This window comes from Emydura macquarii, unplaced genomic scaffold (assembly GCF_026122565.2).
Source record: "Emydura macquarii macquarii isolate MOO-44397 ecotype Brisbane River unplaced genomic scaffold, CSIRO-AGI_Emac_v2 contig_1551, whole genome shotgun sequence".
Lineage (NCBI taxonomy): Eukaryota > Metazoa > Chordata > Testudines > Chelidae > Emydura > Emydura macquarii.
In genome coordinates this window covers 24,792,145-24,936,323 of record NW_027131688.1, presented here as the reverse complement: position 1 = coordinate 24,936,323, position 144,179 = coordinate 24,792,145, and positions in this window count along the sequence as shown.

The following is a 144,179-nucleotide window of genomic DNA, read 5'->3' as shown; positions in this document are numbered from 1 at the left end:
GGTGTTCAGTGGTGACAAACATTTCACGAGATAACTCAGAGCCATTAATATATCTTAAACGTAACCTACTTTTGTAGGCTTTCGTAACCTACTGGAGACAACTGTCATTTGCACGTAATGAGAACACCCATGATAGTTTGGCAGAAATTTCACCTTATTTGAGGATGGATGAACAATTTGTGTGGGCCATGTGGGCCACCAACATATATCATTCATGCTGCCATCTAAATATATAGCTAGTTCAGACGTCATCTTTTGGGTGGGTAGCTGGAGAGGAACCTCTTTTATTCTTGATTCCAGGTCAGTTTAAGAGGTTGCTTTTCAATGATAATGGTGACACATGACAAGGAATTGGAAGCCAAGCAACTACTGGTTTCCCTTAATGATGTCCTGCACCTAGGAACTTCAAGCCATAAGTGTTAGATAGGTAAAGATTCATAGATTCATAGATTTTCAAGCTAGAAGAGACCACTATGATCATCTAGTCTGATTTCCATCATAACAGAAGCCAAAGAACCAATACCAATAATTTCTGCAGTTAAGCCCATAACTTCTGTTTGAAATGTACTATGTCTTTAAAAAAAAAAAATCCAGTCTTGATGTAAAGATTTCAAGTCATGGAGAATCTGTCATGCCCCTGTGTAAACTGTGTGGTACACTAGGTAAGACTGGGTTTTACAGACTTTGTATGAGACCAACTAGACAATAAAAAAGTTTCTTTCAGAAAATAAAAAAATTGTGTATTTTTACCATCCACTTCCTTCTTGCTAATTATATATATATATATTTACAAAAGACAAAGTTTTGGAACCTACTTTCCCATTTAGGCTTTAAAAAAAAAGAGGGTGGTCATGATGATTCCCCTAAACCTTGTTCATGAACCTCCTTTGGCTTGTGATCCCCAGGCTGAGAACCAGTGGTTAATAGCTTTGGCCACCATTTCTGTTTGCCTTTTCTTTGCCTCTTGGTTTATTTGGTCTTAAGAAAATATAATAAATATAGCAACTAGTAAAATGTAAATATAAACACAATAAATATAATTTAACTGGTATGGCATGAACAGTTTTATAGTTCTTTGTAGAACACATGTACTATATAAAATAACAGTTAGGTTTCCAGTAGTTATAATGTACAAATATTCAGCCACCACAAAAATTTAAAGCAGCCATTAGACTCACTAAGAGAGTGACTGTGTGGAACAGTGAGAGATTACAGTAGAATGATAGTGATAGGGGTAAAGAGAAAGAACATGGTCTTAAAATCTGATATAGGTTCTGATCATGAGGCAAAGGATGATAATGGAGGCACACTGTTAGAACCCTTTGATCATTTAAATAACACACATTTTTTTCCAGTGAATAAATAAGATCCATCAGTGAAAGATATGATACCAGTGTGGACAATAAACTAGGTCCAGATCCAAACCCCACTGAAGACAATGGAGGCATTCCCATGGACTCCAGTATCTTTAAGGTCCTAATTTACCACATATAGGACCTGATTCAGATCTCACATTGGTTTTACACTGTTGCAACTCCATTGACTTCAGTGGAGTTACTTTTGTTTTAGCAAGAAGGATTCCAGTGTAGATATGACATTTCCAATAGCACCCAGGCCTGCGTCTAGAATGTGGACAGCAAAACACAGTAATGCAAGGATATTCTTATTTTTATTATTATTTCTATTACAGAAGAGGTTCTATTGTGCTAGGAACTGAACAAACCCAGGTTTCTGCTGCATATTATATCCAAAAATTAACTGCTAGTAAGCATGGTAAGTAAATAGGGCACTCGACTAGGATTCTGGAATCCCAGTTCCTAGGGTTCTAATCCCAGTTCTTCCACTGGCCTGATGTGTGACCTTGGGTAAGACATGCTGGGTCTGTTTCTTTGACTTTCTTATCAGTTTAGACTAAACTCTTCAGGGACAGGACTGTCTGTTTCTATGTGTATAGACAGCACCTAACACAATTGGGCAGGGATTTCAGTTAGGCCCTCAGTGTACAATTGTGATATAAACAATAATTAATGAGCATGACATCACTGCATCATTTAAAGGATAAGTATGTCCTTTCCCAAACCTCTATTTGAGTATTTTGGTGTCCCACTAAAATACAGGCTCAGCAATGATCCTCAGTCTTTCCTTTCTCAATTTTTTAAAAAGGTTTGAAAATTGATGTAGAAAATTATAACTGGATCTTAAAAGTCTTCCATTGTGACAGGAGGACAGATATCAGTGTCCTTTTGTTGTGTGAGTTATTGAAGTTTGACATTCTTTGAGGAATATTTTTCATAACCCACTGTTTGCTACCCTGTCTATCCAATTATTTAGAACAAGCAATCTGTCATTTTATTGTTTCCTTCCAATTATGTAACTTTGGTGACAGTCATGGCATAGTATCCTTTGTAAGTAAAAACAAACCTCACTGTGGATTCTAAAGGCTGTAGAGCATGAGTGTGTGAGTGAGTGTGTGTGTGAATTGCAGGGAGAAGGGGCTGAGGTGGAGGTACTAATAGAATTGTATGGAGCATCATTTTAAAAAATAGCAATAAATGTGTATTGTGGCATTTGTAAGAACTAATGGAAATAAAATGTATTATCAGTGTTCGTAGTTTTTAAAAGGAGATGCCTTCAGAATGCACAGGTAACATATAATCTACTGCAGCTGCCATTACAAAGTCAATATTTACCATTCTAATGGTAAATGTCCCACCTTGTCACTCTAATTTGCCATCCTAGGTATTTGTGCAGCAATTTCCTATATTTAGAATAGGAAATATTATGGTATTGCAAGGGGCAAATGTTCAGTGTTTAGTGGACCCATTCTGCCTGTCTGTGTTTTCATCTGAGGTATCCATTTATAGACAGTGCCACAGTGAAAGTGCGTCAGCCCCTCAGAGTTGGCAGTTTGTCAGGTTAGATACATTTATTTGACAATAAGGGACAAATTTGGTCATTGGATGCATGTGTCCCATTGCCATCAAGGGAAGCAAATGTGACTGCAGGTGGAGGAGTCCAGCCTTTTCACTTTCAGTCACTGATTGATAAATTCAGCTCTGGAACTTTGGCATCTTCTCATACTGGATGGATTCTAAATTTGAAACTGAAAGCGAATCTTTGGGCTGTACATGTTTTGTGTCTGACTGAGGAAAGGGAAGCACATTGGAATGGCAGCTGAGTCCAACTCCGTTTAGTAATCAGAATGCATAGAGAATAGCAGTGAAGCTGGGAAGAAACAGCATGCAAACAGCTGCAATGGGAGATTGAATAGGCAAGTGTTGTGGTATTGGATGGTAGAGCTGTTTGAACAGTTCCACATTTAAAGCAAAGTTGTCAAGTTATTGTGTCCCATTGGGCATGGATTTCATATTTGTACCACTGTAATGCCACAAGATGGACTAGCTATAAAGTCACAAAATCCCTAAATTAAAGGGAAAGAGGAGAAAGTAAAAAATGTAAATTTTTTGTATTGTGGGAAATCTTTGTATAACAACATTAGACATGTATTTTATGTCTCAATTCAGCAAAAATCAAGTCCCACTGAAATCACGTGTAAATATTTTGCTAAACTGGGACCTTAAAGACTCAGCCAACCAAACCAAAGATATTTCTGTATGCTTTCAGTTTCACACATTTTATTTTACATAAACGTTCACCATCTCTCATAGACATCTCAAGGACTTGTCTGCACAGAGAGTTAGTGCATGGCAAGCTGATGTGGTAGTTTCACACCCTGGGTTGCTGGACGCTAAGTCACCATGTAGACAAGCCAACTCTGCCATATACTCTGTCTGTCCACAACTAGTAATCTGTAAGAAAGTTCAAGCATGTTTCAACTTCAAACAGAATCCAACAGGAAGATCACAAAAGAGAAAGCTAAAGGTTGCAGACACTATTAGGGATCCCCACTCACATACAATTTACAAATGCTTTTGGGTCCATTATCTAAACCTTGGTTAAAAAATATGCTTCCATACTAGCTACTGAGGTTGTAGATGATCTGGCTAATATAGCTGTGTGCCATACCTAAAGTACATTTAATTAAGAATAGCACGGTGTCAGTGCTGGCTGCTAACCTTGATAGGTCGGCGTACACTAGAGACATTTTCTAATCATTTCAAAACTGATTGAGTTAAACTGACTTTAAAACTGCTCAGTGTGTACTATAGACCTAGATTTAAGGTGATGTTGAGGTGTTCATGAGATCAGCTAAGTCAAAATGGGTCAGGCCACCTTAAACCACCTCTAGAGTATGATTCCATCTGGTTTTAAAATCAGTTTAGCTGAACCAATTTTAAAATTGGGTTAAAAAATATAATCAGTGTAAACAGGCCCATAAGGCCAATCATTGAAGAACATCAAAGATAGCTTTAGAACATTCTTCATGAGCACTCCTCAGCTTTGGAATCCATTCTCCATCCAGAACCTGTGCTTGTTAACTTCTGAAAATGCTTCGAGGCCCATCATTTTTCCCAGACATTGGGGTGAGGGGAGAGTTGTGGGCTGGAGACCAGGTTTTGCCATATTGCAGTGGTGTATTATGCTGTTGCCTGGCACAGGTACATCTTACACTGGCAAGAGCAGCCTCTTGAAATTAAGCTGTCAGTGGGCCGAAAGCTTGGGATGGGTGGCTGTGTATGGGTTTTGGATTGTCTAAATAAATCAGTCATAGATCTGAGAACTGGACATAGAACCCAAGAAGTTTCTTGTTCCTATGCTGATGCTCAGACCAATAGACTACACCTAAATAAAATAGTGAGGAATAAAGGCAGTGAAGGCTTCCCACAAAACATGCTTTCAAAGCACACAAACCAAAGAGAGTGCTGTGTCCATATACTGCCAATCCAAGGGTGCAGAGCTACGAAACAACTATCAGCAAGAGGCATTCTGGGTAATGCCATGAAAATAAGCAAACCATGCAGCCCAATGGTTTTGAAAATTGACATGTCTAGTATTGTCACACAAAAAAATAGCTTTTTAAACAGCTGCAGAGTATGTCCAGGCCTGTTAATATTAAATATTAAAGTATGCTGACTCAAATGCAAACCTAGTGTAACTCCATTGAAATTAACAGAGTTACATCCTGGATGATCTTTGCTGGTAATTTTTTTTAATATAACTTTTTTATGACTAATAGCTCTATTGTTTTGTTTTTTTTTACTTTGGTGGTAAGTATGGAAGCTGAATTATCTTTGTGCTAAGAATGGGACTAATTTATATCTAAACCAAAGTTTAGGGCATGTTATCACAGAAAAGCATAATGCTGGTCGCAATGAAATGAACCTGAGTCCTCGGTAACTACAGAACAGGATATTTCTCACTTCTTTTGAGCACTCAAATCAAAACATAATGCATATCTCATTCTTTTTAAAACGAACTCCTACTGGAAATTCTCCATGAAGTACAGATTTGCATGCTGGGTGTAAATTTTCTAGGACATTTTCCCAGAAATCTGCATTTAGATAGAAGTATTTTACAAAGTCTAAAACCTGAGATTTTATGTGTATCCTATTTTTGTGTGTGTGCTCTGGATAGGGAAAAAAGAGGGTGATTTTTTGTACAGTCTTCGATAAGAAAGGATCCTGAAAAAATGTCAACATATTATAAAGATTGAAAAATACACTAATTCTTTCTCAAACCAAAAACCCAACTAAAATGAGCATCTGTGATCCATCAGCCACATAGATGATGAGGGTTCTTGAAGACCCCATTCACTTGAATCTTAAACAACTGGATGCTGGACCTCTTCTTGATGTGTCCAAAAACAGACTGGGAGAAGCTAGGTTAATACAGTAGGCTCTTCATGTTTAAACTCCTGCTCTTTGTTCCTTATACCTTTCAGGTGTTTAAAGAACTAGATTTTTTCTCTGTCTTTTGCTGTTTAACTAGTAGCTAAGAGATTTTTGAATGCAGAAAGGTAAAAAAGGAAAGAATAATGAACCTTGATCAGATTCCTTAAAATCCAAACTTTAATCCCCTACACAGTCTTTTCCGTGATATTATAAATATTTATCTTAAACGTTGTTTTGAATTTTTATTTCAGTCCATTCCTGATCTACTGAGACTCTATGTCTGTTTATCCGGCAGAAACTTCAGGATTTATCTTCCGCCTTCATCTCCAACTATCAGTCTTTATCGGCCCCACCTAGGCTACAAGACATAAATGGACTTGTACATCGTTAGTGGCATGATTGACTCGAAACATGGTTTGTATTCACATACAACATGATTGCTAGCAGCATGGTTAGTGTGTACAGAGTTACATGCCTGAGAGGCTGGCATATGGATATAACTGAGCCATGTTTTGTGTAACTGTTTCAGAGGAGACTGTCATGAACCAAATACAGTGAAGGCAGGTCCTTAGCTAGCAGCTCAGTTCTCTGGACAGCTATATCCAGTGTCTCCTCCCTGAGATGCGTACATGAAATACCTCTTCCCTACAAAAGCAAAAGATAACATTTTCATCAATAGATCAGCTTCTTTAAGGCACCATCAAAAAGCAAATCACTATATCAAGTGATCCATATAACAACAACAAAAGACCTCTTCTCTCTTTATAAGCCTATATTCCTTCTACAGAGTAAACTTGCCGTGTTGTCTTCTAACACACAACAATCTATAAAACCATCTACTGATGCTTGTGCACACACATGTACAGCACCTGACTTCACCAGGGACATGATGATGGAGGCTTATCACCGCCTACATGTCAAAGCAGGGGAATGAGCAGCAGGGGTCTGACTATCTCGCACAGAGCTGTTTTATGATCTCGGTTATACCAGTACACATCTCTAATCCCACCAACTTCAATTTTGCAATTAAAGTTAAAATGTTACAATGTATTTGCTATAAACCACGGGGAATCTGTGCTGAATATTTTTCTGGAAAATGAGAGACTGTTTAAAGTGCACAGGATTCTGTATGTTTAGCATGTCAAACATTTTTAATGACACTTTAAGATGGTTAATGTCTCTTGCAGAGTGTGCACAGCTCTCAGTTTTGAGGGTGCTTGGCACCTTGTAGCACTGGGCCTCCTACTTTTCAACTGTGAGACATGAATGTCAGCCTAATTAGAAGTGACTTTGCCATACACATAGCATATTTCTCTTTCAGCATGGGTTGGATATCAATGGGATTAAATGCTCTGGTTATAGACAGAAAGTCCAATGTATTTAAGCTTTTAACTGCCCCTTCAAACAGTGATCAGATGTGGAAAGTTGAGATCTATTATGTGTGTGTGGCAGACTGGCAGCGACTGGACCCAGGCTTAGATTTTCTGCCTCCACTAACAGAATTTTGTTAGTAAGACTGCCAAACCCAGGCAATTTTGGCAGCTTTGGTGGAAAGTAAAGTAGAGAATTCAGTGGGTTTTTGTCATCCCAAATGGTTTGCACTTATGAAGTCTTCTGTTGTATAATGAAGTCCATTTGTCTGATATAAGAGACTTCAATAGCACATCAATGTTGCACAAGAAGCAATAAGAAATGGTTCCATTTATGCTACATACAGAGGTTGCAAAGATGTTGAAAATGCCATGCTCTGTATTCTTGTTTATCATGAAAACATAAACAGAGTGGTAATGTAATTTAATTTGAGGTCAGCCACACAGATTATGTGAGATCTCATAGAACTAACAAATGAATAATAAACAAAATTAAAAACATCTATTGCTGTCGTTATAGCCTGCCTGTTTATTTGGCATACTTTGTTCTGGAAAGTGCTATAAATTACAATTTTGGGAGGTCAGGTTCTTTGCACGTTATTTGTTTATTGGCACTGCACAAGGAGGGATGAGATGAAATTGAGAATAGGAACATTTAGAAATAATATCAGAAAATCTTGCCTAATAGTGAGATCTATGCAACTATGGTTTAAAAAAAACCCAAAATGAAATGGTAGAAGTCTCATTGCTTCCTTCATTTAAAACTGAACTGGATAAAGAACTTCAATTTATAATAGAGGGAACAATTCTGCAGGTCCAGGATGCTAGAGTAAATAGGCAAATGAGCCCTTTCCACCTCTGATCTCTGCAGGTCATAGTCTGTCCCCAAATTCAGACCACTCACACAGACTAGTGAGGTTGGAACTTGACCATGTGATTACATGATGAAGTAACAGGTGGATACATAAAATGACAACACTGAAGCATTTTAGAAACAATAATCAGAAAAGGGTGTTGTGTAGATACTGAGAAGTAATTAAAATTGTTCCAACTGCACCTAATATTCAATAATAGGAAGTATGTTTATTTTTTCCATTTGGAAATCATGTAAAATAGTTTTAAATAGCTTTGTAGGCTAGTAGCATTATTAGGTGTCTCACATGCCAGACTTAGCCCCATTACCAATGTGAAGCATTTTCTATTACTGTTTTCCTTCTTGAAGGTCAAATGATCCTACCATAAGCTAGAAAAAACAAAGTTTTCTGAATAAAGTTTATTTATGGATTATAAATGTATTATAATTAATATACATTATATTACAATTAATATATTATACATAAAATATATCTGAATTTTATTATATTATTTTTTTATATTTATTATTATTATTTTGTGCACAGCAGTTACCACTTTCTCCCTTCCGCAGGGAGAAAAAAGAGGAAATCATAGTTTATATTTCTCTTTATTATCAAGATCTACCAGTAGTCCTAGAACCTGAACTGTGGATGTCTGCACTGATCCGAGCTGTGTATGAAAACCTAGCTTTTTTTCTTTTTTACATACTGTATATCTCCATTTTTCCCACTGTGAATCAGCTGCTTCTTGAGCATTTCAGGTTATACCTATGAATATTGACTAACGATGCTATATCAACCTTGTCAAAAGCCAATCCTAATATTTGACAACATCAAAGGGAGATAGGAAGTGTTTACTCTTATAGAGCTTGGACATGCAAAATAATATAGGTGGAAAAATGGAAAGAAATAAACCCTTCATATCCAAGTATCAACATATAGTGTTCAGTAAAAAAATCTAGCATTAGCCTTAACTATCAGTGAAGGTGTTTTAAGTGAAGATGAATGTTCTGCACAGCTATGGTGAATTCCTAATGTGTGTGCTTAACAGAATTAGTCTGTGATATTGTTGAACTACTGAATGCAAAGAACAAATGCATTTTTTTCTTTCTTTTTTTCCCTTCTTTTGAAAGAGTTGCGGAAAGCTTGGCTGGATGGTCTGTCTTAATGTAAGGCACTGATTAATAAAATGTGTTATAATAGGTGTGACATGCTCTTTAAGACTTTCAAAGCTGTGTAGTCTCCCATTAATTCAAGTGCAAATTGGAATATGGTTACATTCTGTTGAAATAAAGTGACTGAGACTTCAAGGGTCCCATTTTACTTACATTTATGAAGTTTGCGATAATTCACCACAGCCGCAGAAACTGGCAAGAACAGAGAGATTCAGTTTGGTCTCTCTCTCTCTTTCTCTGTCCTTTTTTTTTTTTTTTAACTAATGCTTAATAAATTTTCCAGAAGAGAGATACACGTATTATATTCTCAGGACTGTTAGTTTAAGAAATGTATTGCTTGCTTTTTCCTTTTACAAATTAATTACAGTTGAACCCTTCTACTAAATTCAGAGAATAAAGTTCTGTTTGTAGAAAGGTTCTTTATACATTACGGCCTAATCCTATATGATTTAATTGTGGTCATGATCCTTTTTCACATTGTGGAAAACATGATTTCACTACAAAAAGGCTTTTCTTCCTCCTCACCTTTCTATCCACTAGCTCACCTCCAATAGTCTGTGTCTCTCTGGCAACATACAAGTCTCCAAAACTGTTTATATTTTATCATTGTTTTTCCCTTTCTTAGCCTGATAATACTCGTGTGATGAATGTCATGAGGAAGGGCTCTGCTTAGGCCTGTTGAGTCTCAGAACCTTTAATCCGTCCATTCCAGGTAATGAGTTTGTGCCCCCGCGGTTTTGTTTGTTTCTATGTGTATTTTTTCTTCCTGCTTTTCTGGGTGCAATCCAATCAATGTTTAATTTCCCAGACTGGTCCTGTGAGAAGATTTACTTCATTGTGTTTATCCTGCAAACAATATTCATTCTGAAGTTTGTGCTAAAGAGGAGGATATCGAATCATTCTGGGGGTTAAAGAGAGAGAGAGAAAAGAGAGAAGGAATCTGAAGGGATTGTTGCTTTGCCTGCAGGCTTATCCCAATATGCAAGTTAAAAAGCTCTTCAGATCCTGGGACAGGCTGAGATTCTAAAGTGCAGAAGCCAAGCAGCACTGGATTAAAAAAGCTGGCACAACTATTGTACTAGGGAGCTGTTGTCTCCATAGTCATAGCCACTTGGGAAGGAAAGAAAGAAAAATTTTAAGAATGGAGATGTGCATAAACCAGCAACCAGCTTTTAGAATCATCCTGGGGAATCAGAGAGCAAGTAAGGGAGATTATGGTCTAAGGCGAACAGCTTTATTTCTGGATATTGTCTAAAACAAGAGAAGGATGTAGTGACTGGGCCAAGTTCTGACCTAGCATAATCAAGATGCATATATCTAATTGCATCTTGATATATATATATATAAAAAGTTTCATATCATGTCAACTTTTAAAAAAATGATAAAGCTACTTTTGGTTTCTTATTTGTAGTCTCAATAAAAATGCTTTACACTTATATAACACTTGTCATGGGAGAATTTCAGATGCTTTACAGATATTAGCTTATCATGAAAGCATTGTGGTGGAGTCAGTATGCATTATCCTACCCATAATGCAGATGGGTAGATGGCAAAAAAAGTTTCACATACCATATCCAATGACATACAGAGAGTCCATGGCACAGGTACAGCTGGTCAAAAAAAAAAAAAAAAATGGGAAGAAAACTGAATAATTTTTTTAAAATTCCTTTACAAATCTTTTGGTCAAAATTTCAAATTTGAAAAATTTCAAACCACCTCTATAGTTGGTCAAATTAAAAAAAAGTCAAAATTTGAAATTTCACTAACATTTTACAATTAGAAAAAATTCAGCTCACTTTGGCCGGAACTAGAAACAGGATACAAGAATCCTTGTTCCCTTGTTCCAACCATTGGATAATGCTGCCTTTATATAGACAGTCTGAGAGAAAACGAGCAGATTCTGTTTATGGCAAATATGAAGGATACTGCAGAGTTAGAGGTTACACCACTGTCAGAGAAATCTGTTTTCACAGAGAACTGCATTTAATAATGAGACAGTAGAGTGGAAGGGAGTGAAGAATCAATGCTTTCTTCATTGAGATGGAAGTATTTTAAGCAGCCTGTAAGCAATTATTTTATTGGGTGGGGTTCATATGTAATTACACTCAGTTGTGTTTGTTTTAGCATGAAGTCTAAATAAGGCCACATGAAAAGAAATAAGCCCTTTTATTGGTTTAGGAAAAGAAACTGTTACGAACCCAGCAGTGAAAGGGTCAAAACTGTTGTATTAACTGAACTCTCCCGAGGACAAATGTTGTTTACAGTATATGTTTAAAATAATATTCCTGGCTACTCAGCCTTTCCCTCAGGATTGTGCAATTACAACAGTAACAGAGGATTAATTAAAGATTCTCCCATAGGTGTTGCTAGAGATCTTGAATCGACCGAAGGGGGATACATTACCAACTCAGCACAGAGGTGAACAGACCAGAGCTGTTCAAAATAATTAGTTAGGCACAAGGGCAGGGTTGAGTTTTTGCCTCATTTATATGATTTTGATTAATATTTTAATTTCATTTTTTTATGCAGAAGAGGCATATTAGCTCCCATTATGTGGGAGAACTGAATGAAGAAGATCAGGCCTCTGAATCCAGAAATCAATAGAGAATGAATTTGTTCTGATCCAATGTCAAATAGGATATCTATTTTTCACACCTGGTTTCAAGCCTTGGAGCCCTTGGGGAGGCTCCTCCCCCCGCTTTTTTTTTATGTATGTATACCAGAAAGAAATCATGGGTATGAATGTCAATGGCAGCCAGATGCCTAACTGCCCTTTATTTATGCATTTGAAAAATCTCTCCCATGAATTCTGGTGAATATACTGGGCCAGATCATACCTCTCAACCTGGCCAGGCCCAAATATAGGATTACAAGGTGTGACAAATATGCAGAATGAAGGACACACACAAACATTTATTATTCAAGCAACAAACTTAAAATGATGCAAGATTCTTTCCTTTTGCACAAATGACTCTTTCTGTGCCCTGGGTTTCACAGTTCTTTATTTCAGATGTAAATATTGCTCAGCAGTAAAAATGAGGGGATGCCACACTTGTGTGGGATGTAGGGAACTTTGAATAGAAATAAGTGAATGAGTGACTCAAAGTGAGGTACACTTGAGAGGTATGGACCAGATGCTGGTTTGTGCCCAAAATGCATTAGGCAGATCAGTGCTCTGAGGCAAAGCTGACTTTAAAACTCTCACTTGCATTGACCTAATCCTGGGGCTATTCTGTGCACTTTTTCTGCTCTGAGCTGTGCTAGTGCAGCCTACCATTCAAATTATATTATGTACTATAATTTTTCTAGAGAGAAGCCACACAAAAGTTTCCAAGTTGTGGACCGAGGTGTATCTGGAATGTTGTAGTTTATTTAGCAAACCATAGGGAAAAAATATATAAATACAGGGCAGAATAAAATCTTTACTTGAGAAGTTATTAAATATTTGAGACAATGAACATAGAGCCAGTTCCTTAGCTGGTATAAACTCTTTTTTTCCATTTCAGGATTTGACCCAATTTAAATGTGGGTGATTTCCTTGGCTTGCCTTCTATAAATAAATAACTGGCCTGAAAGGTGATAGAAACAGTGGGGAAAGTGAAAACCAGAATATACAAGGTACACATTTGCTGTATATTAAAATTTTATATGGAAACAAGTTCTTTCAAGGATTGTGAATGTGGAGCTCATAGCAGCAAAAGATATATATCATTTATTCAAGCAGTAAATTTGAGGCAAATACTCAAAATGTACTGCAACTCCTGAAAATATATGGAAAATAGGATGCTGTGCCTTTTAATTTCTGTGCAAGTCTGAGATAAGAAAAATAATTCTAAAATGATATAAAAATAGAGTTTTTGGACCAAACTCTGATGATTTCAATGGAATCACATCAGTGTAGCTGATAGAAGTTGGTTGTATGCACGAAGCAAGCTTTAGAAAAGTCGTAATGTCAGTTTTAGTGTCTGAGAAAGCATAAACCTCCCCTCTTATTGCTACCCTGGCAGTTTTCATTCAGAGAGTTCAGTGTAAGGAGAAAACAAAAAATTCACTAAGAAAAACATTAGCTCAGCATCTATTGTACCTTTAATTTTCAAAGGCAACAGTGAGTAATATGACCCTACCTAGATTGTTATGTACCATCACGTCTCACAATTGCCCCTAGATACAAGAGATAGTCTTCATTGTGGATCAGAAATCATGTTTGTCCATATAAATCTACTTTTTAACTGATCTTGGAGAGTCCAATATCCTAAAAAGAGACAGTTATGTCCCATTGATGAGTATGATTTTGTGCACCTTACTAGAGCAGTGCAGAAGGCACATTCTTATACAATAGAGTGCATGCCTCTGAGATTTTCTAAGGCCTCCATTCATATCGGTTACTCTTATGGTACATTTACACACACCCTCCAGGGCCTTGAGGATTGGTTACACAGCTCAATATGTGAGTTGTGTGTATTGTAATTCTGACCTACCTGCCAATATGGAAAATGCACGGCAGCCAGGCATTTGTAGGAAGGTTTTCAGTGATCACACAGGAACCTCAGATACATCTCTCTTGCTTATGATTGTAGAAGGAATAGACATAAAGTCCTTGCTTACATAATTGATGCTATATCTCAGTCTGCAACATGCAAAAAGATAGAGGGGGAAGACAGAATGTTTAGGCACTTCATTCTTTTACATAAATTATTTACTTGGTGCTATTAAGGTGCTCAGAAGGCTGTTAATAACTGCTGTACATGTAACCATGTTATATCTTCCTGGAGGTCTCTTGAGTTGTTGCCACTAGATGGGGTTAGTTGTATAAGGGAGGCACTCTCTGTTCCTCTCCATTTTTCTGAATTAGGTCTGCTCAGTATACTGGGTGTTCAGGATGGTATGAGACTGCTACCTCCATTATTTCTTTGGAGGCCAGAGCAGCTGCTATGTCCCCTCAGGTTAATATGCCAGCAAAGGTAAATTAAGGAACAATCAGAGATCAAGATTTTTCTGATTGTTATTAATATGAAAGGGGGTGCAGAGAATGCTATGGACCTTTAGGGGAACAGAGGAAGGAGAGTGGTAGAGCCAATGGGGAAGCTAGTAGAAAAGGCTTCAAGTAACCCAATTTTGCCGCAATTATCATTTTATCCCAATGTGGGTCATATCCACTGAGTTTTACACTATGTATGCGCTATCACTGAAACACAAGCTTCCCCCAAGGCCAAACCCTCAGGTCCTTGATTTTAGTGGGAATCCAGAGGAAGGATACAGAAAAAACTAAATGTAAATTGAGTAAGGACCTCAGAATGTAACCTACAGCTAACACAGACTTCCCCTTTGGTGAGAACAGAGTTCTCACTTCTCAAGATGCTGGGAGGGATGCTAAGAGCAGTGACAGTTGTTTCTGAGGCAGAAAGGTTCGGCAGGAAGCCAGTATTTAATCACGTAGCCACATCACATCATTTCAGAGTGTCACTCAGTGCAACCACTTGATGCACTGCACTGCACCTCTGTAGCATAAGGCTGGCTCTCTGCCAGTAATTTAGAGAAAGCTGCTATCAGTTTATATAATTGCTTCCCTTGATGAAATAACCCAGCGAAATGGCAGGGCTAGAACAGGCAGGAAAGGGAGAGTTATGAGACCACAAAGTTCTCAGACTTCCAAGTTGTACGTATTAACCAGCAATTAAATTACTGGCCAGCTTCAAAAGTCCACCACAATTGGCACTAATTGTTGGCCCTGCTGGCAGTCTCAGCAGGATTAAATGTACGTGAAGACTGAGCTACTTTCTACACTCTAGAGATGATGCCTCCAGGTCAGCTTAGAGGCACATCAGCAGGGCACTGTGAGGAAGCTTACACTGCTGCTACCCATGTTGAACCTCTTCTGGAGATAGGCTGAGGACTTCACACCTCAGGGTTCTCAAGCCAGCTGCTTTCATCACCACTAGAAGGTTTTATAAAGCTATGTACGGAAAGAAAAGCCAACCAAAAAAGTTAACATGATAAAATGTGCTACATGGGCTAGACCTGCTCCCTTCAACTTCAGTGGCAAAACTCCCCTGGACATCAATGGGAGCAGGATCATGCCTGAAATAATTCACATTTAAAGTTAAATAGCTGAAATTGGTTTCCTCCCGCTGGGCCCTTCCTGCAAGGAGATGCGGGACTCCTGGCAAATTTTAACAAACCTCAACTCCCACTGAAATCTGCACCTTTCAGGAACCATTCAGCTTCTCAAAGGACTGGACCTCACTATATCTTTTAACACTCGAGCATAGTTAATATTATTATTGATTATTATCTGTATTACCATAGCACATAGGTGCCCTTGTCATAGACTAGGTCCCCCGGTTCTGCTAGGTGCTGTAAAAACGCAGGACAAAAATACCATCTCTGCCCCCAAGAGTCACACTACATACATGATGAGAGAACGGATAGATACAGACAGACAAGGGACTACAAGGAAGCAATGAGACAACATTAGCCAGCATGATAGACTGTGTTCAGATCTTGTTTTTTTGGAAAGTTACCAGCTACTTCAGGCAACTCTCTGAACCCAAGGTCCCTGTGGTAAAATTATTTCCAGTCATCTTCAAATATTCCACCAAGCAATACAAATCTGACCTTGCATTTCCTTGCCTCTTACCCTTAGGCTCACATGATCCTGGTGTCAGCCCTGGACAGACTGAACAGCCTCATTGCCATTTTGGCTAACAAGGTGCAACAGTTTTAGCCAAAGAAAGCCCGGATTGACTGTGGCCTTACATCCATGTGGTCAAAAAGAGGTTTGCCAGTGCCTCCTTTTCCCTAAGGTTGACTTGCAGGTTTGGTATATGCATCTCTATACTATAAAGCTTGTATTTTTTTCTAAACCAGGCACAAAATGAATGTGTCTTTCTCCTTGAGCAGTGCATTAAAAGGCCCCTTTCAAATCTGGATGTTTCCACATAGGTTATATTTACAATAAACAAGTTGGTACTACAGATTTGGATATGAACTTTTCCAGAGTTTGGGGTGTTTGAATCCAGGGTTTTGGTTCAGGCCCAGGTACAGGTATGTACTGCGTCACTGCCGTAATCAACGCTTTAAGCCCGATAAGTTGGCATTTAGGTTTCTAGTAGTTAATATATCTGTATGACGGTACAGGAAGAACATTTTGCCCCATTCATTATTTTCTTTCTCCTTTTTTTGCAAGCACAAAAATCTCTGTTGTCTAAAACACAAAGAAGCAGTGTCTTGATACAGGAGGAGTGCATATGTCCCAGTGTTATATTTGATTAAAATAAAGCCTACAACATTGTTTTATGAGGGTGTTTGTATAACATATGGCTTTCTGGAGACAGTACTAACCATTACCTGTTTATCTATTTAAAGCAGGATACTCTGCTATTCATTATATGCGAACAATACATGAATACACTGGCACATTTATTGTTAAGGTCAATACAATGATAGGATTTGATTATGCTTTCCTTGTTGCTTAAGAAAAGAAAATCAAATACTTGCAAAGCTTGGGTTAATTTTTTCTCTTTGCTTCTGACACCAGCAGGATATGTATTTTAGTATCTATTCCCTAGTGAGCTAAGCCATCAAATAAATAAATTATGCTAGGGCAAGGAATAGAGTATCAAGGTCTGGTTTCATGTGGATCTCAACGTGTTTTTCAATTTGTAAAGCTAATCAACCACATTAATAAAAAGCTCCACTACAGTATTGCTTGTCTGACAGACAACTCTCAACCCTAATTAACCAATATGTCTTTTCAGTCACTGTACAACGCCTACCTATGGGATGTTGTTAGTGACTTTAGAATCATGTACACGGGTACTATTGGCATTTCTGTCCTAAGCACCAATTCAGGAAAGTATCTATATTTAGGGACAATTGTTAAGTACCTGTTTTACTTTAAATAAATACTTAAGTTGTGTCCTAAATAGGGATGGAGTTAATCACATGCTCATGTGCTTTTCTGAACTGGCCCCTAATGCTTTTACAATTTGACTGGCATTTCTGCAGTGAGGTACATTGAGGAAACAAAGATGATCTCAAGCACTAGGCACATGGCTTTTCAATTTGTTAACTGCTATGGGTTGAAATAAAATGCAGCTACACATGGAAAAGATTCCATGAAAACTAGATGAGATGTCCTCTATTGACAACTATCAGGAGTATCCAACTGGTTGGACAGTGCTTTACAAGGGCTTGGAAAGATCTTATCACAGCACTGGTCAGTCTAGAGCATTGGTTTTCAAACTGGGGGTGGCGACGTGGTTATGTGGGGGTCACACGCTGTGAGCTGGGACCCCGGCCAACCACGGAGCTGTGAGCTCAGAGTGCTGCCACCTGTGGGCCTGTGAGCCCTGAGCCCAGCCAGGCACAGGGCTGTGAGCCTCCCTTCTTCCTCCCATATGGGGAGGGGTAGGCGAGTGGTGACACACAGATAAGGGGATAGCAAGGAGCAACACCAGGGCTCCCTGCATCCAGGTTACTTTCACGACCTGTGCTGTGCTGCGAGGCAAGCATCAGGAGCTGCTGCTCTCTAACCTCCCCTTATGCAGCCCAGGTGAGTAAAGTGACTGGGATGCAGGGAGCCCTGATGTTGCTCCTCGCTCCCACCCCCGCTCAAAGCAGACTAAGTGTGTGCAGAAGAGCAGCGTTCGAAGAGGGAACAAGCAGCAATACCAGCCACTCCATGTATGCAGGACAGTTTCCTGGGTGGGCGCAGGAGACGTGTGTGTGTGTAGGAGGGTGGGGGGAGTTCAGAGGTTAGAGGTGAAGGGGGAGTGGGGAGCCCATGAGGGCAGGAGCAATGGACGGGGGCATCCACGGGGGCCAGGGAATTGCACTCTGAGGCTTGCTGTATGAAAGGAGTCACCAATACAAAAAGTTTGAGAACCACTAATTTAGATAACATCCTGCTCTTTTGCATGAGCCTGCTTGAAGTAAAGCAGAGGACTGGAAAAGGGCAAATATAGTGCCAATCTCTAAAAATGGGAATAAGGACAACCTGGGCAATTACAGACCAGTCATCTTAACATCAATATCCAGAAAGATAATGGAGCAAATAGTTCAGCAATCAATTTGCAGAAGATAATTAGGTGATAAGTAACAGTCAGCATGGACTTGTCAAGAACAAATCATGTCAAATCAACTTAATAACTTTCTTTGACAGGGTAACAAGCATGTGGATATGGGGAAAGCAGTAGATGTGGTATATCTTGACTTTAGTAAGACTTTTGATGCTGTCTTGTATTACCTTCTCATAAACAAACTAGGGAAATACAACCTGGATGGAATTACTACTATAAGGTGGATGCATAACTGATTGGAAAACCGTTCCCAGAGAGTAATTATCAATGGTTCAGAGTCAAACTGGAAGGACAAATCAAGTGGGTCCAGCAGGGTCAGTTCTGTGTCTGGTTCTGTTCAGTATCTTCATCAATGATTTAAATAACGGCATAGAGAGTCTACTTATAAAGTTTGTGGACAATACCAAGCTGGGAGGGGTCGCAAGTGTTTTGGAAGATAGGATTAAAATTCAAAATGATCTGGACAAACTAGAGAAATGGTCTGAAGTAAATAGGATGAAATTCAATAAAGACAAATGCAAAGTACTCCACTTAGGATGTTGCACACATACAAAATGGGAAATGACTGCCTGGGAAGGAGAACAGCGGAAAGGGATCTGGGGGGGTCATAGTGGATCAGAAGTTAAATATGAGTCAATAGTGTAACACTGTCGCAAAAAAAGCAAACATCATTCTGGGATGTATTAGCAGGAGTGTTATAAGCAAGACACAAGAAGTAATTCTTCCACTCTACTCCGTGCTGATTAGACCTCAAATGGAATATTATGTCCAATTCTGGGTGCCACATTTCAGGAAAGATATGGACAGACTGGAGAAAGTCCAGGGAAGAACAACAAAAATGATGTAAGCTCTAGAAAACAGAACCTATGAGGAATGATTGAAAAAATTGGATTTGTTCAGTCTGAAGAAGAGAAGAGTGAGGAGGGACATGAAAACAATTTTCAAGTCCATAAAAGATTGTTACAAGGAGGAGGGAGAAAAATTGTTCTCTTTAATTTCTTAGGAGAGGAAAAGAAACAAAGGCTTAAACTGCAGCAAAGGTGGTTTAGGTTGGACATTAGGAAAACCTTCCTAACTGTCAGGGTAGTTAAGCACTGAAATAAACTGCGTAGGTAGGTTGCGGAATCTCCATCATTGGAGATTTTTAAGAGCAGGTTAGACAAACACCTATCAGGGATGGTTTAAATAATTAATTAGCCCTGCCTTGAGTGGAGTGGACTAGAAGACCTCTAAAGGTCCCCTCCAGTCTTATGATTCTATGATTTTGTCTTCTCGTTTCTCTTTAATGGCCTGATTCTGCAAGGTTAGAAGTTCCCTCAACTGCCACTGAAGGCTATGGGAGAGAGAGCACTTGGGATTACAGATAAAATTCTTGACACCAGTGGCTAACGTGGGTTGAGATAGAAGTCACGTATTGATGCATCACTACAGCAGTTTGGGATGAAGGGATGCAGAAAGGAGAAGAGAATGAGGACAAGTGAGGAAATGTATCTGAAAGTGGGTCATGTCTCCAAGGATGCTTTTAGGCAGACACTTGCATGGCCATGTAGGGGCACATCCTTAGTGCTCCCATTCCAATTTTTATCAGCATGGAGAATCTACATTGATGTAATGAGGGAGGCCGGGGGTCTTTTCTCAGATAATTTTTAAATACCTGATGCATTTTCCTTCATGTTAGAAGATTTTAGGATCTTCCAGACAGACTTTATGCATAATTTGTATTACATATTTTACATCTCTCTTCCCCCACCCCTTGGCGGAGTGGGAGTTACCACAGGCTAAATCTTCCTCGGAGGATAGCAAGTCCATAGAGGATTATTTTCTTCCCTAATCTAGTGCTGTTGCTGCTCTACTCACTAACAGTAAAGGGTGGAAGTCTAGGAAAAACTCAGCTAAGAACCTGCTGTTTCCATTTTACATTTCCTTGCCTCCTGAGCCCTATTATACCAACAGAGAAGACAGGGAACTAAATCAGGGATTGGCATCCCCATCTTCCCACTCAGCACTGCCTGGGATCTGGCTAAAAGTGGATCTTAGGCAAAAGAGACACATAGGACAACAAGAAGTCCAATTGCACCTAATTTTGCTTTAAGTCATTATATATTAATTTACTCATATATTTTATCTTCACACCTTATCTACCATTGACATTTTATTGCACTCATTTTGAAATTATTTCTTTAACATTTCATTACCACTATCAATGTTAACTTGATTTTGTGTTATATAGGGGAAAAAATGTTTGTCCTTCTGTAAGCATTATAATACCCGGTATTTGCTGTTAATTATGGATACCTAGTGGATCTTCATTCTTTGGACTTTCTCTGAAATTCCCTCTTGTATCCAAGATCTACCTGCAAAGTTGCAATGATATAACTAAGGGTGTTATTTTAAACCCATTTGGTTAAACTGAGGCAAAAGACTGTATGTGGACTTTCATATTTTGGTTTAAACCAAGCTTATTATGGATTAATTTAAGTCTATTAAGAACTGTTTAAACTAAACTAAATAAAACTGAAGAATGTTTAGATGTGGGTTTCCATCAGTTTAACTAAACTGGTTTAATTCAACCACTACAAGTTTGTGTTTAGACAAGTCTTAAGTCTACAATCAATAAATAACCTTTGACTTAAATAATACCATGTACTTAATTTAACAGCTTCACAGGAGAAGTTCAGTTGGTCTTACATTAACAAAGCACTCAGATCTGTCCCCCACCCCTCAAGCAGATTTTGGTCAGCCTGGTGTGCATATAGACAGAACCTGCTTTATTCATAGGTGGTACCCATGCAAAATGGTTAAACTGCCTAAAATGTATGGCAATTACAATTTTCTATACAAAGCACTTTTGTAAATTCATTTGCCTCTATCCAGTTGATTAGAGAGTTCTCTGTAAAATTAAAAGATACAGACTCTGTCCTGGTGTCTTTAATGTCCATTGGTTGTTCCTAAAATCTTAGTGCTATTAAAAATCTTGCAAATATGTTTTAGTAAGCATATTTCATACTCATCTGATCAAATATTTGTTTTATCTTCTGCATCTGTGCATATCATGTGAAGTGATCTTCAGTTAAGTATTCCCTGTGGTGGTGGTCAGGTGTGAATGTGAAAGTTAAACAAAGGGCTATAATTTTCATTCTTACCTTTGGTAATACAATCTTCTATTAATTAAATACACTGTGGCCTTCCAATGTGAGATTAATGACAGCCTCGTGTGCAGGCAAACCTGAATTTCAATATGTTTCCTTCTTAGGCTGCCTTAAAAATGAAATTGTGGAAATACATTCACCCTTATTCAGCAAAGAATATTGAATTTAATAACTTAAAGTTAGGCATGTGCTTAAGTATGTTGTTGAATCAGGTCCTCTGGATTAGTGTACAATCAATGAACATTTTCCCCTGGACTTTTTGTTTTAGTTAGCTTTTTTCATAGGGTTCTTCACGGTTTTTTTTTTTTAAACATTTGGGGTGGCATTATTAGAGACCCATTCCTTACCAACTTACATCTGGGAACACAAGCCTGGGAAGCCGAAACCATTCTAAAATTCAGATTTCCCCTTGACTAATTAGTTCTGCCATAGAGTTTGTTGGGCATTGTCACATACTACAGAAAGATGGATTTTAAGTGCTTACAAGTAATGTGGTAGAAAAGTCAGAATTGGTTACAAGAAAATAAAAGGTAAAATGCAATTAATATCTAACTTAACAAGCTAAGTGAATTCAAAGCAAAGGTTTCTTTCATCACATGCTTTAGCAGTCTTACGGGCGGAATTCTTTCAGCCAGGACCCACGCCCAGTTGAGTGTTAATTTCCTTGTCCTTCACGTGTTGTTAATGCCATAGGCAGAGAGTAAGGGAGGAGTATTTTGGGGCATCTGTTCCCCTTTCTTATAGTTCTCTTTTTTTTGAAAATCATCTGCAGCTGAGGTTTAGGAGAAGCCAGTCTGTGGAGATAGGAACATTCAGCTATTCCTTTGCCAAATTGTAGATTTCTCACTCCCACCCTTTTTCCTGACAAAAAACAGCGGCATAACCAGGTGATAGTCCATTTGATTTTGTTGATACCTGGATGAGATGTCAGTTTGCCTTTTGTCTCTGAGGAACTGGTTTGTGCTTGCTTTTCTAAACCTGGAACAAGTCTCATAATGTTATACAGCAGAATCTTATAGCTTCACATACAATGTTGCCACACATATTTTACTAGAACAATAATGATCAGCAAATTATGAGTTTTCAAATGATACCTCTCAAGGAATGCTTTGTACAAAATGTATCATAGTCTTGTAAAAGGGATGAACATGAACTCTCCAAGATTAAAAAGCTGTTTAAGGGAGAGGGAGTCCTGGATGACTGGGAATCAGGAGCTACTCAATTCTAATCCCAGCTCAGATACTGGCTTCCTGTGTGGCTCTGGGAAAATCACTTAATCTATCTCTTTTTCACCATCTACAAAATAGGGTTAATAATACTTACCTACATCACAGGAGTGTTGTGAGGATTAATTAGTTAGGGGACAATTGTGGCATTACGCCACAGTCTGTTGAAAAAAGAGTGGACAGGAGCGCCGGGGGACATTGTGATTCTGGGAGCTCTGGGAGGGCAACCCTTGGAGAGAGTGTTGTGCATGTAGAATCATAGAATCATAGAATATTAGAGTTGGAAGGGACCTCAGGAGGTCATCTAGTCCAACCCCCTGCTCAAAGCAGGACTAACCTCAGCTATATCATCCCACCCAGGGCTTTGTCAAGCCTCATCTTAAAAACCTCTAAACTACTAAGGATGGAGATTCCACCACCTCCCTAGGTAACCCATTCCAGTGCTTCACCACCTTCCTAGTGCAAAACTAGTGTCCAACCTAGACCTCTCCAACTGCAACTTGAGACCCTTGCTCCTTGTTCTGTCATCTGCCACCACCAAGAACAGCCTAGCCCCATCCTCCCTGGAACCCCCTTTCAGGTAGTTAAAGGCTGCTATCAAATCCCCCCTCATTCTTCTCTTTTGCAGACTAAACAAGCCCAGTTTCCTTAGCCTCTCCTTATAAGTCCTGTGCTCCAACCCCCTAATCATTTTTGTTGCCCTCCGCTGTACTCTCTCCAACTTGTCTACATCCTTTTTGTAGTGGGGAGCCCAAAACTGGACACAATACTCTAAATGCGACCTTACCAATGCCGAATAGAGGGGAATAATCACTTCCCGCGATCTGCTGGCAATGCTCCTACTAATGCAGCCCAATATGCTATTAGCCTTCTTGGCATCCAGGGCACACTGCTGACTCATATCCAGATTTTTATCCACTGTTTTTATCCACTGTTACCCCCAGGTCCTTTTCCGCAGAACTGCTGCCTAGCTCGTCGGTCCCCAGTCTATAGCTGTGTATGTAGCAGCTATGCTGATCAATGCCATGGCCCTACTCCCCATCCTCAGAACACTGTAGCACTGGCAGCAGCACAGATATGTAACAGTCCTTGCATGCCATACTGTTACTTTGTCTGGCCCCTTAATGCATTCACAAAGTGAGGAAGACTTATATTGCACTTATGCATGAGTCATTAATGTTTATAAAATCATTGAAGATTAAAAGGCCATCATTGCTATCATTAGAGAGTCTGTGGTTATTGGAGACTAAGGGCTGGTCTACACTGACAGGCAAGTTCGGTGGCAGTCGACGGGAGTTATGCAAGCTACTCTACATAGCTCGCATAACTTTTGTCAACTTCCTAAATTCCCTTCTGTGCGCTGTCTCCACTATGCTGCGCTGATGAGAAATGCGCTCCTGTCAACGCAGCACTACGCTTTTTGGGGAGGTGGTTTTATTACATCAACTTCTGGATCGAGTGGGTCTTCACTTCCGCTCAACTGATCTGGATAAATCGATCTGACGGCAATGAATTTGCCGTCATCAGTGTAGACATACCCTAAGGAGAGGTAGATCTTTGATTTCTTTTTAGCTTATATGAAGTGGTAAAAGGTGACCTTAGTGTGATTGAGGATCAGGCCGCTTATTTTAATGTGATCTGCTCTACATTTTTTTTTGGTGAGTTTAAAAACAAAGTGGTGGATTTATGACAGAGGGAAAATGATGAATGAAAAAGAAATCAGAAAGGCCAATAAGAGCAGTACTTTCCCTCTACTGTCTGCTTCAGTAGCCAAAACCCTTCAGTTTACACATGTCTTAATACCAACTTTAAGGATGAGGTATCTCCAGGCCTGTGAACCCAAACTTCCTAGACATAATTGGCTTGTCAACAATGCATTACCACTGAAAATGCTAGTTTGGTTTCTGGTTATCTTTTCTGTTCCTTTTTTCACTTTACCTCTCTCCCTGGAGAGAAGATTAAAACCCAGTTTGGGTTTTGGGGGCTGTGCTGGCAGTAACTGTATACTGAAATTACTACTGAATCCAGCTGCTTTCTGCATAAAACAAAACACTAATAAGTAGGCACAGAGCCCACCCATTATAGAAAAGCCCAGCAACAACAAGGTAAACTCCATTTTCTTGGGGAAGGGGAACATTGCAGGAGGGTCGAGTCAGCCTGTGCTGTCTAATATATGAGAAATCTTGGAGCCCTGATATCCTTAATCCGCACCACATACGTGTATAAAATTTCACAGCTAAGCTGCCAGAAAAGCCAAGACCACACCAGGAAAGCCGTCTGCTTACAAGAAGATACCTGCCAGGTCTTGTCTGCCAAAACCTGGACTAATGAATGAATACACAATATCCCAATCAATCAAACTAGATTTGTCTTTGCCCCAGGTCTAGGTGAGGTCTGGTATGAGGTGACCATAACTGTCAAGCATGCAGTAGTTGTGGCCAAGAAACTGTCTGTACATTTATGCATTTATCAAGGCAGATATGAATAGAAGGCTTTATTTTTTAACCAAATGTATTATACACAAATGCATACACATATACGTGCATAGTTATACATTGAGAGATAGTTATAGACACACACATCTACGTATATAAACCCACACCACGCAAACATTTTATAGATGGTTCTATGCAGATGAATACATACTATGCATACATACATACATACAGTATACATAAAACACATACATACATATTCCTTTGTCTTCCCTCTCCAACTTGTTCTTGTTCAGAGGAATTTTTGTCTTGCATATGATTTTAATACAGACACAAGGAATATGACTACGTTAAGTATTGAGAAACACCAAACCACAGCTTTCTTTTTTTAACTACAGTGGGAACGGTTGTGTCTGGAGTATTAATTCTCTGTCCCAGTCACTACAGTCTGTCGGGTAAATAAACTGTGTTTTAATAGATGTGTAAATACGTATTTGCATGACAGAGTGCAAAGGAAAAGTGGCAGAGAGGTAAAAATAGTGTACAATTTACATAGTATCCCCAGTCACATTAAAGATTCTAATAGCTAGGGTAATGATGGGGTCAACCCCACAAACACCAGCAAGCACAGTGCTTATTACCATCCCATTAGGTCTGCACACAGCAGTATGCACAGCACTTGGCAATAAGAGGATCTGGCACATACATGGTGCCTTTTACCTTCAATACACAAGTATACATGGGCTGATCATTGCTCTACATTCCCCTAGCAGCTCTTCAGTCTGGGTGTAGTTCGGGGAGCAGAGTGAGTCAGACATTGGTCTGAGGAAGGATAATTGGTCATAGAGTGGTCTTTCTTGAGGGTGGGGGATATACACCAGTGAACTGAAAGCCGCCAGAAATGAAGGTTGGATAGCACAGAGGATTGATACTAAAGTACCCTTTTACCCCTTATTTAAGTGACTATTTCAAAACTGGCTTAGGTCTCTGTGTCTAGGTCCCGTGTGTAATACAGGTAGAATCATAGAATCATAGAATATTAGAGTTGGAAGGGACCTCAGGAGGTCATCTAGTCCAACCCCCTGCTCAAAGCAGGACTAACCTCAGCTATATCATCCCAACCAGGGCTTTGTCAAGCCTCACCTTAAAAACCTCTAAGGATGGAGATTCCACCACCTCCCTAGGTAACCCATTCCAGTGCTTCACCACCCTCCTAGTAAAAAACTTTTTCCTAATGTCCAACTTAGACCTCCCGCCCTGCAACTTGAGACCGTTGCTCCTTGTTCGGTCATCTGCCACCACCGAGAACAGCCTAGCCCCATCCTCCCTGGAACCCCCTTTCAGGTAGTTAAAGGCCGCTATCAAATCCCCCCTCACTCTTCTCTTTTGCAGACTAAACAAGCCCAGTTCCCTCAGCCTCTCCTCATAAGTCCTGTGCTCCAGCCCCCTAATCATTTTGGTTGCCCTCCGCTGCACTCTCTCCAACTTGTCCACATCCTTTTTGTAGTGGGGGGCCCAAAACTGGACACAATATTCTAAATGCAGCCTCACCAATGCCGAATAGAGGGGAATAATCACTTCCCGTGACCTGCTGGCAATGCCCCTCCTAATGCAGCCCAATATGCCATTAGCCTTCTTGACAACCAGGGCACACTGCTGACTCATATCCAGATTTTTATCCACCGTTACCCCCAGGTCCTTTTCTGCAGAGCTGCTGCCCAGCTCGTCGGTCCCCAGTCTATAGCTGTGCATGGGATTCTTCCTTCCTAAGTGGAAGACTCTGCACTTGTCCTTGTTGAACCTCATTAGATTTCTTTTGGCCCAATCCTCCAGTTTGTTTAGGTCACTCTGTATCCTATCCCTACCCTCCAGGGTATCTACCACTCCCCCCAGCTTAGTGTCGTCCGCAAACTTGCTGAGGGTGCAATCTACCCCATCCTCCAGATCATTAATAAAGATGTTGAACAAAACCGGCCCCAGGACTGACCCCTGGGGCACTCCGCTTGTGACCGGTTGCCAGCTAGACATGGAGCCATTGATCACTACTCGTTGAGCCCTATGCTCTAGCCAGTTCTCTATCCATTTTATAGTCCATTCATCCAACCCATACTTCTTTAACTTGCTGATAAGAATACTGTGTGAGACAGTATCAAAAGCTTTGCTAAAGTCAAGGTATATCACATCCACGGCCTTCCCTACATCCACAGAGCCAGTCACCTCATCATAGAAAGCAATCAGGTTGGTCAGGCATGACTTTCCCTTAGTGAATCCGTGTTGACTGTTCCTGATCACCTTCCTCTCCTCCAAGTGCCTTAAAATGGATTCCTTAAGGACCTGCTCCATGATTTTTCCAGGGATTGAGGTGAGGCTGACCGGTCTGTAGTTCCCTGGATCCTCTTTCCTCCCTTTTTTGAAGATGGGCACTATATTTGCTTTTTTCCAGTCGTCAGGGACCTCCCCCTGTTGCCACGAGCTTTCAAAGATAATAGCCAACGGCTCTGAAATCACCTCAGCCAACTCCCTCAGCACCCTCGGGTGCATTGCATCCGGCCCCATGGACTTGTGAATGTCCAATCCTTCTAAATAGTCTTGGACCCGTTCCTTCAGCACTGTGGGATGTTCGCCTCCTTCCCATTCTGTGCCACCCAGTGCAGCAGTCTGAGAGCTGATCTTGTCTGTGAAGACAGAGGCAAAAAAGACATTGAGTACCTCAGCTTTCTCCACATCCTCCGTTAGCACACAGTGACTGACTTGGTGTTGACGTTAATAGGAGTAATTTGTGGCACAAAGTTTTGGGGATGTAATACCCACTGGCTTCTAGTTACTGCCTTTTGAAAATTCCTTTGCAGTTGCATCTGTCAGGCCACATTTCTAGCACTGCTATTGGCAGGAATGGATCCTGACACATTGATTTGGTCTCCTTTGAAACTGGACCATGAGTTCACTCTCCTTTTACATGTGCAGTCCCATATAAGGCCACAAATGCTTTGTGCATTTAGGGGATTTTCGAAAGTTCTCAGCATTGGCCTATCTCTGCTCCTGTTGAAGTCCAGTGCTAAGCACTTCTGAAAATACCATCTATAGCCCTTAAGTCGAAATTTTCAAGCATTGCTTTACAATGCTTATATGAAATATTGATGATTATAAATATACTTAAATCAATGCATAATACAGTCTTCAAGCTTTAACAGTGAATTAGTCCAGCCTGCATGGCAAATTCTATTGAATAACACTGAGTTCCTGTAAAATGAACACCACCTTTCTTCAAAAAGCATGGACTTTTAAGGACCCAGGAGAAGACAGCTGTTCCAGTGGCTATGGAAGTGGGTTAGAATGTATGAGATGTGGGTTCAATTCTCTGCTCTGCCAAATAGTCCTCTGTGACCTCGGGCAAGTCACTTCATCTCTCTGTGAGCCAGTTCCCTATCTTCAAAATAGCACTTCCATGCCTCACTGGATAAAAATGTGAGCTGGTCAGATACTACCACAAGGCAGGGTGCTGTATAAAAGTGCCCTGAATAGATCCATATTCTTAAAGACTCCATTGCATTTCTTAGGGCAGTAAATTTCTTACATACATTGGGTATAGTGCACAATATCCCTTTGATTTCATTGGGCATATGAACTCTAATCCATGGATTGTACTAGCTTAATTGACATTGTATTGCATCCCAAAGCTCCTGTGGAATCATCTCAGAGCATGCTTTCATACTAAACAGAGGGTCTATTCTCCTCTAACTATTCACATGTAACTGCTCTTAACATTAATGAGAGTTATGCATATGCATCAAAGGGAGAATAGACCCTTAGGGCATTATATGAATGGCCCTGCAATGTTTTGTGGGTTTCAGAGGGAGTTTGTACGGTATGGCACACATTCTAATGGTTCCATTGACTTTGTATCACTGTAGGTCGCTGGCCCTAATATGATGTTAATAGAAACTGTCTCATAATAAGATCCTAATTGTGTGTGTGATGTTGATGCACATACTATATCTTCCACATATCTGCCTCCAAACCTCTATCATGCACTCTCATAGGAACAATATAGCAGTGACCGTATCAGATGACCTCTGCTTCATGTTAGCAGTACTCATAAATCCTAATCTGTCAAATTCAATCTGTGTAGGCACCAGAAGGACATTTTAAATCTAGATGCTTCAATCCTGGGTCTCAAAGAGAAGAGTATTAAAGTAGTGCTGATACAGCTATCAGATCAAATACATTTTCCGTGATTCTGCCTGGGACGGATTAAAATGTAGGTCCCTGTGATCAAAGGGCAGCAAATGAAAGCAATAGACTTGTCTGTGTCCTCTAGCTGCATAAACTCAATGTGTTTGCGTCTTTCTTTTCCCAGAGAGCAGTGTCTAACACACTATGTTTGGGACTGCAGGTGATGTTTCCAAAACTACCTGTATTATGTAAATGACCTGCTAAAACAACTGAAGAGTCTGATCATTTTCAGTCTGAAAATGGAACAATCAAAACTATAGAAGCTGAGAGGCAGAACAGTTCCCTGCAATTATCTGTTTGGAAGGAATACATTGATTTGACATTCCTAAGAAGTCACAGACATCTGATTTCATAATATAATTTGTGGAAGTAAAAAAGGCAAGTTAAACATTAGCCTACGCACATCATGTTTACATGTGTTCAAAGAACTTCCTAAAAACTTTGTAGTCTCACCCAACTGCATCATTTTAAGGCTTGTTCATTGTCATGGGTTTGTAAACAAAGTCATAAGCACATTCAAACTCAGCTTGCTTTGCTTTTGGGGTTCTCTTCATCGTTGAACACTTTTTTCTGGATTTTTAATAAACATACAGATGCAAGAACGGATTAAAAAAATAGATTTTTTTCCCATAGGACACACCTGAATATGGCATTCAGCAAAGTTGTTTTTGCATGTATCCTCAAAGCTACATGAAGGTAAAACAGATGCAATCTGCATTTCTGCAGTGTATTAATTCAGTTTGCAAAGGGTGGAGAAAATAATTTGCAGCAAATAAATCATGCCATGAAAGGATTCTTTATTTCAGCGCATGAAATATCAACAAGCAAAACTCAGTTTCCACAAAGGTTTTTGTTATTAAAAATTATTTGTCTCAGACATCTTATGACATGACCCCTCATGTCCTCCACTCCTCCAGTGATGCTAGCCTCAATGCCCTGTTCATTCATTCTTCCACAACTGCCTCCATGCACTCTTTGGCAAGCCCCCAGCTCCATGCATGGAAAGACCTCCTAAATCCTACCCACCAAGCCACTAGTCTCTCCTTACTCAAATCCCTTCTCCAGACTCTATTTCTTTCCTTTTGCCCACAAGAATTGAGTCCACGATAGATATAAAGCACTGTAATTATCCCTTATTATGGGCTTCCCACTTTGTCCTGTCTATTATATAGCTTCTTTCTTAGAACGCAGTTTCTTCCCACTGAAGTCCATGGAACCAATCACATGTTCAAAGTTATGTCTGAGCCTTGCTGAATCAAGGCCAAAACGAAGAAGGCAAACATTTTTTGTTCCCTCTGGGTTGATCATGAGCAATTTTCTCCAAATAGTCACAATTAAGTATTCAAGATGTACTACTTAGTTATGATTGCTTAGATAAGTCACCTGGTATTGTTTCTCATCCTTCACTAAATGAGCAGGCAAGCATTTCCTACTCATGCATACTCATGCATGCAAATAGATGCACGTGACTTTGAAATTCATTTCTCAGGGACATTCATGCTGGAAAAGTTCAACTGCATGAATGTTTGCAGAATCTGAACACAAGAGTGGGTGTGAGCAGAGTCAAAGTGATTGCACTGAAGAAGGTCAGTGAATATGTGGGCATTATTTTTAAATATTCACCCAGCTTTAAAGAAATACCTTATTGAGGCTAAGACTTAGAGCCTCCAGCTTTAGAGTGTAAATGGGTCACATAGTGACAATTTGCCTTTTAGCAACACCTGTTGTTTTTAAATTTGGCACATCATAGTTAGGGGTGGACCAAAAGAGTTCAGAAAAAATGCAAAATAAATCATGATAATTCATTGCATTTTCATTTTCAAAGCACTTTAGAAACCTTATGTGAGTTACCATAATTAGTATTATCCCCCATTTTGGAGATGGGGAAACTGAGGCAGAGAGGCTTTGCCAAGGCCACTGAGGGAGAAGTCAGCATCAGAGCTGGGATTAGAATGTAGGACGTCCTGGGCACTGGAGCTATGCTCTGCTTTGCCTGTCCTCTCAGGTATCAATGTATAGTACGGGTACTTTAATATGTGTTGTAATGGCACCATCCCCTAACAAAAAGTTCCCTATTGCCACGTCCTCAGTCATGTGACTTCCAACTATTGCCAACAGTTATTTGGATCAATTCCAGTCATTTGGGCTAAGACATGATTTTGGGGTAGAAACTGCATTGGCTAATGAATATCTCTCCGCAATGGATGAAAATAGACAGTCCATGCTGATTTTAACCGAGCTGTCAGCAGCCTTTGATACCACTGACCATGAGCTTTTGTTGGTACATTTGAAACCATTAGTAGGAGTGAAGGGAATTGCTTTGGATTCTTATTTTGGCAGTCTCAAAGGATGGTTTTGGGCAATTCCTCCTATGTCCTGGCAGCTCTTTCATGTGGGCAAGGATCCATTTTATTAGACCTTTGTGTACGAGGCTGAGAGAGAGACAGAGAGAGATCATGGGACAATGGGTGTAGCTTTTGAGGCAGGAAGGGAACTTCGTCTAAGATAATCTTCCCCATGGTTAAAATGTTTTAACAACCTGATTAAATTGTTCAAGCAGTGGGTTGATGGGCAGTAAACTATTCCTCCCTCACATGGGAAGCTAGTTGTGTCCACATGTTCATAAATATCCACAGTTTTCCAAACCGATACAGCCCTTCTCTTTTTTCCAATGTCTTCAGTAACATGCTGAGAAAGAAGTGAGACTGCAGACAAAATAGAGAACGGGTGCAATTGAATATAATTTTAAATGGCATCAAATTAAGTAAACCAGAATGAGAAAATAAACTGAGGCCCCACATTTTGATTGGAGTAACTCCCCTGACTTCAGCAGAGTTATACAAAAAAGATATTTGCCTCAGTCTCTCTTTCTCTCTCTTTGCTTGAATTCTTGCTGCTAGTTTTAGAGAGAGAGAGAAGTATATGGAAAGCAATGTTTCAGCTTTCACAAATGTACATTTAATGAAGAGTTTCAAAATAACCAACCTTTCATGCCCCACAGAATTACTGAAAAAGATCTTCTGTGTTTGCAACCTTGTTGGCAGTCAAGCCGTCTTGGGCAGCAATAATTTTCAGTCAGAGAACTGCCATAAAAGCCTGAAAACCCACAGAGCTAATAGAAACCAGGCAGGGAAAGTGAAGACTAAACGAGGAATTCACAGGCAGAGGCTTCCAGCTTGGTTCAGCTGTGTGAGGTCTGGCTGAGTCACGCACTGCCATAGCTTGGACTGGTACATATAGCTCAGCACCAGACTGAAGGACTTGGCATGTGCAGACTAGATCCAGGCTCCAAACTCTTTCCTGGTGTATTTTCATCCAAGGGTGCATCTTTGCCAGCAGTCTCCTTGCCTGCTAAGGAGCATCCCTGTTTTTAATTCTCTGCCCCTCTATGTTTAAGTTCCCATAAATATCCTGGGAATTAATTTGTGCAGGCCCCTGTTCTAAACTGAGGCACTGCTATGTATGATGTATCTTTATGTTTTCAGACTCTTTCTAGTGTGTAAATCAGTCACTGTGAACTGATAGAGGCAAACCTTTAGGGAGTGCTACAAGAAAAGTAGTGAAAGAAGACATGCTGGGAAATGAGGGGAAGGACGTAGGTATGATCGTGTTAACATATAAACATAGACTGAGAATAATACTAGAATGCGTCACTAACCAGGAGAAACCAGGTCTGGACATTGGCTTCCAAGTTTTTTGTCTTCGTAAGCTGTTGATAGATATTTTACGATAAATACAATTCATCTATCAGGAAGCAGAAAAAAGAAAAGAAAAAGAAAACTGTTGCTTGTAGTTTATTAAAACACCAGAGAAGGCTTGCTCATTTAATTCTTTGCAGTTAGATCATATTTTATCTATTCTTAGAAGTGGATCTAATTAGAGTTTCCCACAGAATGCTAAAACCAAATGGGATGGGAAACTCACAATTTTTGAGGTTACACAATGATCCCTGGCCAAAACTTCACTTTTGACCACTACCCTGCAGTCCTTATTCAGGCAACAGCCCACTGGAGTAAGAGCTGCAGGGGCAGGCACTATCTGCTAGTGGACCAGCCAGCTGTTCTCTGTCCTTGTCTGAGGCCCAGGTGAGTGCTGCATGACTCTCGGGCTCCTTACTTGATTTAACTCTCTAAAATCACTGCGGTAACAACAGGATGAAATATATGAATGGAAAAAAAAGTGGGTTGAATATGTATTTTTGTGAACTCTAGAAATGCACGTGCAGAAGACAGTCACTTAACTAGGGGGCATGTGGAAGAATGATTTTTTTAGTATATATATACACACACACACACACACAGCTTGAGTATAAAAGAAACAAATGGATACAGTCCGTTTACCTGCAGACATTTTCAGTTACTGTGTATTAGGGTGATGCGAGATGCAACCTGAAAAAAGGCTGGATCAGGAGCCAGAGAGAAGGAGCTGGATGCCACTATTTACCTCTCTCCATTCTGAAAATTGACCATTTATTCCTTCCCTTTGATTCCTATTGTTTAGCCAGTTACTCAACCAGGGGAGGACGTTCCCTCTTAACTTATGGCAGGTGACTTTGCTTAATAGCCTTTGGTGAGGGACTTTATCAAAGGGTTTCTGAAAATCTAAGTATACTATATCCACTAGATCACCCTCATCCACATGATGGTTGACCTCCTCAAAGTATTCTAGTAGATTGGTGAGGCATGATTTCTCTTTACAAAAACCATGTTGACTCTTCCCAACAAATCATGTTCATATATGTGTCTGATAATTCTGTTCTTTACTATGGTTTCAAGCAGTCTGCCTGGTACTGAAGTTAGGCTTACCGACCTGTAATTGCCGGGATCACCTCTGGAGCCTTTTTAAAAAATTGGCATCAATTAGCTATCGCCAGTCATCTGGTACAGAAGCTAATTTAAATGATAAGTTACATATCACAGTTAGTAATTCTGCAATTTCACATTTGAGTTCCTTCAGAACTTTTGAGTGAATATCATTTGGTCCTGGTGACTTATTGCTGTGTAAGTTATCAATTTGTTCCAAAACCTCCTCTAATGACACTTCAACCTGGGACAGTTCCTCAGATTTGTCACCTAAAAAGAATGACTCAACTTTGGGAATCTCTCTCACATTCTCAGCCGTGAAGACTGATGCAAATTCTTCATTTAGTTTCTCCACAATAGCCTTATCTTCCTTGAGTGCTCCTTTAGCATCTCAATCATCCAGGGGCCCCACTGACTGTTTAGCAAGCTTCCTGCTTCTGATGTACTTAACAAAATATTTTTTCTGTTACTTTTTTTGTCTTTGGCTAGCTGTTCTTCACATTCTCTTTTGGCCTTCCTAATTATATTTTTACACTTCCCTGGCCAAAGTTTATGCTCCTTTCTATTTTTCTCAATAGGATTTAACTTCTACTTTTGAAGGATGCCACTGACTGCTTCTTTTACTTTGTTGTTTAGCCACAGTGGTACTGCTCTGGTCCTCTAACTATGCTTTTTAATTTGGGGTATACATTGAAATTGAGCCTCTATTATGGTGTCTTTAAAAAGTTACCATGAAACTTGCAGAGATTTTACTTTTGGCACTGTGCCTTTTAATTTCTGTTTAACTAACTTCCTCATTTTTGTGTAGTTCCCCTTTTTTAATTTAAATGCCACCATGGTGGACTGCTTTGGTGTTCTTCTCCCCTCCCCACAGTGATGTTAAACTTTATTATGTTATGATCACTATTACCAAGCGGTTCAGCTACATTCACCTCTTGGACCAGATCCTGTGCTGCACTTAGGACTAAATCAAGAATTGCCTCTCCTCTTGTGGGCTCCAGGACTAGCTGCTCCAAGAAGCAGTCATGTAAGGTGTCAAGAAACTTATCTCTGCATCCCATCCTGAGGTGATAAGTACCCACTCAATACGGGGATAGTTGAAATCCCCCATTATTACTGAAGTTTTTCATCTTTATAAGTTCCAGAGGGGTAGCTGTGTTAGTCTGTATACAGCAAAAACAACGAGAGTCCTGTAGCACTTTAAAGTACTCTCGGTTTTTTTTTCATTTTTATAGCTTCTCTAATTTTCCTGAGCATTTCACAGTCACTATCACCATCCTGGTCAGGTGGTCAGTAGTATATCCCTACTGCTATATTCTTATTATTCAAGCATGGAATTACTCTCCCTAGAGATTCCATGATACAGTTTAGTTCATGTAAGATTTTTACTTCTTTTGACTCTATGCTTTCTTTAACATATAATGCCACTCCCCCACCAATACGACCTATTCTGTCCTTCCAATGTATGTTGTACCCTAGTATTACTGTGTTAAACTCTATGACTCTAAACAACAGTTTTAAGACCAAAAGGGACATTTAGATCATCTAGTCTGATCTCCTGTATATCAAAGGTTACCAACATCACCCCGTACCCACTAACTAAACCCAGCAACTGAAATGTATTACAGCCCAAAGTATTACAGGAGACTAGACTATTACGTGTCACAGGCAGAGAATAGGAGAGGTTGAGGTACACCAGTGTTCAAGGCCCCTGCAGTGGCAAGGAAATGATTAAATGAGATACACCCAGATAATCCTTGCAAATGACGTGCACCCACATCCTTCAGAGAAAGATGAACCTTTCCCCTCCTTCCCCTCCCCCCCTCCCACAAGGTCACTGCTAATCTGATTGGGGGAAAATTCTTTCCCTATTCCACATATGATCAGCTAGACTCTGAGCATGTGGGTAAGAATAAGTTAGCCAAGCACCTGAGAGAGAATGCCACCTCCGAGCCTTGTTCCACCCCACTCAATGTGCCAGCTCCAGCCATGGCCATCCCTGATGGTTCAGAAGAAGGCGATACAACAAACAAACACCTCCCAGAATACACTGGAGGGTAAAAAATCTCTTTCTGACCTCTGCCAGTGATCAGCTGAGACCTGAAGCATGAGCTTTATGAACAAAGGATTTGGGTTTATTTTGGTATTTGGACCCGTTCTTATCTTATTTGGTCATCCTTATGAAGAATGCATTTGTAATTCATACTATGCAGCTGAGAACTCTGTGGCTTCCCTGGGGATCAGGGTGGCATAATGGTTTCTGTTTGTGTGTGGCCATGCCTGGCACAGCCACAGAGTTTTTCAGGATAGTTTGCAATTCAGCACTGAAAACATCGTACACAAGTGACAAAATTCTTAAGTCAGCAAAGGGCTTTTTACCAAAGCCAATCCATGTATTGAGGACTCATATTCTTTTCTAGTTCCAGGTCTTTTAAAATTCTGTTTAAAAGTGTCTTCAACCTTTTTCTATCTTTTTATATTCTTTCACTTTGGAACATTACAGCTGCAAACTGCAGAATCAAGCTGGATATCAAGCAAGTGGGAGTTTTTATAACTATTTTTCTTTTCAGAGGGTGCGATGCTGAAGTGGGGAGGGTGATTTTGCTGGGTGTTGCTTATTTCTATAGCAAAGAATTTAATAACAATACGGTACAGTGCATATTTCTTTCCTGAGGGTGAACTGGTTCTAAAAGATAATGAAGTTAATAAGACCTGAATCTTTGGCTCAATTTAGTATCTGGACTGGTATGTGAGATGGTTCTTATTTTGTCTGAACAACCAACCTTAAGGAGCAACATGTGCCACTCTCCTCAGCTTGCTGGCTTGCCCACTGTCCAGTACAAAGGGAGGGGGGAGGTGATTACCCAATGCCCTTCCTCTCTCCTCCCTATTTGGAGTGACTAACGCCATATAGCACTTGTGGCTACATGAGTACGAACACTGGAATTGTACCTGGTCCCTGCATGGGTGAGAAAGTGGGGAGGAAGAGGCACCATGTGCCCTCCCCCACTCCACACACAGGGACAAACACAAACTTGACTTACATTTACCTGGATATTCTGAGTCCATTGAGAAGAAAAAGTCTGCAGTGGTTTAACCTGGTTACCTTAAAACATGTTACATTAAATCAGTGGGTTTCTTTCCCCCCCCCCCCCCCCCCCCCCCCCCCCCCAGGAAGTTCCACAGTTAAAAACTGAAAATAAAAAACTGCTTAGTCCCACAACCTGGAAAGCAAAGATATTCACATATAGTCTAGGCCAAACCCTGAAGGGGTTATATGACATTTTTGCTGCCTGAGGACGCCTGGACATCCATACACACACTGCACAGAAAACCTCTGTGGCAGCTGCCCACATTGCCCCATGCAGGGAGTTATAGGATGTGGATATTTTGAGGGCCTGGCCGGTGGCTTTGAACACAGTACGAAAGCACAAGTGCCGGCAGAGTAATAGAGAGTAATGGCAATGTCCCCTAGCCCTCCCTCAACGACCTGCGGTGAGCTAGCTATGGGCCTGGTTTATGGCTTTGAATGCCTTGGAGCTCTTGAGACTGAGGATTCCTTTCCTCAGGCTTGTGGTGCTTCTGAGCATTTTCCAGAGAGCAAAGTCTTTTTTACGCAGGTTTTGCCCCATTTCTTAGGGTTTCTCAGGCTTCTGATTAGAAGACAATTTTCCCTGTGAGAGAAAAATACATCAGAGTTTCCCTCTAGACGCAATTTTTGGTTTTAAACCAATGCAAAATCGTTTTTGGAGTTTTGCTTACATTCACATTTCAGTGGCATGACAGTCAGTAAAGCAGAAAGCCTGCACAAATCCAGTAACAGTAACTTCTTATTTACACTCAGCTGGGCAAGTTTAAAATGAAAAGTTCTGGTGCCTTATACAATAGCAAAACCTTTGATGGCACCAGAGAGGCAGGGGAACTTCACCAGATAACTAAATCCATTGATCTCTATTCCTTTGGGCCATACTACTCTGGAAGAGTTGCATGAATGGCTTCGATCCAGAACCACACGCTGCCAAAAAAAACGCTTAGTACGTTAGCAGCCAACAAAAATGTAAGAGGTTTGCTCGGCATGTGGGAACAACATAAAAAGAAGTGGCTTTTTAGCTTAGTCTGACAAACGTCAGCATAGAACACTGATATTAAAATGAAATGGCAGAAATTCTCAATCATATCTTGGATGCAGGGGGATTTACGTGTGCTAATTAAAAGGGACGGGGTGGCACTCTAGGCTGCTCTGCTGTAAGTTTCTTCTCAAGTACTCCAGTTCAAAACCTTCCTCAGGGAAGAAGCTGCTATTAATGTGCATTTCTTGCAGGCTGAAACATTAAAATTAGAGTTCCATTGAAGGCAGATGCATTTCTTCTGTTTAGGCACAAATACAGAAGCCATTCATATCAAATATCAATTATTCTCTGTCTCAGTGGCAACTGATATTAAGGAACTATGAAAAAATTATCCAAATATATTTATGGCTCTATATTCATACCACATACAGACATATCTTCATTCATTTCACTCCTTCTCTATATGTATCACTATCAAGTAGCTAGGAAGTGGCCTCAGAAACAGAAATATGTTAAATAAATGGACATATTGTGTATTCTACATACACTGACAATCTTATAGAAGAAAATACAGCAGGGTTTGAATGTAGTGTTTTCAAAACACCGATTGTTAAGCTTTTATTAAATAATAATGATAGCATTTGGTATTTTTTCTGTTATATTTTTGTATTATATCTATTACATATTAAATAGTTGGTATATTTCAATTCACTGTAGTTATATAGATGTGTATGCACACACACAAACATACATCATATATACACTATATATAAGTTACCTTAACCTTCAGTATATTGCATTTGTATTCTTTAAGGCAAATTCTAAGTATGCGACCACAGTCTTGCAGACAAAATTATTTATAACCAGAAATTCAGATTGTCAGCTACAGTTGAAGAATACCCAGCATAAGTCAAACAGGGAGGTGTATATCCTATTGTGGCATAAAGATCACCTTTGCAAATCCCCAATCCTCAGGCCACAGTGTTCAAGATTGTATACATTACAGCGTGTCAGGGTTGGTCTACACCAGGGGGTCTCAACTTTTCTTTCTGGGACCCCCTTTGAAAATATTTCAGGCTGTGACGACACCCCCCCAAAGAAGTGATGACCCCTCCCATGCCATGCCACTCCCCCCATGCCATGCCACTCTTACTTCTGCGCTGCTGCTGGGAGTGGCGCTGTCTTCAGAGCATCCGGCCAGCAGCTGCTGTTCTCCAGCCACCCAGCTCGGAAGGGCTCTGGCTGTCGACCATGCCTGGGCTGAGAGCTGCAGCCATGGCAGGCATGGGGGCTGACAGTTCGTGAACCCCCCATAATAACCTTGAGGGATCCCGACCCCCAGTTTGAGAACCCCTGGCCTACACTATGCCTGTTGTCATTGGCTTCACATGATCAAAACTATAGGTAGGCAAAGTTTAGGAGTGTCTTGGGCACCTCAATGTCCAGCAACACTCCCTAATCTGGCATCAATGACTGGGAAAGGCGACATAGGAGTCTCTAAAATGGCTCTATGCTGCTAAAAGATCCTGCTTACACTGGGGTGACCTCACAAGGCCAGACACACTGGGTTTTCAGACAACGTGGCTACAGTGGAGGATTTGGTCCAGAATTTGTGTGAGCAAATGGCCCTTGCATGTGCAACACATCTGTTTGTAGGCACAAATACTGTCTGCGGGAGCTAATTCAGGAGTCAGAATGGGGGGGTGCCTTGGAAAAGTCTACTCTGCACATGAGTTTATTAGCTGCAGTGAATTCAATAGTTAAGTCTCTCAACACATCACAAGGGGCACTCAGCAACTTGCAGCATGGGCATTACTGCTGTGATTTTCAGATGTGCAGAGCACCCACATATCACACTGAAGTCAGTAGGAACTGTAAGCACCTTTGAGAAAGAAACCATCTATCTGTACTCCATTGGGATTAAAAACAATGTGTACTGTAAATGTAAAATACAATTAGCTCATATTTATAAAGGCTGCATGTACTTATTTTTCTGTACTATTAAAAATCAGAAATCTCCAGTCCTAATTCTACCAGCTTCTTTTCTTTTAGTTTGCACTAATGAGATATTACAATATCTTCTCTAAGTCAGAGGCAGTGATAGAATGCGCTCCAGCTCTTCATGTAGTCCCATAAAAGAGCACAATGGAACACTGGCACCAGGAATCAAGTACATTCAATTGTGTAATACCCTCCAGAGCCAAGTCCTGCTTGCCTTACTCATGCAAGAAATCCATTTAATTCAATGGGCATTTTGCCTGAGAGAAAGGAGCAACAGAGAGTCCTCACTGGTACTCACCATGTTTTTCCCTCAAAGGGGCCAGAATATACAAGATGATGAGTTCCCATGAGGAGGTGCTGGTCTACTTGATGCCTATAGGACTGCACCTTCACATGGGAAACTTGATTATGTGACCCTAAAGAAAAAACAAGCAAGTGTTAAAGAGCATTGTGCAAAGAATTTTTTTTGAAACATTAAACATAGAGCTTCAACCAAAACACTTCCCTTTATAAACTGGGTTTTATTTTTAAGCAAGGTTTTTACTGACTTTGGTAAATAATATAAGGTGCTTGTGAAAGAAGAATATGTAGAAACAAAATGGGCCAATCTACTTTGTTCACCCAAAAGGTATGAGTTGCCAGGATGGGTTTTCTCTGTACATCAGTGTGTCTGATTTGCAAGCCTTTAGAACAATCTGCCCTCTCCTGTCTAAAATGAGATTTTAGTTTAAACCAAGTGAGTGATAGCTCTAGTTTAAAAAAACAAACCTCTTTAACAAAGCATCAGGGGTGTCAGACTGGCCTCTTGAAAATGTCAGGGAGTTTTACTCCTTTCTTCTGATTATTTAATTTAATCAGTCCACAGGGCTTGTTTGATCAGTTATTATTGCGGTTTTGATAAAATCCAAATGCAGGTAGTAAGGCATGAATTCTATCTGGATAATGATCCACTAGTCTTTGCTTTGTGGACCCCAAGAACTGGCCTGTTGAACAGCCATTGATTTTGCATGGTAGAATAATTGATCAGATTTCTGGCAGAGGCCCAGAGATGAAGCTCCTGATTAAACTATGGACTTGACACACCTGAGTGCACAACCAAAGACAATCCCCAGAGAACTTTCTTATGTTTTCACAGGTGGGCTTCAGCTAAATTAGTAATGGGCGTCTGTTTCTGATTCTTTTTCCCTCCTGGCTTAACCAAAACACAGACATGGCATATTTGTCACTTTAGAAACTTTATTTTATGTGCTCTGGAGTCCTTTATAATGACTCCCATATCTTTGTTGCCCTCTGCTCATGCAAGAACCAAAGCACTGACAGCGGGCCATAACAATGGTAGTTTCCCATTAGCTGTTGGAATTTTAAAGCTGAAAAGTCCTCCTACTTCCCCCACCCAAAAGAAGATTTTTAATGGAGCTTTCAGAAGGTCACATGGCAGTTCTATAGACTTATTAATGCCAATGCACTTTTCAACTCACGTTCCTTTAGGAATTAGGGATGGTTCTTTTCACCTAATGATTTTTTCCACCAAATAAAATAGTGTAAAATCTATAGGCTTCAAGGAAGATTTCTGGTCAGAGTTCTTCACAACAGATCCGTTCCTTCTGTTGTGGGGACGCCAGTATGTATCCCAGTTGGGCCTGATATTCCCCCCTCCCCCCCACCAGCTGAATAGGCATTCCATCCCTAGACGCTCTATGTGTGACTAATGGAAGGAATAAAGAGTAGAGAACTCTTATTTGGAGAATTTTAATTAATAAATAATATACCTCCTCTTTATTTATCTACTGTACTTTCAAGTTTAAATGAATAGTTCCAGGGGTAATTATAACCTAATTTCTCTATTTATAGAAAACAGCCATGTACCATAGCATCACATTTTGATATTGATAAAGTGCCCTATTTTTATAGAAAATCAAATACTATCACTAAAGCTATTCATTAGCATTCAAAAGTAGCTAAATATCCGGAGATGCCATCTACTCACTAAAATTACACAAACAAAAGTCTGAATGTTTATTTTTGTTCTGGGTTCCATTTTGTTTAGTTAAGGTGGGAGACACATGGGTTGGATGCTCTGAGTTGCACTACATCCTCAGGTCACTGAAGTTCTCCATATTTCAGGTAGACCAAACATTCCACTAAGGTCAGTAGAAGCTTTGTCTGAATCAGGATTTACAAGTTCAATTTATCTTTGCTTGTAAGACTGCCATAAAAATAGTGCATTCAATATATTTTAAGTGTGGTTTCAAACATAGTCTATGTAGAAGGTAACATCACCCATTCCATTGCTGAGGATGACTACATTTCCTACCAAATACTGGAATCCATGGGAGATTTTCATGAGTAAGAGATGTAGGACGGAGTCTTGGTGAACTAACAAAATCATTCAGCCTTAAACCTTAATTTTGAGAGAGGGCTGTCTATAGGGTTTGGTTTTGTTTTTTTTAACTGAATACATTGAAAGTGCAGTGGCTGATGTAATACACCTAATGGGGATTTAAGCTGTTAAACATTTAGGCTTCTTAAGTAGCACTTTCTGCATTTTTACCATTTTCATAATTATTTTCACAATTTTCTATAATGTACAGTAGCTCCCAGCTCAAAGTGCCCAACCAGCTAACACAAAAATATTGGTCAGGTAGAAATGTCTACTTTTGTAGTCAATTTCCAAAAATACTTTTAATAGTTACACTGTCAACGTTAAGGTGGTGGTGCAATTATAAAATCTGTGTTAGTTAATATAGCTCCACCAGCTTTATGTATGACTCTGCTGTTAAACCGCCAACTAAATCCTAACCCTAGGTCGATATTATTAATTTCCACAAGGGAGTATAATAATAAGATCTTCCTTTTTTTTTTTTTTTTTTGCTTTTAAACTGGTGAACTGTGACAGAGTTATTTTGCAACTTAACAACTCTACAAATTATTCTCATTTCCACTCTGGCATTACTCCTCACTGAGCTCATTTAACTAGTGTTAAGTGTAAAACACTTTAGCAAGGTAAGGTTTGTGTATCCACAAAGTTAGATTAATGCACAAGAGTAATTTCTGGCATTGGTTAAACATCTCTATCACTGAACTTCAGGAAAGTAGGATTGATGAGTTGAACTATTAGGTGCTGAAGTGTAGAGCAAGCAAAGACGATGTCTTTCTTGTGATAATTGAAATCATTTCAATTCATTTCCTTCTTGGTTGGACAGAAACATGTTTTCAATATGAAGAAATCTTGAGGGAATCCACTGACCTAACCAGTCATATAATGCAAGAAGTTAATGGACAAAAATTTATTTTCAGTTTGTAATACAATTTTCTTTCACAGAACTTAAACTCTACAAAGGCAACATGTACATGAGCAACTAGTACACTAGTAGATATGTGACCTTTGTTTCATATAACAATTATTGTGTCTGTGGCAAAATAAAATAAAAAAAGCTAATGAATTTTGATGCCAAGATAATAAATTATAAATTATGAAAATCTAAAGCACCGAACAACTTGTAAGCAACAGTCCTGTCTCTTAGCAACGAGCCAGGGAAAGCAGCTTGTTGATAGGAATAGAGGAGACAGAATTGTTTTGCAATGATTACCACCAAGGAACCAGGAACAACATTTTAACACCTGCCTCAGGGCACTTCTGCACCTAGCTATCCATCTCTCCAGTGGCCCACAAAGCCTGGGCTGTGTGCCAAAAGGCTTCTGAGGCCTACCTCTTCACCAGACCAGGCCCACTGCAAAAAAAAAAAACCAGACCCAAGAGGAAAGATCAAAGAGGTGGAGTTCAAGTGTGTTGCACACTTGTGCCATGATTCTACTCCTTTAAATACTTACTCTATAAACAATGTGTGATCATTAGTGTAAATGTTTATTTCCCTCCATCTCTGTCCCTTTAGTGTTGTGTGTCTCATTTAAAGTCAGCGTTATGAATGAATGTAGACAAGTATTTGATATTGTGCCAACTTTTTGTTGTTGCTGTTTTATTCTTAAATATCCAGCATTAAAATCTGGAGTAAATGTTGCTTTCAAGAGCACAAAGTTATTGTTTCATTGCCAGACTGATCACAGCTGATTTCAATGATGTGCAAAGTGAATATCTCCAGAAATACAATGCAAACACATGCATGCTTTAAAGGGATTTGGGTTGTAGTAGGTCTCAGGCCCAATCTCTAAGGTGGGTCATTCTCCCAGGGGGGTGACCTAGCTAGTGCAGGGAGTCTGTGGGGAAAAAGGGCAAATGATAAGGAGGAAAGCAGAAGGAAATTTGGAACCCAGGAGATGATGGGTTAAGATGCAGAAGGAAAGAGAAAACAATGGACAAGAAAGGAGAGAAAATAAAACAGTGTGGAGATAAAAAAAAAGAGAGAGAGAGAGAGAATGAAAACGGGAGATGAAAGGAGAAAAAGGAATGGAGACATGGAAAAAATAGAAAAAAAAAATCAGTAAGCAAATTTTATTTCTCCTTCAGAAATGAGTGCAGCTCAGAATGGCTAAAAGGATAATTTAATTCTGAGCAGCTGAAAACCCATCACTGACTTGTGAGACCTGGCCCTTCTTTCACTCTAAATCCTGAGTGAGTCTGCGCATTGATCAAAGTCTGCAAACCAGCTTAGCCCATAACCCTCTCTATTCCCACGTTATTCCTGAATTTGTTAGGTGATGGGATAGCATTAAACATATTTCCATCAACCTACCTCTACTGCTGTTGGCTGTAACACTTCTTGGACCAAAGTGCCCAAACTTGCTAGGAATACGTGAAGCTGAATGGTAAGGCATTCATTTGGCAAGAGACAGTGGCCTAGAGGTCAAACTCCCATTGCAGAAAGTCCATTTTTAATTTGTCACCTAAAATAGACTGACTTCAGCTACCTTGCTGTATATAAATGTTATTGCTCCTTCAGGGCAACGTTAAACAAATACATGGCTCAACCCACCTCACTTTTTTTGTTTTTGTTTTTCCTTAAATAAAATCCTGACGGAATTGGTCATTGTGTCCTCTAAGACTTTGAGGCCCACCAGGCAAAAGTAGGTTTTCTCCTTCACTTTTCTTTTGGGGTTTGAAGATGAAGTCCTGCTCACTGCACATCCTTATGTGAGAGAGTTTAACACAGTACCTCCAGGCTGTACAGTCCCAGCATGCAGTGCAGCACACTGGCAGTAGTTCAGCTGAAGACTAAAAATTTGGCTTCGTGACAGCAGAGCTGCCAAGAGTTGGCAACAAGAGACTCACAGGGAAGCAGCAGGCTGCTAAACCCTTTCACATTTTTAATTAGATCCACACACCCATGTCTTTGAGCTATCATAAATATACAGATGACAGAGAGAGTATTATTTGGGGTAAAAAAAAAAAAAAAGAAAAAGAAAAACTGTACTGAGGTATCTCTTACCTTATTAAAATAATTTACCTACAGCTAGTCTTTGGAACTGGGGAGGGGGGGGTGGGGGAAGGGATAGTGACATTTAGCTCTGATAAAAGTCTTTCTTTAACTACAGTAAATTCACGCCGAACAATGTAAACGCAGCTCCCAAGGATGACTGACATGCAGACTTACTTGCAATAGCATCACCAGGAGAGGGCATTATCGGCAACAACTCCAACATGTAATTTCCCAGTAGAGCTATACATTCAAGACCTAAGTATTCTTAAGTGTATATCTTGTGATGATGTTTGTTGTTAAAACTATTTGTTTTCTTTCCCTTGTGCTGTTGTTAGTATTTTCCAAGGATCTTGGTACAGTCAAGCCCCCCTCCCCCAACCTTTTTAACTCCATAAAGAGGCTTTTCTCATTCAGTTCTTCTTTACCTTTCCTCCTCTCAGACTCTCTTCTGCTCCCCTCCTCAAAATAATTACCACAGTTGGTCAGTTTCTTTAATGCTTTTAAAGACTATTTTAACAGAACAATATCCCCCGTAGCTTGCTACTTGTAATAGATTGGTTTACACCTTGCTTTTCTGATTTCACATTGGTGTGAGTCTACAACAATAAAGGCTCGTTTGAAATTCAGTGTATCAGCAACTGATGTCATCCTAACGGACAGTCCAAGGCAATTGACGTATGGAGCAGTACTTCACATCTCCTTTGTTATGAAATCTTAATACTTTATTCAGAATATAAACGGTGGCTGTATCACCAACCTGCAGCATGAAAACACACCCAAAGAATGTTTGTGACCGGCTTCTGGGCTTAGGGGCTTCATCTTGTATTTCTCTTAATTTTAAAGAAAATCTAACAGGGAAATGAAATAGAAGAGGGGGGTGGGGGAGGGAAGGAATTGCATGTCCTGTGAGCTCTAATTTTATAAATAGACTCTAAAGCAAACATCAAAGAAATTGCTGCACAGAGAAATCACGAGTCATGTATATTTTACATTGCCCATCTATTTTGAACTGTTAGCCACACATTGCCAGTTCACTGTGAATGTACAAGCTAAATGCTGTCCATTTTGGATGTCTGGAAAATTATTTGCTTCCTCTCTCCTCACTATTTATTTTTCAGTGTCCCATTAAAGATGGTCACATCTTGCTTCTGCACATTCTCGTTTGTACTTTGCCATAAGCTGAGAAACATGGAGAAAACTGAAATGACCCAATTCAGTTACATGGGGGATGAGATAGTGTCAGTTCCACAGTATGCATTTCAACAGACACCCAGACCACGAATATCAACAGCAACCTGCTGTATGGTCAATCCTTAGCAGCCTTATGTCTTCCTCACTCTGGACTCAGTTATGCCTGTAAGGACTGATCCAATGTGAAAGACTCCCATCAAATGGAAACTGGGAATTGTCCTTTAGGTGTTCAGACTATGCAGTTCACACTACCCCAGGCAAAATTCCTTCCTTAAATGCTTGGTGTGTAGGGGGAGGGCTTCTCCAGCTATACCCCTTCATGGCCTTGTCTTCTGTGCTCTTTGTGTCATTTTCTGCCTGGAGCATGGGGGGAGGTGCATACAATTCTTGCACTCCAGGAAATGCAGAGATTGCAACTGTGTCCTGCTGCAGTACAGGGGAGTGAAAGCACAGGCAGTTCATAGTGCCTTCCTCTTCCTGAGCATAAGGGGCATGATTCAATGGGAGTCCTTCCACTATTGACTTCATTTGGAACTAAATCAAGCCATACAGAACTTTCAGAGAGAATCTGGCCCTCCTCAAGCTCTGTTTAGATTGTAAATTCTTTGGGATGGACACTGTCTTGTATTGTGTGTTTATACCATGCTTAGCACAATGGGACTGCTATTCTGATTTGGGCCTATGGAGCTATAGAATACAATAACTAACTAACTAACTAACTAAATAATAACTGGCAGAATCAGCAATACTTACTCATGTTGTGACACAAATTGTCCTGATAGAATAAATGAGACTAAGCATGAGTAAAGGTGGAAGAATCTGAATGTTTATCATTATTAACATGTTAATATCCTTCTTGATGCACATGGTCTCAGGCTTAAGTATGTAAGTAAAGTTTCATGTCCTGATAACTATCTGAAACATAGTGAAACACAATACGGAGTGGGATGCTGAATTTGTGTATTCTAGTAGTCTTGGGAATCAAAAATATTTGATGTAAACAGAAATTCAACTCCTTGTAAATGCTTCAATCTATGTTTTCACCTATAATATATTATAAAGCCCATTATTACTAAGTTCCTTGGGCAAAAATTGTTCCTTCTTTTGTTCCATACCAGGCCCAAGCCTATTGCAAGCTTGACTCATAGATTGAAACAGAAAAATGGAGCCATAGAAATCAGAGATGGAAAATGCCTATTAGGGCTATCTCTTCACTGACGGTGGCAAATTCGTTACTGTCAGATCGACTTATCTGGATCAACTGAGCGGTCACTGAGGACCCGCTCAGTTGATCCAGAAATCGACGTATTAAGACCACCTTCTGAAGTGGTGTAGTGCTGTTGTTCCCATCGGCTCAGTGTAGTGAAGACGGCGCACAGAACAGAAGTTGACAGGAGTTATGCAAGTGTTTTGCGTAGTTTGCGTAACTCTGGTCGACTGCCGCCGAATCGCCAAGGTAAGTGTAGACAAGCCCTAGTTCAGCTAGTCCATTCTTCTGCTGGTGCAGGTCTCTTCTTTAAAATATTGTACACATCTGGGGCTCATCTGTGCAGTTTGGGAGGGAAGTGTGTACCCACAAGGAGGCACAATTCTTGGTGCGTCTGAATCCATTTGCAGGTTGCTGTGGAAGGTGGGGTGGACAGATACAGACCTTTCTCCTCCCCACCCCTTTTGAAGTGCTGTGCCCCTCTGTGAGTGTACAAAAGGCCTGATCCAGAGCTCATTGAAGTCAGTGAGAATATTTCCATTTACTTCAATGGGCTTTGGGTCAATTCTAAAAAGGAGCAGTCCCTTTGCTCCCTCAAGTGCAACGACTGTGTTTGTCTCTGGCTCTTGTGCCTCCTCTCCACAACCCCCACAAGATCACATCCTTGCAACAGACAGGGACTATCTAGCCATAGTTACTGTGTTTGCTGTCTGTGACAAAGTTTTTGCAACATCCTGAAATGGGATCTCATCATGTTGCCTAAGTAAATGACAAGCTGCATCCCAAGGGCCAAAATCTGGAGGACAGAGGTGGGAGGAAAGCAGGCAAAAGGGGGTTTAAACCTCCTTTACACGTACTGAAATTTGGCCCAGAGATGCCCCAAATTGCTCTGGCTTGTAACAGCCATCTCTGTGGGCCTTTACACTAATGCTAAATAGATGAAGAGCAGTGAGTTCTATTACCCTGCATCTCATTCCCTCCCTAGCCTGGCCCACCCTGGACACACCCCGTTACACCAGGGCTGGCAGAGATGTATCAAGCCATTACACTAGCCATTACGAGGGCATTCTGCAGGGGACAGTCCCTTCTACAGTCCCTTTATATTATTCGAGTGTCATAAAGAACCTGCTTCATAATATTTCACCATGCAGTCTGGTCCATCAAATGTGCAGACGGTCACATTTGTGTTCTATAAGTTTAGCAAACTATGCAATTAAAAAAATAACCAAATCTGACCCTAAGCTTCTCTTGGTTCTTGCTATCCATTGCCTCTCAACACTGGGTTCCAAGGAACAGTCCTTCAGCTTTGAAATCGTGAGACCAATTTTATTTTCCTGAGCTGCTCCACCTAAAAAAGACATGTGCAGGAACTATTAATTTTAAAATAAGGAAAGAGGCAGCTTTCATAGTCTCTCTCATCTGTTCATGAGACACAAAAATTCCCGATTTTATACATACAGCACTGAATCTAAGTAAAACAGGTTAGAAATGATATGTGTTTTAATGTCAGACTTTACAGATGCCTGCTGTCTTACAGACCAAAAAAAAAAAAAAACCCAATAAACTTGCCTGTCAAAATAAAACAACTTAAATATTAATATTTGTTCATTTTCTTATAAAAAATCTTTCTTTTTAATTATTAACTTATAAGAACATAAGAACGGCCATACTGGGTCAGACCAATGGTCCACCTAACCTAGTATCCTGTTGTCCGACAGTGGCCAGTGCCACATGCTTCAGATGGAATGAACAGAACAGGGCAATTATTGAGTGATCCATCTCCTGTCATCCAGTTCCATCTTTTAGCAGCCAGAGGTTTAGGAATAACCAGCGCATGGGATTTGTCCCTAGCCATCTTGGCTAACAGCCATTGATGGACCTATTCTCCATGAATTTATCTATTTCTTTTTTTAACCCAGTTATACTTTTAGCTTTCACAACATCCTCTGGCAATGACAGGTTGACTGGCACTTTTTGAAAAGGTACTTCCTTATGTTTGTTTTAAATCTGCTGCCTATTAATTTCATTGGGTGACCCCTGGTTCTTGGGTTATGTAGAGGGGTGAATAACACTTCCTTAGTCACTTTCTACACACATTTCATGATTTTATAAACCTCTATCAAATCCCCCCTTAGCCATCTCTTTTCTAAAATGAACAGTCCCAGTATTTCTAATCTCTCCTCAGATGGAAGCTGTTCCATACCCCTAATAATTTTTCTTTCCCATCTCTGTACTTTTTCCAATTTTAATATATCTTTTTTTGAGAAGGGGCGACCAGAACTGCATGTAGTATTCAAGATGTGGCATGCCATGGATTTATATAGTGGCATTATGATATTTCTGTCTTATTATCTATCCCTTTCCTAATGATTCCAAACATTCTGTTAGCCTTTATGAGTGCCACTGCACGCTGAGCAGATGTTTTATAGAACTATCCACGATGACTCCAAAATCTCTTTCTTGAGTGGTAACAGCTAATTTAGACCCCATCATTTTGTATATATAGTTGGGATTATGTTTTCCAATTTACATTACTTTGCATTTATCAACACTGAATTTCACCTGCCATTTTGTTCCCCAGTCACCCAGTTTTGTGAGATTCCTTTGTAACTCTTCTCAGTCAGTTTTGGACTTCATTATCTTAATGAATTTTGTATCTTCTGTAAACTTTTCCACTCAGTGTTTACCCCTTTTCCAGGTCATTTATGAATATATTGAAAAACACTTGTCACAGTACAGATGCTTTGGAGGGCACTGCTATTTATCTCTCTCCATTCTGAAAACTGACCATAATTCCTAATCTTTGTTTCCTATCTTTTAACCAGTTCCTGATTCATGAGAGGACCTTCCCTCTTACCCCATGACTGCATACTTTGCTTAAGATCCTTTGGTGTAGGACCTTGTCAAAGGCTTTCTGAAAGTTCAAATACATTATATCCACTGGATCACTCTTGTCCACATGCTTGTTGACCCCCTCAGAGAATTCTAATACATTGGTGAGGCATGATATCCCTTTACAAAAGCCACGTTGACTCTTCCCCAATATATTGTGTTCATCTTAGTGGCTGATAATTCTGTTCTTTACTATAGTTTCCACCAATTTGCCTAGTACTAAAGTTAAAAGCTTACTGGCCTGTAATTGCCAGGATCACCTCTGAAGCCTTTCTTATAAATCAGCATTATATTAGTTATCCTCCAGTCATCTGGCACAGAGGCTGATTTAAGCAATAGGTTAACATGCCACAGTTACTAGTTCTGTAATTTCCTTTTTAAGCTCCTTCAGAACTCTTAGGTGAACACCATCTAATCCTGGTGACTTTTAAGGTATCAGTTTGTTCCAAAATCTTCTCTATTGATACCTAAATCTGGGACAGTTCCTCAAATTTGTCACTTAAAAAGAATGGTTAGAGTTTGGGAATCTCCCTTACGTCCTCTGCAGTCAAGACCAATACGAAGAATTCATTTAGTTTCTCAACAGCCTTCTTTTTCTTCTGTGCTCCTTAATAGCTTGATCATCCAGTGGCCCTGCTGCTTGTTTGGTAGGCTTCCTGCTTCTAATGTACTTAAAAATATTTTGGCTGTTAGTTTTTGTGTCTTTTGCTAGTTGCTGTTGAAATTGTTTTTTGGCCTGCCTACTTAAGCATTTACACTTGACTTGCCAGAGTTTATGCTCCTTTCTTTTTTCCTAAGTAGGATTTAAGTTCCAATTTTTTGTCTCTTACCTGCCTCTTTTACTTTGTTGTTTAGCCATAGTGGCATTTTTGTATTTGGGGTATACATTATGGTGTTTTTAAAGTTCACATGCAGCTTGTCGGCATTTCACTCTTATGACTGCTCCTTTTAATTTCCATTTAATTAGCTTCCTCATTTTTGAGTAGTTCCCCTTTTTTAAGTTAAGTGCTAGTGTGGTTGGCTTCTTTGGTATTTCCTCCTCTACAAGGATGTCACATTTAATTACATTATATTCATATTGTCCTCGTTTCTGTCAGCAAAATAGTTCTAAACAACCCCTTTTTAGCAAGTAAATTTACTATGGTTATAAATAAAGTGATTATACTATCTGCTATAAAAATTTCCAGTATACACCTCTAATATTTCCACTGTAAAACACAAGACCCCATCTCATATGTTATGCACTGAGGGCTAGTCAAGGGTCAGAACAGTTAGTGTTTTTTCTAACCAGCAGTTTTTACCCACTCAAGGCTCAATCCTGCTCCCATTGAAGTCACAACAGTGAAACTCCCATTGATTTGAATTAGGTAAGCTTGGGCCTGAGGTGATAAGCCCTTTAAAACACAGAGCCAATCATTTATTAGCGCTTTTTCCTCCTTCACTCAGAAAAAAAATCATACTTAAAATCAGTTTGTGCAGAAGTGGCTGAATGCAGCATGACTTGCATATAAGTTCCAGGACCCTTATTTTTGGGCTTTCATTTTGAAAATGTCAGATGGGATGGATCACTTGATGATTACCTCTTCTGTTCATTAGCACCTGGTATTGGCCACTGTTTGAAGACTGGATACTTGGCTAGATGGACGATTCGTCTGACCCAGTATGGCTATTCTTGTATTTTGTTGTGTTGTGTTGTGTGTGTGTGAGAGAGAGAAATCCTGTCTTTATCGAAATCAATGGGAGTTATACCACTGATTTCAATGGGGTCAGAACTGCACCCTTGATTACACATATACCTTTTTTATACATTATTATACCCTTTTTATACATCCAAGGATTGCATTAGTCCTTATGGCCACAGAATCACACTGGGATCTTATGTATAAGCTTTTCCACCCCTCTCCCATTTTATCATCTTGTTTTTAAACTAAGTTTAGAAGAGTAAAGGAGCGAAGAGTCAATCCCTAGGACGAGGGATTAGATGGTTCAAAGGTCAGAGCACTGACCTTTACCACAAATCTATCCGCTCATGAAATGTAGCTGAGTTCAAAAGAGAGTCTATCAGGGCAGGGTTGGACTTTTCCCCATTCAAAGAGTTTCTTGCAATTGCCTGAAGTTGTAAATCTCCATGGAGTACAGTAGGATTGCATAGTTGTGAAACACACATTGATGTTTCTGTATAGGCATCAGTGGGTCAGGTGTGCAACTCATTACCAGAAAGTCAAGGCAGCAGCTTTATTTTCACCACACAACATTAATAACTGCAATGGCAGTAGACTGAATGGGCAGGCTGTTATTCTGGTGCTCACCAGCAGGCAAAAATCACATCCCACTCCCATCCCATTCAGAAGGTACTTAACCCTCCCAGCTGTACTTTCTCAGATCTCTCTCTCTGGCCCTGATCCAAAGTTTATTGAAGCCAATGGGAGTCTTCCTTGCCTCCAAGTCCAACTAATAATGTTAGTTTCTAACCATATACAGAGGTACGTTCCCTCATTTTTGAAGTGCCCAGAACAAGGAATGATATTTTCATTCCTTCTTTCCTTGGCAAAGTCTCAGCTACAAGCAACAACAAGTATATAAAGGCTGATACACAATCTACCAAACCTAATTCCAACATTCTTTTCTTATCATGTGACAGATCAGATATACGGTCAAAACATCTATGAAAATGCTGCAGTCCCTTAAGTAGCAAGGTAAAAGATTTTTAGAGGGCAATGCTTGATCTCCATGGTACCAATTTATACTATGGTTAATATTCTGCTCCAGGCATTTGCTGGATTAATTACCTCTCTTTTTGGCTTCACCATTTCTAAACAGTGGTTGCTTCAAACAAAGAAAACAGGCTTTTTACAAACATTATCATGGTACAAATTTCACATGATTTCTTTGCAAAAATATAACTTGTCAATGATTCATTGGAAACTGGGCCCAGGCTTTGTCAAAATCAGTAACCTTAAAGGAACCGTCCAATGTATCTGAGCTGCAAGCTTTGAACAAAACATGAAATTAGATGTGTTTCACATGGTTTGGGGTTTCACTGTGGACATTTTGCCTAGCTCTGATCCCTACCTTTTCTAACCCAGATCTGTCACCCTCCTAACAAAGCACAGATATAGTAATATACTCTATATTAAAAACCTCCAAACATCTTAAAGACTTTCAGTTGATCATGACAAAAAGGATTTAGAATTGTATTTGAAAATACAATGCGTTTTGCTCCGTTCCCTCATTTTAACATACTGAGTTCCTGCATTCATCTAGGGCCAGAGTCTGATACCCTTATTCTGGTCTAGTAGCAGCACACTCAGTATATAGGGCACTAGAGTTGGTGTCAGGAGAGTTGGCCCTACCACTGACCTGCTCTGTGACTTTGGGCCATTCACGTCACTTCTCTGTGTCTCTGTTTCCCCTTTGCCTGTATTGGCTGAAGCCTTGAGACACTACTGTAATAGAAATAGTAAATAATTATAATATCCCTAATCCATTAATTTTAATACTCAGGTAAGGTACTATTTGCTCTGTGTGAGGCCCCTAATGAAGAACAACTATTTTCATCTGTCTAGTCTCCAGTTTTTGTGTGAGAAAGATTTAAAGGGAGGGGGGGGGGGGATCACTAAACCCGTTGTTACTGCAGTGTTGGAAATTCATCCAGGAGGTTCATTATGTTGCTGTCCACGGAAAGGAAGTTAGTGGGGAACATATAATATGTTATGAAGAAACATAAACACCCCAGCAGGGCCTCTCTCCCCCCTTGAGGGTCAGTAATTACTTCACAGGCCATTTCAGTGGCTGTTTATGTTGGAAGAGGTGTGTGTACCTGTGACCTAGATGAATAGCAGTGGGATTAGTCTACTCTCAGATCAGATACAATATTGAAAGCACCTGATGAGACACAGGGCTATAATGTCCACAAGGCACCACAGTAGCTCCAGTGGTAAAAGCTCTGCTCTTTTCATGGTTTAGCCAATTAATTAGCAACAGAGGTGCTCAGTCACTTAGTGAGTATCTTGCACATTGTCATCTCCGCAGTGAATTCTCATAAGCTTATGTTAAACTGGCCTACTGGCTTGCAGCATCAAAATGAACTGCCAGATGGATGACCAGGGCTCAGAGCCCTTGCCTACTGGGACAGGAGTGCTGCTGAGAGTGATGTGCTTGGGAGTGCTAGCTATTTGCTTCATGGGATCCCTTCCATTAACTGCATTCACAGCAACGTCAAGGGATGCTGGCATTGCCCAGGATAAAAGCTACTGCTGCATTGCCTAGTAAAAAGGCTAAGTGGTACATGATGATGGATTGTTAAAATGACATCCCAAACCAAAACACTACATTATACACACAATTTTCCCTCTGGGGAGAGGATGAAAGAGGGAACAAATCACATGTGAGAAATGTTAGTCATACTACTGCAAGGCGCTCAGCTACTCCAGTGATGTGGGCAGAATAAGAACCTGCACAGAATGGAATAGCCAAGTGATGGAATAGGTGAAAACGTGAAGTCCGTGGGCCAGATCCTCAGGCCTGTCCAATTGACACCCAGAAATGTCATGAGCGACTTTGTAGCACCATGATCCTTATCTGCCATGCTGGGCTGGAAGAGCAACTTAGAGCTCTCCCGAATCTGTTCTAAGTTGCATCAGCTGCAACAGTGGCCAAGATGTCATGCTGACAGGCAGGGATCACTGGAGTTTAAGGATACTCCAGACTAGGGCTGCTTGGGAATTTTACAGTGAAACATTTTTTGTTTTTATTTATCAGAAAATGCCAATTCACTGAGATTGAAACTGTTCACAGGAAAGAGTCAATTTTGACAAATCCCCCAATTCCAAACCTTTTTGGAAAAATAAGTCTTGAAATTGTCAAAATAAGATTTGGGGTTTTGGCTCAAAATGACTTTTCAGTTCGAAAGTTTAGATAATTTATATTAAAAAGGGTTTGTTTGTTTTTTAAAAAAGGTTGTAATCAAGGAAAAGTGCTTAGAAGTGATTAAAATGAATGTTTTGATGACCTGTTCCTCTTGTTTGTCAGGTTATTGGTTTGCAAACATTTTTGAGATTTTGAATTTTGTCCTGATTCAAGAAAAAAATGCTAAAAGCTTGAAAATTCACCTGTGACGGGAAAAACATTACTGTGCAGCTCTAGTACAGACATTCATTCACCTATCCATAGCCAGGACCCCGCATCAGGGGATGCAGAGGGAAGGGATAGTAACATAGACGTGACTCTGTTGCTCTGCACTGAATTCACAACTAGTCTGCTTCAAGCGGCTAGCACACTGCATACAAAATGGGCCTGGACACCTAATTCCGTGTCTGGATCCAGTTTTGGACAATACACCACAGAGGTACAGGGCCATGCCAAGGCTCAGGCAGAGGGACCGTTGTAATAATGGAAACTCATGATTCATGATTTCAGCAGGCCACCTGCAGGTGTCAGGAATGAGATTTTATTTTCCCTCTTAATCTCCTTCATCTGAAGCATCAGGAATGGCTGTGGCTGTAGATGAGATATTAGATGAGGAGGGCCCAGGCTCTAAGGCAGCACTAAGCATTCTCTGTCTCAGGTGCTTGGCTGGTTGGTTCTTGCTCACATGCTCAGGGTCCAACAAATTGCCATATGTGGAGTTAAGAAGGAATTCCCCCCAGGTCAGATTAGCAGTGACCTGGGGGCTTTTTTTACCTTCCGATGCAGCATGTGAGTAAGAGCCACTTGCCAGGATTATCTGGGTATATCTCATTTAATCACATCTCTGCCATTTCAGGGGCCTTGGGCACTGGTGCACCTAGGTCCCTCCCATTCTCTGCTTGTGGCACATAATAGTTTAGTCTCCTGTGGACTGTAATACTTTGGCCTAATTTCAGTTGTTGGGATTAGTGTGTGGCTGCTGGGTGGTGGTGGTGGTGGTGGCGGCCTATGATACAAAGGAGGTCAAACTAAATGATCCGGAGGTCTCTTCTAGCCTTTCACTGTAGGACTTAACACAGCAGGCTCTAATAGAACAATGTCACCGCACTCAATATATATATGTACTTCAGGGGCCTTGGAACTTGATTGGGAATTTACAGTTGGGAAGATCCTGGGAGACTACAACTCCCATGATGCCTTGGGGAAAAAGGAGAGAGACTCTTCCCCTTCCAGGGAGTCAGAGAAAAGCAAGTGGGGGGACTCCGTTTTGGTGTTGGGGTGGAGCACAGCGGAGGCTGGAAGCTGCTGCCTGCCTGCTGCCAGCTACTGCCTGCTGCCAGGGTCTCAAAGCTGCTGCTGCCGGAGTCCCAAAGCTGCTGCTGGAGCTTGATCAAGCAGGGAGCTTCGGAGGTTGGTGGCATTGCCCAAAGCCAGGGCAGGGACTGAGCCTGGAGCTGCCTGAGGTGGGCCTGCAGTGAAGGTGGTGTGAGTGTTTCCCCCCCCACCCCGCGTTGTTTGGGGCAGGGTTTGTAAAGGAAGGGGCACTGCAGAGAGACTTTGACTGGGCCTGAGAAGAGGCAGAGAGAGAGTCCTTTCAAGCAGGGCCAGGACTGCAGACGGTTGGGCCAGCTCCAAATCTCCAGCATGACAACTGGGCTGAACTGGAACACCGAACCCACAGAGTGCTGTCTTCTGCAGATCTTCAAGCGCGCCCACGCAAGCAAGGGGTTAGGGCTCTGAACTCTTGGGGAGCGTACACTGGAGGTGGGGTAAATAGTGGCAGTGTAAATGCCAGTTAGACAAGTTTCATTTGTTTTCATACTATTTTTATTAATTGATTTATTCAACTGCCCTGTGGATTTAACATAATAGTAATGTTTAATTTCAGTCTGTTATGCCATATTTCTTTAATTTGTTAAGTAAAGTTGTGTTCATTCTAATTTAAGTATATTGGATGTTTAGTTTGCATAATTGCAATTGTTAAGTTAGACCTATGTCTCAGATTATTATTATTATCAGACTAGGTTTAGTCCTGGACGCTCCCAAGGCCCGCTATTAAGCGTGTGCAGAGGCCAGCCAGGTGGAGGCACTGCCAAGTTTAAATTCCTTTAAAAGTAACAGGACTGCAGCAGGGGAGTGGATAGAGGATTCCCACCTATCCTACATCACTGCTGGGATACTCAAGATCTCCTTTGTTAACAACCTTAGGCTCCCTTGCACACAGGTGAGTGTTGCCGGCTCCCAAGTAACCCAGAAATAGAAGGGGGTTACATATATATGTATATAAAGCGTATGGTAAATATTAGTGGGAAACAGAAGGGATAAGGCACCTAAAACCCAAAACCTGATAATTTCTGACCCACAAAATGGAAAACCTGACTTGGAGCTTAGTTCAGCGAAGGCATGCGTCAGATAACAATGTCACAGGCAGCATTTTTCCACTGTGCTTTCTACCCCTTCTCCACAAATACCCTGTTTGGGTGGTAAAAGAAAAGTGCAAACTGCAAGATGGTATAGAGTGCCTATTTCTGAGTGCCTATTTCTTTTATGCTTTAAGTATCATGGTGGTATTTGAGAGTAATTGTGTGCAGAGAAATGGAATAAATGCTGGACGTTTGTTGTAGAGCATTAACCACATTACTTTCAATACAAATAAGCATAGGGAAGCAATATGAGGCAATAAGGTCTGAAACATAACCTTCCTTTATAAGGCAAAGGTCAACTCTCCGGTCATACTTTTTCTATTCTATTTGAACTCATATAACCTGCAACTCTAGCTGGTATTTATTCGTCTTTTCTCTTTTTCTTTTGTCACCTTATTTTGGGGCCCTGGTAACCTTCCTTTTCCAGCCATTACCGCCCTCCACTCCTGCAAAAGCAAATAGCGAACTGGAAAGCTAAAAATTTCTATTCAACCATCTCCAACCTTAAATGAACCTTCTGGTACATTGCAGGAAAAATAAAGGGCCAGGCAATCTTTCAAGCATCTTACTTGTCCTCTGAATATAGCAGTACCCTCAGGAGACATGAGCCTAACTTGGCTGTAAATCACTCTTTATTCTATGGGATGCTCTTTTCCCCTTATCTTTAGGACATATATGATACTAAAGTACATTATTAAGTCACACATACTCCTGCTATACACATGGACCTTACAGACTACTGTTTTTAACATCCCTGTCCTAATGAACAGGCTGTGTAAGTGCCTATCGTTCTGGTAAAAGTGGCTAAGAATCTTAGAAAAATTAGGTTACTTTAGAGTACAGAATAGGGTGGGAGAAAACAGTAATTTTCCCTTTATGACTCTTTTCTCCATGCCCCAATCTCTCAATCCCCTTCCAGTCTGTCTCCCCTGCCTCCCTGTCCTCCCACCACAAGACCTAAAACCTTACACTGTGCAAAGAAAACATCGAACAATTTTAAGTCAGATTGTTTTGGTAATAAAGAGCAGTGTACTTAGCTTCCCAGCAAATCAGTGTAATAATGTGACATGCAGCTCCAGTACATGAGGAGTGCTGGTTAATTGCATAACAGTCTGGATGTTGAAGAATTCAAACATGAGCTGTCTTCATGGATTGGAAGTGCCTTTCTTGCACCATTTCCAGGCTTGTTGTCACTCATAATATTTGAGGAAATGCTTCATGAACCAATAATGCAGTTGTCCTGAACTGTTCCACAGGAGCTGTCAACCACCCTATTAACACACTTACTGACATTGGCCACAGTTGACTGTCTGTAAACACACCAGTCTTAAAGTAAAAAATAGTTTTATTGAAGGATTTACTGGGCATACTTCAATATTAAAATACCAAATAAATAATGCCATGTTTCACTTTAAAATATTAAAACACAACTATGTCTATCTGGGCTCAGTTTGGAAACATGCATTCATTTACTTAGATACAGCATTTGGAAATCTGGCTCAGCGCTGGCCTGTAATGTACATCTCCTAATGAATAGGGAATGATCACATTCCATATTTTCAATTGCTAATGTGCATTAAAGGTATTGTATGTATTAAGTCTAAAATGTAAAAAAAGGTATATGGCTATCCCCACCTCTAGTTTATAATAAATGCTGTTTGAAAGCCATTGACTAGAAATATGCTGTACTGCATTGTCTGATACAATACATATCCAAAAGTCAGTTTATCTGTACACACACATATGTATTTATATCATTCTCAAAATGTTACTGTCTGAGCACCTTTCATCTTGTAGTCTCACTCCTTCTCGCCTAGGTGTGAAGTTGGTTTTTTTCCCCATATAATGTTATTTGTACCACTGTTGTTATTATGAATCATCTATGATGGAGTTTCCATTTTACCATGAAGGTATTGAGGAAGGTGACCTCATGGACGGGAACTCATGAGAAGCCAAAGGCAAGCCAAAAAGAAAGCTCTGTCCCCTGATCTCATTAGTCTCACAGTTTGTACCTGGGGTGCAAAGCTGTCGTGAAAGGTCATGATCATGGAGATATACGGTATCTGTAAAGTAACTTGGGTTGAACCCACTGAAGGTTAGGACCAGAACTTTGAATTTAATAAGGCATTCTATAGGGAGCCTGTACAATATTCAGAGGGTGGCATGATGTTCTCAGATTGTTTTGTGTTGCATAGCATTTGCGTGTATCATAGTGAATCAAGATTTTAGAGGCTGTTGTTGCAACTGTCAAGTACAGAGAGAGGCTGGAGGTCACAAATGTCAGCTAAGGCCAGCAGGCTATAAACTTAAGGTTTTGATGATAGAACCCCTAGATTGACAGCAGTGACGTGGTTTGGCAAGTGTTTGCCTCTTCACACTAACATACTGTCCATCTTGCCTAGGTTTAGCTTCAGCTAGAGGTCTTGATGCAGGCATTGATGTCATTTAGGCCCTGGGACAGCTGGAAGGTAATATTGTTATTATTTTATATGAGTAGCTGAGGGACTAGAATGGTAAGCATTATGCAACCTTAGCTCCAACAGATGCTCCTGTTCCTGCTGTAGTATATTTTAAAATGTATCATTTTAATAGTGCCTTTTAGCTCAAAGGATCCCAACCTGTTTTATAAAGTTTATACATATAGCACCAATGAAATACAGCCACTTGTTTTGGCCCTGGACACCAGAACAAATCGCCTCTCTTATGAAATGTGCCATAGAATCTTTAATGTTCTGGCCAGGCCAAATAAATATGACATCATTTTTAAGTCCTTCACAGAACTCAATTTTCCCTACCCAAGAAGGATTAAGAACTGAATTGGCTCCACTGGGATTTGAATTAGTGGATCCAGGAAACCTAGGTGCTTCAAACTTGTTATATAGATGGTGAAATCCACTGCTAGGGTGTCTCAGACATTTAAGGATGGTCTGCTTTTCTTGTCCCTCCATCCAGTACAATGTTGAGAACCAAGTCAGTTGTGACACCACTCGTTAGCCATGACTCATTATATCAAGGCAGTTCAAACAGGGTCATGGGTCTTTGATCTACATTATTTCTTCCTTCTTGTTTGAAACTACCAAACCTTTCCCACATTCCTATAATTCATGACAACAAAAGCAGCAGCTGTCCTCTCTGCTTCTTAACTAATAACTTCTGTTCAGAGTGGGAGGAAAAAGCAGCTTTGTATTAATGCAAGGTTTTCTGCTAGAAGTGCTTACTTCATGTTTAGCCCTTTCCTTCACTCCTAAACTAAGAATACTCTCTTTCTCTCTCTCCTCCCTTCTCTGTTTTTTTCCCCCTCTCTTTTTCTGGGCATAAGTAAGAAGCAGAACTTTGCTACCTTTGTGATTATTAGCAACACTGGGTTCATACTGATTAGTCCTAACAGCACAAGGTTAATGAGTTAAGTGCACTTATTCAATTAAGCCACCTCTTTGCTTCAGCTTACATACGTTTTAACCTGATCACTTCAACGTTACCTTTGGCACTATTTAGTAATAGAATAAATTGGATTATAAGAAAAATGAAAGCCTCCTTGGGTTCTTAAGCATGTGTGTATTTCGTTTGCCCTCAGCTAAATAAACAAATGGAGAGTTTGGAGAGTCTGTTGGCTATGTGCAGTTTACAGCATTGTCTATTATGGATTATATGGAATCCTGGTAGGTGTCAACAAGCCTAATGCTTCCTACCAATTGGATCTATTAGCAACTTCAGTTCCTTTTCAGTGCAGGTTATTTATTAACACACAATTGCAGATAATATCATAACTAAGAATGCCCAGAGAATATGGCATTTTTAAAGCAGCTACTTTAATACATACAGTACAAAGGAATATGGCACCTTTCCCCAGAAAGAGATGTATGCTTTTCTCAGCTCAGTTGCAAAATACGGCAATTTTCTTTCTTCAAAACTGTAAAGCAGGCACAGTGTTTTCCTACAACAAATCACATTGCTGCATGGGAGAGTGACTGATGGGTGCAGTTTACAACATCATATTGCAAAGTGGAACAAAGAAACCTGAGAGATGTTGGGAACAAATATTGGCTTTTTGCTTCTGCCAACAAGTAGTTGGGGAAAAAAAAATTCTTGGGTCCTGCAGGATTAGTGACTTGCATTTCTGTGCAATAAATCACTGACACTAAAAATGTGTTTTCTGATGGATGCTGTGTGATTCTATTTTGTTGCAAGCATTATGTTGAATATTCTTAATTAAGAGGTGGACTTTTTTAATGGCACTACTCAGAAGCACAGCTAGCAATATGACACTTGTACACACATTGACTGATCAGTAACTAACCACATGCAGTATACACATCATTTCATAGATGAAGGCACTCACTCTAGGCTCCCAACCCCTCAGCCATCACCTCCCTTAGGTAGAGATCTGCATCTCTCTCCCTCTTGACTGGAGTTTTTCCAGACTGCACTGTTCCCTCCATACATTGTGATACCCCAACAAGTCAGGCTGCCTAAAAAGGCCAGCATCTGTGCTTTGCTTTCTCTCCAGAAGTTATTAGCAACATAAAGGCTTGCAGTTATAAGTTACCCTCACAGCCTTTTATAAGCAAGCACATTTATGCTTAAGTTGAAAGCATCACAGAGAAAACATATGAAAAACAATAAAAGAACCTACAGTCATGCTAAAATGCTTACCAACGGTCACCCCAACTCCAGCCTCAGGCTCTGGTCAAAACCCACAACTGTGTTTTCCAGGTGTTTAAAAGTTTACAACTATCTCAGATTTAGAACCAGAATAACTATGAAAGTTCAATCTTTCTTTTATAAAGTTTAGGCCTATGAACTTGACCTTATGTAACAGATAATCAGCAGACAATGGTTCACTCTTCTGGGTGTAGTTTCAAAAGGCAGGGTGTTTGCATAACTGGAGTTGGAAAATTTGCATTCACCTCCCTGGGCCCCCAGATTGGGGGCGGGGGGAATGGTACACTTTACCAGGGCCCAGAGGCCCTGGGGGGCCCAGGCCAGGCTGCAACCCCCATTATCATGAGGAAAAAAATGTTCATGGCTCATGAGATTGTATGTATGGGAAGAGGGATTGTAGTGTGTGTGTGGGAGGAGGCCCGTGTTACAAGTTTGTACTGGGCCGAAAAAATTATGCTTGGGCCCTAGATACATCCCAGGAAATCCAGCTCATGCACATTATCCCAAAAGTCCATTCTTGTGTAGCATATTGTTCAATTTAGTCCTTTGATCATCCAAGCTTTACATCACATCTCTCCCTTGAGAGGTTACATACGGACATGGCCCACCATAATACATAAATTTTGCATTTACTACAAAAGACCCCAATTCGCTTAATTCAATGAGGTTTTCCAAGCATACTGAAGAAAATTATTATGTCTCTGTCACAATAAGTCTGTAAGGTTTTGATGGGTGGAATACATAGTACTGAGCACCAGCAAAGCTCACTTGAAAAGAAGCCCATCAGTGGCAAAATAGCTTAAAATCTCCTCATATGGAGAACAGTTTTATTCTACCATTTGCTGTATATACTCAATACAAAGTATCCTGTGGATTGTGGTGGTTTTACTCTGGAATTGTCTATCAATTTTCATGGCTCCTTCCTTTAAGATTTATGGGTGAAATCCTATGCAGATCCCTCTAACTTTATTAAAACTTTGCCCTTTGGTGACCTCTGGCTATTGAGAGTGCCTCACAATATTCTACATAATTCTCTTCCCATATTGCATGTTACTATCTTTCCTTCAAGACTTTATTCTTCCTAATTATATTTCTTTGAATCAATCTTTAGCCTGTCCTAGGCTAGCGCTCAAACAGCTAAACTTCCACAATTAATGTTTTCTTCAAAGGGAACCAATAGATATTTTCATTTGTTCATTTTCTATAGGAAGAATCAAAATTGCATTACTTTAAAGTCTTACATAGAATGAATTCAAATTAAAATAGACCTTAAGTTCCCATTCACAGTATGCAAGTTGATCTCATCTAGGATCCTGATACATATCTTTATTTCATCCTGAACTGATTGCTGATCTATCTATGTGCAGATCTCCTAGAACCATGATCTTCAAACTTCACCTTGTTCAAACACCTTGGCAGCACAAACAGACAGTACGTCATTCCTGTACTATCTTCACTGCACCAGTGCTGGCTCTGAATCACAACTTCTAGTACATGTTGACTTTTGCTTACAAGGCTTTTAAAGATTGCTCTTGCTTATTGTACTGCTTTCCCCTCCGTCACTGGACCTAGTTTTGAAGTTTACTGGTGCTGACTGATAAAAAATTCCTTCTTGGCATGTGTAGCCCCTCTATGAAACAGACTGCTGTGCAACTGAGACACATAAGCTTATTACAAGTGTCAAGTCCCAGGTTGAAAGTGCTCTCACCTGCTAACTCCGCTTGTGGAAACTTCTGCACATATTATCTCAGCCTCACATGCTTTTCTAAGTAGACACAACATGCATCCTTTGGTTAAGGCCTATTTATAATTAGTAATTTGGCACAGATTGCCATAGAAAAGACTGTGGACACCTGATATTTTTAGGTTTTTTTTTTTAAAAAGATAATGTATGTGCCATTCCTTTTTGTTTTAATAATAAAACTCAAAGATTTTTGAAAATGGAACTCACTTTGTTTTGAACTTTTATTTTATATTAAATGGTTTTGCTTGTTGGTAAGAATTGGTTTTGAAGTCACGTTTGCATCCTCTTACAGAATGCTCATGAAAACACCAGGGTTCAATTCCAGAGTGTCTGGATCCTGATTTAGTTATCTGTTATCACAAACATCTGTAGCAATGAAAATAGATGTCCTGTTGAATGTAGATCAAAAGAGATTACCTTTGATTTAAAGAATAGATAATACTGTTCATTTTAGAGGAATTACAATACAATAATTTTCACATATGGTCTTGCAACTTGCCCTTTAAATGACAGCAAGTGGGCAGAACTAGGTTTCATACATAAAAGAAAGTGCTGTAGTCACAGACCCTTATAAATAGGGCTTACCTTCCCCTCCTCTTTGATATTTAGCCAGATGCTAGGAAAGACAAGGACACTTGGAAAATAGCAAATTATTTTACTGTTCTCAACAAGGAATGGCTAAACACAATATAAGTTGGATGCATATAAACATATCATGTGCTATAATCCGAAGAGACCTTATGTCTGCGTATATTCAATTATTGAGCCAAACACCTTTTGTAAAATACAACTCCTGTGAACGTGGGAGCCAGACAAAACAGTGCAATAAAGTCCAGTAAATTATTTTCAGAAAACAGAGTATCAGCACCAGTAGTGGTCAGAAAGGAAAGCTCCTTTAGAATTTCCAGTACACAGAGAAAATCCTTTGAAAGGGAAGATGAAGAAAACATAACTTTAGACAATCAAGAGAAGAGGCACAAACATGGGAGAATTTTACTGCCATTGTCCTGTGTCAAAAGCAAATGGCATGGGGTGCCAGGAAAGACATCTGCAAGAGTACAGAAGGTCTCAGCCTCATTGAGGTCTTTCATAACCAACCCTTTTCCTGAAGAGGTGGTTAGATGGGAAGGCCAAAGTGATATGTCCCACGAAGAGAAAATTCACAAAGTATGTGGAGCTGCTGGCCACTTCTCTGTCAGGCTACTCAAGGTATGATTCTTGTGAAAGCCAGTGAAGAATGGAAAATGCTCTCTATTTCCAGGATCTATGACTTCTTTTGGTTGCAAAAAATTAGCTCCACCAGCTGATGGGATTTAAAGGGTTAATGTTTTATAATACTAAATTGATAGCCCATATGCAAACAACAGTGTGACTTCATTTCACAGTTTAGAAATATCAAAACATCTGGAATGAAAGGGTTACATTTCATCTTTTAAGAGTAAGAACAATAGTTGAAGTGGTCAAGGTCATATGCTTCCGATTAAAGTTTGCATACACACTGGCACTAGCTCTAGAGAAATAAATTCAACTCGCTTTGTTACTGGGAAAATATGCTGCATTTTTATTTAGAAAAGATTCAGTGTGACTGCACTGGTGAAACCGGAAGCTCTTCTGTGAGTTCTCCTTTCCTCTACTGCTCTCTGTAATAAGCACGAGGCGGTGCGTATTGATATATTACCTCACTGTATCACAGTGTGTGTTATTACGTATTTGCTATAGAGACAAAGTTGGAGAACAGAGATATCCCTGTAAAGCGCCATGCAAACTGTGAATAATATTAGGATAATTTGGAGACTTGTAAAAATCAAAGTAGTTGAAAAATATAATGGTACTTTCAGAATATTCACATGCTGACTCCAACCTTCATAGTTCAGCAGTGCTGGGAAATGAACAAAGTTAAGGGGAGCAGATAAAAGTGAACACCCTCTCCCCTCATTTTCTCTATTTTCCCTTCACTCTTATTATTTGTGTATATTGCAGTGATGCCTAAAGGTCTCAATAAGAGATCAAGCCCCCTTTTGGCTAAAAAATGGTCTCTCCCCCAAAGAACTGACAATCTAAGTATACACTGAGAGACAACTGGTAGGTACAAAGTAGAGATCAGGAGGAGGGTATCAAGTAGCAATGAGAGGATTGTGACAACAGCAACAGCGCACCAACTATCCTGCCCTTGTCCAACCTTCTTTTCAACATACAATACTTTTGTCTGCCTTTGAGGAAATCACCACCATATCTTTAGCTTTTACAAACTAGAGGGGTATACAGAAACAAGAGCATCCTTTAGAACTGGTTGGGTTTTTTCCTGCAGGAAAAGAAAAAAGCCTCTCTCTGAGTTTTTCTATATACAAAGAACATGTTAATAAATTCCTAGATTTTAAGGCCAGAAGGGACGATTAGATCATCTTGTCTGAGCTCCTGCATATCACAGGCCATTACATTTCACTCAGCCCTGTACTGAGCCCATACCTTGCATGTGACTAAAGCATATCTTCCAGAAAGGTATTTAGTCTTGACCTGAAGACATCAAGAAATGGGACAATCCGCCGCTCCCCACTGCAGTTTGTTCCATTGGTTAATCACCCTCCCTGTTAAAAATCTGTGTCTTATTTCTAATTTTAATTTATCTGGCTTCTGCCTCTGGCTTTCTATTCTTGTTATGCCCTTATCCAATAGAAAAAGCCCTTTAGTACCTGGTATTTTCTTCCTGTGAAGATACTTACACACTGTAATCAAGTCACCTCTCAATCTTATTTTTGATAAGCTAAACAAATTGAGCTCTTTATATTTGTCATTGTGAGGCATTTTCTCTTGAATCATTTTTGTGGCTCTTTTCGGGACCCTCTCCAATTTTTCAACATCCTTTAAAAAATGTTGACAGCAGAACTGTACACAATATTCCAGTATTGGTCTCACCAATTCTGTATACAGAGACAAAATCATCTCTCTACTCCTACTCACTACTCCCCTGTTTATACATCCAAGGATCACACTACCCCTTTTTTGCCACAGCATCACATTGGCAGCTCATGTTCAGTTAGTTGTTCTCTATGCTCCCCTGAAACCTTTTCAGACTCACTGCTTTCCAGGATACAGTTCCGTATTATATAGATATGGCCTGCATTTCCTAGATGTATGACCTTACAATTGGCTATATTAAAAAGCATAGTTTGAATGGGTCTAGTTTACCACGCAATCCAGATCACTCTGTATGACTGTCCTGTCCTCATCATTACTAATCCCTCAAACTTCTGATCATCAGCAAGTTTTACCACCACTGATGTTATATTTACTTCCAGATCATTGATAATAATGTTGACTAGCCAGTTCTTAATCTATTTAACATGTGCTTTATTTTATAGTATAAAATAATAGCACTTTTTAGTGCTAATTTTTTAATCAGAATGTTGTGTGGTACTAAGTCAAACAACTTATTACATATGTTCAGTTACCTTTATCAACCAAACTTGTAATCTCATTAAAAAGTAAAATCAGGTTTGTTTGACAAGAACCATGGATACTTTCACTCAAGGTGACTCAGTACAGATTAAGAAAACACAAGAACAAAAAAGAACAAAAGTAAAATATCCATAACCTTATCCAGCGTATGTGTCTTTTGACAGCCTAAATTAAAATGAACACAAAATGGCACCCTGTCTTGCAGACAGCACAGCCCTTAGATATTTAAAGGTGCAATACCCAGAAAACAAAGGGATATCAGTTATATTGCTAAACACACAACAGCTGGATGGTGAAATCTCAGGAACCTCCTAATGAGAGAAGGGAAACAGAAGAAACTAATGCCCGCACCACTAGGAGATTTTTTCACTTTTTCTAAAAATATAAGTGTTCTATACTATGTACAAATGTATCAGATGGGTTGCTACAGGTCTCTCTCTGATGTATGCATTTATTTATCTGTAGATGCTAGAAAAGTAGAAAGGCCAAAGATAGGAGCTTCTGCTAGATCACTAAGGATCTCCTGTCCAAACTAGGCCCCAGTTCTGCCACTACATGCACACAAATGGACTTCTATCAGGAAACCATCATTAGAGTTTTGGGGAGTAAGTTAAGATATCCTGCGACCTACAACAGAGCTTGCTTGATAGTGAAATAAGTTTTGCTCCACTCCCAGATATCATCTCTCCAGGTGAATTTTCTTCCTGCAATCAAGAACAAAAGAAAACAAACAAACAAAAAAAACCCACCAAACCAACCAACCAACCAACCAATCAAAGTTTTTATGGGAAATAAATGAACTTTTTCAGCCCCCTTTTTGCATGAGTCTGTGGCATGTGCTGCATACTTTCCCTGTTTTCCTCAGAACTAGGAGGAAAAGTCTTTCTATTGAAATGCTAATGGAGGAGTAAATGTGTAATAAGACTGCATCCCCTCTGGGTCTACATATAATTTACACATAAAATGAAACTGCACATGGCCTTGTTTCATAGCATATTTGTTTAATTATCATTCTTAAAAAGCTTTTTTCAATTAATTTTCAATATTTAAAAAAGGAATAAAAATGTCAATTTATCTGTGTACCTGATAATTAAATATAGTTTGGGGAATAATTACATTATCTAACGGCAGAAATTTGTCCAGCTCTAATAACTAACGGTTAGCAATGATTTTGCTCATTTCTTTCTTCTCTAAGGACCCTAACTCAATAGACGTTCCGACTCTGCAGGTGTCAGTCACTCTAGTCCCATGGTCCCATATCTTGGGTCAGAAGTGCCGGTCTCTTTGTTGAAAAGGAATGTTGTCCTTGTTACACCCATCTCCATCTGTATCTACAGATCCATGCAGTCCTGCTTCTCTCTCAGCAGGACACTTATGAAAGATGGGCAACTCTGGCTCTCATGGTACAGAGGCAGGACAGCTGTATTGCATGAATAAAAAAGTGATACTTTATTGAGATTGCTTGGCATAGCTGTCCCTGACATCTCACATACCAACTCAACATAACCTGAGATACCTATTGTCACCACAAAAGGGTCCAAATGTTGATTCATAGTGTTGATTCATATCTTGCCCAGTGTCTCCATTTAAGTCACAGCTTGGCCCAAACTGTAGTGGAATGGGCTTCTGACCTCAGTAGACTTTTCTAGCATCTGCAGTTTGGAGCAAAAGGAGTGGTCTGATGCTGACAGACCACAGCAAGAAAGAGGAATGCTTATTATAAAAGTGCTATTATAGCCTCATAATATGACAGCTTCCCAGCTGCACAGGCATGCAGTCAAGAGTATGTGTGGTTAAATGGATTGTGGGTTCAACCCCATTTTGTAACAAAGCAGTAGGCTAGGTAGATAAAACTACACAAGTTCCTGTTTGACTATCTAATGAGAGGCAGTTTCTGTTTATCACAGCTAAAGCACCCTATATTTATAGATGAGGCAGTATGTATTAAAGCAAACAGAGAAGCAGGAGTATTATACTGACAGATCAATGACAATTCATCTCAGTAGGTTTTTCCAGTATCATAGTTATTGGTTTCAAGTTACAGGTCAGTCTCTTGCTGCCTTTTGTTAGGAACAAAAGAGGGAGAATGGGGTTTCAGGTCAAGCACTGAAGTAAATGTGTTCCCTCATGTGTCTGACAAAGTGAAGCTCAGACTTTCCTCAGCCTACCAAATGTCTCAGTGCAAAAGCTTAGCTGCCTTAGCTAATACTTCCCAACAGGAATATGAGGTGTGTCTAAGTTGAAGTTCTTACAGAGAAATGTTAGTCTTTCCCTCAGCCACTTAGGAAGGAAGCCTACACTTAACAAGCTTCTATATGCTTTTTCTCCTGCACCTTCTCTGCTTCTGGTTTATATCACCTCACCCTCTAGTTAATTAGACCTGTGTTGTCAATTAAGCTTGTCAACATTCCCCTCATAGAAAGCCTGCTGTCCATTTAGGCTGATTGTCCGATTACAAGCAGCCAGAAGATAATGTGGCTGTTCCCCTCTTCAGATTCAACATCTGCAGGGATGCCTACTAGTAAAAGGTTCAGTTTTTAACTCCTAGGCTGCTCGGGATCACAGAAGAAATCACTTCCAACACACATGCTATCAGGCAAGATTGCAGGCAAAAAAGGAAGAGGAAGAAAGAGAACCAGTTACATGGCCAGATAGACTGGTATCCAAAGGAGAGTGGAAATGTTACAATTCCGTTGTTACTGTGAAAGTTGGTGACTAACACCCTCCACATCAGAGATGTCATTTGAAGAAGAAGTAGAAGAAGAGGCTGCCAGAGATGGTGTGTGTGTCATACTAGACAATAAAACAGCCGAATCAATGGGAATTAGGGCCCAGAGCCTCAAAAGTATTTAGGCTCCTAAATTCCATTGGAATTAGTGGAAATTAGGAGTCTAAATACATTTGCGAATTTGGGCCTACGTGCCTAATGGGTAAAGGGACTCTTGACAATCCCACTAGGCACCTATCTACAACTTTAGGTTGAAAATATGACCTTAACTACTTTGTGTGACAGTGAGTAGTGTTAAGTTTCTGTTGCTCATGTTAGCAGTATTTAGCGCGGTTGTGGAAGCCATAGGAACTCAATGTGGAACAAATGGGTACTTAATTTACTTAATTTACCAGGTATACTGACAAAGGGTAAGTAAAAACTGGAAACATTCTGGCATGCATCAGTGTAGCACCAAGAAGTGCATTAGGACTGTGTAGGCTAGAAATACAAGTGATGGTAATAGTAGACTGATAGCAGCTGACACTGGGGTAGTACAAATTTTGGAAGGCAACATAGTCTAGTGTGTAGTGTTTCTCACTGGTGGGTCATGATCAAGGAAGGCAATCAAGAAGAGTGCAAGGTGTTGAAAATTTTATAATAATTCAAAGTAAAGAAAATCAAGCTCCCACACTCTCTGACTTGCTCCTCACCCTTCAAGGTCAAGTATCCTATCAACACACACACACAAATAAATTATCTGGGTTTATCACTGGCATTACTGAGATACTTTTGTTCTTGATTCCATAGTAAGTGTAAGAGGGGTTGCAAATTTTTTTGATTTCTCAACCTGAAAAGGTGGAAAACATTGGTCTGATGGATAGGGCACTGGAGTGAGAGTCAGAATATCAGGATCTATCCCAGGCTTTGCCACTCATCCACTGTGTGAATCTGCATAAATCGGTTCATTTCTCTGTGTCTATTTCACTTTATACCCCTTGTCTGAGCACTGCTTATATTTGGGTCATTAATTGCTGCTTATATTTAGGTAATTAATCACAACAATTAATGAGTGGTCTGCTTATGTGATTCTATATGGTAGTATGGATAGTATTTCATTTCTTAACAGCGCACATCTGAACCTAGAGAAAAAGTCTTGGTTGAATAAACCATGGTGAAAGGAAGGTGCCCTATGTTGGTTTGTGTCACTTTGTGAGTGTTCTAGAATTAGTTTAGGGCTGAAATGGACACCAATATATGGCAAATATATTAAGAGTGTGACTATGGGAAAAAATACGTCCTCTCTCTGTTCTTCAGTTTCCCCATTTGCAAAATTCTTCTAAATTTTGAGCTGGTTAAAAAATGTTGTGAATACATTTTTTCACAGAAAAATTTCTAAAAATCAAATAATTTCAACTACCGCTTGTTATAGTGATACTTACTCAGCTGTGTACAGGGTTGTGAGCAGTACAGATGAAAAGTGCTGAATTAGTGCTCAATATTACTATCGACAGTGGCCCAAAGAAGGTACTGCAAGATATTACTGAAAAGAATTCTCACAGATTTTCAGACAGTATTTTGGGTATTCTTTACTTTTATGCATTATTAATAATGATTTAGGGCCTCATCCTGCTCTAAGAGAAGTCAGTGCCAAAATTCCCATTGAATTCAGTGGCATAAGATCAGATCCTTAGATTAAGTGGAGCATGGAGAGTGTCTCTGTCAGGGTTTTATAAAGCACCCAGCATTCCATTAGTGCTTGGCAATTTAAAACATAAACCATCCCCCTGCTCTCACTGTGATTAGCACGGCACAGCCATAGGTCCCAATCCTGCAAACATTTACATACATGTTTAACTTTACTCTCATATGTGAGTAACTATATTGAAGCCAATGGAACTATTCCTCTACTTAAAGTTAAGCATGTGCCTAAGTCTTTGCAGGATTGGGACTTACTAAAAATGTAAATGTTTATAGAGTCTTAGATTCCAAGGCCAGAAAGGACCACTGTGATCATCTAGTCTGACCTCATGTATAATGTAGGCTAGAGAACTGCCCCAAAATAATTCCTAGAGCAGATCTTTTAGAAAAACACCCAGTCTTGAGTTACAAATTATTGATGATAGAGTATCCACCAGGAGCCCTGATAAATTGTTCTAATGGTTAATTACTTGCACTGTTAAAAAAGAACGCCTTATTTCCAGACTGAATTTGCCTACCTTCAACTTCCAACCTTTGGATCTTGTTATATGTTTCTCCAGTAGATTGAAGAGCCCATTATTAAATAGTTGTTCACCATGTACTTATAGACTGTGATCAAGTCACCCCTTAACCTTCCCTTTGTTAAACTAAATAGATTGAGCTCCTTCAGTCTATGACTGTCAGGCACATTTTCTAATCCTTTAATCATTCTCGTGGTTCTTCTCTGAATCCTCTCTAATTTATCAACATCCTGCTTGAACTGTGGATACTAGAACTGGACACTATTCCAGCAGCAGTCGCACTAGTGCCAAAGATAGCTGTAAAGTAACCTCTCTATTCCTACTTGAGATTTGATTGTTTATGTATTCAAGGATGGCATTAACCTTTTTGGCCACATAGACATGCTGGGAGCTCATATTCAGCTGATTATGCTCTATGACCCCCCAAATCTTTTCCAAAGTCACTGCTTCCCAAGAGAGTCCACCACTGTGTCAGTATGGACTTCATTCTTTGTTCCGAGATTTATACATCTACATTTTTCCATATTAAAACACACATTGTTTGCTTGGATCTTGTGTGATCGCACTGTATTCTGTATTTATTATAAGAAAATGACCATAAAAACCCACCTTAAAATTTAAAGAGAATACAACTATCATAGGTATATATGTTCCTTTCCATGAACTATTGACAATATTTAAGCATGTCCGTTATATAATGTTCTGCACATGCTGAGGGTATGTCTGCACTGCAGTTGGAGGTGTGATTGTGCAGCATGTGTAGATGTACCTGAGTTAGCTTTAATTGAACTAGCAGTGAAGCTGTGGCACCATGGGCTTTTTCAGCTTGGGCTCTACCAGCTTGCTTGGGTCCCTGGGTACTCCCTCAGGTGGCTAGCCCATGCTGAAATCCAGGCTGTGGTGCTTTCACTGATGTTGGTGCTTGTGCTTCCTAGATTAAAGCTAGCTTGGGTATGTCTATGTGTACTCCAATCATACCTCTGACTGCAGCAGAGAAGAAACTGGGTTATTTTAGCAGGGAAGTGTTCACAGAAATCATTGATTATTGAATTATACACTAACATAAAAACATCGATTACCTTCCTTGCTGTCAGGGACTGATTGTGGGTCACTTTCACAGAAAGACATTTGAAGAGTATTTGTAAAGAAGCCAAAGTAGGCACTCCTCAGTTTCACTTGAATAACTTGAACCTCAGCAATTCTCCATCCTTTTGTGGAGTATTAGCAATAGTTACAATACTGCCTTGAACAAATTAAAATTTAAGGACAGCTATTCTGCTATGTCTTCCCAGAGGGCTAGCTCCTAATAATATTTCATTGAAAACTAGGTTTTAATCTTGATGCTTGTTAAAAATAAAATACTGAGTACTGTTTTGGCTCTTAAAGCTATGCTACATTAAAAGTCCATCTAAATGCAATCAGTTTTATTAGCTCTATAAAAATAAAATTTACTCCAACTATCATAATATAATTCTGTAGTCTATCTTTATCTTTAGGAACTACAACACTACTGCCAGCTCTCAGTGGACATTGTTGACGGAAGATTTTTGAGGTTGATTCTGCATGATTAATACAGAAGAGATAAAAATAGACAACAATCACCTAGCATCAAGCAAGAATGGATGACGCTCCCTTTCCCCTTGTAGCCATCCCTACCCCAACTCCACTGCAGATTGGCAGACCAGTGAAGAACAGAGAAAAACAAGGTGCATGGGAGGATGGAGATGCAAAAGGAGGAGGATGTGCCAAGAAGCAGAGAAAAATGGTGTTAAGGAGATTTAGGGTAAGGAAATGTCTTAATGTGGGGAAAAGTGAAAAGGATATTGAGGACAGCAGGTCAAAAATGTGTTGATGAAACAATTTTTAATATAAAATGGCTTTTGAAAGAACAATTTTTGTGTCATAATTTCTATTTTTTTTTTTTTTTTTTTTTTTAACATTTCTGGGGTTTTCATTGACCAAAAAAACCAAAAATTCTCTGGTTGCTGAAACTGGAAAAAAAAATGTAGTTGCAGGTGCTTTCATTTTTTTTGGTAAAAAAACCCAAACATTTTGTCAAAATTTTTTATAGGGGGAAAAATAAAATAATGTCCTGACCATCTCTAGTATTGAGGTGGTAGCAGAAAGAGGAAGGGTTATGAGGAAGGGAAGGAGAGAAAAAAGAATAGAGGCAATAAAGGAAGGCGAGAAAGAGAAGCTAAAAGGAAGGGATACAAGGGAACTGTGATAGAGAAGAAAGCAAGGGATGAGAAGAGAAGGACTGAAAGAAGAAACAGGGGAGACCAGAATAGAAAATGGAAGAAGGTATAGATTGGGACAAAGAAACATTTTAGGGAAAGAGAAGACTTCTTTGGCCTGGCCTCAAGACAAAGGCTGCAGGAGTTTCCATGTTTATAGGCTGGCCAACATATTGTAGATCCTGTGCTCGTCTGGTTTTGTGAGTCATTTCACTTGAGTTATGCTCATCCTCCTGATAAGTGTAATGGCAAACCTTGAGGGCTTTCTTTGGAGCCAATAAAAAGCATTAACAATTATATGCAAAGTGGGAATAGCGGGAAGAATGCCATTGTGCCTATTCAGCTTGCAGCACCAATTGGGTTCAATATACATCCATAAATATAGGGCCATGTCCTGCATGATGGCCCTGGGAGTTCAAGTCAGAAATCCACCATGCCCTCCTCTCTCCACTCCACACAGAATGGCTAGGATATGGGAGATACAAGGGTAGTCTCTTATTTTTACTACAAAGTAATGGCCGATAAAGAGAAGGCTCCATCAGTGAAAACCTTTATGTCCTCTCAGTGCTCTGACCCACTCTCTGGTGCTCTCTCAGCTCTTTCCACACCCCACCTCCCCTGTGTTCTCCCATCTTCAGCTTCTCTTGCTCCCCGGTGCTCTCCCAGCTCTGTCACTCCCCCATCACACCCCTGAATTGGGAGTACTCATGGAAGAAAGGCCTTCAGCCAGTAGTAAGAGTTTTCATAATCAGTTCCTGTCCAATACTGATTTCACTATGTCAGCCTGTTACAACAACACAAACCTGTTTTGTGTCTCCTGCGTAAAGAAGCCTGGCCTACTTTAAAAACACCAGCCTTTGTATGTATTTATTTTCACAGTATGCTTTGACTTGCCTACACTCTGAAAAAGAGGAAATAAGATTTGCAACAAATATAACTTAGCAACTAAAATGAAACATATAAAGCTAAGCCTTTCTCTTAGCTGGAAACTTCAGATGTACACGACAGCAAAATACAGGCTACTAATACAAGGGAGGAGCCACTATAATTGCCTTTTGCTGTGATCTCTAGGTTTTCAATTGAAGGGATCATGTCTAGGGTTCTATGCTGGTTCTTTTCTCATAAGCTCTCAGTACTTAGAAGTCTTTTCTTCCACTCTTAATTTGCCTGGAGCAAGGCTTTTATCTAGACTTTTAGCCAAGAGGCACCTGCTGAAATATTCATTGGCAGAAATTGTGCCATGGGTGTTTTTCCCCATTTGTCCAGTTCTATGTCATTAAAATAAGGTTGAGTGGGATGAAAATAGGATTTGACACAAAAGACTGGCATTCTTTCAAAACTTTATGTAATAGGCAATTAACCCTTTTCAGTGCAAGACTTTCAATACTAAAGACTGCTGAATAGTAGCCCTTTGTCAATGGTCATATCCCTTCTACATCACTTCAAAAATGGATTTTAGTATTATAACTATACTTTATGGGGGACTCACATAATCATTTTGAGGGTTTTATTTTAAAGACAGTTTAAAGAGACTATATTGATCTTTACCTAAAGGCAAGGGGCATCGGAGTCCAGAAAAATGGAGTCTTTAGAATTTCATCATGTGTGTGCCTGATGAGTGTAGTGGGTTTGTTTTTTTTTAATAGAGAAGACGTAATATTCAGACAATGATTTAGATGATTCAAATTAAATTTCTGGTTTGGATTTTGGCCTAGAAGTAAATGCTGCAGCTTTTGAAATCTTAAGAGATTACAATAAAATTGAATCAAATAGAACCACAGGAGAAAAAAACCCCCAGAACCATAGAAAAGTAAAACTGAATCTGTGTTTTTGTGTTATATCATCATAATAACGTACCTCATTGCCCAGTTTAGAGGGCGCATTGTTCGGGAGGATGGGAGTAAATCTCTAATTCAAATCAATTTTGCAGTGGCAGCGGGTGAAATCCTGGCCTTATTGAAATCAATTAGAGTTTTGCTGCTGACTTCAATGGGGCCAGGATTTCATCCAATATTTTTAGAGGCCTAATTTTAGGCCTGATCTTGTACCCTTTTCAGGCATCTAAATCCAAATGAATAATGGAGTTTTCCTTGCAGGATTCATGCAGTATTCTATTATCTGGGAAAGAGTAAAGTAGCAACAATTACACTTAGTACTTTTTTGAAAACTTCCCTCCAAAGATCTCAAAGTGCTTTACAAACATTAATGAAGGAAGCTTTATAATCCTCTTATGAGATAGGAAAGTACCATAGTCTCTAATTCACAGATGGGGAAACTGAAGTACAAAGAGATGAAGGAATTTGCCCATGATCACATAGTTAGGTTGTGAAAAGCTCAAGAGTAAATGCCCAGAGTGAGATTCTGTGCTGTGACTCGAACAGGCACACCATAAACCTGCAGCCCACAGTCAGCAGGGGCTACAGTGGATTTAAATCACCTTGCACCCTCCTGATTCTGGGTGCTCAGGGAACTAAAGCAGCCCCTGGCATAATTTAGATAGCCCTAGGGGCTTGTCTAAGGGTTTGTCTACACAGCAATCAGAAGACGCACTTGCAGCACATGTAAACATACTTGAGTTAGCTCTGGTCAAGGTAGCTCACTAAAAATAGTAGCGTAGCACGGGCGGCAGGATGATTTAGTCACCTGAGCACAGACCCATGGTCCCAGATGGGATTGTGCTCAGGTGGTTAGCCTGTGCATGCCAACTTGGCTACACTGCTGTTTCTAGTGAACTAGCTTGACCAAAGCTAGCTCGGGTATGCCTACACGTGCTTCACTGTAGACGTTGCAATTGCAGTGTAGACATATCCTAAGTCAGGGGTTCTCACAACAAATGTTCCTTCACTGCGTCCAACATCTTGCTGGTGGCCACTTTGACAAATCCATCTCTCTGTCCCTACTTCCTGCCGTCCTTCAGTGACAGCTCACCCCGGGGAAGGTGGGTCGGGAACTCACTGGCTGCCCGTGGAGTCCGAGGCTCCCCGTGAGTGGGAGCCGGGGAGCTGCCCAGGGGAGCATTCCAGCAGCCGAACACCGCAGCCACCTCCACTGGCAAGAACCACCACGGCAATGTGCACACCAGCCCCACGTGTCTCCAGAGGTTCTGCCTGGAGCCCCGAGGCAGCAGCGTGGTGCAGGGCACTGATCCCTGCTGGTGGCACCAGTGCAAATACCAAGGCAGAGCATCTCACTGCCCTTGGTAACAGCTATTCAGGAGGAACAGCTGGGTGCTGCACGGGAGTGGGGAAGAGGGGAAGAAGGGTGCTGCTTTGTCCCCCTCCAATCTCTGCCAATGCTTTGGAGGCTGTTGTGACTGCAAAAAAATCTGCTGGTGGCCACATACTGCCATGATGGTCACATTTGAGAAACACTGCCCTAAATTATGGCAGCCTCTTCTGGGACACAGGACTGCCCAGAATCTTCATGGAGCTGCATGCAACAGAATCATCTCTGATACACCTCTCCTCTCCCCAGCTCTGTCCCGGTCTTCCCCCAGTGCAGGGCTTGCAAGGAGGTGCTTGGAAGACAACTTTACGGCTGTCTTCCACTGCCTGAAATGGGAGAATCCTTCCTCAGCCAACTATGTTCACCAACCCAGTCCTTTTTTACTTGGTGTAAAGGAGCAGGAGCAGGGGTGAGGATCTCACTCCAAATTTCCCAACTCCCAGGCCTGTTTTAGAGATCCTTCCCCTTAATTACATCATTGTATCTTGTGAAGCTTTTAATAATCCTTAGATTAGGAGGGAAAGTAAAGAAATCAAAACCCAAAACCCAAACTGTATCATTTTTAAGACGGTAGGGTCAGAAAATAAGGCAATCCAATACCTAAGGTAATGATAATGTAAAGTGTTTAGACCTTATAGGACCAGATGAGGGAGGTTTCTGCCAGTGGAAATAACGGCCCAGATTCTGTTTTCAGCTATACCAATATAAATACCAAAAGTAACTTCATAGATTTAAATGGACTTATGCTAGATATACTTTGGTGTAAACCGAGAATAGAATTTGGCCTTAAAAATCACTGTAATATACTGTGGCCTGGAGTGTTATTTTGCATAACGTTTTCCACTGATCCTAGGTTAATTGGAAGCCATTTTTTCCTGCATGGCTACAACAAGATATTTTTTAAAAGTCCTTAAATGCTTTAAAATGTAAGTTCAGCATAATAATATTTTTATCTGAGGGCTCCTGTGTAAATATATCAAAATAGTCTAGCAAACCAAATAGCAATGTTCCCATCACATCGATATACAGACAGCATTCTCTTCTAAGGCCTGCATGAGGAATTTAGTTTTGATAGTCTGGTTATTCCTACATGAATGGAAGAAGGTGAGTTCCACACAACTAGTGAGAATAGAATATATCTGAGGGCCATTGAGTGGAAGAGAATTTTATTCTGTTACAGATTACTCATTTATTTAGACCCCAGTTCATCAGAGCATTAAAACACATGCTTAAATACATCCTTATTAAGCAAAGCATGTGCTTAAGGCCCATTGAAGTCAAGTTAAACCTTAAGTGTCTTTCTAAATGGGGACAGAGTGCTGAATCAGGGTAGGGATTTGAGCTGTAGCTGCCATATGAAGGCCTCCCATGGAACTAAATGGGAGCTCTGCACATGAAGCAGCTGTATCACAAGACTTAGTGCTACAATGCTTTAGCCAGATTTGTTCCAGAACGAAGAAAAATGCAGTGAAAGAGGCCAGGGCAGGGACTATTTTGACTCAATCTGGACCTTTACTAAAATGGGAATTATATTTTCCCTATGATGTTAACGACAACACTTGATAATACATCTCTAGCTTTTTGGGCCAAATTCTGTCCTCAATTATAAAGGTAAAAATCCAGTGAAATCAGTGCAGTTACTCCAGATTTACACCAATTTAGCTGAGAGAAGAATTTTGTCCATTGTGAGTAAGTAAGCCAGATGGTTTTATCAGTCTTTGGTAACATGATGAGATATTCCTGTCTTTCTACATTAAAAATGATGACAAGAGGACCTGTCAGGAAGACATTATGATGTCCTGTCACACAGTGTTGTACATATAACCCCACATTCTGCTCTCAGTTACATCAGCATAAATTTGGAGTAACTCTATTGAAGTTAGAGGAGTTAAATCCAGATTTACGTTGCGTCACTGGCAGAAGAATTTGGCTCCTGGCTCTTTTTTTTCAGGATTTTCAGTACCTGTAATGCTGTGGAAACAGTAGTGTGTATGCTATTTCAAAAGTGAAAAAGCAGAATGCTACTATAATAGAAATACAAGTGCAGCCATGGGTGATACAGCACAGTTCTTGATTGCATCAAAATTGCTTAAGACAAGATGGACTGCTTCATTGACTTAATGCAGCTGTGGGATCTGAAAGATACTGATGGAAACAATGCTGATACTTTCAACAGTGTATTTTAAAACTAAAGCAAAAGCAGCCGTCTGTGTTTAAAAATGAAAAAGATGTCTATCCAGAGTGAGAAATTGAAATAAATGACAAGCAAGATTTTAATGGCTAAGCGTCAAAAGATTTTGTTTTTTAAAGCAAAATGAATAACTTGGTAATTGTTTAACATTACTACACAGCAGTCAGAAAATAATAACTATCTAATGAAAAGAAAGTTGACATCCCTCATGCAACACAAACATGCCAATGAATTTTCCCCATAGAGATATTCATTTATCTTCTTCCCAGTTTAACACACTACCTTTGGAATAGGAGCTCCATTTAATCACTTTAGGCTATTCCCTCAAAATGGAAGCATAAGGAGTTGTGAATAGTAACTATGATTATGGTAAAAAGAGGAGAATATCAACGAACAACTTTGTATCTTAGGAGTAGGGTGCAATTAAAGTTTCAAGGCGCTGGCATGTGAGAGAATGATCTTTATTACAGGTGGATTGCATCTGATATTCCAAATGTAATCTCTTTTCACTGGACATACACGTCACATGATATGTTCCTATTTCCCTGACTGGAAAAGCAGCATATTTATAACCAAGTTTCTGATGCAGATCCTCATAGTAACACATTCAGCAAATATTTCTCCAAATATTCTCCTATATATTCACTGTTTTAGGTGAATATCTCTAACTGTATGTGCTTGTGAAGTATTCTCAGACAGCTCACAAATGGAACAAGCACACCATCAAAATGAATTCATCTAAAGTTACCAATGAATGTGTTCATAAATATTTTTGCAGTAATCTCCCAGAGCAACTCACAATTTAAACTGTAATTCCAGGTTACTCAGTTACCTAGAGATCCCTTCTGGCCCTTAATATAGGAGTGTTCTTGGAAGAAAGAAGGAATTGCTGGGGCATCGCTATACCCAACAAATCTCATCTTCTGGAATGACCTCTTGCATCCATAGATATGTAGGTGCAATTGAGAGCAGCCTCAAGGCCAGAAAACTAGGCCTAATGAACTGATCATGAAATGAAATCTGATAAAATACCTCTCATTATTAATGGTACTTGTTATCATTTATGTTTAATTTGTTGCCTGTTAAATAAATGTTGCCTGATATCATCTCTCTTAAATGTTTACCCTTAACAAAGGAAAACCATGAAAGATGGTAGACCACAAAGCTGCTTCCATATTATTATTATTTATTTATTATTTGTGCTATGATGAACCCTAAAAATCAATTAGATACAACATGCATTATTGATTTTATTGTAGCAATGATGAAACCTGAAAATTGTGGGTTGTTTTTGTTGTTGTTGTTTTTCCTTCTTTTTTTAGGGGGGTGGGAGGAGGGAGAGGTATGCTTGGATAAGGTCTCGAAGTTTAATAGGTAGCAGTATTTCCTGTAACTAACCAAACACCTGGGTTTTGCAGAAATGAATTGGAAATCTCATGATACTAAGCTTTATCATGAGATTTCCAGTACTTCTCATTTGAGACGAAAATGCGCCAAGTAGAGTATTTTATCACCTCCACATCTTGTCCCAACCAGATCTTGGCTGTGGAAAAGTAATTGTAATCATAGTTTTCGAACTTTCACCAACACTTCCTGTTAGATCTGAATTTATCAGATACAGGCCAGTTCTTCCATTCATAGTTGCCAGCTGGTCTGTTTATTCCAAGTGGAGGACTGAGCTACTAGAATCCAAACCAGAGACTTTCCCCTCGGCTCACAAATAGAATGTAGGAGTAGATAGCTGCCTTATCAGCATGGTACCTACCCTCACCCTAGCACTGTGGCCTTCCTATGCGGAGGAGCAAGTATACAGATGCATTACATACACTTCCCTTACCCAAAAGAAGCAGGGGTGAATTTACTGAAATGAATAATGATGTCTAAGCCCTCTATGGACAACAGTGGGTGGAGTCATTCCTGGCCTTGCAGCTCCATTAAAAGGCGGAAAGAAACAGCAGACCACCTGAGGCTATTTCAGAGTGCAGGGACTCCATAGCTAACCCCTGACCTCTGGTAGCTGTCCAGAGATCTGAATCTTCTCGGGTCTGCACCCTCTTTTTGTTCCACAAAGAGTGAGAGCAAACCCATTATACTGACAGAACTAGCTGGGTGAAACTTGGGTCTTAATGCCATGACATGCTGAGTGCCTCCAAGAAGGGCTAAGAGTTCACTGGGAGTTGACGACACTTGGCACCTTACAGGATTAAGCCCCTCGAGAGAGTTACCTCACAGAGTTAGCCTCTCCTTAAAATCATGTCCTCCAGAATTCTTCCACAGGAGGTAGAAATCTAGCCAAGAGTATGTATTGTATACAAATATCTTTGAACATTGAATGGTTCCCCCTTTCTTCTTTCTTTGAATTTCTGTAGAATTTCCTTTATTCATCTGAATTCATGAGATGGTACTTCTCTAAAGTAGCAAAGATTTATCCAACTATTTTGTGTTTAAATATGGAGCTTGAATCTCTAATCGCAATTTAATATGACTAAATACGTACATACTTTATGGTCAATCATCCAGATCTTTTACAAGGTCCCTTGGCTTAGGAATTACTAAATCTCAAATGGTACTATATATGAGCCTTGTCTGACATGACATATATTGAAACAGACTGTGGAACGATCACTTAGAGATGAGAACCTTGTTACAGTTTTAGTGAACCAAAGCTAAGAGGCAAATTATTCAATTATAGTAAATTTACAGTAGCTTAATATTTGATAGAAGTGGTTCTTCTATCATCAGAGCATCGTATTGAAAACCCTTGAGCAGCAAAATAGCTCCGGAAACTCTGAGGATGTTTTAGCCACTTATTAAGAAAATTCATCTATCTTGATCTTTATGAACACTTTGACTCTTACACCTTGTACTATAATGATTGTGACATATTTTGTGTGTGCGCTGACTTTCTAAATTAGCTTGTGTAGTGATCCACCAGAGGGAGCGAGAGGATAACATTTTGCCAGATAGTGGTAAGGGTTCAAGCTGCATAATTAATTAAATTTAAAAAAAAATAATTAAAGAGAAATAATAGCAGGTGGGATTCTCTGTGTGGCTTCAAATTCAGCACCCCCTTGAATTTTCTCTGTGTACTGTAGGTGTCTAAGGCATATATACCTGTTATCCTGTTTTAAGTTAAGTAGTGTGACTAGTGTATCCTATTTAAGTTAAATAGGTTTGGCTGGCCTAAGGAACTATCTAATACGGGGACCCCATGAGAACGTACCTCACGTCTTTGTAAGTGGTTCATGGTTCAGTGTGTTACATGTCTCCCTCTCATGGCTGGTCCACATAAGGAGATATGGTCCTACTACTGCTATCAACAAATGGAATAGTTCCTTTAGTTCAAGTGGTAGAGACCATGCTTTGAAAACCTGATCCGAAGTTCATTATATCAAAGATGTTAAAGACCAGTGGATTGGGCCATTAATGGTGTCAGACACAGTCCCCACTGCAGTGTTGTTCTTATTATGCCATTGAAAGCTTGATAACAATTGCATTATTTTTATTGAATCATTCAAAAACACAGCATTAAGAACCTGAAGTGAACATCAATCTGCCACTTTCTGTTCTGAACCCAGCAATCCAGAATTTCACCTTTCAAAATGGAGGATGATTTTTGATCTCTGCAGTCATACCCATGTCTTTACACAGCAATGACATACACTGCCAATAGCACATGTTTGGGGCGTAATTACACTTGCAGCTGATGTCAATCTGGAACATCAAACTTTAAAGTGAGCACACTGATACCTGCTGGAGAGAAAGGTGTGAAAAGAAATCCCCCTCTGACAACCATGTTTGTGCGAGTTCACCAAAAAAATCTCCAGAACATTTTTTGTTTTCACTTTGAAGTTCTCTGCAAACCGACTAGCTCTATCACAGTCAGGCAAATGTAATTTTTCTGTGGATAAATCTTGCTAATGTAGTAAGATTTCTTTACAATCCAGCAACTTCATTCATGAGGTTTGTCTGAGAACAGGAAGCCATTTGTGATCTGCACAAATGGAACCAAAATTGAGGCCACCATTAATGCATTTGTGTTGCTATTGTAAATGCTGCAGGTTGAGTGGTAACAGGAACTTAAGTTCCATTTCCTTAGTCGAAAGGGTACTTCTTGTAGTGAGTAAAAATTGCTCTCTTCAAAATATCTGTGCCAACCTGTTTCTTTTGGGAATTTATCTGTAGGTATTAGGGTGCAACGAATGCTAAAAGGGAATACCACAATTCCTAATTGTGCTCATTGCTCTCTGACCTCTGGGTATAATTTTGGGCCATCTAGTTGACTGATTACTTTGGATTATCTAAATTACTCTTGATTCAAATGAATGGTATCTTATTAGATCCAATGATAATGCATTTAAGAAAGCACCATCATTTAGCTTAAAAATTAACTGTGTTTCATATCTGCTGCTGAGACATTTACACTGAGTTGTAGCGCACGTTCAGATTTTTTTTTTTTTTTAAATCTACTAATCTCTTTTTTACTGTGAATATGGCAGCAGTGCTGTAGATCAAAGTCTGTGTTATTAATTAAAAAAACACCCCAGCTCCTCACCTTTCTATTTTTTTTTTTAAAATGGGTACACCTTAGGCCGGACTGAGCAAAAAGAAACTGTATTGTGGAGAAAAAAGAGGAGAGCCTCCTTTACTTTTTAACCCTGGGATTGTCAATTTCTTTCAGCAGTAGCAGGGTCTGACACTCTTAGGATAGCTTTAACCTGATTTGCATACTGTGAATTCTTACAATAGCAGCATGAATTGTGACAGGGGCTAATTAGCATTTCCACCCCCTCTATTTGACTCTTTTATTTTTGACGACAAGTGCCAGAAGCAGTAGAAGAAGTTTAACTAAACCTGGATTAAGAAATCAGGCTCAGGTTTTGGAAGTTAAAAAAAAAAAAAAAAAAAAAAGAAGAAGAAGAAAGATGAACAGTCCCACAGGTATTTCCAGGAGTGAAGAGGGGGATATATATATATATCACATAAAGAAATGTTCATGTCATTTTTTACTGTAAACAGAGCGGCAGTGAGGACACATGAATGTTTTTGATTTTGTGACATTTCAGAATGTTATATGCAGTGGGTTCTAGCTTCTCCTTAAAAGACTCGATCCAACTTCCAATGAAGGCCTTAGGAGTCTTTCATTGACTCCAGTGGGTGTTCGATCAAGCCTTTAGTATCAGGAAAAACTTCATGGCATTAAACCTTATGCTTCACTTCATTTGTTAGCAAAGAGGAGCATAAGCCATCAGATTTGGAACAGGGGTTCCAAACTGGAATGGGATCAGAGGTCATAGACATGGAACATGGCACTTACTCAACCATTCTTTCCTCCATAGTATGGACACGTCTTTGAAAGCATATGTCATAGTTAAGAAAATAAGAACACAAAAAAGGTCATACTGGGTCAGATCAATGGTCCATCTAGCTCAGTATCCTGTCTTCCAACAGTGGCCAATGACAGGTGCTTCAGAGGGAATTAACAGAACAGATAACCGTCAAGTGATCCATCCTGTCACCAATTCCCAGCTACTGGCAAACAGCAATTCCTGCCCATCTGGCTAATACCCATAGATGAACCTATCCTCCATGAACTTATCTAGTTATTTTTTGAGCCCTGTTATAACCTTCACAATATCCTCTGGCAAGGAGTTCCACAGATTAACTTTACATTTTGTTTGTTTTTAACCTGCTGCCTATTAATTTCATTTAGTGACCCCATAGTTCCTGGGTTATGAGAAGTAAATAACATTTCCTTATTTACTTTCTTCACATCAGTCATGATTTTATAGACCTCTATCATATCCCCCCTTAGTTGTTCTTTTTCCAACCTGAAAAGTCCAAGTTTTATTATTATTTATTATTTATTTATTTCTCCTCATATGGAAGCTATTCCATACCCCTGATCATTTTTGTTGCTCCTTTCTGTACCTTTTCCAGTTCCAATATAGTTTTTGAGATGGGGCAACCAGATCTTCATGCAGTATTCAGGATGTGGGCATATCGAGGATTTATATACAGTCATTATGATATTTTCTGTCTTATTATCTATCCCTTTCCTAATGATTCCCGACATTCTGTCAGCTTTTTTGACTGCCGCTGCACATTGAGTGGATGGTTTCAGAGAACTATCCACAGTGTCTCCTAGATCTCTTTCTTGAGTGGTAACAACTAATTTAAACCCATCATTTTATATGTATAGTTGGGATTATGTCTTCCAATGTGCATTATTTTGCATTTATTAACATTGCATTTCATCTGCCATTTTGTTGCCCAGTCACCCAGTTTTGTGAGATCCCTTTGTGACTCTGAAGCTGACACTATTGCTGCTGCTCTGATCTGGGCCAGCACAGGGGGTGGAGCACAAAGTGGTCCTGGGGCTGCGTGGTGGCTCCTCATGCACATGCCCACAGCCCGTCAATGGGGGACGGGACCAGGGAGGCACAACGTGCAGGCACATTCCCGTTCCCTGTAAGCCACCTGCAGCTGGGCTGAACTGCTACAATCCTACTCGGGGCTCACAAGCGGCGGTTACCACAGCAATGTCATTACGAAGTGACTCCTGAATGTGGTAAATTGCCATAGTAACAAGGCAGCTTCTTGAGGCACTATCAGCTATACCACGATTTGTGCCTCATGAATTTTATGGCATTGTGTTTCACTACTGGAGAGAGTGAGCTGTGTCATTTAAATCGTAGCACTATTTCTCTTCAAATCTGTATATATTTATCAATTAAATACAAACAAAGAATATGCAAAATATATTTCAGAGTTTTTGGGACCTTTTTTTGGGACTTGTCTGGGCTGATGGGCCACCTCTGAACTGGCCCACACTGCCTCTCATAGCAGGCAACTCATATCTAGTCACCAGAGAATCCGGGCAGCAGATATAAAAAGCATTAGCTCCTCTCTGCACTGTAATAAAACAAATAGTTCTGTACCATACCATATCCTTCTTAGTACATAATTTTCCACACAAGTTATATATTATATCTCTTCATCCTCAGAGTAATTAAAGCTAAAAAAGACGCAGAAGAGTGAGGAAAAAGAAGAGGAAAAATACTATTGTCAATGTAATGAACAACAAAAATCAACTGAAATAATCATGTTTAGCTGGTGTTTTTATAGGAACACTTTGTTATACAGCATGGTGAAAATGATATAGCATGGATATATGAAACCAACGTAAAAAAAAAAACAATTAAAAACAGGAATGTAGACTCCCATTCAGCAAAATACTTGCATATCTTTAAGTATGTGAGTAGCTTCACAGACTTCAAGGACACTACTCACATGCTGAAAGTTAAGCAATGAGGTCTACATGAGGCATAGTTGGATTTTGTAAAGTGTAAAATGAATGAATCCCCTGGCATTTTAACTGTGCCTTACTGAAACGTTGATCCCAGTTTGGAAGCACAACAACTTTCCGAGTGGTATATAAGTGAGGTGAATTGAATGGCTCATAGTCTACGTACAGCCCATAACTCAAATATATAACTAAAACACTTTATGTTATGGAATATCATGAAGCCTTGACACAGGGAAACCTCCCATTGAGTTCAGAAAGAGCTTTTCCTGCATCAGGACTGAAGAATCAAAGCTTCAAGTTTAGGAATAAGGGAAAGGGGAACTGACTTGCCAGCTGGGGAAAACCCTACAATTTTGAAAAACTGCCTGAGGAAGGGCATCATATGGATTTCCCAGTTAGTCAAAAATGAGGATTTTGTCCCTTTCTAACACTAAAGACATAATATGATCTGCCACGCACTGCAGAGTGGCAGTACTTACAGCTAAAACACTTGCTAATGTATCTGTTTGGTCTGGATGCCCTAGTACTGGCGGGGTATATCTATGCAGTGTTGTAACTGTGCTGGTCCCAGGATACTAGAAGAATAAGGTGGGTGAGGTAATATACTTTTTGGACCAACTTCTTTGGTGAGAGAGACAAGCATTCGAGCTACACAGAGCTCTTCCTCAGGTCTGGGAAACTAACGCAGAGTGTCCCTGATAAATACAAGATGGCACAGATTGTTTAGCATAAGTAGTTAACACATATTTCATCCCCCCTTCCTAGGCTTCAGAGTCTGAGTTCCACCTGAACCTCAACTTCAGAGTGCTGTGGACAAAGCAATTTTAGGAGCACTAGCTTGAGTCTTTCAACCTGTGCTGGGAAGCTTTCTGCCACAGGTTGTGTAGACATGCCCCCAGAGCCATAGAGAAGTTTGGAAATACTTCAGAAACTCCTCAGGTCCATGCTCACTATATGTGCTTTACTAATGCAAAGGAACTCCATTGGTTTGGAGTTCTTTGTGAAAGTGAGAAGAGGGAAGTTATCACACCCCTTAAAAGAGGCTGCCTAGTGGCAGAACATATTACAAAATGTTAAGCAAGCTTCTGTGGATTTGAAGCTATGACTTATACAGCAAAATATTTTATTCAAAAAATATTGGACATCACAGAGGTTGTGCAAGATGGAGGCTGTGACCTCTGATGTTTGTTGGCTCTGTAATAAAGAAAAAGGAACACATGCATATGCTATGAGACTGTCCATCAGTCATGAAGCTGTGGAAAGAAGGGGGAAGAAGAATGAAAAGTGTTTGGCTTCAATAACCAGACCTCAGCTGAAAATTATATCCTAGGTTATGTGCCTACTATGCTGCGTTTAACACCACCACAAAAACTTTGGTTCTTGAGGCTGTGATGATTACCAACAGCATGATTTTACAAAAATGGAGTAGGTTTATGCCCAGAATAGAGCAGTGGTATTCAGACCTGTCTGAGTTAGCAGTGAAAGAAAGACTAGTTTATCGACGTAAAGAGCAATTATTTGAATTCAAAGAAATTTGCACCTCATTTCTTGATATGTTTGGATAAAGAATGCTGAGATAACTCAAATGCCAGTCTTCCATTCCATCTGACCTCTCTGCTTTTTCTCCCCATCCTTTCTCCCTGGTTTCCTTCTCTTTTTTTGCCTATTTCTGTTTGGTGTTCTTTTTTATTATTATTATTACTCCAACAGTAACATTTTACGTCTGTGTAATATTGTTTGATTTTGTATTGTCTAGTCTTATAGCTTTGACAAGTTATAAAATTGCATAATTGCATAATATTATTGGCTATTCTATGAAATGTGCGGTATTTGGTAACATGTACAAGCTGTATTTTTTTAAATTAAAATTAATTTAAAAACTCACAAAAAGGAATGAGGAAAGAAAGTCCTTGAGCACAACTCCAAGATAGTCCTATCAAGGTTGGGTTGGGAAAAACTGCTGAAAGTAGTAGCCTGTGATGAAATCTATCACCAGCTAAACTTATGAGGGACCCATCAAAAAAGACAGCTCCTGTATTATTAGTTTCATATCAATATATCAGGACAATGGAGACTCCCTCTGGAATGGTTCTTATGAGCTGGGTGCTTATTTAAGAGGGATGTTATGAAGATGATTTGATTGTAGAACCTTCTGGGGCTTGTAGGAATTTGGAAGAGGTCACTTAAGAACTTGCAAAGATATTCCCTTTACAACTCGCCTTTGCATATCTAATTTATTGCCTCGGTCAGCAAATTCTAAGTATGAATGAGGGAGCCATTTGATTCAGGTTATTGATGGAAAATCTGAGCATTCACTGCAAACCTGAAAAGCTAAACTTCTGGCTTGTAGTCCCATAAATCACTGCAGATGGAGAACATGAGGTATCCTTAACTGTGTCAACACAGAGTTTCCTTCACTGGGATAAGACTGGAGAATTTTCAGGCTTTTGTTCTCTCTTTTCTTGTTTGATCTTGGGCATTTACACCTTTCTCCCCACGATCATTACCACCATCCTGATTTACCTTAATATAAGATTGGCTGAAGGCAGAATTCTATGCTTTTATTGAGCAACACCACAAATGCAACTTTGGTTTCTACTTTGCTTGTTCTTTAATTATAGAAAATTAAATAAAAGTGCTTCCCCCCACACTCTAACTGTTTGGGAAATGTTCAAGCGCTCTTTCAGAAGCACAGAACTTCAGTGCCTTTAGGTTATAACAGCGCTTTATTTGGATTCAAGTGATTAAAGAGCTAATTTTCTTAGTGGGAGGTTGGTACATTTATATAGAGAAACTGCATTACAGGGATATGGATACATTTCAGTTCCTTGGGAGCTCAGGGAATTCCAAGTTACCCAAACTGAATGTGTGTAACAGCTAAGACTTTGCAACTACAGAGAAAGACAGAAACCCATTAATTTATATCTACCGTTTCTAAGTGATGGTCTAATGTGTAGCTGGGGACAGTTGTCTTCAGGTTTTCGTGGGGATTGAATTTTTATAAACTCATCTATTTGGTACCATTTTCACGAAATTATTTTCAGCTGCAGTGGTGGAGCCAGATTTTCCCAGGAGAGAGAGGGATGATTAAGCCAGCACTGACCACCCACAGTAGCACCATCCACCCTTGTACCATAGCCCTAACCCTGGCCCGGTGTGGAGGGGAAGAATCACCAAATTTGAGTGAATGGTGTTGCAACATAGTACAAGGGGTCGCATTGTCATGTGACCCTGTGCACTATGTGGAAATGCCTGGAGCAGGGCACTGGGCCCAGCCATATGTGACAGAAGCTGCCATTGCTGGGTATGGGGCAGGCTATTTCTCCAGCCCAGTGTGAAAAGACAGCACACATATAGCTAAAGGCTGCTTTGGGGGACGTAGTCACCCCTTATGCCCCATGTTAGCACTACATACAGTTCATCCTAGAGTTCTGCATTAATTTTCAAATGCTGTGGTAAATGCAATGCTTGAATTTTGTTTCAGTTCACACTATTTTGTTTTTTCAGTTGTTTGATAAAAACTTTAATTCTTCTGGGTTAAAATTTTTAGTAAAGACCTCTACAGTAACACAACCATATAAGAATAATTTGGGCAGTGCTAATACTGTAAAATACAATAGGTTCCATTGAAAACCAATTGAGTGTGGTATCACAGCATTTTCTATTCTAAGTGTAAGACTATACCAGGATTACTGCTGGAACCTGGAATGTGAATGTTGAGTTTAATGCAGTGAATACCAAGTTCTCCAGTTGAAACTAAAAGAAAAAATTTACACAAGCAGAATGAAATTAATCAAATTGGAATTTGACTGGAATTAACACATCTACCCTTGCAAATATGTCATCTTTAATGAATAGAAGTCAAGTCCTTGGTTATGTCTCATCAGAATGATGACACTTTTAACAGCATTGTGGCTCCAACCCCAGGCTGCTTTGGTATTGACTTTTAGAGTGAAAAGTTCCATTTATTGAGTCTGCACTCCATCCTGCAGAACTCTGGTTTTACTGGAAGTCCCTCATTCAAGGAGTGACCAGCCCTACTTATTTTATGTATTTTGACAAGATCTTAACCCAAGATGAGGGAGAAGCACTGAAAAATTTCTCATGCACTGAGATCACTCTAACATACTCCACACACTGCATTTTCTTCCCAGTTGATGAATTCCTGCAGGATATCTGTAATCCAGTAAATGCATTAGGAGGCAATGTCTTCCCATTAGATGCAGATAGAAGACTGCACAGAATACCCCAGAATCAAAGAATTGATGACCATCTCATCAATAATTCTCTCTTTTTTTTTGTTGTTTACTTCTTCTCCAGCTGCCATTACAAAAACAACATATTTTTTCTTCTTAGTACTCCCCTTTAGCCTTCCTCATATGTTTGTGCTTTCTCCTTCGTACATTGGTATTGGTACAAAATAATAATCAGTAGTTTTTTTTAATAAATTACTCAGGCAACAGGTAGTCAAACCTTGACTACTTACTGATTAGTGTTTCTGGGTATGTTTTTACTGCACAGTTATCCTGGGCTTTTATTTGGAATTTAGCCCAAACTGTCCTACCATCAACAAAATAAAAACCTCTGACCTGGAGATGCTTTAAACTCAGGCTATCTTATCTGGCTAGGGATATAGATTAGAGCCCAGGTCTGGTTTCAGAGCTGGAACCCACCCACTTTTCATTGAGGACACAGGCAAAATCCCTGGAGTGCTGACAGTCCTCCAGTGCCCTTCCCCCCAAATTATAGATGAGGTCTCCCACAATTGACTAGGAAATAATCCTAGTGCATTTCATCACAGTGAACTCCGGGATATGCCCCTGGATACACATGGACAGTGCAGAAAGAGTAACAGTAACAAAGACAAACTTTGTATTGGGGGTGTTCACACCCAGGTTAGGCTAACCTGACTCAAAACTCAGGTGCCAATCACCTAGTTTAAGAGGGCAGAGAAGACATATCTTTAGAGATACCTGTGGGTGGGTACAGTAGCCATGCAAGTTCATTCTTTTAATCCCAGGCAGAGTTCCGCTGCATGTTTATCAGAGACTTTATATGAAATTGCCTCCATTATTTTAGGAGGAGAGTAGTAAATACAGCAGATATTTTTTATTGTCATTTAAAAGTTGAGTGTGATTAGTGGTGCACCCTTTTTTAGTGACACAGCACAGTCACCTGGGTTCAGACAAGTTGGTTTATTGAAGGGAAACCCTTTTTTGTCTGCATTCCAGGATTCAGAACAGAAAATAGAGGCTGGGATTAGAGCCAGACTGAGAAGAACTGATGCAGTCTGTCAGCAAGCCCTCAGGTAACAATATCATAATTTATACATTCTACCAACAACAGGATAGTAATTAAAGACGTAAGTTTCCTTTCTGCTGTACCTATTTCCAGCAAAACAGATTTCAGAATGCTCAAGTCTCAGAGCAAGACTTATTTTAAAAAAAACCCAAGGAATTGTACCTTGCACAGGAAAAGGGCCTCATTTTTGCTTCTGTTGTGACTTGTACTTCTTGTTCTTTCTATTTTAATGGGCCGACGGCTGGCTGGACTCCCTGACATGCATTTGCACATGACCCTGAATTACTTTCTTGCAGAACCAGTTTGCAACTTTTTGTGATTTAAAAGTGAGAGTTAACATACCGGGGCAGATCTTTGACTGGGGTAAATTGGCAAAGTTCCATTTAAGTTACTGTAGCTATGCCGATTTACCCCAGTTGAGGATCTGCCCATATCATTTCCATTACCTGGCCCACTGCACCACACAGCACTGGTTCCTTGTGCTCACTGCAAAATTTACATGCAGATGGGGCAAAGTTGGCTGTTATCTCCGCATAGGATCACAGCAACCCTAGTTAATTCTTATTCTAAGTATAGGGTAATACTCTGTTGAATAATACCATGTGATTATTGTTGGTAAATGTTGGCTTTTTAATGGCAAACACTGATGCAGCTAAAAATTACTGTGCCAAGTTGCGTTTGTTGACATCAACCTGAGAATTTTCAACACCCATCTCATTTTGACTGTAAACTCTTAGGGACAAGTATGGTATTTTATGCTATATTAGTGTAGTGGCCAGCACAATGGGGATCTAATCTTAATTGATGCTAGTGTAATAAATAATAAATAATAGTAATAAAACATCACTTTGTATAATGATCTTGTCTGTTCTCACAAGCTAAGCAATATTGGAGTGAATCACTATTTACGTGGAAGGCTTTCAGGCAAAACTTCTGTATAACAGATGACACTGAATGAATGCTCAAGGATGGGATTGGACATTGTGTTGTACAAGCTGCCACGAGACATAAAATCGAGGTCTTTGCCACTTATGATCATAAAAAAACTAACATGGCACTTTTGGTAAAAAGAGGGGTACTAATCATGAGGCCTGATCCATTGCCCACTGAAGTCAATAGAAGGAGTGCCATTCATTTCAACTGGTGTTAGATCAGACCAGTGGTGTAAGGACCAAATTTCATCATTCTGTCTGCAAGGATTCCCCACGTAGGTTCACCCGGTTAAGGTTATTTTTCACTTTTTGTGCTAAGCCATCATGTAGTGCTGCTGTCCATTGTTAAAAAGTTCCTGCAATTCACCCTAGAAGTGGCCGTGTTTCAGTAGAGGAGAGCATGGTACTCATTTAGAGTTTTGACAGCAGACTAGATAATATAATGATCCTTTGTGGGCTGGCCTTAAAATCTATGAGTTTATGTGTTTGCTTTTTTCAGAAGAATATTTAATAAAAGAAATGCAATTGTTTTAATAGGATTTGGATTTCTAAAAAGTTTATCCTAACAGAGAAGAAGTGGCTGGCTTGTTTTTTTATTTTGATTCCTCTCAGGACCTATGTAGCACAGTTGTCTAGCAGTGAATCCCAGCATAATTCAAGAGCCCTTTATCTGCTCTGTTCCTCTTTAGTTGTACCAAATAATGGGTAAAAATAAGTTGAGCTAGTGTAAGAGGGAGGATTGTCTTTTAGAATTTCTTTCCATCTCTCTCAGGAAATCCACATTGTGGTTCAATAGTCTTGGACATCATGACAGAAGATGGGGTTATTATTTTGATATACTTTTTTTCCTTTGGTCTTAGTGAATAGTTGAGGTAAAATGCAAATCAAGCCAAATTCAAATCCACTTTATGCAGCCTGAGTTGAACCTAAGCAGATGAGTCACTGATGTTTGAATTTGCTACACTGTTTCTTCTGCAGCTCCCTCCCTGGGAGAACCAGAATCATGATTGAAAAGTCACCATTTTGGAAGCAATGGGGAGCATTTAGTGGTGTGGATCCCCATTAGGGCTGTTGCTGCCAAAGGCAGCCCGCAACATTTCCACATCACATGGGCTACAGTCACTCACACACTACACAGACACTGAAGATATCACTTGTAATATTTTTCTGGTCTATGTTACTGCCTGCACTGCTTTCATAGCCTCTAGCCAATATCCCTCAGAACTTCTTAAAAATATAGGACTGCTCCTGAGCTTAAAAAAGAAATATTAATGATTACACTGGATAGTCCGTATAGTCATTAACACCCTGATGCTACAAAGGGATCTGTGCCAACCCTGATGCCCATATAGATCCCTTTGCCTTTCTAATTACACTTCAGAGCCCTGCTGCTTTGCTAACATGCAATAAAGAGACCAGTTGGTATTTGATTGTATAGAACAGAGACAGTCATAAAATAGTCTTCTAAAGTGAGAGCTGCAATTTCTATTGAAACAACAAATAACATCATTGGCTGTAATTATTTAATAGCTCAGAGTGATTTCTGAGAGGGGAATTCATTTAAAAATATAGTCATTGAATTCATGAAGGCTTCTATAGCCAGGAATACTATTGTGACTGCATTAGTCCTCTCTCCATATACTACTACCTGTTCATTTCAGGATGCAGTTTGCAATTGCTCTCCTGGTCTTTGATGGAAGCAAGTGACTTTGGGGTATAAAGAGGGCATGAATATACTACTGTAATGAACTAGCTCCTGTATGCGTGCCATATACTGGCTGGAATTAGACTGACTTCAACTGTATGTCATAGATTGTTAGCTGTGAACCACAGCTACGTGAGGCTGAGCTTAGTCTTACAATGGGAGAACAAGCTACTTTACATAGGTACAATTACCCTTTATTGGGTAAATCAATATAGATTTTATCTTGCTAATCACTGAAGGTGATTTCCCTGTAGCTTGAATGGTAGGGGGTCTGGTACATATACACTATGGGACTGGAAGCCATAGCTAGATAAATTTGAGTTCTATGCCTCATTGTTATAGTGAAGTACAGAGAGGTGTGCAGCCCAATGGTGAAATCTGAGATGGCCACTGAATTTCTGAAGTATTTTCCTTTCTACAGTGTGTTTATCTGAGATGCTTAAAGTATGTCACAAATATTAATGAATTAAACCTCCTGTAAGGTCTGTAATTATCTAAATGTCATAACTGGGGAAAATAAGGCACAGAAAAGTATGGATTTGCCCAAGATCACACAAGAAGCCTTCAAGAAAGCAAGGAATAGCAGCCCAACTACCCTGACTTTTAGCTCCTTGCTTTAACCACCACACAATAGTCATCCTATTTGCTATGTGAAACTCACAAATGACACATCTCCAAGAAACAGTTAAATTTGTAGACGTTATGATTAGTTATAGGTGAATTGGAAAAAAGTTACGTTCAGTTCATCCCTCTGAAGGTCAGATGCTCATCAAAATAAAGTCAAACTGCTTGGTTCTTGAAATCAGGCTGGGCTATCTCATGAAAACAGGCTTTCTTCCAAAATGCCCCGTACTGCCTGGTTTCTTTCAGGCACACACCCATTCCTAGAAATGTGTTCCCTCATGTTAGGAGCTCCAGTGTAATCATCCCAATATACAAGGCTATGAAAGTATTTGCTTCAGGCACTGTTGTTTTTATCCAGGCTAGCACACGGGAGACGGAGGTTGGGGGAGAGGAGGGGACAAAACGATCTTGGAATTAACATAGATGAGAAATGTGAAAGGGCATAACTCTCAACTGCTTGTGCTTTGGGAAGCATTACTGATTTAATATAAGAAAGAAAGAGAAAGAAACAAGTCATGTATAATTTCTGTTTAGAGTGAATTAGTGTGAGAAGCAAGAATGGTATAAGGGATTTGACAAATAGTTTGATAGTAATCCTAACACTGGTGGACTGGGCAGCATATAAGCAAAAATGACAAGTATTCAACTTTTCTGTACAAAATGAATTAAAACAGAGGGAAAGAAAAAGAAGAAATAAATGTATTTTTCTACGGATTATTTTCTCTGAAATATTGGGCAGCAAAATTTGTTCTGAATCTTGCAACTGCTCGCAAAGGAGACTAATACAAGGTCAATGCATTTTTCTAGCTTTTATTCGAGCTTAGCTGGATAGGCAGTGTGACATGTTAAAAACCTTTATTTTCATTCAGTGTTAATTGAATGTGCAGATAGAGATGTACCAAAATGATGATATTAAAACAAAAAATGTCCCTTGGGAGCATGCCTCCATACCTCTCCATCCCTCCAGCATAGTTAGAACTTCTTCTGGCCAACAAAGCCAATCTATAGTTATTATATCTCTTTGTCTCTTTTCATATCTCCTAATAGAAGCATTGCTGTAGCTGCTGGCTAGAAAATTAGCCAAGTGAACTCTCTCTCTCTGTCTGTCTCTCTCTCTTCTCATCAGATTAGTGGGAAAATTTAACAGTGACTCTCTCTTCCTTTCTTTGCAAGCTGGTAGCACACTGTAGGGGCTAAGAGTGAACCAATTTAACTTTCTCTCACACAGTCTTCGCAAAGCTGGTGGCATACCCTTATTCTCAATCCTTTTGTAGAAAGGCAGTAGGATGGTATAGTTACTCACCCTCCTAACAGATCGTATTCCCAAGTCACCACCTGGAAGTAAAATCTAAGGTGGCAAAGCTGGGAAAAAACAGAGAGACAGCTTCAGGCTGTTCCTATTACTTGGGCATCTGTAATGGGTCTGCAGCACATAGCTTGTACATCCAAGTTTTGGGAGGTTTAGATACAATGCCCCAATTCAGGACCATCACTGTTGGGGAATATACAAGAATTCTAGGTAGATCGGATGCAAAACTCCCTCACCTATACCTAAGCCTTTGTCCTGATTCAAGACCCTTTTGTGGTTCTGAAACATGTGGATAAATGCATTTTTGTTAGGGACAGAATCATTAAGTATAAAAATTGTTTTAGGAAAAGCTCCTCAGTTCCCTTAGAAGGTGAGCGGGGGGTAAACATGTCTGTCAGCTTGCTCATAAAGGCACTGGATGAGGGAGCCACTCTGAAGAGAAACCAGGTGTTCAAGAGAGTTGTGAGACCAGAGTTGTCATGGGTGGGAGGAGGAGTGAAAAGTGGTTTCAAAGCATGTGGACTGTGTGGGGCTTGGGTTAGAAGGGTCACAGGGTCTTTTGGATAATGAGGGTTGTACAGCAGTCTGGAGGGATGTTAGCTGAACACCTTGGGGAGAACTTAAAAAGTCCAATATAATCTGGGTAAGCAACCAAACCTTGGAGTGCATATCTGGATACTGCTTCAAAAACCTTTTGCATTCAGATTTCAGTTGGCACCTTAGTATCAAACATTTCTATGTTGGACACTCAGTTGGCAACTGAAATTAACATGCATTATCAAAAGTAGAAAGTGAACCCACAGGCCTACCCATACTGGATCACTAATAGAAGACCATGATGCCATCCCCTCCTTCCAAAGATCTAACAAAAAAGAGGGAAATATGTCTCCTTGACTTGCTCCTTTGGAATTCTTGACCTCATTCTTTAGTTTTGTCATGCAGTTAGTGAACAAGTTTTCTATAGTGAAAAGCAATCAAGTAAAGCATAGGAGATGGCTATATTTTCATGGAGCAAACCCTTTTCACCCCTGCATGGCTAATTAAATAGACATTCTGAAGATTGAACTGTTCATTTTGGAAAGACCTAGGGAGTGAGCCAGTTTTAGTGTTTAGGGGCTAGGAATTAAGAGAAGTGGGGACTGTTCTTAGTTCTGCCACGCTTAGTGCTCTGTTTAAGCTTGGACAAGTAAGCCTCAGTTTACTTATCTGGAAGGTGGGAATAATAATGCTATCACCTTTTGGGGGGCATTGGGAGACTTATTTAATGAACTTTGAGATCTAAAAAAAAATTGAGATCTTCAGACAGTGTGCTAAAGAAGTGCAAGGTTTCATTCACTAATACTTACCTGCTCTACTGAGCGAGTACCTACTTAGGATTTAGTATTTTCAGTGCAGAAGGTTTATGAAAAATAAAAAGGTATTTTTAAAGGATACTGATTTTTTAAAAAAGATTACATTATATGCATAATAGTAGAGACTGAGTGCAGCATTAGGAAATCATTAAAATCATTGTAGTTCTTAAGAGAGGCAAACACACTGTATCTATAATTACATATAAATGGTGAAAATAATATTAATTCTTACTATGCATTGGAGACAATGTTTTAAAAATATTTCTGATATAAACAAGTCCTCTTTCCATCTCCCCCTTTGCTCTCTGTTACAAATTACAGTTATGGCAGATTGACTAATGAATGAAAAGGGTTGATATTGCTAATGACAACGGGCAACACTGAGCTGTTGCGTGTCCGTGTTGCAAAGTTCCATTTTGAAGCATTCCTCGCACAGGAACATTGGCAAAATGATTTACATTGAACTGAGGATATAGCTGAAAGTTTATGAACCTGTTGAAATGCAGGCCAGAGAGCCTTATATCTTAAGAGAAAGAATCACTTAGGAAAATCAACTTCATTTTGTATGTGCCCATCAATTATTCCAAATGGGATCTTTGGTTTTGGATAAGTCTCAGGAAGAAAAAGTCAAGACCAGGGATATACAGAAGGTTTGACTAGGCTGGGTTTAGGGTTCTACTCTGACTTTGTAGATTAACCCTGGTCTACAAGCATTTGGGCCTTTTGACATGACCCCACCATCTCCCTACATTCCTTCCCTGTCCCTTTCTACAGTCACCTGGGACTTTGTGCCCCCATTCCTAGTCTTCAAGGGGCATTCAATGGCTGTCAATTTTCAATGGTCACTGTCCCTCCAATCAAAAGGGTCTATGGGGACAACTAACCTTCCACTGTCCTTTTACTGCCCACATAAGGCACCAGGAGATGTGAAACACTCTTCAACTACAATTCACTACCATAAGTTACGTAACACACTTCTTAGTGATTTTGAAGACCCACCTTCCCACCCCCTTGTAACATTGAAACAAACACACACATTTAAGAACCCACCCACCACCTATTGCATTACATAATTTATGGATAACCTATTATGTTGGCTGCAGACAATATAATCCCTAGTATGGAATCAAGGGAAACCCCATAAACCTTAGTGTGTAGTTGCTTGGACATAGCTGCTGTGCTGTGGTGCTCTCTAGAGAAGACTCAGTAGAACCAATGGATGTAATGTGAGACGGGAAGGGTGGGGAGAGATATTTTCCTCTCCTCTTGGTGGGTAGGGTGCTTTTTATGTCTTTCAATATAATTGGACTGGATGGAATATGACCTTCACCTGTTGCCCCAACCCCCTCAAACACCCTGTTGGGGGGAAATGGCCACCCCAGTGCCCTTGAAAACTGGGTAGGAAGCCTCTGATACTGAGGAGAGAGTACACCACCTTGTAAGATGGGGGATCCTAGGGAACTTGATCGAGTAGGGTGCACCTGGTATAGCTCCTTAGTGATAGGAACTTACAGGACCAGCCTGTTAGGGCCTGCTGTCAGTGGCCCAAATAAACCAAATCTTATCATATTAATTCACCAGAGCCTACCCTGCTTGTTCCATCCCTGCATTTGGGTGGGAGTTAGTTGAGAAAGGATTAATTTATCTCCATCACAATTGCTGGGATGCTTATGTTTCTTGGAAGCATTTTTCTAACAAATATCTATTTACCTGAAAATCCAGGATGTTCCAATGATGTGTCTAGCAGGGGTATGTTCCATACATGCCAGCTATGCTGGTTCTGATACCCTTGAGACACTGCCATCTGTATAGACAGTTACTTGACATTTTGCAGCCCTTTAGGTTTTTGCTGTCTTAGGTGACTCTTGTAGTGCCTGCATGATGGAGATGGCGCAGGTTTCTCTGATATCTAGTGTATTTTTCCATATTGAAAGGCTAAGGATGTCAGATCTGAGCAAGGTTAAAAGAATGTTGTCATTGTAAAGTAACAGGTCGTACGCTCTTGGAGGCAGGGATCGTGTTTTCGTTCTGTTTGTGCAGCACATAGAACAGTGTGTCTGAGTCCATGACTGGGACTCGAAGGCATTATCACAATACAAACGATACTTAATAGTATTAATTCATTAATACTTAGGAAACCCTAGCCAATCAAAGAGTGGTTAGTGGAATATTCCTAAGCCTCTACCTTTGGGACATCAGTAATTATTATTATCTTCTTGTCATGTTTGTTATGAGTGCCAATGGCTCACTTGCAGGCAAACATGTTCCCTGACACATGAAATGGACATTCTCAGGGCCAAATGCTGCTTGCCATAGCAAGGTAAATAGCCCCGTTAACTTTGGTTTGAATTGATGCTGTTAATTAATTTAGTGTTTTTTCTTGTTCACGTTTCCTTTAAAAAGTCATAAAAAAAAAAGCCCAGAACACAAAACTAATTTAATAATATTTAATACAGCCTACAAATTACTTTAATCATGGAGCAGCATTAAAAGGCAGCTAAAATACATTAAATACTTCCCTAATGGCATTTTTACATGTAAGCAATTACTGCAGTTGCCACAGGGCAGTTATATGATCGCAAAAGGGAGGGCATCAGGTGATCCATGTGCTAGGGAATGGCAGGACAGGTGTCCGTGAGACAATCCTCTATTAAGTTGTGTACTATGCTATGAAAAGGTTTAAGGACACCCAATATAGCATGGATATATGACTGAGATTTTTAAAGCTGACTGGGAGATTTCATTATACAACTCCCATTATAGAAAGCGTATTTTATTGTGTATTCTTTGTATTCCCCTAGTGACCTGAGGCCTTGATGAGGATCATGGCTACATTTTGCTAGGTGCTTTATATACATATGGTAATGGGCAATCCCTGCCATAGGAGCTAACAAGAATATTATATATCTAAATATCTATTTATCTGCCTATAAATCCTCCCACTTATTTCCAAGGATCTCAAAGCACTTTGGAAACATTCATGAATTTATACTCACAGCTGTAGGGCACGGAAATATTATCATCTACATCTGAAGGGATTGAAATACACACACAGTCCCACCAGACCATCCTTCTTCCCCTCACACTGAAAGCACCCTGAATACCACAGTGCTTAGATACCATGGTGACAGATACATAAGAAATACCTAAAACAGAAAGATAACATCCATTGATCTCCCATCCATGTACCAAGAAGGCCTGAGCCTGCTTAGTCTGTGAAATTAGATAAGATGGAGGGTGTTCAGGCCAGTATAGCCCCAGATATGACACCTGATGTACAAAAAAAACCTATAAGACTCAAAACAAAATATCACACCAAATAAATGAGATAGAGAGTACAAAACAGAGAAAACACTAAGATACTGTACTTATTCTGTCTATAGAGGTTTAAGAAAAGCAGAAAGTAAAATTAACCCCTCCAAAAAGGAAAATAACACAGCCTTGTCCTCAAAATGACACATAAATCTTGGAAACAATTATCACAAATCCAATGAGCTTTAGGATTAAAGCCATTATGCAATAAACAACATTGGCTATCAAAAGATAAAAATCACATCAAAATGGAGTAGGCATCAAAACCTGATAATATCTTCAACCTGCCTCCTAAATTATACAAAATCTGCCAAATAAGAATCCCTAATAGGATCATCTGTCAAGAAGCATCCAGCTCCTCTCTCAGGTTTTATACAGAAAACTGCCTAGCATCCTATAATCTTCTAGTTGAATCATATATAAAAGTAAAGATACTTGATCCCATCTAAAGTTACCAAGGAAATAAAACCTTCTGTTTGATCCAGCCAGATGACTTCCTCAATGGCAAGTATTCTAAAGTACACCATGGAGCAGAGACATTTAAGGAGGTGTGTTGGACTGGAACTGGCCAAAATGACAGGAAAGCTGCAGGGAGGTGGGACAGACTTGCTGGCCAGTCTAACTAGTAGACTGCAGGGAACCACTGTAGTCTAAAGCTGTTGATAAAGAAAATTTTATGTGCTACACGTTTTAAGTTTAAAATGTACTGGCCTCCTACAAGTTCTTGTAGAAGTCTTTAGGAGCTGAGGACAAAATCAAATTTAAGAGAGAAAAATTATCTTACTTTAAAAAAAAAAAAAGGTTACTCAGGAGACCAACATGGAAGATTTTAACCTGAAAAGTGAAAGATTCAGGGAGATGTGAGCAGCAGAAAGTGGGGGATTATAAAGGAAAGCATGTTGTAACCTTAACCACAGTTATTGATACCAGACACCTGTAGAATAATACGAGATCAAGAAACTCTCCTATTCCATCCAGAATATCAGTATTCTCCACTCTTTCCTCCATCTCAAATTCTTATTCTTGATCTAGTAATCCTTTGCTTCTATCTTTAAATAAGAACCACATTTTCTTTTGTCAAAGCAGTAGATGTTTGTTATAACATTTCCTAATTGGTTATTTAAAATGGTAAGATTTTCAATTCCTCCTTAGAGATTAAATATTATCCTCCTGGTTACATATGAGAGGTGCATATGCCTCAAATTTAAGAGGAATCTTTTCCTCAGATAATGCCTGAAGGGAAATTTCCAAGGTTAAGTGCACATCCTCTGCTTTCTTATCTGTTTGCAGATCTATGAATCCAATCCTGAGGGATGCTCATCTCCCATTGAAGTTATCACAAATTTCACCCCATACACCCACTTTTTTTTGTTAAGAAGGCTAAGTACTTCCCCACAAGGGGAAAGGGATGGCTGAATACCCAAAGGGTGTGTTTTGGGGTGTATGGCGACCCTTAGGTACCAGTGAGTACCAAGAGGAAGTGCTGAGGGCATTTTAAGCTACATCTCTTATATAGATTTATAAACTGCCAAGGCAAGTGTAATCTCTCTCATGAAAAAGAAGACTCATGACTCAGTTATGCTAAATACTGTATACCGGGGATTTTTTACTAAGCTTGACAAAGGGGACTTTTAGTTCTCTCAGACTACCCTGACATGGGCATGTATTGTCTAGTGTTTTTTCCACACAGAGTTACTGATGTGGCCAGCTTTCCCAGCCTGATTTTATCGTGAGTCTCATGATATTTGATATTATTCTTAAAACCTCAGTTACTGGCGTCTTGTGATTCCATGGGATTACTCCTGAGTAATAATGTTTTGGGACTGGCAATACTACAGCCTTCCTAAATCCTATCATGGAAGAGCTGCTGCCTGCACTACCCTAAATGGGATTCCCTATCCCCACCCCCACCTCACACCCCACACACACCAGTTGCATAGCTGGGTTGCTCCGATTCCACCCCTCTCCCTTTTCATCCCTGGTACAGATTCTGTCCTGAGATCTATACTGAAGTTCTCAAACAGCAAATACTGTTAATAATCTTCAACATTTACACAACAAATTTCAATTTACAAAGTGCTGGGCCATTCTACAGTGGGGAAACTGAGACACAGACTCACCCAAATCTTATTGAAAGGCTTATCCAAGGCCAAACAGTGAGTCAATGACTGAGAGATCAGGGTAGAATTCAGGAGTTGCTAATCCCTAGCCCTGTGGTTGCAATTAATTGAACTAGACTCTGCTGCCTCAGATTGAGCAGGCTTTTTAGTTCGGAAGTTGAAGTCTCTCAAAGTCTGATACAATTGCTGCTTTTTGGAGTGGAATTTCAAGAGCTGCGTTCTCTAGTGTTTTTTAGAGGTAGAGATTTCTGATGTATTCCAGCCCTCAATAAGTGAAAACATCTCAAGGCTTCCATTTACCTGTACAGTGACATGTTTTTTTTCCCTCCATCCCAGCAGGTAGAAATAGCAACAGAGCCAAGAAAGAGCTGTTCCTTGTTGAAGTAATTGAGGGCAGCAGGTACAAGAGCCCAAGAGTGTTCAAATGCTAACAAGAATGTATTAGGAATACATAGAACACACAGCAATTCACAGAACTGCAAGGGTGGTGAGTACTTGTGAGTATTCAAATGTATTATGGGTGACATAACGATCTAAATTAAATATTTCTTTCTCTGTATTTATTAGCTATGATGGATCATCTTTTTCCAAGTTCCAAGACTTTATTGGTTTGCAATAGAGATTCATACCATAGGCGATGCACACTATAATTCTGTTGTATGCAGTGGGTGATCAGAATTCAGTTTCTATACCTTTCTTTTCAGTAGTGCTGGGCCCAGGAGATGGTATTCACAACCAGGTTAGGAGGTTCCTAGGACAGGTTCAAGGCCAAATCAGAGCTAGAAAATGGGCGCAGAGTCAATAGTGCCAGAATCTCACAAGCTTTTAATGTGTGATTTTGGGTCACAGTTGTGGAAATCTGATGACATCGTTTGTTCTTGCAAGATTTGGAATGGCAGAAATCTCCCAACAGCTGTTGTGATCTTGAAATTTCATCCATCTTGGGACAAAATCTCACAAGACTGTCTTGGTTTCATGAGATCCTGGCCAAATGAAAATTTGATCCAAGTTGAAAGCTAGGGCCAGGAACTATGACAATTTATATAAGTTTATGGATCTGGTATACTGTATCTAGTGTTGAGTGTTTTCTTATGGTTACAGCAGGGGACTGGGAAACAGGATTCCTGGATTCTGTTTGTAACCTTATTAGTGACTTTCTGTGTAGTCTTAGGCAATTTACTGTACCTCTCTGTGTCTCAGTTTCCCTCCTGTAAAATGGGAATAGTATTACTTACTATGACATATCAGAGTACAATCCAGACTAATGAGCTGCTGTGTCACTCCTGCCCTGCAACCTTGAATGCTTTACAATGCCTTACTGAAGTAGCTCACAAATAGCCTTCCAGCATGCAAGCCATATTATGAGGTTCCGTGTGTAATTGCAGCCACACTTGGTTTACCTCCTGGCTCTCACCAGCCTTTGTTATCGCGCAGGGTGACCCCAACACACCCTCTGTCTTAGATTTCCACCCAGAAATGTACGTCCTGTATTGCCCAGCTCTCTCCTGGACAATACAAAACATTTTAAATCTTTTACTCCTTAAAGGTACTAATATGCCAGTTTATTATCTCAAATTGTTATTTAGACACTTCAATTTAAACACAATGGATCAGATAAAACAGTAAAATGTATTAAGTACAAGGAGATAGATTTTAAGTGAGTACTAGTAATGAGGCATAAAAGTCAGATATGGTTACAAGAAAAATAAAGATAAGAGTCTACTTAACTTAACTTGCCTAAGTACTTGCCTAACTTAACAGACTACATCAGATTCTGCGTTGTGTAGGAGGTCAGTCTAGATGATCATATTGATTCCTTCTGACCTTAGAATCTATAAGTCTATGAGATTCAAGCAAAGTTTTTCACCACCTGCGTTCAGCAGTTTTACTGATCAAATTATGTAGGTCAGTACCCCTCCCCCAGAATCCAATGTATGTTTCCTTTTTCCCATCAGGTGTGGTGAATGCAAAGGCCAGAGAGAGGGGGTGCCTTGGGGTGTTTGTCCCTCTTTTTTATAGTTTCAGTCCCTCTTTTGAAAAATATGTCCAGCTGGGCACTAGGAGACAAAGAGTTTATGGGGAAGGATATTCCCATCTAGCTTTTTCTCTCTTGTTTGATCTTTATTTGTTTTCCTTCCTGTTTGATGACTCTGTTTACATCTTAAATGCAAATTAAGTAGAGCATGAATTCCTTTTTCTAGGACAGATCTGTTTTCCAACTTCTGTTTGGGCAGGGCTGTGGGGTTTGGAACATGTGTTAATAACATTATATAGGGAAATCTTATAACTTCACATATAATGTTGCCACACATATTTCACCAGGACAATACTGACCAGCAAATTATGAGTTTTCAAATGATACCTTGCAAGGTGTACTTTGTACAAAGATTACTACAATAGCATGTAGAGCGTGAATACGGGGTACAGTCTGTCACATTTACCTACCTCATAAGGGTGTTTGTGCACTATAATTAATTAATGTTTATAAATCACTTTGAAATCCTTGGTGACATTTGCCTTATAAATGCATATTATTATCACAATGACATCCCTGAATCAGGGTTATATCATAGCAGACTGAGCTTTTTCTACCTTTTCAAAAGCTTCACACACATCTCGCTGTCCTTGTCATCACTACTTTCTCCCTAGCTTTATAGATATTAAAGTCTGGAATCCCAAGTGTTGCCATTACAGACCGAAACAACTCAAACTGCTAATGTGAAATATGCTGAGCAACAGAAAAGAGAAAGAAAAATGAATGGATGAATTTCGTAAGAACAACCGCTCTGAATCAGTGTCAAGGACAGCTATCTCAGTTTCTCTGAGTCAGTCTCTGTACTATTCCTTCTTATTGGAATCTCAAATCCTTAAAGGAGATCACATCTTATTTCAGTTTTCCTGCTAACTGCATTTAATCACTAGGTGGAGACATATTATTTCAGCTCACATATTTACAAAGTGCAACCAGATGCATTTGCTGTTGTTGGCCAATGGATAGGCACTATGCTGATGAGGAAGTAGACAGCGGCATGCTTAAAAGACAAGATCACTTTTAGCATTATTAGGTCATATCCTCCTAATTCTCTTACTCAGTCCTTGCTCAGGCAAGGCTCCCACTCAAGTCATCAAAGAAGAGTTTCAGGATATGGATTATTAGACATTCACAATAATGGAAGAAGAGAAAAACCCCATCCTCTAAGTAGCTTGATCGAACTGCGTCTCTGTCTGCTTTCCCATCACCATAACACCAGTGCATTTGCGAACCAGCCTAAAGGAGCAAACAAAAGCCAGCAGATTCAATTGCACACCCTCTATGACAAGAGGTGTCTTGCACAGTTCCTGCTGCCAGGAGATACTGACAAGTAAAGAGATGAAAATCACAGGAGGAAACAACTTTAACAGCCAATTCTATTTTATTTGCTTTAATCAGACACCCAGGCAATAATAATGTTTTGGAGAGCACATTTTATTTAGAGTTGGTCAGAGAACACTTGGTGGAACTATATTCCATCAGAATATGTAGTTCTGTTGAAACTGAAACACTTTTCAAAATCAGGTCAGTTTCACTGGAATTCTGTTTTAGGGAAAAGTGTTGTGGGGAAAATGGTCCAATGATGTCAAAATATCCCATTTTGTCATTTTCAGAATAAAATGTTTCAATATTTTGTTTTGAAATGACTTTTGATTTTGAATTTTTTGAATTTTTGATCATGCTATATACTGTAATATAATACAGAATTTAAAAAGTCAGATTGAAAGGAAACATTTTGACTTCCTCCAAACAGGATGTGTCATATGACTCGAACTGAACATTTTGTTAGGCGTTTTCCTTTGCAGAGAACTTCAAAATTTTGGTTTCCTGAAACAGAACTCCTGTGCTTCACACATCTCTAATTTTATTATAGATGGGGAAAATATTGTTTTGAAAAATAGAAGGACAGAGTAGCTGTGCCTTTTGAGATAGATTGTGTGGGGAACCTTTCAAATAGAGATCTCCCATTTGAAGTAATTTATTCCTGTTATTCCTATAGTCTTGGACGCATTTAAGGTCAAGTTACGTCTCTTATGTATGTGTGTGAGAGTGCATGCACCAAAAGAGAAGAGTACCTAGTGCTGTCTACAGAACTGGGTGAGGGGGGTGTCTAGGCATGGCTGAGACATAGCCTTGGAGACACAGCCCCTGTTTGCTGGACTGTGCTGGAGTGATTGGCTATAGTCTTGTAAAGGTGTAGCAAGGGCAAGCCCTCCAGTGCTTTCAGACAGTGCCATTGATCAGTGCGTGCCTTCCTCTCTCGAGAGTGCCTTCGATATGGGATTTTGCCCTTATATATCCCGCCCTTAGCTGCAGGGACTGTGTTAAGTGCATTCTAGCTAAGGATGGGCAAACTCATTTTGCTTAATTTTAAACCCAGACTCTGGGCTTGAACATTATCTTTCTCTGTGTAGCCATTTCTACTGTGCCTATTGCCAGAGTAGTTAGGTGTTAGTTCTAGGTTCATGCTCCCATTAGTGGGGAGGCTGTGAAACGTTGTGCACAGAGGAAAAATTACAGTGAAAATGTGGGGTGGAAAGTAGAACAGAGATTGGGGCAGAGCAAAAGGACAAATACAGTGGAAGTAGGAGAAGAGTGAGAAAGAAATACTAATATAAAGATAAATACAGGCCTCGTATGTACCTCATATAGGACATCACCTTTGTCCCAGCATAGCCTGGCGGAGAGAGTCTTGTATTTGTAACTTATAGCTCAGGCTTCCATCTGACAACCATATTTATTATTGTTTAATTTGGGGGAATATAGGGCGAAAGTAAATGATTGTTCCTACAATCCAGGAGGTTCTTGTGAGTGAGGCATCTTGCCCTGCTCCGCATTCAGCAGTAGCAGGATCTCAAACGCTCCAACAGACCATGCAGCTGATGTTCTGTGACCAGTTTGCTAGAGGATGTACTGCATGGTCCAGACTCCAGTGATGCTACCTGCTAGTTTTCAACCACTAAATGTGCAAGATGGTGGAACAGGCCAGTCAGTCTTCAGGGTCAGACTGACTGCCCCTCACCCCAAGAAGACTGTTTAAGTGAAGTGAGTAGTCCAGGTGTCTGTTGGGTAATGAGGTGACTTGCTTCATTGAAAAGCATATGAATTCAGGCAAATTTTTTGGTGAATACAAACTAGTTTTGGGTTCCTGATGAAAGCTGTCTTGGGATTTATTATGAAAGTTGTGCACTGCACTCCTTATCATACCGAGTGTCCTAGTTGCTAAATCCCATTGTTGAAGTCACAGCTCATGGACCAAACTCATCATTTCTGTTCCACATAGTTGAGACATCTCAAGAATGAATTTGCCCATGTCTCTGCATGCACCCTCTCTACTCATCTAGCACCGGCTTTCTCATGAATCTTTCAGGTGATCTCACCATTGTTGGGGGGAAAGAGTGTTGTCCTCTGCAGCACCTGCCATCTAAAACAGGTGTCTTCTCTTTCCCTACCTGACTTGACATCTCTTTCCAAATCTCATCTAAGAAAGGCTATTTCCCCTCCTTTGTCCTATACCTCTTAACTCTCCTTTCCCTCAGCCATTATTTATTATTTAACTATGTAACTGTGTTATTTTAACACAGTAAAGCACTTTGGGATACCCATATTATGAAAGACATTATAAAAATGAAGTTACCTGTGACTGATGATGCTGGACAAAAACTCGTTTGTCTATGTTCGTCATCTCATCATCTGCTGCCTTATACATAGACTATGGAACATGCTTAAGGAAAACAAAATTCAGCTCCTAAAGACCCATGAATCACTAAATAGTGATGCTTGATACTGTTGTTTCTGTGGCAGGGAAGGATGGCTAATAATAATGCCAGCTGTCCTAAAGCAAAACATTTCCACAAAGAAATTAAAGGCCACATCATGGGAGGTGCTCAACACCTGCTATTCCTATTATTATTTGCACGCCCTCCTCCCTCCAAACACACTAAGCACTTTACACAATAAACAGGCAAAGTCCTTGCCCCAGAAGCACAGTATGCCTGGAGTTCCTTAGAGCTGAGAGGGCGTGTACAAGGGTGGACCATCCCCTAGGAGAGTTTGGCATGCTCTATTCTGCATAATGATCTAGCTCAGCTCACACTCCTTCTGACCTCTTCGTGTTGGCTAGTGCCCAGGGAAAGTTAGAAAGGATCAACACAGCAGTTGCCACTATGACTGTCCTTTGCACAAGAGCTCCAAATGAACATAAGACTCCCAGCGCAAGATGCGCATAAAATGGGCCATAGTAGCTGTATACAGAGACAAATCTACTGTACACAAGGCCTGCTTTCTGTCAGCATGCTGTTCCCATGCTCAGCATCTCTCAGGATCAGGCTATGTTTCAGGCAACAAAGGCAAATTCTAATTCACAAATGTGCCACATAAAGAAAGAAGAAGAAGAGAAAAAACCTTACTTGAGAGATTCTTTTAATAAGTTTAAAAAAAAAAAAAAAAAAAAAGAGAGAAATGAAGATTCTTCCTTTTAAAAAGATGGTCACTGATGTGTATTAACTAAATCAGTCACCAAGATCTTGTCACTATCTAGACTAATAATCCAGTATCCTTTCGACAGCCTTCACAATAATGGACATATTTTCAGCTTTCTGAGGTCGGGCAACTTATCAAAGAGAACTATATGGCTACACGCAGAGCTGCAAGTGATTCTTAGCAGCTTACCCTACAGTACATCATGCAGGGACTTGTGCTACATTCTCTTGGATTATGGACTTCATCAGAGCCTTTCAAATGAAGTAGCTATCCTATATATGCAGGGATCTCACAGGCAGCTAAAACTTTATTGACATCTGAGAATTTCACTTATTTATTTATTTTTTAAATAAAAATGCTTTTATATGTATGCACACACATACGCAAACACGTGCCATCAGAATACATGGGGATAAAGAAATCTGCAACATTTTCATCCGAGATGGAAGAGGCGAGGGAAAGAGAGTTCTATGCACTACACTTATTTTACCCATTTTTCATTACATGGATAACCTTAGAGCATTTCTTGTTAGCATTTAGAAAAAGGGGAAAATCTAGTCTCCTGCAGGGGAGCTATTATTGTTAGAATGTACTAGCATTATCTTGCTTATGGGGGGGCATATTGTTTATGCAGTCTATTTATCAGTGTAGAAATATATCTACCAATATAGCAATATCTCTGCAGTAATGGCATACAAGAATAAAAGAGTTTTCATGAATAGAGAGTTCCTGCCTGTAGCATGTACATCTGAGATACTAAAGGATTATTTACCTATCATTAAGATATGGATTTTTTATCTGGTCCAGTTTTTCTTGCAGCAGAAATCATATTAAACTCTCTAGCTATTATATCTAACATCCATTGGGCAGCTTTTCATTCTATGTAACCTAATATAAATGAAGAAAATAAATCCACAACAATTTGTTGAGCTGTCTCTCCCCCACCCCGCTTTCTGTATTAAATTCACATAATAAAATCCAAGGGTTGCATTTCACTTGCATCCGCTTCAATTAACATGCCTGACATATGGAATTTTTAATGGGAAAAAAAGCTAAAACACAGTTTTTTAAAAACCATTGTGTGTATATATTATATATGAATATATATTTAAAAATGCTGCATGCAACACCATGCAGTTACATGTCACACAACAGTCAGTTTGGCTATAAAATTCAATGTGAAGTTCCCAACATTACCTCTTCCTCCCCTCTCCTTACAATACCATGCTGTTATCTTGCATGGCTTCTCATAGGGCTAATTTTTATTAAATCTTCCTCTCTCTTACAATTTTAGGCCATGTTGATCTGTTTAAAACTGTCAGGGCTGATTATTAATTATTATAAATTATTATTATTATTATTTTACACATAATGGATGTGGACTAGAGATGAGTGAAAATTTTTCACTGAAACATTTTTCTGACAGAATAAGGCTTTTCAACAGAATGGAAATTGCAATGACTAAATGTCCATTTTTTGTTGAAAATGTTCAGGTTTCTGTTGAACAACCAGAATAGTTTGGTTTAGGGGTTTATTTTATGAGGAATTTCAAAGAAAAGTTTAATGAAAAATGAAACAAAATATTTTTGTCAACATTTTTGTAGGGGAAAAATATTTCCCAGCTATCCATGATGAGATCAGTATGCAAAAATTGCATGTATGAACCCATCAATTGCATATGTAAAGTATCTTATTTACGTAGTCCCTTTATTTTCATTGACTTTATACATTCCCTTCCTATCCAAGGATGCATATGTATCCTTATATACCCTTCCTCTGGGGTGTTATAGGGGAATCCCCATGTGGCTGAAAGCCATCTTACCTGGCTGTATATCATTTCCCCTTTACAGTCCTCTAGTATCTAGGGCACGTCAGGGTAGTGGCCAGGGTCAGAGAGAGGTAGTATATCTAGACTGCTGTTGCACTGTGCCAACCCCAGCTGGCATAACTCTCAGTTGCACCTGCTTGCAACAGCCCATGAGTTTGACTGCACTAGCTGGAGGACTGTCATGATGTGGATATTCTGCAGGGAGTAGTTTATACCTCTTTATATCTCTGGAACAAGGAAAAGTGGAAGGTGGTAGGGCAGGGCACACAGTGCGAGCACAGGACCTGTTTAGGCTAGGGAAATGGAGGGAGATGCTTTGCAGTCAGTCCCACCCCCAGAATCCTTCCCCTCAGCCCTGGTCTTCCCCAACTCACCTAGTGTGGGTACAGCTGGGGACCCCAGGAGAAATTCTGCCTGACTGAGCTAGAATTAATTCAGGGGGCTACTGGTGTAAACAGCTATGCCATTCTTGAACTAGAGCTTAAAGCTAGCTGGGCATGCAAGCTAGCTGGGCATGTGAGGATTTGAGCCATGACCCTCAACACCCTGAGCTCTTTGCCTCTTTTCATGAACATGTGCTGAGGCCCTCAACAGCACTATGAAGGAACATGGCCTGAGCTCACCAGCCACGCCACAGCCTGTCCAACACAGGACTAATGTAGCCCAGAGTCTCAAATGCATTACCCCCTCTGATACTGGAGAGATATGTTTGTTCTTTAATGCCTCTTCCAGGTCCCAATTTCCTTTTTTCTTTTACTATATATTTCAGTGAATGAAGTGCTCCTAAAAGGGGCTGGATTGACAACATTAGAGACTTGAGTGACTTTAAGGGCATGTGTTAACCTAAAGTTTATCTTATCCCAGAGTTTTCCTGTAATAAAGTCCTATATCTCTCGTAATAAACTAAACCCAGCTGAAATAGTACAGTACAAGGAAAGTCTTGTGTTCTATTTTTATAGATACATAACACACATACAATGATACTATGTTTATTCATTCTCTTTATTGGTTGGAACATGATTTTTAATGTATACATAAAAAAAGGTTTTCAAGTTTAATTGCAGTGTCAACCCCATCATGCTCATCTTTATCTCTGACCGCTTTTACTTCCAAGCTGCACTCTAGCATTTTTTATAGGATACCCTCACATAATAAAGCATCCAAACAACTTTTTCACGTCATCTTCAATGAATTCAGAGGATGCAACAGTTTGCACACTCTTCTGCACACACTTTATTACTCACTCTTTCATTCTACAAGGCTGAAGCGAATCATACCATAAATATCTGTCTTGCACTCATGAGCTTGATATACTATTTTCTTCTAAGATCCTCCTTCTGCTCATAACTTAAAGATCTGGCAAAAAATATTTCATGCTTTATTTTCTCACTTTAGCAAATTCCAAAATGTTACCAAAAATCCTGTTCCAGATTTGATATTTCTCAATCACAATTGTTTTTAGATAATTTGAGATTGTGCTTGAGTACAATAAAACATAAGGCCCAGATCCAGAGCTGGTGTAAATCAGCATTGAAGTCAATGGAGTGATGCTGACTTATACCCACTCTAGATCTGGCCCACAGAACGTGGTTTGGAAAGCCTGGTTAGGCAGCCATATTTTTTGCACCTGTAATTTTCAGTGACACATAATTGCAGGTCTGACTGTTGTCAGCTAAATGCCAAGTACTTATTGTGGGTTCAATCAGATATTTAAAGGCTCAGATGACACAAAACGAGTCATTACTTAATTGTGGGCATACCGTGGAGCCTGATCCAAAGCCCACTGAAATAGATAATATCCATTAACTAAAATGGCCTTTGGTGAACATATAATTGAAGCTACATAAATGGAGGTTGGGCCAATACCCAGCACAATATCAGGCATCCAACTTACTATAGCTGTTCAGTCCAAAATGATCTATGAGGCCTGACATTTCCAGGTTTCTCACCATGATGCAGTGATTGGGACCCCATTGAAACACCTGTAATCTGATGGTAAATACCATCAGAGATGAAAATATATTAGCAGACTTGTAACTGGTCTGTTCTTTTGTTATATTCTTTCTTTGAATGTTTGTCATCTATTTTATTGTATTATTATTGATAGCTCCTAGACTTGGTCTGAGGGGAGAATGTTCTCACCTAGATTCAGTTTAGGCTGGGGTTTAAAGTTTAAGTTTGAGATAAAAGCGTTGTTAGTATTTTGGTTCAGTCGAATAGCATCAATGTTTTACAAGCTGTTCTCCTGAGATTTTGACCCCAAATGATGGAATGTGAGACAATTGATCTGTAAGATTTCTGCCATATTGAATGTCAGAAGTCTTGGGAGATCACTCTTTTTTCTAAGAATTCTGCCTTCTTGGCCCAAAACCTCATGACAACTGTACTTGTGAGATCTCATCTGGTCATAACAAAACCAGAGCCAGAAAAATAGTCCCATTTTGATTTTGGATCTGGCCCTTTAGAATATTATTTAAATTCAAATATTCAGATCTGAAGTTTCTTCAGCCCTTGAAATTTGAAGGAGGTGCTGATTAGAAGTCAAGATTAGAGCTTCTTTTTCCAACAGATATTCAATAATATCTTGTTCTTGTGATTGGTACTAGGCTGGCACAAGTTATTCCTTTTGACTGATATGATTTGTAGTAGAATAATGTTTAACATAACACCTATGTTTTATAGTGCTTAACACTGCACACTAGATAAAAGCAAATGACATGTATTTATTATTAGCTACTATTTGTACTGTGGTAGTATCTAGAGGCTCCAGCCAGGTTGGAACCCTATTGTGCTAGACACTGTAAAAACATATATTAGAATAAGAGGGAGCATAATAAATGATTTAAAAAAAAAGAATGTTATAGGGAAGTTAGAAATCATCAGGTTCTGTTCACCTGGTCTCATAACACAAGAACAAGGAATATAGTTGTAGCCAGGTCAGCCCCAGGATATTAGAGAGACAAGGCGGCGGAGGAAATATCTTTTACTGAACCAACTTCTGTTGGTGAGAGAGACAAGCTTTCGCGTCACACAAAGCTCTAAAAGAAGAAGAGCTCTGTTTGGCTCGAAAGCACCTCACTCTCACCAACAGAAGTTAGTCCAATAAAAGATATTACCTCACCCACCTTGCCTCACAAGAACAAGGAGATATTAAAGGAAATGAAAGGTAACACATTCAAAACGCATACAAGGAAATAGTTTTTCACATGATACAAAAAGTAGACAAGGGAACTCATTGCCAGAAGATGTCATTGGCCAAGTGCTTACCTGGATTTTAAAAAGGATTAGATGTTTATATGGCTATAAGACTACCCAGAGTTACTATTACCCTAAATAAGTGCTTTGAAAGGGATATAAATCATCAAGCTTCAGAGAATAAGCCAATCCCTAAATATTTGGGGGGCAGGTAGGGGGAAACTTTTCCAGAAGGCAGGTTATCCCATAACTACTAACTACTTACTGCAGAGTTTCTTTCTTTCTATCAGCTGTTGGAGACTAGATAGACAACTAGTCTGATCCAGTATGCTATTTCCTAAGTTCCTTTATAGTAAAAGATAGAGCCCCAGAAAGCTCACAGTCTAATTTGCAGGCATAGATGACCACAAAGCTTCCATATCATAGTTACAAACTATCTTAGCCATTGATCTCTGATGACCTTTAATATTTTAAGCTATTAACACATATTTATAGTATTGGGTAGAATATGTTTTTAATTTTGGAATTTGTATTTTTGGTATGATAAAACACAAAGGCACGAATACTTTGTACACACACACACACACTGGATCACTATACAGACATATCAAAAGCAGTTAATCTATACAGGTATAGATATTAGAGGCAAGAATAATTTTATATAAGTAAGGTAGAAGAAAGGGCGAAGACAAAAGACATAAAAGAGGAAGAAGTCAAATATTGAGAAGAAAAGAGAATATGAAAAGAAAATTATTACATTATATGGAATTAAAGTACTTCCAGATTCTCAGATGTAAGGTACCATGTGAGTGCAAAGCATTATTATTATTATTATTTTGTGAAATTTCAACTGAGTCAATAAAGTCTGAAAGCAGCTCCTAAATGTAATTATGAGACTATGGATACGATTTCTGCCAGGTAGCATGAATTTCAATGTATTGCTGTGTTATTAAAAGCAACCAGCAGTGTGAACCTGCTATATTATTAACATGTTACATTAGCCTTAATAGTTAATTGAGTATTCATATTCATATTCTGGTCTCTTTTCCTAAAAGAGAGTAACAGCTTTCTAAATGCTTTTAAGACTTCTAGGAATAAAATGAAGGGATGTTTAAGTACTTGATGGGAACTGTGTTTAAAATTGTGAATACAATGAATTATTGCGTTGTATCAGGACCCTTACCAGATTTGGTTGAAAAAGAAATTACGTAAACAATGGTTTGGATTGGGGGGTGGGGGTGAAGGGACATATATATCACCTATATATTTATGTATACAAATATACCTATCCCTATCTGTCAGTCTGGAATGTGTTTTACTGGAGACAGTGAATGTCTCAAAAGAGACGCAAGACATTTTTTTAGTGTCATTCCAGAATTCAACTGCAAAACAAAAATGGCTAAATACCTCATGACATTTTATAAACAATCTCCTTTCAACTAGATAAATCCCCAACTGATTTGTATGGAGTACCTTTTAATTCTCTTTGATTTTCTTTAATCATACTACATTTAGGGTGAAATTCATCTGCGTTGAGGAGGGCCAGTCCAAGATCATCTGCCCCACTTAAGTCATATGTAAGAGCAGTGTGGGGGACCAGCCCTGTGGAAAGGGTCTGTGCACTGGTTTAGATATTCTGCCATGGAAGTGGGGTGGACCAGGAGATGGGGATGCTTCACTGATCCCAGTACTCCCACACAACTGGCAATCAGGGGCTGTAGCTACTATTTGACCACATAGTAACAACAGTTGCCTGGGAGCCAGGCAAACTGCCCTACACTCTGGCCATAGGTTTGAACTGAATTTCCTGTGTCCAGATTCTCCACACTCCACCTGCATCGTGTCCAACCATCTATGTTTAATGCAAGTGAAATGGATTTCAACTTTAAAACTTTTCTTTTTATTTCATGTAATCTTTCTAAAAACCTTTCATACTTTCCTAAATCAGTCATTAATGTTGCATCCCTAGGACTTAGCTAGCTGCATACTTAGTATAGATCACTGTGTTCTTTCATATGTCTGCTTTGCCTTCAAAGTACACTATTAATTGTGTTTATCCAGAAAATATAGATCAAGGACTTACTTGAAATGTTATTAACTGTCAATGTTTTAAAATATCTATATTATTATAGATTTAATGTTTGAGGTGCAGAAAAACAGTTGGAAACCCCCAAATTTGAGTAAAAAGTATAAGTAGAAGAGATCATTTATGGAACCAAAAAAATTTCTTTTTGCAGAGTTTCTTGGCAGTTTTTATACCTTCTCTTACCTTTCTGATGTTCTTTGTTTTAGGCTAAGTAGGCACAATTTTAAACTTCATGTGTGTGAGAAAAAAATCAAAGGATAGATAGTTGGCCAGCTTATCATGCCTTCCAGTTTGATTATGTTGGTTTCAGGAGACCACAGGTGGAGGATACTGAATTATAGCAAATAAAAGAATAAATCATGATAAAGCTACCTGAGAGTTTGGCTGAATTTCTTGTGCAAACTGTGATTAACTGAATACCTGCTCTGGAATGTTGGTTTGGCAAGAGGTTAAATGCACATGAATGAATCTGTCTGCATACTTAGACGCTGCAGTTAAACTTCTTTCTCATAATGGTGTGTGCTATTGTCTATGTTGCTGAATATGATTTTACTCTGTATGTTATTCTTGGTAGGCCTTTTCCCATGGGAGGTTAAGCATGAGATCAGTCTTGCAATAGCTGTCTGATTAGGCCCTGGCTGGCCCAGTATCAGGAAAGGTATGAGGATGGCTTAGAGACACCTTTGCCTCCCCCTGACTCAGTTGTGCTGGGCATAAACTTGTGCGAGATAGAGTCCTTGATGTGAACCAAACCATGAGCTCACCTACTCTTTTGAAAAGTTTATGGACCAAAGCTTGTTGGTTTCATTCAAGCAAATGCCTGTTGAGATCAATGCAGGATTCAGCCCCAAATGACCAACTCCCCTCATTATTGATTCTTCTTTTTCTGATCCTCTGATCCTTCACTGCCCTGAACCCTTTCTTTTTTTCTTCTTTGCCATCTTCCACTAATCAAGGAACTAGAGAAATCTGAGACAAAAGAGGTCACCTAGTTCATCAGGCAGTCAGTGAAGGATTACTCCCTACCGTATATTATATACAGCAGAAATGCAACCTCCACACTTTATTGCAATTGTTTTATTTTTAATGGTGAGGATTTCTTTATTTAACCTGTTAGTTATTCTAGGCTCTTCAATTCAAGGCCCATTTTGTGACTCACACTTAGAAATTTCAGTATAGATGCACACCAGAAAACCAAAATCTAGCATCTACTTTGAGACATGAGGTGGAAATGGTCAGTTTGTTTTGCTTCTTCTTGTTATGTGAAAAAGACTTTGCCCCCTCTCCTCAATAGGCAAGATTGACATAAAAGAGTACTTCAAGAGCTGAACTCTCCTACTGAACACAAATACAGTGAATTTCTGTATATCTTTAAATGTTTTATATGTCCTAGTCATATATAATTTATTATGTTGTGAAGCTGAGCCCTTCTTTGAATGAAAATTTTACTGTCAGAGCCTGGGGTACTTTAGTTTGATGATTTAAAACTCCCAATACTCTCACAGCAAATAGCACTTTTTATTACAGCATGTTTGTCCAAGAGGTCAACTTTCAACACAGTAGGATTTTTTTCCCACTGTAGAATTATTTCTGATAGCAAGACATCTCCCATCTTAATTCATCTGACATCTAATGCAGTTGCCAACACAATCTTAGCCAGCTTGTTACAGGCTGGACTTACCACAGACAAGGAAAGCGTGGCAGCTTCACCTGTTCTTATGCAAACATCTTTGCATGCAGATTACATAGAATGCTAAATGCTGTACACTCACTTATATCTCTTTGGTTTCAAATTTTCCATTTATAGTTTTTCTCCACTATTTCATTTCTTCAGAGATGATGCTGAATTTAAGCTGCCTTATGATGATGCTAAATTCATTTCTGAGATGAATAAAAGTGACTAAAATTATGTGCATGTTGCCTGTGAAATATTGTATACTGAGCAGATCCTAGATTAAAAGACAAGCTTGACTTTAAAAGTAATGTGATTAATGTTCTCAGCCAAAAGCGGTTAGATGGTTTTCATGCTTATGCTGATACTGTATGGGTGCCCTCTTACATCCAGGTACATTCTTCATTCCCTTGTGGTTAGCTCCTGCTGAGCCTATTAAGTTGGTATCAAGTCAACTTGTCCCTTAGTGATAGTACACAAACTCTTAGAGAGCTGCAGAATTCTGCATCTGTCCTCTTACCTGTCACTTCAGCCTCCTTTTACTGATGTTAAAAGAAATCTTTACTGTCAGTCATATAACCAATTCACTTTGTTCACAGGCAGTGACAACCTTGTTGTGTTTCTCCCACCACAGAACTGACTTCTGTGAATTAGCATTCTCAAAATTTAGGCTAGCTCATTAGTCTGAATAAATTTGAAAGCTGCTGTTCGGATTTTTTAAAATGTAGCCAGGCTTTCCTTGGATATAATTTAGGCATCTTTAGAAAAATAAATTAAAATCTGTTTCCCAAGTATGCACTTTGTGATTTTAGAGCCAAAGTGTCTTTTTTGTGGCTTCATTTGAGCTATTAAAAAAGCCGCCACCACCACTTACACAAATAAAAACACAAAAAACAAAATAAACAAACAAAAAACTCCACAATTCTCCAAAGTCTTATTCAGCCTCGTCCCCCTGATTCTCATTTTTTGTTTGGAATAATTAAAAGACTGGCAACCACTCTTGAAAAGCAAACAGAAGTTCAGGCTTCAATTAAGCCAACCGCAATCATCTTTCGGTTGACTTATGTCTAACACACCACCTTGTTGCTACACTGCCACTGAAAATTTAGTCTAGCCTCCCGCCAGCCCTATAATTATTTATACCCCTCCCCATTCTATGTATGTAGCTATCATATGATCATTCTGATGTAATAAAGAATAAAAACATGCTTCAGAATGGGCAAATGAACCATTTTAATGATTTCTTCCTACCTCTCATGACCAAAGTCCAGCCAGTATGCCCTCTTAATGCTCTGGTTTCATGGTGTAATCTAAACCCTTTATGAAGATACAAAGATATCATATTGTACAATTAGTCAGGTCCAATGTGTATTATTGTTTTTCACCTTGTTGTGAAGATTAGGTATTGGCTACTATTGGAGGTCAGATGTATAACAAAATGAATCTAGTTCATTTAGGCATGGCAACTCCTGCAGTTCTAAGCCATCTACAATAATATGCAAACATACAGCACTAAAGAATTCAATGCAATGCAAAAGAATTTCCTTTTCATGCACCATTATTATCCTTGCTCCTTTCAGTAACTTCACACTCTGCTCAAGGACAATTCCACGGAACAGACAGCAGGAGGGTATCAAGATATCTGAATGAAATGTGCCTCTTTTCCAGGGTAAAATTACCTAGGAGACACTCTGCAAACAATAATAATACATAAAACAATTTGTATTAATATAGCACCTGCAATATGAGAATTTCAGCGTTTTACAGCTATCACTGAACAAAGTCTCAGAGGTGACTATATGGTGAATAAACAGAGGCACAGAGGGCTTCAATCTCATCTTAACTAGTTCTACCCTGATACAATTCCATTGATTCCTACAGAATTTCTCTTGATCTACCATTGTGTAACTGAGATCAGATTTCTAGTTCAGAGAAGTTAAGTAATTTGCTCAAGGTCACAAGATAGTAAGTGGCAGAGTGGAGAACAGAGGCTTGCATGGTTTCAACTACATAGGGTTAATAATAATGTCTGTACTAAAATGAAAATGTGCAGTGGAGTATATCTGATTTAAAAACCCAGGCAATGGGAATATTAATATAACTGTAGGAAAAGGAGAAAGACTATAAGTGGTAAATGTAATATGTAATGTGTACTCTACGTTGAGTCATACCAGCCACATCCATAACCCTGACATTCCCCTTTTGCCTTCTCTGCTCCTTTCAAATGATATATATATCGCATATATATCACATGTTATGATAGCATTGCCCCTTCTTCCCACACCACTGTCTCATTCTGACACCAGCATCTCACTACTGAGTAGTAGCAGATGTGCAGGGCCTTGCAGGATAGCTTCTTGGTGGAGAAGAAATGGGTGATTTGGACACCAAGAATATTCTACGTTTAACTTGTTTTACTTACACACATACACCAGCCCTTGAACAGAGGTGGTCACAAACAAAATGAAGGGCCATGCAGTCTTTCAGGAATGATAGTGCAACACCAATATCTGGTTCCCAGGAATTGATTCGAATCAGAGACCAAGCAGAGAGCAAACTCCCCCGCTACTCAAACAGTTCCCTCTACATGCATAAAGCATGTCTTCCCAAGACTCAACGTTTTCTCACATGCTAAGAAAAAGAACTTGGAAGTGTACGGTTAAGAGCTCCACCAGGCAATGCCAATCATAACAATAGTTATGTAGTTCAGAAGTATTTACATCCAAAGCATTGTGTGGGAAAATGTATTCATAGGTAAGGTTCTATAGCATTTGACATATGCATGAGCCATTTAAATCCTAGGTATTTCATCCACCCAATGCCTGATTAGTTATAAATGTGGATAATATAAATGAGTTTAAAATTGTTTATATTCATGTTTGTCTCCTTCAAAGAAAATATCCTACTGTTTGTGCCTCCCCATGCCATTCCATGCCCACTGTTTCCTACACCCATCTGCCTTTTCTCCCTTCAACACACACAGACTCAGACACAGCTGTCTTCCCACTGTTACCACTCTCAAACACACTGTCACCTTCCCTCCACACTTTGGGCCTGATCCTTGGATGCAGCCAGGGAATACTTGGCACAGAACTTAATGAGGACAAAGGGGCTGTGACAGCAGCTGGGCATCACGGGAGCACAGTTTGCTCTAGCTGCACCTCCCCCCTCTCAATAACCCCTCAGCATGTGCCCTGTGCTGGGGGATCAATGTATGAGGTATCGAACAGCCAAGGACTATACTACCAATGGCTGCCCCAGTTTTGCCAAACCTCACACTATACAATGTTTTACTTAAAACTCCAGCCCCTGGAGTCCAGTGAGTTCATTAGAGTCTCATCTTTCTTCTCTAAAAAAATAGATTGTTTCTAGCCCACGTGGCTGCGAGAGAAGCTTGAAAGTGTGACCCGAGTGCATGACTAAGCTTCATAAGCCAGAAAGCAAATGAAAAGAACCTGGAATGGATCTCATTTTTAAAATCAATTTCAGGATTTTGAGGGCCCTAACTTATGGTTTTTGAATGTTTGGATTTGGTGGTGCTGATTCCCCTGTGGCAGGGGAATCTCCAGCTGGCCTCTCAGGGTTGAGGATCTGGCCCTCCCATTCACACCATCTGCTCTCCCCCCACCCGCCCCCAGTACACTCTTCACACATCTTTCCTTTTGGATCTCTCCTACCATTCTTTCCTTCTTTGATCACTCTGCACTCTCTCTTTCTTTTTGTCCTTCCATTTTTCTCCCTCCATATATACATTTTCTCATATTTTCCTTATCTCTCTTTTGTGCCTGCTTCCTCTGTTTTCTCCCCAACCAATTCATGGAAAGAACTTCCCAAAGGAAATAGAGCAGGATTAGCCAATTTTCTCTGGTGATAGCTACAAAGGAAGGATGACAAGTGTCACTGACTTCAATGAATTCACACTCATTTACACCAGCTGAGGATCTGGCCAAGCACTTCCACAAACTTTTTTCTCCATGGAGGCTAAAGCACAGGAAAACTGATCCTGTCGATATTCCTAAACACTTGAACTATGCTCCCTTACATCACTTTCCCCATCAGTCTGCAGCTCAGCTCTGTCCACTATGCAATGAAAAAAAGGTTGGTCAGGTCTGTATTGTCTGATCCCAGGCATGTGACATGAGCTAAGGTACAAGAAGTTAAAACCCATCACATGACACTGTCAATTATCCACTGATTCCTGTTAAAATCTACATAGCTTGATCCCCTAGTCTTGCCTCATATCGCCATAGTCCACTGTTGAGCTTGATCCTTATCTGTCAGGCAACTTTCCAGGTTGCCCCACCTACTCCTCACTCCTCACTTCCCATTGCTAACTACAGGTATCAGCTAAACAACAAAGTAGAACTTACAAGATCTGTTCTGTTAATTCTGGGTCTGATCCTGAAATAATTACTTGTATAGGTAGCTATCACACACACACACAGACATTCCCATCCACTTTTGTGGGACTTCTTGTGTGACTCAGAGTTGCAGGATAGAGTTGCTCCTGGTTAAACTTACTTTACTACTCAGTTCACTCCTGGAGCTAAGCAGTTTGGTAATTAAAAGCATCAGCAGGTATCAACTCACCTCTTTCCACACAGGGAAAAAAAGGACTGTAGCACATTAGCAGAAATTAGGAAGAAGTTACCAAATATGTTGGTTCACATAATAAGAATGGGCAATTTTAATTACTCCACTATTAACTAGCTCATGGCACATCAATGCACGATTTAGAAGCAATTTATTTATACCATAAAAGACTATATTTTGAGGCAGTTTGTACTGATGCCTACAAGTGAGGAGGCAATTATCTATCATGTGCAGGTACTTATATGGCTTCCACTAGTGTACTATCTGAGCATTTCACCATCTTTAATGTATTTATCTTCACAGCACCCCTGAAAGGTATAGAAGTGTTATTATCCCCATTTTTGCTATGGGGAACTGAGGCCCAGAGAATCTAAGCCCCAGACCCTCCAAGGTATACAGGCTCCTAAATTCTATTCACATCAATGGAAAGTTAGGCACCTAAATATGTCTGATGATTTGGACCTAAGTGACTCTCCCTGGTCCCACAAGGAATTTGTGGCAGATAAGAAAATTGAAATGAGGCCTGCCAAGTCCCAGGCTAATGCCCTAAGCACTGGACAATCCTTCCTTTTAGATGCCAAGTGACTTATTCTTAGGGCAGGTCTACACTACTGCTTAAGTCAATCTAATTTACGTTGCTTAGGGGTGTGAAAAAGACACCCTCTGAGCGACACAAGTTACAGCAACCTAAGCGCTGCTCTCCCGCCAACATAGCTTTCACCTCTCACGGAATTGGAGCAATTAAGCCAACAGGAGAGAATTCACTCCTGTCGGCATACAGCATCTTCACCGGACACGCTACAGCAGTGCAGCTGCATCAGTGCAGCTATGCCACTGTAGCATTTCTACTGTAGAACTGCCCCTAGTAGGCAGACATTATTATGAGAGGTAAAAACCTGACACTGTCAGGGCTAGATCTACAAAAGTATTTAGATGCTTAACTGCCACGTTAGGCATTTAAATCCAAAATAGTCATTGGGGCAAAAACAAAAAGATCAGGAAGATTCAGGCATTCAGTAGGGTGTGGGAGACCCTAGTTCAAGCCACTATTCCAATGACTTATTTATACAAAGTAGAACAGACTTAATGGAAGAGATTGAGTGAATGCCTCTCCCCTTCACCCTTTCAGAATACCCTAGAGCCCAGTTCTTAGGTCACTCTCCTAGGCAGTGGAAGAGCTGGATTTAAACCCCTGCTCCATATCAGGCAGAGTGGGGATTTAAACTCGGTCTCCCACATCCTGGCTGAATGCTCTAAGCACTGGGGAAAAGTTTATAAAAGGGTTTCCTCCACTTCCTCCTCCTCCTCCTTTTTTTTGTGAGAAACACGAGGTGCCTAACTCCAGGAGAAGGTTCATGGCTGTGAATCCAAGCAGAGGGAGGCACCTCACTGTGGCCTGGACTTAGGTGACCAACTCTCTCTGAGGGATCTGGCTTAGGCTTCTGCATTTCCTATTGGCTAGTTTAAACAGCTCCTTGCTCAGTGTGCTGGCTTTTGTGAATCCCATTCTTAGGTGCATCACGCTCCCCACGCATTGGGCATCTAGCTCAAGGTGTGGATCTTACTAGTCGGCTGGGTGCCTAGATGTTAGGCATTGCAGCATGGAGCGGAAGTCCCTTTTATGGATCTAGTCCTGAACCTCTCCTCAAGTGCTGCCACGGGGTGCTCTGAATCTCACAGGATCAGGCCCTAATTAAGGCCTAAGTAAGGTTTTAATTTATTTTAAGTATCTCGAGATCAGGGTCTCCCCAGCTCTACAAAACTGAGCTCCATTGTGTAACAGCAATCACTGCACAATTAGGTCTCATATCGTAATAGAGGGCAACTCCCCCCAGGGTGACAAAGTGACAAATGTTAAAAGGGCAGATTTTAAAACTATGTGGAAAACGGTTAACAGCAGGCTGAAGGGCAAAGTAAAAAACTTTAAAACCACAGACTCAGCCTGGAGGCTATTCAAGAACATTGTGTTAGAGGCACAGATGGTTCGTGTATCGACAAGCACAAAAACAAAGTAAAATGGTGAGAATAAAACTACGGCTGAGCAGACACATGCAAGGCTTCATTAAGGCTAAAAAGGCATCCTTTAAAGACAGAAATGCAGCCTGAACACCATAGATCAAATCATAACCTATGCCAGATAAAGCTCAAGTTGTCAATGCAAAGGATTAGGAAGGTGGTGGTAAGATACGAAGGCAATGAAGGCCTATAAATACCTGGATGGCATAAGTATCTATTCTAGGTGATATATCACCCAAAAGTTTGTCCCAGAAATGTTTGAGTGGCCACCTTGAAATCTCTTTGATTTCCCGCTTATCCTGTTTTTGTTTTTAATTTCTGTTATCAGGGTAAAGAAACAATGCCATATGACTTAGGGGACCAACTGCACGCCCTAATAACATAATAGTGAGTAGCTGAAGACATAGGGCCAGATTCTGCCCTGTATTAAGGAAAACGGTCCATAAAGCTGTCCCAAAGGGATGGCTCAGGATGGCATAGCTAACTAGCATACATCAGCCCCTCCCACCTGACTGCAGCATAGAATGATATCAGGAGAGCAGGAGTTGGTGCCATTAGAGGAGGCAGGACACAAGTACCCTGTACTATGACACTATTCCATGGCATAATAACCCCCCACAGAGGCATTACAAGCTGGTGGAATTTAAAGGAGCCCTTAGTAGCCTCTATCTTGTGCCTATGGATGAATGGACTTTCAGCCAGTCTGAAGACTATGGGAGGAACCACCCTCAGGTCTACCAAGGTCTGCTCCAGTTCAGTTGAGGACTGAACCCCTAGTGCCATGTTTTCCTTCTCCTTGCAGTTTGGGTAATCCTTTATAGCTGGACAAAGTGGATGTAAAAAGGCGACCAGATAAGAATGGTAGTGGCTTACATAGGTATAAATGATTAAATCAGATGGAGAATGGGGCTCATAAATAAAACAAATAGCTTATGAACAGCCCATAGGTTGAAATATGTCCTCTAACGTGTGTGAACAATTTCTAATAATGCACAAATGTGTAAAAATAAAAATCTATTTATGGATAATTTGTGAAGAATAAAAAGGACTAATAGTGCTGGTGGAAAAATTTCCATCAAAACTGTTTTATGAGAGAAAAAAATGAGTTTCTGACACAACATTTTTTGTTAATAGTGCCTTCTTTCTGCAGAAAATTTCAGCTTTTCATGGAAAAGCTGAACACCTGAAAATCAAAAACTGCTAAGTTTTGGCTGAAAACTGAAACATTTTCATTCAGAATAGCTGCTGCTATGTCTCATGGGAGTTGTATACTGGTTACCTCATTCTCTATCAACCAGCTTCCCCAGCTGAACTACATCTCCCATGCTGCACCATAGCCAGAGATTCCCATAATACAGCATAATGGGCAGGAGTTTTAGTTTTCATCCAAAAGTTTTCACCCAAAAATTTTTATCTGAAAAATTTCAGTTTTTTTATTTTATTTTTTTACCAAAAAGCCAAAATTTTCCCTAGGAAAAAAAAATTATGACCAGGTCTGCTAAATGAAGCTAATAAATTATTTGCCAGGAATGGTTCCAGTCAGGAAAAACATGACATTAGTGTAAGAGTTTCTGTTCAAAGACTCTGCTTTCTACAGTGGAGAGTTATTTTTTGTCGGAAATCAAAATGTGGCATTGACAAAGATGGAATTTAACAAATAAAATGTTACAAATTAACCTGAGATACTCAGATGTAGTAAATCAGGACTGATGATATCCATTTACATCTTTTTGACATAATAGCATGTGCTGTAACAGAGATATTGTGTAGTGACAAAGGTCTGGAGATTTGAAGTGCTAATTAAATGAAATTGTGCTGCAGAACTAATGCCTTGAATTGGAGACTATAGTGAAGTGATAGTTTAGATGATCACCCCCAAATTCAGAGGTTTATTCAAACCACCTGAACCTATAGGTCCTGCAAGATTGGGATGGAAATCTACAAGTATCAGACACCTGGTCATTTGCACTGCAGATGAGGCTGGTGATATCAGAAGAGAGCCTTTCTCGTAGTTTTTCAGCAATTGTTTTGTTGCTCGTCCTGCCTGGAAACAAGAAGTCGGAGAGGTGTTTGAAAGTGGAAAATAAGTTTAAGAAATGTCACCCAAAATTTTTCAAAAATGAAAGCAGCCCATTCTCTCCTATGCAAGAATCTCTGCGAGGAGGTAGTGGGGCGTAAAGAACCTTGTCACATCCTCCTCAAAGGAGATCTGCTGAGAACGAGATTGCTGGTGTGATCATTCACAGAACAACTACTGAGGGAAAGTGGGGGTGGAACGGCTGCAGTGACACAACTTCAAAGATAAATGGAAGGCTTACTAAGGAATGGGTAGTGGAGAGATTGCATAGGAAAAGAGGGAGCTGCGGTTTGCTGAAGATGGAAAATGGAGACTCAAAAAGGTTCCGCTAATAAGGACATGCTTTGGATAAACACCTTACATTCCCGACCTCCAAAACACTTGTGTACTTTATTAAACATCATATCCTCAGCAGAAAACTTTCAGAACATCTGATGACTTCCTTAAAGTCTCCAGGGCAGAGGAGCTTTATCTGTGAAGTTTACTTAGGAGGAAAAGTGGGGATGGAGGTTTAGCACCACCACCACCACCACCAAAAGAGAGAAATTCTACATATTCAATGTATGTATAAAACCACGGATGTTTCATTCCTGGTAAAAAAAGGAGACACTGTATGGCACTAATGAGCCAAGGCACATACACACACACACTATTTGTGACTTTATAAGAACCTTGAACACTTCAGTTTGATTAAGACATACATTTTACCTGAAGAAAGCCAGGCCATAAGGTTTTGTTAAAAATGCTGACAAGGAAGACACTATGAAAAGATTAAATTCAGTTACAGAAACTAATACAGTTTATTAACACAGACAACAACAACAACAACAAAAATTAAGCCTCTTGAGGAATTAGGACAATTCCATTTGATTCTCTAGGAGTGAATATAGTTATGTATGTGTGTGTGTGAATAATATATATTTATAGAAATATATTCATACACACCCATGTGTACATATGTACACAGAGAGAGAGAAATAAATCATCTCAATAGAACACAGTATATAGAGGGCTACTGTACATCTTTATTTAAAATACGTAGGATGCCAAGACAGAAAAGTGCAAAAAAAGATATACATATTGTTTTTGAAGCTGAAGCATGAATATGGTTGTAATTTTAATGTTTCTTGCTGGAAAAAGGTCATCTTTGGCGAGGTCGGGTTTTTCTTAAGGTCATTTCACATTGAGATATCTGCCTGCTTTTGACATTTCATCTAGAAGAGGCACAACTATTCTGACACATGAAATGGGTTCTTTACAAACCCAATGGCTATTTCTATCAAAATCTGTTATTGTTACACAAAAGGGGAATATGCATTGATTGCAAACAAGGCTTCACATTTTTTTGGAGACTATATATATATATATATATATATATATCACTTAAAGAGACAGCAATGTCCATCTGAAGTAAAAGCAAAAGAAAACACTGAACCATAAAAGACTGGAAAAAACCCCAAGAGATGTTGTTTTTTACTCACAAATAGATAGCGCACAAGAGAGAGAAAAAATTAAATTGCCGTTGGTAAATTGTAACACTTCCTCCTAAAAAGCAGCAAGGCAGTGCTAATCATTTCTGTAATTACTTTGTGCTGGTTGAGTGTTAAATTCCACTGTCGTGGATTTACTCTGTTTTTACACTTGCATAGAAAAGACCAGAATCTGGCTCTTGGTCTCAACTTCCAAATAGCTCATTTTCACCTTGGCCAGCCCTTGGTCATTCTTGTGAAAATTCAGTCAGTTATTTGATAGTTGGGATTTGCTATCTGAGCTTTGTTACTGGCCACATGGTATTATTTCTGTTCCCTGATTAGATTATCTATTCTTTATAAACTACTGCTTTCTCCCCAAATTGATTTTGTTTTGTCAGAAAACAGATTTTGTTTTCTGATTACATTCATCTTGGCTATGACCCAAATCTGCTGTTTGTGAATGTTTGTAGGAACATACGAGTATTCGGGAAAAGCGAATAATAAAGGAGATGAGCAGGCTAAATTGAAACCCAATTTGCTAATCAGGCAAACTGTGAAAGAACAGGTTTTTTTGCACTAACTAGTTGTATTGGCCCACTAACTCTTGGAGCACCAGTAAACTGCATGCCTAAAGTCACAAGGCTTCCCACTATGCTTAAAGTGTCATATTAAACTTCTCTGCAAAGTGAGGATGTATGACAGACATCCACAGAGAACTACAGGTGCTGTTATTCTGGACTGGTGCCATATGTCCATAGGGCATTGAAGAGGTTACTATCCAGGTGTAAGAGTTATATTGTTGGAACATGTTCTGTATTGCTTCCAGACCTTGGCCTCAAATAAGTGCCTTAAACATAGTTTATTAACATGTCATAATTAGATTTATTTAATGCACTGGGAGCCAGAGCATGTCAGCTCTGCGGATGACTGTAAAATACTTCATCAGCTTTTGATAGAGCAACAGGAAAACAGGACAGCCAGGCTCCATTTCCCACCATGGTTTGAAAACAGGACTTGAATGTTCTCAGCTTATGCGCTGGATGATAACAGTAAAAGCACAAGCACTCTAGTGCACTGCAGTGTTGCATTTGATTACAAAATAATGCTTGGGATCTGAATGTGCTAAAATAATGTTAAGGAAACCTTATAGCACCTTTCATTCTGCCATTTTGTGCCTAGGGCATTGTAGTTATCATGTGAAATATGTAGTCCTCTCTTAAACAGTTCCATAAGAGTAGCAACTGCTGCATAATGGTACAAATGAACAAGAATACTGCTCTGCAAGTAGTGGATCCAATAGTTGTACTTAATCACATCCATGGCCTGTGATGGCAAAATAAATATTTTCCCCCTCACCAGCACTGTAAAATTGCCTGAACTGGGGGGATTGATAAAAAGAAGTCCAATATCAGGGGGCTTGATTCTGCTCTGGTTTAGGCAGGTATAAATCTGGAGTAACTCCATTTAAATGAATGGTGTTCCATGAGTGTAAAAGCAAGGACAAGTATGAGGGTAAGCAGAAAAGTCTAATCAAATCTTGTTATTTTGTATTCAGTTCTCAGTGCTTGTGAGGGACAGCCGGAGTGATGATTTCAGTGATGTCCCCTATTGCCTACGCCTATACCATAGCATCCTGGTCTGTGACCCTTCCTGAGGAGTGCAACGTCATGTTCCTAAACTTCACTTGGCTCTTTTCATGAAGCTCTACATGGGAAGGAAGGAAGGAACCATTCTGAATATCTTTTCATCAGAAGTTTGTGATTCAGATCTCCTCTTCCATTGTCATCTCTTATGGATTGGACTGAAAGGCACCCAAATTTGGCAATAGAAGTCCAAGTCAAAATGAACAATTTCCTAAATTTTGTGCATTGTGGTTGGTCTAATCCTGAATAACTCAGTGGCATTTGTCCTACATGTACTACAGGGCTTTCATAATTTGTATGACTAGTTTCTAGATGAATTTCAGAACAGCCTCATTCATGGTTAAGTGCAGAAACGACAACTCTGCCTTTCCTAGAGGCTCTAAAGAGGACCCAACACTAGCTGGGGTTCTGCCTACGACCACCACTACAGACAAAAGATGGGAAGTATTGCCATCCCCATTTATTTTACAGATGGGGAACTGAGGCACAGAGAGATTATGTTTCTTTCCCAAGATTACATAGGACATATGTGGAGGAGTTAAGGATTCATAATCATAGAGTTTAAGGACAAAAGGAAGAACCAGATCATTCGTTCTGACCTGCGTACTACAAGCCATCAACAACATCCAGCACCTGCATACTTACCCCAATCATGGAAATGAGACCCAAGTAAATTAGACCCACAGAAGACTAGACTATGATGTGCCACAGGTAGAGAGTGAAAGGGACCAAGGTGCACCAGTCCTTGAGACCCCTGCAATGGCAGGGAAATGATTAAATGAGATAATCCCAACTAATCCTGACAAATGACACGCATCCACTTTCTGAAAAGGAAGATGAAAACCCGCTAAGGTCACTGCTAATCTGAGGGAAAATGCCTTCTCCACCCCACCTATGGCTACCAGTTAGACTCTGAGCATGTGAGCAAAAACCAGCCAGCTAAGTATCTTAGAGAGAGAATGCTCAGTGCCACCTCAGAGCTATGACCCACTCTAGCCCAGTGTCCAATTTCCATCCATGGCCATCACTGATGCTTCAAGGGAAGAAGATTAAAAAACACTCCCAAAATACACTGGAGGGAAAAATCTCTTCCTGACCCTGGCCAGTGGCTGGAGGAAGCATGAGCTTTTAAAACATAAGACATGTAAGCAAGGTCTGAGTGTCTGAGTGGCACTCGCCCTGCTCAGCAGCTGAAAGGGGGGCCCGTTATTTGCATGGGCTTTGTATTCGCATGAGTACAATTAAGTACTCAGCATATTGCATAAGCACACTAGGTGTTGAGCACGATGGGAAATGGTCAATGTGTCTGGTATTGTGTTACAAGTCATTTTTGTGTTAACTGCAGGGATAATGAAATGTTGTCCTTCGATTATATGAACAAATGGCATCAGATCTCTATTTCACCTGGTCTGATAAAAAATTCACACTCACCCTAACAGAGCCCCAAAAAGGGTGGCAGACGGATGTTTCAGCATTGCCAGGAGAGAGGGAGGGGTGAGAAGTCTCCTGTTGAGATTGCACTAGCCCTGGCAAAGGGCTATCCTCAGGCATGGATTGATGATTTCCTCCCACTGTTAAATGGTAGAATTAATGATTCCTCTCGGAGTCTTTTTTTTTGTTGTTAAAAGCAGGGACATTGCTTCTGGTCAGCAGAAGGTTTTCCCCTGAGCTGAAATTCACTAAGAGCTGAATCACTAGAGAGACTGGGCAACCTTGACTAACAACCACCAGAGAGGTGCCAACAGTGGGCAGCACCAGCAGACGGCAGGATCGGTCAGTGGCAGTAGATGGCAGGAGCAACAGCAATCAATGCCAGCAGATGATGGGATCAGTTGGCGCCAGCAGATGGCAGGAGCCAGGAGCAGTCAACGCCTGCAGATGCCAGGATTGGTTAGCATCTATAGACAGAGGGGCGCCAGCAGACAGCAGGAGCCAGGAGTGGTTGGCGGGCGCCAGCAACGGGGACTCAGTGACGCCTGGAGATGGCAGGAGGCAGCAGCAGAGGAGGCCTGGTCAAGCCTGCGTCTGTCAGGAGCCTGCAGAGGGGGACTGGCTGAGCTCCAACCAAGAGGAGGACATTGCAACTACGATGGTCAGTACAGGGGAAAGCAAGAAGAGAGAGGCGAAGGACACGCCCCAGTACTCCGGGATGGGTTTGGCTCATTGAGTTCATGAATTTCCCAAACCAGTGCTGTGTTACTTCCCTTCTGTTATTAAGGTTTACTTTCTATACTCAGATTCTGTGCTTGCGAGAGGAGAAGTTTTGCCCTTTGGGGCGCTCAGGGGATACTGTGAGATTTCCCAGGTGACTGGGTGGGGGCTCGAGCCAGTTTAGTGTGGTATCATTGACAGCCATCCCTAGATATAGAACCCGGCTCTTGCTGCTGCTGACTCTGTCTGGCAGACGGGTTACAGACATAAACCAGAAGTGAGCTCTGCTCCCCACCTTTCTAAGCTACCCAGTCATACAATTGCAGTTATAAATTTGCCCCACTCTGCTTTAAGATGAGCTAAATTATTTGCCCCCACAAATCCTATAAGAAGGCCCAGTCTCCTGAGCTTCAATCCAGTGCCTTCCTCTCTCACCCATAATCAGTATGCAGTTACAGGCCATTATTTTGTGGACCAAACTTTTCTCTAATGAACTCATGGCACTCAACAATCCCCAACTCTGCTGGCCAGCATAAAATCTGCCCTAAGTCACTGATACCCCAGTTCACTGAGCAACTAAAATCTAGAAATTATTTTCATTTATCACCACATCAAAGTAAAATAAAAAGAAAATCCCATTTTAGTGAGGTAGTGAAACAAAGTGGCTGTCAACCCTTTTAAAACTAGGTCAAAGCTTCTGGGTTTGACCCATACACTGTGTGGCCCATCAAAAAACGTGAGGCTTTACATTACACAATCCTGCAATCTCATAGTTTTGAAGCCATTTTGGTAGGATACGCACTACAGGGTCATGGATGCCTGATTTTTGGCCTCTCTCTATCCCCAGATGTTTTCACAAGCCCTATGAATACATTAATCAAGCACATAAGGGCACACAGGTTTTGCATATAAATTTTACCTAGACAACATTTTACTAAGCTATCAAAATCCAGCCTCTTTTAAAGAAAACAGAGACTATCTATTACACCTCTTAGGTCAATCACCTCTTCTTCATTAATGTATTCCGGTCATTGCTCTTACTAATGTATATATATTTTTATCTCTCTCTTTCATTACAGCTATGAGAGAACACCACAACAAACCACCTCTGGCACCTCATCTTCAATCAAGAGAGGAATGACTATTCTCCAGAGTCCATAGCTCCACATTATTAACATTCTATCCCTGCCTATCTGCACCTAACCTTACCTTATTTCTTGTTTATGTGAAGTAGTCTTTCCTCTTTCCACTATTTTTCATAAAGCAAAGGGAAAAATAAGATAAAACCACACTGCTGATTTTTTTCATACATAGAAAAGGTTTTTCTTTGTTTAGATGCACCAAATAAGGTCATTAGAATACTTTGTAGGGTTGGGCCAAATTCTCTTCTGGTGTAAACTGACACAGGTCCATTGAAGTCAACAGAGCTATGTCAGTTTACATCTGGAAAGAATTTGGACCTCTACGTTTATCAGTTGTATTATTTACCTAAAAGTCTTTCTTTCTTGCCCTGCTTTTGCTACTGTATCCCAATAGTGTACAGAGTTGGGGCTCAGAGAATAGCTATCATGAATGAATGGATATCTATTAATCTGCTACAGACCTAACATGAGTGAAAGCTGAAGTAAAATGCCCACCTGTTGTTAAATGGCAGTTACACTTTAATCAAAGTGTTATTCACAGGTCATTGGTAGAGCTCTGTGGAACTTTAGCAAGAAAACCGAAAACTAACCAACAAAACCCCAAGCCAAGCAAAATTTGTCTGGCTTAGTCTTTTCATCATAAACGTGAAACTCAGGGTGGGTTCATTAAAAGGTTTGCAAGTTTCCTCCAAACTGCTTAAACCTATGCCTGCTTAGAGCTGTCCTGAGAATTTGTCTCCCATGCATCCTGTTTAAATCAATGGCAACCGGACATGACATTCAATCTGAGCCACTATATTCAGATGGTTTCCTAGTTAGGCAAAACAAGCTTCCTCATCCCTAATTACCATAACCTCCCTACCAGGATACTCACACCTTCACCCAGTGTTGGGTCGTGAATTTTCTTAAACCCTTTCACTTAAAAAAACATGCATTGCAGGGAAAAACCCTATTAAAACAAAGTATAGAATTGAGCTGCAAGTTTTTCCATATATATTTTTTTCACAATGAATGTATAATAAAAATGTGTATAAGTGTTTTGAATAACCTTGCTCACATTCTCAGAAACAAGTTATGATTTCATCTTAAGGTTTTAAAGTTTAAGCAATAGGATCATCAGAAGAAAAGTCCCATAGTAAGAGGTCCAGAAACTTCCTTTTCGTGTTGCATATTTTCATTATGGGTGAAAGATAGACACATTCATGTTAGCTAGGGTGGATTTTACCTGCTGATATGTCTTTTGAAGTCTGTGGCCAGAGGCTGGCTGATTCATTTCTTTAGTAATAATGGCTTATTTATGGTTACTGAATCATGCAAAAAATGTAATTCCAGCTATTTTTAACATATTGTTTTGCATTCCTGGCATTACCACTGAATTGCATAAACCATGTTAGCAAATCTACATATACAGGAAGCTTGCCTTGTTCTAGCTATAATAAGGGATATTGTTATGCAGTCACTAGTGTTGTACTTGTTCGCAGATCTTCTACCAATGAGAATTGGGTCAGTGTGTATTCCAAAAATAAATCAATACTATTTTTATTATATTAATTCAGTTTTATACTGACTCAATCAGATGTCAAGGGAACTACCAAATATGATTCAAGTCTCCAGAGGCGTTACTCTTCCTGTGAATTTCATCTTCCCAGTTTTCCACCGTAAAGGATAATTTTCCTTCCTTGTGGATTCTCACACAAGCTGGTAATTTCTTATTTTGGGGCCTATGTGAAAAGTGTTTGGTCCAGCTCCCAACAGATGGGCGCGTGCGCGCACGCGCGCACACACACACACACACACACTGCAATTGACCCCCTTGTTGCTACTCTCAACTGAGACAAAAACAATGAATGGACCTAGTTTTCCTTCCAGATCAGGATTAAGATACTCTGGTAAGGTAATGTGGCTAACAATGATTCCTCACTGCTTCTCATGCTGGACCTATTTTACTGAAAAAAAAAATCATTTTTCTGGGGCTGTCAATCTGGCACCTTTCTTTTGGCACTAATGTACAGTGTAGAGGTAGATCCACACTAGCCAGGAATTGAGGTTGTGTCTCCTAGAGTCCAGCCTGTTTTGATCCCTTAGGTTCTGTACATGCATGGAGAACATCAAGCTATACCTGTGATACAACCCAGCGTTCTCTTTGACTAGTAATATGTTGTGGGGAGATAATTAATTCTAGTTAAGTACAGAATTGGAGATGATTTTTTCCAAATGTTTTCCTCCCTGTAGAAGAGAATGTTTCCAGCATTCCTCAACTGATTGATAATTAGGCTCATCCTGAAGAAACTGTCTATTATGACTGATGCACTCCCAGTTGTGAATCTCTTTTGGGGGGAAGATTATTGATAAGGTTGTAGAGAAGAAAGCACGGCAACATCTGGAACCCTCAGATTTAACATACCCCTTGTATTGTAGTTTTAGGCCTGAGTATGTTATAAACATTGAATTGATCTTGGTCTACCTGGGATGATGAAATCCTCTTAGTGATGGTTAAAGATCAACTGTCCATACTGATTTGTTTATATCCAGAGTGTCAGCATTGCAGCTGGTCTTAAAATCCAACTTTATTTGTGTAAAAAAATTCAAATGCTCTAATTAGTAGCATCCTTTGACATGCTGGACCATGAAGTGTTGCTAACGTGACTATAGTTGCTGGAAGCGATGGATAGGAACCATGGTTGAATGGCTCAAGAAGTTCCATTTGAGAAGACTTAATGGGTAATATAGGTTCACAGCTCATCTGCACCGAGGACCATCTTGAGTGTGGTGTTGACAGATTCTGTTCTGTTACCCTTAGTTTTCAGGATATATATCTGGTTGCTAAATTGCAGTGGCATAAATATGCAGCTAGCATTAAAGTCAATGTTTCTGTTTCATTGGTCTTGGTCAGTTGGTTGCTCTGCTTTTCCAGAGTCTGTTTGAAAGAGAGGCTTGGATAAGAATGATTTTACTCAAGCTTAAACTTGGTAAGGTAGATATGATGCTGGTCAGTTGCGGAAGCAAGCAAAAGAAACAGAAAATATCTGACCCTTTAACTATGGAGGTTTGCCTGCCTTTTCTGGGTTTCAGGGGTCCTTTTAAATCTTCAGCTCTTTCTTGATATCTAAACAGCAGACGTGGCAAACATTTTTCCTTCTGTTTCTGGTCAGGAAGCTGCAACCATTCCTTTTGGATGTTGACCATACTAACCTCATCCATGCATATACCACCTACACATTGGATTAGTCCAATGCACTCTTCATAGAACTACATTTGCACATTTCTCAGAAACTTCAGCTAGTGTGGAATGCAGGTTGCCACCTTAGTTGGTTTTGAATCCAATATGGATCTCTATGGAGAACACACCTCATTCTCAAATGCTGTTCAAAGCCTCAAGATTAGCTCTAGACAGTCTAAATATTTGATGTGATTAAAATGTTATCAAATTTAGTTCTGCAGACTATTCATGAATCATTTGTGAACTGATCACTATTTCTAAGAATGCATTCATTATTTGTAAGTATTCATAGAATAGTTTTCAAAAACAAATTTCAGATTATCAGTCACTTCAGAACTGTTCACACCACTGTTTGTTAATTATTGGTAGTATGACTGGTGATGTAAGTCACATGGCATTGCTTCTTTTCCTTGAAATAAATGGGAAAGCCACTTGAGGCGTCTTAAATGAGGACTGAGAAGTCTAACTGTAGGCACCTTTTTTCTAAAAATCTTAGTCCTGGTTTTTAAAGTTACGAAGTAGTAATAATTAAAGACAGACAACTGGGTTAAAGCAACATAGCTACATGTCCTGCATATAAAATGACATATAGCTAACTACATATGATATATGATTAAGTTATCCTTAAAGGTCCTCAACTTCGCTAATATGTTCTTGTCTTTCCTAGAAAAAGTACATACCTTCCCATTGCCTTAGTCATTACTATTGCTGTATGCATGACAGGCAGTGGTTATCAGAAAGCCACTGTATTTGATTTCAGTTCCAATCTGTTTTTCCTTCTACCAGGATTTCCTGATTATGCAGTGAAAAGATATTTGGCTGATAGTAGAATACAAGACATTTGATGGGGAAACAAAACAACATTTAAATTGAATTCATGCGGGTGGGGAGGGAAGCTCCATCATTAACAGAATAATTGAGCTGTTGGTTAATTTTAATTGTTATCTGTAAAAAAGGGCAAAAATCTTCAAGGAATCAATATTCTTCCCTCAAATGATTAAAAGAACAACAAAAAGGGTTTGTATCTTAGATGTATTTAGTAATTATGTGCCTGACACCTTTTTTCATTTCATACAAGACAGACATATATAAAAAAAATACTGGTAATTTACTCAACACTATAAAAGTGTCAGCTATTCCTGATCAGTAAGTTACTGCCCCTGCCCCAGCCTTATTAGCTGTAATTTCTTCTAATTGATAATTAATACCTTTATCTTTGTTAAATGTAGTTACCGGTGTATCAACACATCCAGTTTGCTACAATCAATATGTTTTACTATTAGTGTAAATAATGCATAAAATTAATTTAAAAACACACTTATAAGATGAATTTTACATTTCATTTATTTCTGCATCTATTTTATGGTTCTTTACAATCTTGCCCCCTGCTCCCTACAGTAGCCAGTCAGATACATAATAAATAACTATTAAAGCTATATAATAAAAATCTTAGTATTTAAACATCATTAGTCATGGAACATGACTATGCCACTATAACACAAAATAACAAACTGTTCTTAGCTGTGCAATAAATTTCACCTCTTTTTTTCAAATTAACTTTAATAAATCTTAAAGTGATCAGTAAAACTAAATTCTCTTTCTTTACCTAGTCAAATAAGTACTTCACCAAAAAATAGATATAACTCATTTATGTATGAAGGTTAATTTAAATGAAATTGATTATGTCTTTAAGGCAATAAGAAGCCTGTGAGAAAATAGTCTAGGAGCCCTAGAGTGTTAGCCCAGTGTGACTACCTAACAGAACATATTGGCAACTTTCCCTGGAACCGCTGTATAAAATATAACATAGTAATCACATTACTTAATCATTCTCCCACACCCATCTCCATCCCATATTTAATTAAATCAATAATACTCAAATATGGGAAAGACAGAGGATGGAGCTTTATATATGTAACACAACCTTATTCCAATGCACCACATTTGACTTTGTGATTACAATTTTTGTACTGTAGGGCCCAGTTCTTTTAGACTGAAGACAGAGTAACAACTGACTAAGGACGTCAGAATCTGACCATTAATAATACCCTATTTTGAGTCTTCTAGCATGAAAACCCCTCTGTGGGAATAACATCTCATTCCAACAAAGAAGAGTGAAGGTTTACAATGGGATGTTTTTGGATGTAATTATTTCCCCAACATGTGGAGTTCCTATTTCTCTCAAGTGTGCAGCACAGACCCAAGTTAATTACTTGGAACTCTAATCTATGAGATGCTGAGTACCCACAACACCCTTTGGAGTCTATAGGCTAATGGTTGCACTGAACCTCACAGGGCAAGGCTCAGAACCTCTACAATATGAACACTTTATTGTGTGCTAATGCCATTGTCACACCAAAAGAAATAGGGAGACAAATATCCAAATCCTTACTTGGTCTTTTTTCAGGCAAATACAAAATCAATGGGAATACTTGCCTGAAAAAAAGCTTCAGGATTTGTCCCGATTGTACTGCATGATCCCTTGATGACTAATGCATTTGTAGCAACTTTGTGCATAACAGACTCATCACCATAATCCCATATGCACATATTATATTGGCAGACACCCACCTCCTCTTTTGAATGTCAAGACATTGAGTATCAACCTCTCTCTAGGCCAAAACTACCATGTAATGAGAATCCCACTGAGTTGCCCAGAACTGAGGCTCTAATACCTTTGCTGCACCTGGAAAGGTCCCAGCTAGCATTATGTGCTCTTGGCAAGAAATGTCACTTAATGAGCAAGCAGCTGCACCCTGCACTAGCTTCAGTTTCTCTATTGTCTCAAGGTGAAGCTGACCTACAGAACATTACAGTACTCTAGTCTCACAGTGAACATGGCATAGGTAACTCTAGCAAGGTCCACATCTGAAAGAATCAATCAGTCTCATCTTGCTACGTGCAGACAGAAGAAATCTCTTTTTATCAGATTCTGCTTCCTGAAGCAGCCTAGGATATAATCACCCCTAAACTAAATCCCCAAGTTACAAATGGAGACCAGGCTCCCTAAATCAGGGGCATCAGCGTAAACCTCACCAATTTCTTCTCATTGCTTTCCCTAATCTATCCACGCACGCCAGTTATGAATGAATTTTCCCTCAACCCACTTGATCTCATGCAGATTCATGTAGACTTGGTGTCACCTATTCCACTTCACTGGTAGGGCTGGCTGGAGACATCTGGGTATCGTCAGCACACAGAAGTCATCACAGCCTATGTCTCTTTATTAACCACTTAGGACCACTATAGGACAGGAAAGACGACGAGATGGAGCCCGGTGCTACCCCTCGGGAATCCATAGGATAAAACTACCTTCTGGGATCTCTACAAATAAAAACCATCAGAATCTATCACAAGGGAGTTCTTCTATTCCTGTTAAAGACCACAAGCTGATCAAGAATACTGCATTGTCAAATAAATCAGGGGCTGTTGACAGATCATGAACAGAAAAAGTTCTAACCATGAGAAAATTTGACTCTGTAATCAACTGGAGGTGACCTACCCATGCTATGTACTATCAAGGAACAGGTCTGCAAATGCTATGGTGAAGACAAAGGACAATTTCTTCTCTTCCTCCATAGCAGCAACATATTGCCTCATAAATTCCATCTGTCACAACCAGTCAGATTTAACATGAGACATCCCCCACCATAGCAGTTCCTCCTCTTGCACCATAGCAGTTCCTCCTCTTGCTTTATCTATTGCAGAACACCAGTAAAGATGCTGCTACTGGATATGAGATAATTCTAAAGCTACATCAAACCATCAACAATGTGGTCAGTCACCTGCAGAATATCCTTCATCGAGCCCTTCTAGTGACAAACTAGTTCTATGCACCTCTAAGGGCACTCATTGAACAGGTCCTTCATCACAAAAGAAAAGGGGCAGCCTGATCTTAAATGTCATCAAAGAATCATCCTTGATTATGACAGCCTCTGTAACCTGTTCTTGGCACACATAGAGGTCTTCAAATACCTGATATTTCTCTATACTTTTCATGTTGTGAGACTGAGATCAGACTGGGGCTACTTTGGTTTCTAATGGCTTAAGAATCCATATTTTGGATTTATATTAATAGACCAACATATGCTGTCATAATTTGCAAGTAACAGAACTGGTATTAAATACCCCTCTTGCCATACCAATGCAGGATGGCTTTTTCCTAATGATACTACCATCTGTGTTCAGTAGGTTTTGAAGGGTACCCAGCTTTCCATCCGGAACACCTAGGGCCAAACTCATTTGTGGTGTAACTTGACTGCTGTCAGTAGAATTAAAGCAGAAATGAATTTGACTCATATTGTTTGAATAACCAGAAGTTCTCAGGTTCTGTTCAATTCAGGTATGCTAGTGAAGGGGCACAAATATCCATTAATGGGCTATGATTCACTCATCCAGGTGGGTATTCTCCAGGTGAGGCCCCATACAGCTCCTCAATGTGCTGAAATGCAAAGTGCCAATTGGCAAAATAATGTACAACTCTGCTACTAATATGAAACATATGAAGCCAAAAGCACAAGCAAATCCTAGGAGGGAAAATAAAGCAAGCAGAAGGCAAACATCCCTTTCAGAATAAAAGAACATGACTAAATCAGTGAAGCACTGGTAATACATCAGGAGGAAAGACAAGAAAATTAAAACAAAGGCAACAACAGAGACAGAGTACTTAACCGTTGCCTGTTAGCACAGTTTTAGTAAGGTTAGTTCCATTTTTGCTGGGTGAAGACCCACCTAAATTGATCTGATGCTATATAAAGATACACACAGCTCAATAAAAAGGTATGCAGCTGTTTAGTCTTTAAGATGAGTTGACGGAACACCTTAGGTAGGTGGATTTGGAGGTAAAATGGTTAACGCTACAGATGGGCAGGAAACAATTTTACCATTCCACAAAAATTATCAATATTTTGAAATTTTTTCCTATCCTGAATTAGAACAAAAAGTTGAAATCCCTAAAGCTTTCATGAAGTGAAAAAAAAAATCAGTTTAGTTCAATCAAGGGTTTCATTTTGATCATTTCTAAATGTTTCATTTCAATTTCAACCTTTTTCCCTCTTTTTTATTTGAAATCAATTTTAATTTCAAAATGAAAAGTTGTTTCAAACTGAAAAAACACAATTTTTGTTAAAAAAAATGTTGAAATGCCTATTTCAATAATTTTAAAAGCTTTTTTATTTCAAACTTTTTACAGAACAGAAAACTGACTCTTGCCCACAAAATCTTCCAGTGTTTTCTGATAAAAAAACCATTTCATTGAAACATTCCTGACTAGCTTAGTTACTTATTTTTGTTATTGCTCCCATAACTGCATTGGTCATTGGGGTACCTTCACTGATGAACGATCAACCAGTTGTCTCCACCCCTGATGATTGTGTGTCAGTGCCTGAGTCTCGGCGACCATACATGAATGGACAGGAATGGCTTAGTTACTATCCAGATAGAAAAACACTTGACTGTCACTGCAGATCGAACAGTGACTCCCTTACCTTCTTGACTGTTTTCTTTTTATAAAATACTGTACAAATCAATACTGCATTGTCCAGGGATATGTTCTACAGTTCAACACCTACATTCTTGTATTGCTTCTTTCAAAAAACAGCTACTACCGGCAAAGCTATTCTTTCCCAGTTGCTCCTCTGTCAACCACATGCACATCTAGAAATAAGCCACTTTCTGTAACACATTTTGAATCATCTTAAACTCCCTTTCCTAAATGTGATGGTGGAGTCCTCTATGCGCGACCATAAGCAGACTCACTTACTTCATGTTACCAGGTCTCCATTCTTTCTCCGACTATCATAGCCCAAAGCACTTCTGCATATCCTACCCTATAATGGAGAAAGACTACATCTGACTCCTTCACATGCAGAAGAACCACTTTTGCTTCTGAATCCTGAAGAAGCAAGTGGATATGGCCACTTTTCCTAGCCCTGCAACTTATTTTGATTTGAGTGCAGGAACTCTGATGACTCCAAGTGC